General features: G+C 40.0%; 4 protein-coding genes and 1 long non-coding RNA gene across 8 annotated transcripts in view; 2 read left to right on the forward strand and 3 right to left on the reverse strand.

Moving 5' to 3' along the window:
- Window positions 1–2,838: 2,838 nt before the first annotated feature.
- On the reverse strand, window positions 2,839–63,850 carry GDAP1L1 (ganglioside induced differentiation associated protein 1 like 1). Its single transcript, XM_087720415.1, has 6 exons — window positions 63,422–63,850; window positions 34,922–35,114; window positions 25,131–25,304; window positions 12,384–12,481; window positions 10,072–10,186; window positions 2,839–4,166 (listed from the first exon to the last, which is right to left on the reverse strand). The coding sequence occupies exons 1-6, from the start codon at window positions 63,599–63,601 to the stop codon at window positions 3,823–3,825; spliced, it is 1,104 nt and encodes a 367-aa protein (XP_087576541.1). The 5' UTR covers window positions 63,602–63,850; the 3' UTR covers window positions 2,839–3,822.
- Window positions 63,851–69,581: 5,731 nt separating this feature from the next.
- LOC148044725 (uncharacterized) lies at window positions 69,582–70,742 on the reverse strand. Its single transcript, XR_015697359.1, has 2 exons — window positions 70,627–70,742; window positions 69,582–69,783 (listed from the first exon to the last, which is right to left on the reverse strand). It is a non-coding gene; the product is annotated as an uncharacterized LOC148044725 (long non-coding RNA).
- Window positions 70,743–73,472: 2,730 nt separating this feature from the next.
- On the reverse strand, window positions 73,473–80,157 carry LOC106551509 (oxidative stress-responsive serine-rich protein 1). Of its 3 annotated transcripts, none has more exons than XM_014069629.2 (4): window positions 80,075–80,157; window positions 76,109–76,229; window positions 74,707–74,805; window positions 73,473–74,312 (listed from the first exon to the last, which is right to left on the reverse strand). In XM_014069629.2, exons 2-4 carry the CDS (start codon window positions 76,183–76,185, stop codon window positions 73,625–73,627), a joined length of 864 nt encoding a protein of 287 aa, XP_013925104.2. In that variant the 5' UTR covers window positions 76,186–76,229; window positions 80,075–80,157; the 3' UTR covers window positions 73,473–73,624. The 3 variants fall into 3 exon arrangements, with proteins under 3 accessions (XP_013925104.2, XP_013925105.2, XP_013925103.2); XM_014069630.2 differs by lacking the exon at window positions 80,075–80,157 and adding an exon at window positions 76,424–76,692; XM_014069628.2 differs by lacking the exon at window positions 80,075–80,157 and having other exon boundaries at window positions 76,109–76,293.
- A 140-nt stretch (window positions 80,158–80,297) lies between these two features.
- LOC106551512 (oxidative stress-responsive serine-rich protein 1) lies at window positions 80,298–91,571 on the forward strand. Of its 2 annotated transcripts, none has more exons than XM_014069633.2 (4): window positions 80,298–80,630; window positions 85,554–85,647; window positions 87,749–87,859; window positions 90,804–91,571. In XM_014069633.2, exons 2-4 carry the CDS (start codon window positions 85,586–85,588, stop codon window positions 91,471–91,473), a joined length of 843 nt encoding a protein of 280 aa, XP_013925108.1. In that variant the 5' UTR covers window positions 80,298–80,630; window positions 85,554–85,585; the 3' UTR covers window positions 91,474–91,571. The 2 variants fall into 2 exon arrangements, with proteins under 2 accessions (XP_013925108.1, XP_087576543.1); XM_087720417.1 differs by lacking the exon at window positions 80,298–80,630 and adding an exon at window positions 84,097–84,167.
- Window positions 91,572–95,750: 4,179 nt separating this feature from the next.
- JPH2 (junctophilin 2) overlaps window positions 95,751–144,179 on the forward strand; it is a 64,328-nt gene continuing 15,899 nt past the window's right edge. Inside the window, exons 1-3 of the mRNA XM_014069631.2 lie at window positions 95,751–96,947; window positions 104,837–105,620; window positions 141,360–141,478. Coding sequence (XP_013925106.2) covers window positions 96,569–96,947; window positions 104,837–105,620; window positions 141,360–141,478 — 1,282 coding nt within the window. The 5' untranslated portion in view covers window positions 95,751–96,568. The remainder of the gene's footprint in view (window positions 96,948–104,836; window positions 105,621–141,359; window positions 141,479–144,179) is intronic.

Below are 144,179 nucleotides of genomic sequence, written 5' to 3' on the forward strand. Positions count from 1 at the left end.
AGTGTTAGGATTTTTTATTTTCCCTCTGAAGGAAAGTTCCCTCCTAATTAAAGCGCGGAACAGGTGCTTGGACTGCGGCTGCCTTCCAGGACCACTGCGGTTGAGGCACCACCGGGAGGCTCGTCAGCGGCGGCTGGTGAGCTCTGGGGGCAGGTAGGTAGGTTAGAGACCCCCCCCCCGAGATCACTGTTGGTGGTCTAATTTTAGAACAGAGGCTTTACTGAGCTCTCCGAACTGCCGACAGCTCCCCGGTGCGCTCCGAAGCTTGTGGTGGCCATTTTGGACAGAAAAAAAGCGGCACGCTTTATTCTCAAGCCGTTTGCTTTGCCGCAACCTGTTTTCCACAGCAGATCGCTGCTGGGATCTCGCTCTGGGGCTCCAGGCAGGTCCCCCCGTCCCCAGGAAGACTATTGAGAGCAGTTGCAAGGAGTTTGGCTTTCTCGGGCCATTCCTTGCTTTATCACAGCGCAGATCTGCAGCACCTTGGGACTTCCAATTTTGGCACCAAAAAAATTGCTCATTGTTATTGATCCCTGTCTCACCTCATTTTCCTCAGGACTTGGACTATATTAAAGGGCCCAGCATCCAAACTCTATCACGTACAGGGATTAATTACAACCAAGCTGTGATAGGACTGGAAGTGAACCATGGCCAGCAATAGTATGGCTGAAGTCAGTAATCAAACTGAGCCTACCTCTAACAAGCGCAGCAGGCCCAATTCTGCTGGTAAAGGGGACAGTGTAGGATACCCTGCAAAGGGGAAACAACCCAAAGCCAAGAAGGTCTCCAAGGCTGAAGAAAGGTTGGCTGAGAGGAGAGAAAAAGTCCTGGAGAGGCAGTTTCAAAGGGCAGTAAATGTCCAGGCACAAACTGTTCGAGATAGGGAACCACCACCGGCTCAGGTTCTTGCAGACCTTCCTAATCAACGGGAGGGATCTCCATCTCTGGCAGAAGAAGGGGACTTTGGCTTTTCATCCAATCCTCCCAGAGCATCTCCCAGGTCTCCTGTTTCATCCCTGGAAGAGGTGGATATGGAGGAGGCCTGCTCTCTAATGGGGGAGGAACTTCCCCTTTCTGGTCCTATTCCCGGGACCACTCCCGAGTTATACCAAGCTATGTAGGAGGTGGTTTCACAGGCGATATTGTAGGAGATTGCAGGTGACATCCAACAGCTGAGTCTTGCCTTGCCTCTCCGGAGCAGGGCCAGAGCTAAGGTGCTCACACTCAATCTACGGGAGCCTCCCCTCCTGCTTCCTTGGCTGCCAGCAAGGTGTCTGAGGATGAGGAGGGTGGGCAGGACACCCCCGATCTGTCAGAGGACAAGAATCCAGTTCCCGACGCCCCCGCCTTCTTGGGCTTATCAAGCCCTCAATGTTCAAGGCCATTCTGACCAAGGCTAGAGCTTTGTCCATTCAAATGGGACTTCCCACCCAATCCAACAAGAATGCCACTGAACAGGGTAGCAAGGAAACGGTTGGATCAGGGGATCCAGGCGCAGGTCTCTTTAAGGAGACCCCCCTCAGGAGCTGGTCCTGGCACCGCAACTGTTCCTGGATGTCATCCAGCGACAATGGGCCCAGCCTGGGTCGATGACTAATCCCAGTGGGGTGGATAAAAAGCTCTACTCTATGGAGAGTGGCATGGAGGATCTCCTGAAGCTTCCTCAAGTAGATGACCCCATAGTGGCACTAACCTCAAACTCGGTCCTTCCAGCCGATCTGCTGGAGGGACTCAAGGCGGAAGATCCAGCATTTCTACCAAAAATTAATAGCTTATTCCACAGAACGCAAGAAGTTATCCTCCCCAACTTCTGCCCGCACCCCAGTCATCCCAGGGAGCGCGTCTGGCACAAATTGGATGTGTGCCACGCTGTGCGGGTATACAAAAAGAGGAAAGCTTTTCGCAAGTCAGAATCGTTCTTTCTATCATTCCAGCCCACCTCCTGGGTAGGAAGGTATCATCTTCCACCATAGGATGTTGGCTGTGTGCTTGCATTAAGCTGGCTTACGAGCAACTATCCAGACCTGTTCCTCCTCGTATAACAGCACACTACATGAGAAGCGCTGCGACTATGGCCACTTGGGCCACTCAAGCGCCTATTGAAGAGGGTGGCTACCTGGTCCTCGCTGTCACCGTTCATTTAGAATTACAGACTGGACTCCTTTGCCTCTGCAGAGGCTTCATTTGGAAGGAGAGTCTTACAGCAGATCCTCGCGGGTCCTACTAACAGGACATTCCTTCTTCCCACCATGGGACTACATAGCTTGGGTATGTCCCAAGCAGCGCCTAGGAGAATGACTGTTGGCTTATCTGAATGGTCGTTCTCTAGGCACTGCGGGAGTGTCCAACCCCGCCCTGGGATCACCTGCGGTTGCGTGACTTATCACCTCCATGGCATAGACTTTTCTCCATACAGCATCCTTCTGGGTCTCATACCTTCGTTTTTTAAACTGAGCGTCTAAAGGGAGTAGGAGGCGTGGCTACACAAAATTTGAATTCAGTCCTTGGGCAGCAAGTTGAAGTTAACCCATGCTTGGACACTCCTGCAGCGCCTAGAGGATGACCATTCAGGTAAGCCAATGGTCAATTACAGAATCTGAATGACAGTACACATGGTCAAGATTTAATTTTGGGCTTATGATTATTCATTTATGCTGCTATTTTGACTATCTTTTAAACAGTCACTTTATAAAATTAAAATAAACTATTCTGCATTACTTATTTAAGAAGAATAAACTCTTTTGACAAAGTGCAGAAAGTCATTACTGCACATGTATACACGATTTATTTTTGGAAATGAATCAACTGATATAGACCACATTTAGAAATGTAAAGCTGTTACTCTTCCCATATGATTTATTTGAGTTCTCAGAAGTATTTTAAGCATGAATAGCATTGATGCTCATTATTCTTTCCAACATGCAAAAGGCACAATAAAGTGAGAAATATGATTTTTTTTTGTGCAAAGTGTTTTCTAATAAAAATACACTACAAGAAAAATAACTGAGGAAAAAGTCCCCAAAAAGGAGTGGGGTGTCAAATTTCTTGAAGATTATTTAGAATTAATGAAAACAATTATGTTCTTAAGAGTCCACAAAGGTTCCATTGGTGAAAGACACTTGGCAAATTCATGGAAACAAGCTGGAGACAAACTCCTTGATGAATCAGAATTTCATCTATGAAATTAAGTGCGGCAATCAGAGAAAACTAAAAGACATAATTAAAAATTAAAAAAATCAAGAGAATTCTAGTTAAATTCAAGTTAATTTAAAAAACCTTGATCCAAACAAATTAAAAATACAAAGAAAAAAACTCATCATTTTATGCTAAAACTTCACAAACTATTGTGATTCAACTCACTGCATCTGTTCTATTTGTTTTTTAATCCTTTTTTAAGCACAACACAAAAACAGCTTATAGAAAAGTCCTTGTTATTTGCATCTGTAAGGGAAATAATGTGCTATGTGATTGAAAAACCTGTGGAAAAATTTAGAAGCGCCACAGAATCCCATCTCTCAGTTTTGTAATTCATTTGCTAGTTGTTTCCTGGGGTGCTTGACTGCTAAAAGGCTGTTTTGTTCCACAGTGGGTATATAAACATACCCCACAATTTATAGATTTATAATACTGACACCTACAAAAAGTTGAATATTTTTGTTGACTTGCGTCCTTGCAGTATAGGTTTCCTACTTCTAGACTATGGAATGTTACATTAACAGTATAGTTATTCATATTGGTTTCAAATTTCATTATAGTTACTGAAGATTCATCATAGTTTCACACAGCACAGAGACATCAAACTAAACATCAAAACAGCCGGCACTAGATATATTTTTTCTTTAGATACCAATAAGCAAAATATCCCATCCCCCCTAGAGATCCCATGAGGAAAGAGGCCCCCAAAAAGGATGGAGGTTTCCGTTTGACCAGCCTGAATGCATTGGGTACCACTGCTGAGAGGAGAGTAGTATGGATGTCCCCCAAGACTTTCCTGAAAGCAAAACGTTTTTGTATCCTTTCAAAGAAGTTCTGTAGGTTGGGTCTGCTGCCATCTTCCCAGTATTTCTTTGAGAGTCCTAGGAACTTGAGGCGGTGTAACGTGGCTCCCAGCAAAACATCAGCCAAGGTGAATGCACATCCACAAAGCCAGAGTTCACATTTCTGCCCTGGAGAATGAAGCTACAATAATTATGTTGCATTGGAAGACATAAACCAAAATGCTGCAATTGACCCTTACTTCATTGGCTTTTGATGGGGACCAATTAAACTGTCTTCTAGTAATAGATCTCTGGCAACTATCTGATTCAATAGTTCATGAATTCTATCACTCCTTTTTGCATCTAAGTTGGGAGGGGGGATGAGCCAAGCATGATTGTGGGATATATTTTGCTGCTTGAAGAGCACTTGGCTGCAAACAGATTATTTTAATAGCTAGGATAGAAAATGCCATAAACATTCCCCTCTATCCCTGGTAATTTAAGCTCCATATATTAATTAACTAACAATTTGATACCTTTTAAAAGGACATTAAAATCAGAAGCTTTTGTAATTATCTACTTAATGTTAGTGCTACCCCAATTATGCATTTTAATCATTGTCAGTTCTTCAGTTTCAGAAATGTTAATGAACAAAGGGGAAATGGTTGCTGTCATATTTATATTCTGTCTTTTTACTAGAATGGGAAGGGGCTGACACAGTGATGTTACCAAAGAGAACTGCCAAATTTAATTAATTGCAGAAATTGCAGGTGTGGTTTGGGTGATCATATGCTCCAAGCCCTGACTTTTACAACGTATGTAGAAAGAAAATAGGACTTTGAGGACGTGGTCATAGCAGCCATCTTGATTTTTTTTATTCCCCCTACAGACACTTTAGTATCTTTTTTCCCCCTTTTTTGAAAAGTAAAATCAGATCATTAAGACATTTAAAGTCTTTACAGGCTATGTTCATTCTTATTTCATTCTGAAAACCTGGAAAATTTAAGCTGTCAAATTTGGGTGGCTTGCTTCCAAATTTCTCAGGAGGATATGTAGGAGCTCAAGATGACAGAGCAGGATCTTCCCTCATTTTAAGCTCAGCACAAGCCGCTCTCTAGAAAAAGATATGATAAAGCATTTTTTCCCTTTCCAGCTGCTCAGCTTCTCTTACAGCTAGTCCTCAACTTATAACCACAAATTAGCCCAAACTTTCTGTTGCTAAGGGAGAAAGTTGTTAAGTGAATTTTGCCCCACTATATGACTGTACTTCGCACACTTGTTAAGTTAATCACTGTAGTTGTTAAGTTAGTGACATGGTTGTTAAGTGAACCCAGCTTCCCTCTGATTTTGCTTGTCAAAAGCTCACAAAAGGTGATCAAAAGATTCCGGGACAATGCAAGCATCATAAATATGAGCCAGTTGCCAAGCAGATGAATTTTGATCATGTGACCATAAGGATGCTGCAATGGTTGTAAGGTGTGAAAAAATGGTCATAAGTCACTTTTTCAGTGTCGAAACTTTGCATGGTCACTAAGTGATATCTGTACTTCCAACCATGCATATAATTAAGCAGTCTACAGCTGCACCATTGGTAGTCTTTAAAAACCATGAAACCATCTGCCTTGAACATCTTTATGGTAGTCAATGATAGCTGGAGCATTATGGATTGAAGGGCAATAAAAGAGGAATAATCATAACAAACCCTTAACACTTGCTATTTCATTTTTATTAACCAATTATGGTTCTCCAAATTAATTTCCAGCTGCTCAACCCTATTCATGATCAGTTTTAAGCATTCACAGTAAATGCCTGAAGAAATTAAGCATTAAAAGAATGCTTAATCAGATGAAGCAGGTGCATTCAGCCAACATGCTCAGTTTGATTAACATGAAACTCTTTTTGTGGTTTAGCCAACCTGTTTGGTGACTTTATATTTTAGTTTGTTTGCAACCCTCAAATGGATTAATTCATGGGTGAAATCCAGCAGGTTCTGACAGGTTCTGGAGAACCGGTAGCGTAAATTTTGAGTAGTTTGGAGAACCGGGAAATGCCACCTCTGGCTGGCCCCAGAGTGGGGTGGGAATGGAGATTTTGCAGTATCCTTCTCCTGCCCACCAAACTACACCCACCAAGCCACACCACACACACCAAGCAATGCCCACAGAACCAGTAGTAAAAAAAATGAATTTCACCACTGGATTAATTCAATACACAAGGCACTATGTACCATGAAAATATATTCAATATTCAAGTCTTGAAAACTTCAGCTTAACTGATCTGGATAAACTGGCATTTAATTCACCTTTTTGCCCTGGTTTTTATTCTGATTGTGAGTAGTTTGAATTTGACTTTAGACTTGTTCTTTTATTCTTTGGATTGTAATAATATACAGTAAACACTAATATTCAGAGGAACCAAAAATATTGAAATAATCCTTGGTATTTATATGTTATCTAAATAATTTTATTTCCCTGGATGAAAGATATGGATTTAAAATATTGAACCATACTTTGGGAACACCTGCCTCTAGGGCATGATGTTAGTTAGAAACTAGACACCTCTCCATCTCTTCCATGTCTTTTCTGAATTTCCACAGATCTGTAGCAGGTGCAATCTGGTCTATAGTTAAAAATCAACAGCTCTCAGTCATAATAATTAATGTATGCTGCCAAGGAAGCTATTTTATTTACAAGTGTGTAAAATGTTCTATTCTAAACTAACTTTTCAGAACATGATTTTGTCCCTCTTTCTCTACCTCCTACATCATACCATGTCCATAATAATAGTTAGTTGGTTGCCTCTCATTATAGTGGTTGACACTTGGACCTGCAGCTGACAGGCATCTCGCTGTGAAAGAAGTAGAAGCAGTTTGAGCTCTACAGACTCTGATGACTTTTAAAATTACACAGATTTCCTTTCTGCCCATCAGCACTGACAGGTGCAGAAATTAGAAATGCCATACTGTATTTCAGTAGAGAAGAAAGGACAACCATAAGGAGCCACTTCCTTTTTCTAGAAGGCTGCTAAAAACCTCAAGGGCACCAGTTCTCTGCTGTATGAGTAGTGATTCGTGCTAAGATTTTTTTCCCCTTGGGGAGGAGAATAGAAGGAGATCATTCAAAGTGTGATTGGGTTTTTAAAAAAGGATTGTCTGGATCAGCATTTTTCATTTAAGGGAGTAAAACTGATCAGTTAAGATAAAATCCCAAACACTAATATTTTGAGTTACTGGACTGTTGATTTCAGTGGAGAGAAAGAAAATGCAGTCAGGTAGGATGCTATGAGATGAAAATCTGGATGATCAAATGAATATTTTGTTCAGAGGTTTACAAAGATCTGCACATTCCCAAATGAAAGAAGAATCCAGGTGTTCTCCCTAGTTCATAAAGAGAACCTTTGACTTTTAGCAGAAAAGTAGACTAGAAAAACCACTCTGCTTAATTTCTTCAGTGCACCATTTTGGGCTTTTTTTTTCAGAGAACTCCAGATATTTGAGGGCAAATTACGGATTATTAGATCACAGGTGGCAGCTCTAGATGACCATGGTTATCTCAGCAGGGTGTATCCTAGTTAGGTCTTGGAGATGGAGAACTATCTGGGGAAAAAAAGACCATTCAGGAAGGGATAACATCCATAACACTTCTAAGAAAACTGCAAGTGTGCAGTCACTAGAAATAGAACTTGACCCAAGGCCCTCCTTAACCAACCCTAGCATTTTGGAATGATTTAAAACTGAGATTTTACAAACTAGATTGGGCAAAATATGGAATAAAATCAATGGTGACTATTTAAATCCCTTTAAGAATTGTAGATGATGCTGTTCTCTTCACACAAGACCCAGAAGAGCTACAAAGACATATACAAGAGCTGCACAAAGCAGAAGAACCATTTGACTTAAAAGCAAACCTGAAAAAGAATCAGGTTATGTTTAATAAATTCACCAAAGAAAGAAAAATGTGTATATATGGAGAACTAGACGTAGTGGACCACTACATATACCTTGGCCAATGGATCTCAATGGAAGCTGATACAATAAAGGAAATTTAAAGGCATGTTAAATGTGATTGGCAGGCATTTGGCAAGCTAAGCATAATTTTCAAAAACAACCTCCCCCTATGCCCGAAGAGAAAAGTTTTCAATCAGTGTGTGCTATCTGCTCCAACACATGCCAGTGAAACATGGACACTAAACTCATAATCTATACAAAAGCTAAGAGTGGCACAAAGTGCCATAGAAAGATACATGCTCACCATTAAAAGACAAGATAGAAAGACCTGCAGATGGATTAGAAAACAAACAAAAGTATACAATATCAAGAGAGTAAAAAAATGGAAGTGGGCTAGTTGCATAACAAGAAGAACTGATGGTAGTTGGACCAATGGATCCCAGTTGATAAAAAGCATCTACAAAAGAGACCTAAAACAAGAAGAGTTGATGACATCAGCAAGTATTGCAGACCCGATTGGCAAAAGAAAGCTCAGGACTGTATTGATTGGAAACATGGAAGAGGCCTTCATCCTGCAGTGGATCGACAATAACTAAAATGATGATGATAAAACAGATTAGCTGGAAAGCAAACAGTCTGCTAAAAATGCACAGAGATCTCATAGACATTGTGGGCCCTTCCTAAAATAATTAGCTTTTATAAGACACCTTCTAAACCTAATGTTCCAATTTTGTTGCCCAGATCCCTTCAACAAAATAGTTGGCAGATATCCTTCATATACTATGTTCAAAAAGGATGAAAAGAAGACCTGGGCAACTTGATGTTAACACCAGGCTAAATTCTGTAACAGATTTTTAAGTACTTGGTTTAGAATAATTCAGAAAAGAATGAATTGCTTGGCAGTACTCAAAATGATTTTACTAAGAACAAGTCATGCCAAATTAATTTGATTGACCAATTTAGAGGACACGGTGTTCCAAGCAAAGCATCTGACAAAGTTTCCCAGGAGATTCTAATAGCTAGTATAGCAAAACATGGGCCTGACTATTCCACTGTGGATATAGAGCTGGTGAAACAATTCAGTAGCTTTGCATTAAATGGAAAAGAGATGATGAATGACATAGGGCTCCGTTCTAGCCTCTGTACAGTTCAGCAAATGTATAAATGACTTGGAAAAAGTGATAGAAAATAAGAATATAAATTTGCAGATAACATGATTAGAAATTGTGCTATTGGAATAACAAACACTTGGGAGGATATTATCAAAGTGCAGAAGGATTTTGACAAAGTGAAATGTTGAATAGAATTTATTTAATTTTAACAGGAACTAAACAATACGTGATGTATTTGTGGGGAAAAAATCCTAGTGTACCTTAAGAAAAGCAAAAAGTCAAGATTAGATTTGTTGGATACTGGATGGAAGCAAATAAATTTCATAAATAAAGATTAAAATATATTATCATATCTCTTTCTCCATACGGCATTGCTCATTGTTCAGACCACACCTAGAATAATGTCCCAGTTAAATATCATTTTATGTCTCCAATGAAATCTCATTTTAAGAAGATTGATAAATTGATCAGTTGATAATTATATTAGCACAAGTGTGCATGTCTTAGTTAATTGTATATTTTGTGCAATTAAAATATATAAAAGGTTATTACACAACAGATCACTGTGATCTATACTACTGTGTGCATATATATGTATGGCTGTGTTTGTGTATGTTCCATCATAACTTTGGAACACCTTGAGCAATTTCAACCAAACTTTAGTACACAGATGACTTACTCTCTGGAAACAAATTCTGTGGCGGTAAGACACGCCTAACACTCCTTGGAGTGTGTGTTTTGTTAAGATACAGCCTGTTGTGCCTTAAAATGGATCTACTGTGCTACCATAAAGTGGCTTCTATTGTACAGCGCAGCGGAATTGCAGCTTCACAGTATTCCGCACGGGGGTGTCCTCTGATAAGGGGGAAAATCCAACATTAGAAATGTTTGCCTGGGCATTTTCTCCCTGTAAATAAATACCTGGGCAACGCCAGGCTATCAGCTAGTAGATGAAAAAGTTAAACAAGTATCAGAAACTTCTACAAGTCACCAGAGAGAATCTAGGAAATAATGTTCAAATGAACATAATGCATACCTTGATATTCAATTTTTCTCTTCTCCAGTTCAGCTTCAATTTGATCTAGCACCATTCCCAGATCTCCCAGGATTTTCTTCAGATAGTTCACATTGTCGTGCTCCAGAATTTTGGCCTAAATGAAAATAACAAAGGCCTTACTAAAAAAAAAAAAAAAAAAAAGCTTGCACAGTAATGAATATCCAATTGGATGTAGGAGATTTGTTTTTTAAAAAAGGAAATCTGTTATTAAAATAGCTTTAATAGAAAGAGATGCAGCTGGTTAGGTTTACAAATTATCCAACAATGAAAGCAGCCTTAGCCTGCTGATTCTTGCACACTCTGTAGCTGTTTGTAATCTGCATGACCCGTCAAAACCGCGTTCCACAAAAGCGCGGTCGACGAAATCGTGTATGTGACGTCATCACAACGCGACGAAAAAGATCGAAAAATTGAAATAAAAATTAAATTACAGCAAGCCGATTCACATAAAGGTAAGCGTTAGGTTAAGGGTTAGGGTTAGGTTAAGGGTTAGGGTTAGGTTTAGAGCGTTAGCGTTACGTTTAGCGTTAGGTTAAGGATTAGCGTTAGGTTTTTCGTTAGGTTAAGGGTTAGGTTTAGGGTTAGGTTAAGGGTTAGGTTTAGGGTTAGGTTTAGGGTTAGGTTTGGGGGGGTTAGGGGAAGGTTTTCGCTTTATTTTTACATTTTTCGATCTTTTTCGTCGCACTGTGATGACGTCACATACGCGCTTTCATCGACCGCGATTTTGTCGTCCGCGGTTTTGTGATAGAACCGTAATCTGTGGTCTGGAAGGCTAGGAATACAATGAAGAGTCAGCTTCTTACTAGATTGGGAGACTCAAATGGAAAAGTGCTTTCCTCCCAAAGACAGGATAGCAATAGCAATAGCACTGAGACTTATAGTATATACCGCTTCACAGTGCTTTATAGCCCTCTCTAAGCGGTTTACAGAGTCAGTGTATTGCCCCCAACAATCTGGGTTCTCATTTTACCAACCTTGGAAGGATGGAAGGCTGAGTCAACCTTGAGCCTAGTGAGATTCGAACTGGCAAATTGAAGGCAGCTTGCAGTCAGCAGAAGTAGCTTGCAGTACTGCATTCTGACCACTGCGCCACCATGGCTCAAATCTCATTTTTGGTTTATGCTGATGTTTTGCTTTCTTCCAGCAACTGCACTGAAGTCCAGAGAGTATTTCTGAAACAGTTTCTCCCATGTATGAATGCATGGATTTTTATTTTTTTAAAAAAATTATCATTGCTCACAATATTTGTCAGTATAGGATGAATATATACATAGAGAGAATATCAAGTAGAAAAATATAAAAGACCAATACCCCTATAAGAATTTTAACATAGCCACTTCTTCCATTCTATCACTTTTCTTTTTCAAAAACAATTTTAATAATGCAGAAGCCATTGTTGCCTTGGCATTCAACCACTATCTCTTTTTAAAGTAGTCCTTGAGTTACAATAGTTCATTAGTGACCATTCAAAGTGACATGACTGTTTTTCACACCGACGACTTTTGCAGCATCCTCATAGTCATGTAGTCAAAATTCAGATGCTTGGCAATTGATTCATATTTATGATGTTCACCTTTTGCAACCTTCTAACAAGCAAAGTCAATGGAGAAACCAGATTCACTTAACATTCTTAATAACTTAAAACTGCAGTGATTCACTTAATAACTGTGGCAAGAAAAGGTCATAAACTGGGGCAAAACTCACAACAATTATCTCACTTAACAACATAAATGTTGGGCTAAATTTTGGTCATACGTTGAGGCCCCCTGTATTTATCTTAGTTCTTTTTCAGATCAGTCAAGGTAGGAACATTGTTTTCTATTAAGGGGAAGTGATGTGAAAGTTAAAAGATAAAAGAAACAGGGGTGCTAAAGTATGAATAGATGATGTCTGCTCCATTAATTAATTCAATTATATATTATTAATGCGGGAAAAGTAGTGAGAGCCACATACAAATTATTCATAATCATTACATCAATTCATTCTAGTACAGATTCTTAATTAAATGTGATGAGTTTTGTCTATTGCAGATGAATCAATAGACAGTCTGGCTACCTGCTCAATTTAAGTTCGCCCCAGGGGACCATTGTTTATCTCATGTATCCCACTGCCTTTTTCACAGCCTTGGAGCACCATCCACCTTCTTGGAATCTCTCTGGGTGAGAATAGGAAGTTCGTGGGAAATGTCCAATGGTTAGTGGAAATTAGACTGAAGTCAATATCTGTATCCATCCCATACTTCTATAGTGTTTCCATATCTTATAATAAAACCCTTCTTGTGCTTGTCTCACCATAAGTTTCTTCTGTTTGGAAAGGTATGGTTCCGTTAGTTGTGCATCATCATCATCATCCAACTTCATCAGATCTGAGCTGGCATTAACTAAATGTCCTAAAGAGAAGAAAATATAAATGGTTTGCATGCCTGTGGCAGAGATATACTCCCATCAGAGTGGTGTCTTATTGGTAGTAGAAACCTCATTCTTTTACAAAACTGTTACATTTGTTTTATTAACCGCACTAAAGAAATGATAACAATAAGATGAATGAAGGATCAAGGAGTAAAATAGATTTCCTTTAAGGTTGAAGATATTATGTTTTGCCCATATTTTGTAGCTGGATTTTTGAAAGATCAGACACAGAGTAAATGTTTTGCATACAAGTGAGTGGGGCAAACTCACTTGATAAATGTTTCACTTAGCAACATAAATTTTGGGCTCAATTGTGGTCATAACTCAAGGAATATCTGCAATGAATTTCAATTCTATTACATTAGAGAACACAATTTGATGCAAATGTCTGAAGAGACTTTGAGAACTACATCAAGGTGTTCAGGTTGTACATCCCTGTTCCAGATCATAATCTGGTTATTTCTGAGTCTGTTCAATTTTGATTGTTTGTGAGTGCTGGTGTTATGTCATATTTTAGATTAGTATTTTTAAAGGAAAAGAGAAAGCATTTATAGTCTCCCATAATCATCTCTCAGTTATGGTGGAATTAAATCAGGCATACTTCCTGGCAGATTTTTCTGACCTAGGCTTCCTGAGAAAGTAAAAAGCACATGCTTAGTCCCAAAAACCCTCTTTTTATTTCAATGACTGTGAATTATGTTCATTCACAGCCCGTAATGAGTCACAAATAGTTTGTAAAGAGTCTGACAGAAGTCTGCCAAAGTCTTTCAGGATAAGGCTGATAAGCACCCACCTTTATCTCCTTTGAAACACTGCTAAACATGTAATTGGCAATTAGCTTTGCAAGGCAACACAGTGCACAGAGTGAAAACAGAACTTAAATTTAAACAGAATTTAAACTGACCAGAACAAACAAAATTGCTTCCTGCAAATGCTCACAAGCCTTTGCACTTCCTTTATGTCTTATGGGAGGGGCCAATCATCTCCCAGCCTTATTCTCAAGTTGTTCCTTTTGTCTTAACTGTTTTTGCCTTCTGGCAGCTCTGCGCATGCACACACTGGGAACAGACTACACCTGTTCCTCTGCCTCGCTGATGTCCGACTCAGGAGGCTCTGAAAGCAGAATATAACTCCCAGATGGCCCTGCCCCCCTCTCTGCCTCTGACGCAGAGTCCTTGTCTGAGCCTTCCCCAGACTCCAGGACTGGCCCATGTTCCTCCCCAACCTCCTCACTGTCCGACTCTGCTGCCAGCTCCGCAGGCCACTGGCGGACCACAACACAGATAATAATCAATATCCCAAAGCATATCCATAAACCCACAGGGAGCTAATGCAAAGGTTTAAAAAAAATAGCTTCACAGGACTATGGCTGAATGCTCCAACCAGAAAACTTGGCAGTTTTGTTTTGATTAATTAATTGTGATTCCTGCTAACATGAACCTTTCAGCTATATGGTTCTGTGATTTCCAGAGCTCCAAGCTAGCGTAAGAAAAGCCAACCTGTAATTCTTGAGAGTTGTGGTCATGATACTTCTACAGACACTAGGTTGAGGCAAACTATCTAAGGTTGATAAAATCATGAGTTTAAAATCATAAAATCATACATTTGAAATCTTACTGGCAAATTTATCAAGACATAAATGAGACCTACTTCAAGGGAAAGGCCAATTTTGAGCAAATGCATTAGCAGTACTCTTTTTAATCTAAATTAAATAGTGGATACATTATACCAATAATGATCTGTGTTCATTCTTTTCCCATCTTGACATTTCACCTCCCTTAGGTAATCACTTTTAATTATCACAGCATCATGGGCTCAGCAAAAGCCATGCTTGAACTATAAATCAATCTCTTAGTTGCTCTTTATATCTAGCACAGCCAAAGTAATTAACCTTCTACAGCAGTTCATTTGTTCTTTTTTTTTATAGAAGATTTTACTGGACAAATGAGGCCATAATTTGCAGTGTAGCCTCATATTATCTATGATTTAAAAGGTCACAACAAAAAGAAAGGGGGCATATTATTTTTAAAAATGGCAGCTTCACTTTCAAGAAATGTTTGGGGCTACAGTTTGAGAACATGTGGATGTTTCAAGGTATATGGTTGGAATCTTGATGATCTGATAGTTTGAAGACCTTAGAGTTAATCTTCCTCCACTGCATCTAATATTATTTGGCTTGGAAACAGACTTGTCAATGAAAAAAAAAAAGTAAAATGAAAATAAGTAATGCATCATGGCTCTTGAGATTGAGGTGATTGAAGAGGTTTCTGATACATTTGAATATAGTTTTGTGTAGTACTGTCAGGAAATTCAGTTTGCATGCAGAAATGTGGATACAATTGCAAGATAAACCGTGGCTAGATTTGTTCCTCTATATCAGTGGTTCTCAACCTTCCCAATGCCGCAACCCTTTAATACAGTTCCTCATATTGTGGTGACCCCCAACCATAAAATTATTTTTGTTGCTACTTCATAACTGTAATTTTGCTACTGTTATGAATCGTAATGTAAATATCTGATATGCAGGATATATTTTCATTATTACAAATTGAACATAATTAAAGCATAGTGATTAATCTGCCAATCTTGGTTTGGGAGAAGATCAGCCAGGCTGGGATTTTCCAGGATAAAACGACCTCCTTGCCTGCTTCCAGCAGCAGTTCGTGGTTTACATGAGTTTCACTTTGTTAATTTTACTTTTTTTACATTCCTTTCCCCACCCACCCACCCAGTTTTTCTTTCTTTCTTTCTTTCTTTCTTTCTTTCTTTCTTTCTTTCTTTCTTTCTTTCTTTCTTAACACAGATTAAGAAGTTGCCCTTTAAATGGGATTTTAAACGGAGGCTTAAGCTACATCGAACTGTATTCCGAGTGGAATTCCTCAGGACGGAAGGAATGGGTGGCCAGGTCCTGTCCTCCCCTCCAACCTCTCCTGCCAGCCCTTCCCAGGGCCCAAAAAGCCTCCGAGCTCAATTTAGCCTGCAGGATAGGACTGGTGGCAGGGGCGGCAAAGGCAGCGTCCAGGCCCAAGGCGGATTGAATCCTGGCATACACCTGCCTGGGCAAGAGCCCGTCCCGCCGGCTGAAGCTGGTGGCTCGACTGCTCTCTCCGGGTGCCTTCAAGCCCTTGTGCAGGCAGCTGGGCTGAAGCGGCACTGCCGACCGCACTTGCTTCGAATGTACGTCGGAGCTGAGGCTGATCCGCTACCCAGAAGAACCTGTCTCTTTCCCCTTCAGCGCCTTGGCCTTTCCTGGCGTGGAGACTGGGCGGGGCAGCGTCTGGGTTGTGCCTGGAGCAGGGAGGAGGCTGCTTCGCCACCTGGCGCTCTTCATGCACCTGCCGCTTCAGGACGCACTCCTGAGCATGGCCGACGCCGGTGGAGGTGGATGGTCTTAGGTGACCTCTGTGAAAGGTTCGTTCAACCCCCAAAGTGGTGGCGACCCACATGTTGAGAACCACTGCTCTATATGGTTACTCATTTACATTACTTGACCATTTTGAAAGCATCCAATTCATTTTCTATGAATTTTTCTGTAACCAAAAGAAGCAACAGACTTGGATGAATCCTGAAGCTTGCAGAATTTTAAATAAATTCTAAGAAAAGGCAAATCAAAAACAGTTCAGTGAGAATTGAACAAACTGAGAATGCTCAGTAATTATTGGGGGGGGGACCAGAAAATTGGGGATAAGGATAGAATAGAGCAGGCTCAAAGAGGACTGCAACATTTTGTTGAAGAATCCTCTTGTAATATTAAAAGGAGAGATTTAAATAAACATAATAGTCTTACATTTAGTTGCTGCATTTGCAGTAGGTGTCACTGCAACAAACAAAATGCAATCAGAATACGACCTTCATTCACCTCACATTTAGGATTTCAAATTATGTTCCCAAACATTTCCTGTAGCATATCTGATTGCAATTTCACCCACAGCAAATCAATAGTTTAAATAGGGCTTTCCTTCTTTCAATATGCGTGCAGACAAATATTTTACTAATTGCAAATTCTACTGTGTAAAATATCCATGCCTACAAATGAAGGAAATATATGCTTAGTCAGGATTCAATAGATGGTTTCATAATAATATCACATTTAGTGATATTTAGAGAAGCAATTCATTGCTTTAATTAAAAGTTCTTTATATCTTCTATTGTGTGATTCTCTCTTAATGCTGACTGAAGTAGACTATTTGCAGAACAATGTCTCAGTAGCTTTGGAGCTAAGTATATGTTCCTCTTCTCTTTAATTTCTATTGATCTGTCAGACTGGATTAGAACTGAGGCTATTTTTCTGACAAACCTCTAGTGCTGTGGCTTTCACAATTGCCCTCAACTTTTTTTTTTTATGAATGGGTTTTGACAACAAAACGACTAGGAATAGATTCACACATTCTAACAACAATTGGCATTAAAAAGGAGAAGAAGGGGAAGTTGTTCAAAGTAGCTTTGCTTCCAACCAGCATCTAGTGAGATGCTGTAGTACACCTGATAATCGCAAATCATCAAGTAAAGTAATGAATTAGAAAGTGAGGCTGTTGTATTTGTTTTAAAAAGTAGCCATCTAATTCAAAAAAGACATTTGTGTTTAATGGAGACACTTAGTTGCTGGACTGAAGAACAACGATAAATATCTAACATAAGGAAAGGTAAAGAAAAAATGTGAATAATGCACTGGAAATGAACATAAATTACTTAAATCTTAGACAAACAGGTCATGCTCAGACTATCTATCTTTCCCTTCTTTCTGCCCAACTGCTTTTGGCAGCTTTTTAAACTTCAGTGATCTTTGGAGAAGTGAAAATAATTCTGACTTTAGATAAGGACTGGCCAGCAGTATCATTAACCTGGGGTTACATTATACTTTGATTTTTTATTTAGTTGCTATTGGTGGCTATTTAAAGTGATATGGCAAGGAAGAGGCCTGGAGCCGCCTTTGGTAGAAAACATTGCCTGAAAGTAAATGGTGCCCGGCAGATCCTGGGGAGTTCTGTGCTTACAGGGGCAACCATGCTGAGGCTCATACGCCTTGGAGAATAGCACGAGGTGGACTTTTTAAAAACATGTTTTATTTATTATTTTTAGATTTAGATTTAGATTTTATTAACATTTGTAGGCCGCCTTTTTCCCTGAGGGGACTCAGGGCGGCTCACATAAAATCAGGGGGGAGGGGAAGTACAAACAGTGACATAAACACATATAATAAAAATAATAAGCAACATACATTCATCATTCGGGAGGGGCAACTATCCTTGTCCCCAGGCCTGACGGGCTAGCCAGTTCTTAAGGGCTGTGCGGAAGGCCTGGACGGTGGTGAGGGTACGAATCTCCACGGGGAGTTCGTTCCAAAGGGTCGGGGCTACTACTGAGAAGGCCCTCCTCCTTGTAGTTGCCAGCCGACACTGGCTGGCCGATGGAATACGGAGGAGGCCCAATCTGTGTGATCTAATTGGTCGCAGGGAGGTGATTGGCAGGAGGCGGTCTCTCAAGTATCCAGATCCACTCCCATGCAGGGCTTTATGAGTGACTAATAGCACCTTGAAGCGCATCCGGAGATCGACAGGTAGCCAGCGCAGCTCGCGGAGGATAGGTGTTATGTGGGTGAACCGAGGTGCACCCACAATCACTCGCGCGGCCGCGTTCTGTACCAGCTGAAGACGCCGGATGCTCTTCAAGGGCAGCCCCATGTAGAGCACATTGCAGTATTCCAGCCTAGAGGTCACAAGGGCCCGAGTGACTGTTGTGAGTGCCTCCCGATTCAGGTAGGGTCGCAACTGGCGCACCAGGCGAACCTGGGCGAATGCCCCCCTAGTCACAGCCGTCAGGTGGTGGTCAAACGATAGCTGTGGATCTAGGAGGACTCCCAAGTTGCGAACCCTCTCTGAGGGGTATAGAATTTGACCCCCCAGCCTGAGTGATGGAATATTGGTGGAATCTTTGGGAGGGAAACACAACAGCCACTCGGTCTTTTCTGGGTTGAGCACAAGCTTGTTAACCCTCATCCAGTCCATAACGGCCTCGAGGCCCCGGCTCATCACGTCTGCCGCTTCATTGAGTTGGCACGGGGCGGACAGATACAACTGGGTATCGTCCGCATATTGATGGTATCTGATCCCGTGCCTGTGGATGATCTCTCCCAGCGGTTTCATGTAGATGTTGAATAGTAGGGGGGATAAGACCGAGCCCTGAGGCACCCCATATGTTAGGGGCCTAGGGGACGATCTCTGCCCCCCCACTAACACCGACTGCGACCTGTCCGAGAGATAGGAAGAGAACCACCGCAATACGGTGCCTCCCACTCCCACCTCCCGCAGTCGTCGCAGAAGGATACCATGGTCGATGGTATCGAAAGCCGCTGAGAGGTCAAGGAGAACCAGGATGGAGGAAAGTCCTCCATCTCTGGCTCTCCAGAGATCATCGGTCAATGCGACCAAAGCGGTTTCTGTGCTGTAACCGGGTCTGAAGCCTGACTGGAAGGGGTCGAGATAGTTTGCTTCCTCCAAGGACCGTTGGAGCTGAAAGGCCACCACCTTCTCAACAACCTTCCCAAGGAAGGGAAGGTTGGAGACTGGGCGGTAGTTATTAAGGACAGCTGGATCCAAAGATGGCTTCTTTAGGAGGGGTCTCACCACCACCGCTTTCAGTGCAGCGGGGAAGTTCCCCTCCCGAAGAGAGGCGGTCACAACCGCCTGGATCCAGCCTCGTGTCACCTCACTGCTGTTAGTAACCAGCCATGAGGGACACGGGTCCAGTACGCAGGTGGAGGCACTTACAGCCCTCATGGCCTTGTCCACATCCCTGGGGGTAACATCCTGAAACTCAACCCAGAGATGTTCCATCTGATCCTCTTGTGCCTCGGCTGGAACTGCAGGGATGGAGTCCAAGTCCGACCGAAACCGAGCAATTTTGTCCGCTAAGAATTGGGCATAATCCTCAGCTCTGCCCTGCAAGGGTTCCCCCACTTCCCTTTTATTTAATAGGGAGCGGGTTATCTTAAACAGGGCGGCTGGGCGGGACTCAGCGGACGCAACCAAGGTGGCTATATGAGATCTTTTCGCTGCCCTAAGTGCCCTGGTGTATTCCTTGGTGCAGGTGGTTACCATTGCTCGGTTCGATTCGGACTTATCGGACCTCCATCGGTGCTCTAGGCATCTCCTCCGGCGCTTCATCTCCCGGAGTTCCTCGGTGAACCAAGGGGGTCTCCGGGATCCGCCGCCTCGGAGGGGCCGTAGTGGCGCAATCCGGTCGAGGGCCTCTGATGCTGCCGAATGCCAAGCAGCAACCAGAGTCTCTACCGGACTGTGGGCGAAAGTATCAGGAATGACCCCAAGCTCCGTCTGGAACCTTAGCGGTTCCATAAGTCGCCTGGGGCGGAACCACCTGGTCGGTTCCTCCTCCCTACAGTGGGGGTTTGGTCTCTGGAAGTCGAGCCTCAGTAGGCAGTGGTCTGACCACGACAGGGGTATGATGTCGTTACCCCTCAGACCAAGATCACAAATCCACTGCTCCGAGAGGAATACGAGGTCGAGCATGTGACCCGCCGAATGGGTTGGGCCCCGAATTACTTGGGTCAAGCCCATGGCTGTCATGGAAGCCATGAACTCCTGCGCCCCATCAGAGTTTTCACCGAGCGAAGGCAAATTAAAGTCCCCCAGGACCATCAACCTAGGGAACTCAATTGCCAGCTCGGCTACCGACTCGAGGAGCGAGGGGAGGGCTGCTGCAACGCTGTTGGGAGGCAGGTACGTTAACAGCAGACCCACTTGACCCTTGAGGTCCAACTTTATCAGCAGAGACTCACACCCGACAAGCTCCGGAGCAGGGACCCTACGAGGAACTAACGACTCCCGGATAACAACGGCCACACCCCCACCCCTTCCCTGGGCTCTCGGCTGGTGCAGCACCTGAAATCCTTCTGGGCACAGTTCTACAAGGGGGACTCCTCCCTCTGGGCCCAGCCAGGTCTCAGTAATACATGCCAGGTCTGCCCTCTCGTCTAAAATTAAGTCCCGGACGAGAGGAGCTTTATGTACCACAGACCTGGCATTTAGCGACAGCAGCCTGAGTCCAGGGTCCTGATTACTTGCGCCATCTGGTCTCGGAGTGGGACTCATAGGGCCGGAAGGAGGGATCTCTGTGATGTAGCGAACCCTCCTTCCCCGGTAATGGCCTGCCCTAAAGTCCCCGCCGTATCTGCCCCTCCCTGCTACGACCGTAATACCCCGACCCTCTCCCGTGTCTCTAGTCCCCTCAACCACCCCCATGGTCCCCGCTTCTCCCGGCAGGTCCTCCGAATCAAACATACTCATTCACTCACCCAAGCAGTCCCCACAGAAAGGTTAAAACACATAAAATACAATGATAATGAATAGTAAAAGTGGGATCATTCACTCAACCACATACAATCCCATGCACTCATCATACCAGATAAAAAAATTGCACGGTTAAGCGGTTGTGCGAATTGGTGAAGGCAGGATCTTAGAAATTTGGCCTTCTTCGTTAACAAAGTCTAGTGGGAGTCCAATAGAAAACTGTATAAGGTCCAGAAAAGTATATGGCCAGAAAGAAGTACCAATAATGGCCACTGGAGGGAGTCCAAGTTCTTGGCACACTGCCTCTCTGGTGTAATAGTGCTTGATGATAATAAAGGTATTTGATGGTCCAGAAAAATACCCGTAATGGCCACTAGAGGGAGTCCAATTTCCCAGCCAACACAGCACTCCTGAGGCAGTGATGATTGCAATGGTGGCAGCTGATGGTAATGGCTGCCACAGGGAGCCCGTAATTGAGTTCTTACAGCTTTACTCCTAAGCCAGGCAGGCAGATGGTCAAGCCGTTTAAAGTCCTGCAGAAACAGCGGCGAGGTCGTAGTAAAACGCCGCTTCAAAATACAGGGGGGGATAGGAGCGAAGCTATAGCGGAGACAGGAAACCAGTTCCTCTGCCTCCCGGTCCCAGTCCCAGTCCAGTCCAAACATCTCTCCTGGACCTCCCACCCCCTCTTCGGGGCATAAGCCAGCCTCACGATGTTGTTCAGTCAGTGAGGGGGTTCGGCACCCCTCCAAACAGCGGGGCCAAAGCCTCCGCCTCTCGCACAAAGCCGTCGCCGCCGCTTCCCAGCTGTTTAAAAAGGCCGATGCAGAAAGCCACGCCAGGGGGGATATCGTCGTTCCGGAGCTGTTCCTGGAGCCGCTCAGAGGCGGCCCCCTCCCCAAACAACCACCTCCCTGGGAGGGCTGAAGGCTGGCGCCCGAAAGGAACCCCTCCGTTACCATGTTAGGGGTCCTGGGCGCCGCGGTTAGTGTCTTCTTGTTCTCAGGCATTCGGAGCGGCGGAATTCGGCAGCCATTCTATTCCCACGCATGCGCATAGGCCTTTTTTATGATGTTCATCTCTTCTGTTAAATCTTCTGACCTTTAGACTTTTCCTTTTTTATTTTTGACTTCAGGTACAAATAGTGTTTTACTTTCAAATAATAACAGTTTCAAGTGGGCCTATAAATCAGCTGCAGAAACCAACAGTGTAAAGATTTGTAAAAAGGAGACTATTTCTAGCCAAACAAGAGAAAGGCCATGAAAGTTGCTGTTGTGTAGCTCCAATTGCTGGCATGGTTTAATTGGGAAATTTGCCACCTGTTCTCTCAAGAAGATGAGCCCCTTTCATAGCTGCTGGAATATTCTTAGGTTAGGCACCCTGCCATTTTAAAATTATTATTATGCGATGTTTATCACAGCTTTCGATCAACTCAGGATGGTGTACACACGTACGTATTCCTCATATTTTACCCATAGTAACAACTCTGTGAAGTAGACTTGGTTGAGAAAGAGTGGTGGCCCAATTTCACTCAGCTGATTTTCACGTCTAAGGGAGGATTAGAACTCCATCTCCTGATTTCTAGTCCAGCATTTTAGGAACCACAACAAACTAGCTGTCCAGTGTGGGAACCGTCCAGTACATTATTTGCCTCTGTCTCCACTTTATCAATTCATTAGTTCTGAAAGCTGCTCTGGTATTTGATTGCCTACTCTCTCCCCAGGATGACAATGAATCTCCCCAATCAATCCCCAGAGAACTTCACCATATATATATATATATATATATATATATATATATATATATATATATATATATATATATATATATATATATATATATATATATATATATATATATATATATATATATATATATATATATATATATATATATATATATATATATATATATATATATATATATATATCATGATTGGTAGATTGGTGCTGGCTGTGTGTCCATCGTTGGTTTTTGTTGTAACTGTCTGAGTGGTCGGTGGGGCACATTTGTTGACTAGGGCTGGTTTCCAGAGGTCTGGTAGGCAGTAGATATCGTCACATTTATTCATGTTGTGGGGAGTATTTCTCTATTTCAATAGCTTCCATAATTATTCTCTTGTTGAAGTGTTCAGTTTTGGAGATTAATTTGGTTCCTTCAATCTCAACACCCTACACCCCAAAATACAATTCACTATGGAAATAGAAGCAAACAACCAACTTCCCTTTCTCGACATCCTAATCTACAAAAAACCCAATGGCTCCCTAGGACACACCATCTACCGGGAAAAAAACCCCACACCGACCACTACTTAAACGCACAATCACATCACCACCCTGCACAAATCAACTCTGTAGCCAAGACCCTTATCTCCAGAACCAAACACCTAGCCAACAAAGATCACCTGAAAACTGAATTACACACTCTCACAAACGTGTTGATCTCCAACGGATTCCAAAGAAAAACAATTACCAACCTAATCCAAAGGGCGACTCCCCCCCCAAAAAACGAGACACAGAATAGGACAACGGCATCACCCTCCTCCCTTACATCAAAGGCACCACAGATAAAATCAGCAAAATTCTCCACAAACACAATATCAAGACAGCCTTCAACACTGACCAAAAAATAGCCAACATCTTAAACCCCAAAGACAAAATCCAGCTAGAAAACCAAGGAGTCTACGAAATACCATGCAAAATCTGTCCTGCAACATACATAGGACAAAGGAACAGGAGAATAAATGCACGCATCGCAGAACACAAGAACGGAGTAAGAAAAAAAGAAAAAATGTTCTCCCTTTTCCAGCACCTTAAAGCTACAGGACATGAAATTAATTTTGAAGGAATCAAATTAATCTCCAAAACAGAACACTTCAAAGAGAGAGAGGGAGAGGGAGGGAGAGGGAGAGTGAGAGAGAGAGAGTGAGAGTGAGAGAGAGAGAGAGAGAGAGAGAGAGAGATTTCACCAGAGAAGATTGTGACTGGGCAATTAGTATTTGACCACTATTGAGCTGAAGTGCTATCCATACATATGAAAACCATGTTAGTACATGATAGCAAAAAACCAGGAGTTGGATAGCACCTTTTCTGACTAATAAACATCTTAAAAGTCACATTTGATATGCTGCAGCTCACTTCATCAGCTGCACAAACCAGCTTGACTGGTGTAGGATTTAAATTGAGGTGGGGTGGGGGAGAGAATGACAGAATGGTAATACAGATGCAGGTTACACGTGTAACAGACTACAAATATCTTATCTATTGCAATGTGTTATGACCCATTGTGTTCCTTGAGACAGTTGTTTGCTATACGTGAGTTCAATTGGCAGGAATGATAGCTTTCTTTTTAAGCGGCGATACCACAAATTGAATTTGAGATCTTTTCTATAGAAAGCAAAACACACTGCAATTAATTTTTAGTCTTCTACTAAGGAGAAAGGACACCAGCAAAAAAATTTCTGAACTGAAATTATCTAGATTGCAAGCTCCTATAAAGATTTCAGGGCAACATAACATCAAGAGATGTTAGATACTCAGAATGCCCATTCATAGTTCAAAAACATCTGGAAAATACCAAGTTTTGAAAGATTACTTCCCCTAAGATTTAGTTTATTTGTATGATTAAGATTTAGTTTATTTGTATGCTGCCCTTCTCCGGGAGGGACTCAGGGCGGCGAACAACTCAAAAAGCCCCTACACTGGAAGCCGATCTGTGATTTGCCTTTGCATGACAAGATTACTCCTTTTTTTAAGAAGTATTAAAAATGGCACATCAAGAATTAGCCACCTCAGCAGATAATTGTTCTTTATTCTATCATTTTCATGTATTATTCTTAGAGTTCCCAAAACATTTTGTGCTATTGGGAAATTATATATTTTCAATGGACCAGGTATTGTCATATATGAGGGGTGTCAAACTTGATTTCATTGAGGGCTGCACCAGGATTGTGTTTGACCACAGGGGGGCTGGGGTGGGCATGGCTGTGATGAGTGTAGCCAGCTCAACTTCACTCGTATCAGGGTGCCTGTGGTGGCACTCTGCCAGTGAAAACGGGCTCCTGAGCTCTGTTTTCGGCTGCAACAGCTTCCTTTGCCAGTGAAAATGGAGCTTGCAAGGGCTGCACATAGTCCTCCCGAGCTCCGTTTTCACTGGCAGAGGCACCACCGGCTGGTCCTTCATTGTTTCCAGGGCGACCCCACAGGCCAGATCTAAGCACCCCGCAGGCTGGATCCAGCCCCTGGGCCTTGAGTTTGACACTCCTGTCATATATCCATATCTATAATCTTCTACTCAATAAGGCCCTCCATAACTGGCCACTTACTGCGAATCTCAGCTGTAGCATACTTTGGAATCATGGAGTCTGTGGTGAGTTCTGGGTGAAGAATACATCCATGAGTGTAGGCATCCATGGGTAAGGAATCTAGGATTTCTCTATACTGCATTACTCGTGAATGAAGGAGGCTTCCATTCTCAGGAACTAGCTGGATGACGTGCTCTGCAAAATAAGAAACAGTCAAGTTAAAACAGACTTTAGTTGTATATACAATGCTTTTATCTGATGTTTCTTTTTCTACAAAGCTAACTTCTTATAAACAACTTACTTATTGCAAATAAGTGCCTATTTATGGACTCAGATTTAAAGGGTAATTTTGCCTCTCGGATTTGAAATATCAAGGAAATCCCCAGAATTTTACCAAAATTAGCACAAAATTGTTATTTAGCAGTAAGTTATAACCCCAGCAACTAAATATGTATAGTTGAATGACAATTGATAGCAAAAAATGCAAGGGTTTTTCTCTTGTAATGATAACCTAAAGTGATTTTTTAATCTTTAGCTAAGACCTTTGTTTTCTTTTCAAACTTCCTGCATCAGCTGCATTTGACATGGCATTGAATAATGGCAGTTCTGTCTTATACTGCTGGGTCCTGCGTTTGTAGGGAAGAATAAATTGGAAAGACTGAATTTAATTTGTAAAGTAATTCTAACTATAGGAATTCAGCAACAGAGAGGTCAACGCCTGGAATGCTCTACCTGACTCTGTTGTTACATCCTCTAACCCTCACAGCTTCAACCTTAAACTGTCTACTGTGGACCTCATCCAGGGGTGAAATTTAGCAGGTTCTGACAAGTTCTGTAGAACATGAGTGGAAATTTTGAGTAGTTCGGACAACCGGCAAATACTACCTCTGCCTGGCCCCAGAGTGGGGTGGGAATGGAGATTTTGCAGTATCCTTCCCCTGCCACGCCCACCTAGCCACGCCCATAGAACTGGTAGTAAAAAAAATGAATTTCATCACTGACCTCATCCCATTCCTAAGAGGTCCTTAAGGGGCCGTGCATAAGCACACTCGCATGCTTACCGTCCTTGTCCTACTGTCCACATTTATTTATTTCTTTTGTTCATGTCCATGTTCATACTTATACCTGCTATTTTGTACATGTTTGACAAACTAAATAAATAAAATAAATAGATATGTAAATAAATAAAATTTGTTGAGTGGATGGCAATACTCTGGTTCTAACCATATTAAGCCAGCTTAGAAGATAAAAATACATTTCAGAATTAACTTGATAAGTTAGAGAAATGCATTGATAATGGTAGAATTCAATTTAATAAATGCATTTTTCCAAGCATAAGACAGGATATATCTGGCAGACTTTGCACGAGTACATCTGAAGAGAGTCGTTAAATTGTGCTGATATTAATTTGAATTAGGAGAAGGGAGAAGTAATGTATCTGAACTGGCTCATACATGTTATTAAATCTGAATTAGTGTTACATAAAGACATATCCATAATGCATTACCTGGACATATAATTCATCGTGACCCATCAAAACCGCGTTCCACAAAACCACGGTCGACGAAATCGCGTATGTGACGTCATCACAACACGACGAAAAAGATCGAAAAAAGATCGAAAAATTGAAATAAAATAAAAATTAAATTACAGCAAGCCGATTCACATAAAGGTAAGGGTTAGGTTAAGGGTTAGGGTTAGGGTTAGAGCGTTAGCGTTACGTTTAGCGTTAGGTTAAGGGTTAGCGTTACGTTTTTCATTACGTTAAGGGTTAGGTTTAGGGTTAGGTTTAGGGTTAGATTAAGGGTTAGGGTTAGGGTTAGGTTTGGGGGGGTTAGGGTAAGGTTTTCACTTTATTTTTACATTTTTCGATCTTTTCCATCGCGCTGTGATGACGTCACATACGCGCTTTCGTCGACCGCGATTTTGTCGTCCGCGGTTTTGTGGTAGAACCATAATTCATATTTTTTCAGAATCTCTACAGGTAGTCCTCAACTTACAATAGTTCACAGTGACTGTTCAAAGTTATAGCAGCACTGAAAAAAGTGGCTTATGACCATTTTCACATTTACAGTCATTGCATCATCTCCATAGTCACATGATCAAAATTCAGACACTTGGGAACTGACTCAGATTTATGACCGTTACAGTGTCCCAGGCTCATGTGATCCCCTCATGTGACCTTCTGACAAGCAAAGTCAATGGGAAAACCAGATTTACTTAACAACTGTGCTACTAATTTAACAACTGTAGTGATTTACTGAACAACTGTGGCAAAAAAGGTTGTAAAATGAAGCAAAATTCACTTAACAAATGTTTCACTTAGCAACAAAAATTTTGGGCTCAACTGTAGTCGTAAATCGAGGATTACCTGTATTATTTATGTGTGGCACTGTTTCTGACTTATCTTTTACAGGTTTGATTCTATATTTCAGTCCTCATGTTCCCTTGTCCAAATGTAAGAACCTATTCCCTGGCTCTCATCCCAGATCTCCCAAACACCATCCCTGAATCAGTTCATTGTAGAAAATGTCTCTGGTCTCATTAAAGCTATCCTTTCAAAATAATTCACCTAAATTGCCCCATTATGGTGACAGACGCTTAATTAAAGCTAGTTCTGGAAAGCAGAGAAGATAATGTGGAAGAATGAAAATCATTCTTCTGAATATCTAGTTCTTATTTTAAAGAGGTTTTGGCTTTTATTTACTAATCTCAGTTAACAGTCAGGAAAAAAATATGCAGCATAATTTAGAAGCTTTGTTTTCCTTTCATTTTTTTGCTGTCGAAAGGCTCTGTGTGGTTTAAATTGTTCCACTGGAGTCTGACTTTTCCTCTGAAATAAATATGAAATCAAATTCTTTATTACAGGTCAGCCACCCTGCCTGTGTAAAACTGATTAAATAGATTCTACAAAATTAGAGCTACAAGATAGAACATACAGATAGAATAAAGTGCACAAAATATATAGATCTACCATCATACCTGCACCATTTTGCTGTCAGCAATATATAAGTTTTACAAGCTGAAAAAAACAAATGTTATAATGGTAGGGGTTACCTTGGGGTCTTTATCTGCTATTACAAATTACATAAAAAAATTATTCGCTCCATTCTAGAAATAGAATTAGAAGAGTACCTTGTGTATGTCCCAAAAGAATTTACAGCATAATAGAATATGACAGTCTGTGTTTCAATATTACCATCATTACAAGGGCAAAGCCTTTCTGCTGAAGGAATCTAACAAAAAGTTTCCTCCATTTCTGCTGATAGTATAATATTGTACCATGGTAATGTAAATGCTTGCTGAAATTTATTGTTTTGAGTTGATCAGCGTATATTACTGCTTTAACATGTACATCAATGTGTTCCAATTGTACCCTAGAGGAGAGTTTATTATATTCCGATTGTAATTTTATATTAGAACAGAACAGAAGAACAGAGTTGGAAAGGACCTTGGAGGTTTTCTAGTCCAACCCCCTGCTCAGGCATCAAGGATCCTTTGGTTAAGAACCACCATTACCTGGTCCCAACAGGAAATATGCTATGAGAGACAATTCCTCAAGTGACCAGGCATTCATTCATTCATTCATTCATTCATTCATTCATTCATTCATTTATTTATTTATTTATTTATTTATTTATTTATCCGCCTATTTGTGCATGGCAACTCAAGGGGGCTTACAGAATATAAAACCCTATATAATATCAATAAAACTAATAAAAGAAGTGTCATATGTGTGATGATTTAACACAATATAAAGGCAGACAGCAAGGAGCTTGAACCAGAGGCTTGTCTTTACTCAGCAGCAGCCATCTTACAACAACTTCCTACCCCACAGATCACATGACTAGAAATGTTAACTGTTTCCTAACATGCATAAAGAACTGGGCATAACAATTGAACTTAAGATATAACATAAAACATACACATAATTACATCTTCCCTCTTAAGTATAAGACATCTAATATAATACAAAGTCTTTCCATATTTTTGGTTTAATAGCTTGACCATAGTGAGAGAAAGTAACCACTGTCTCATCAGCAGTAGGATTGCTGTCAAGTTGAGAGTCACTCTCAGCATTGTCACATGCTAATACGCTTACGTTATCCTTGGTGTCCTCGGTAGACTATATACGTGTTTAGGTGTTTTGTGCCATGATTCGTTTGTGCTTCATTTTCCTTGTTATTTGCTTCTTCTGATGAAGTATCAGCGGCAGTGTCTGGACGAAGATGACGCCTGTTTCTTCCCAGTTACTGTCCACACTTGGTTTCAACTACATATGATTTTGGTGAATTGGCTTCTCTGACAATTCAAGCAGGCTCCCATGTTCTCCCAGTGACTCTGTGTCTCACAGCCTGCCCAGCACACAGTGGACGAAGAGACTTGGTAGATTTATCAAAATACTGTTTTTGCTTTCTCATGTTTACCTTTCTCATGTTTTTGCTTTCTCATGTTTACCCACTCATGTGGGTTAGAAAACGGCTGTAATTTATGTGGTGCAATAGGCCCTGTGGTCCTCAGTGTTCTCCCCATTAGCAGCTGTGTAGGTGGGCATAAATCCTCAATGGGTGTTGCACGATAGTTTAACAGGCCTAAGTACACATCCTGCCCTGATGATTGTGCTTTCTGTATAATGGATTTGGCTATGCCAACATACTTCTCTGCTAGGCCATTCGCCTGTGGGTGATAAGGGCTTGTGGGTTTGTGCCTGATTCCCCATTCAGGCAGGAAGCACTGGAATTCAGCACATGAGAATTGTGGCCCATTGTCAGACACAAGTTCTTCACACACTCCATGTCTTGAAAGTATTGTCTTAAAAACCCATATTGATGCTTTTAGACTTCCCAGCTGCACTAGTTCAAAGTATTTGCTGTAGTAGTCTACTACCATCAGGTAGTGGATGTCTTCAAAATGAAAAATATCTGTAGCCAGTCTCTGCCATGCCCGTGAAGGAGCATTCCACGGTGTAAGGGGTTCTTTCGCATTGTTTTTTTGAAATGTCTGGAAGGTATCACACTTCTTTACAAGTGTCTCAATATCAGAGTCCAAATTAGGCCAATAAACCACCTCCCATGCTCTGCGCTTACACAGAGTAATGCCCAAATGCCCCTGGTGAATTTGTTCCATTACTTCTGCCTGCTGTGACTTAGGAATAAGAATACGGTCACCCATTAATATGATATCCTCATGAATGGATAGTTCATCTTTCATAGGCCAGAATTCCTGCAGCTCAGGACACAACTTCTTGCATTTTTCTGGTCAGTCATTGCACATGACACAAGTTAGTTTTGCTAGTACTTTATCCTGTTTGGTGTCTTGTCTTATCTTCTCCAGCCGTACGCCTGATAGTGGCATGTTCACTGTATGTACCTGCTCTTCCAACTCAGGTTCATCCCTGGCTTCATGTCCTTCTGGAAACACCCTTGACAGGCTATATGCCATTAGAATTTCCTTTCCAGGCTTATACTTAACTGTGAAATCATACTGCTGTAATTTCATAATCATTCTCTGCAAGTATGGAGGTGTAGAAGTTAGCGGTTTTTATAGTATGCACTCCAACGGCTTGTGGTTGGTTTCCACAACTGCTGGGCGACCATATATATATTGGTGAAATTTCTCACATCCATTTACAATGGCCAACATCTTTTTCTCAATTTGAGCATAATTGGCTTGTGTCGTGGTCAGTGCACGTGAAGCATATGCCACAGGATGTCCTTGTTGAGTCAGCACAGCACCTAACTCAAACTGGGATGCATCCACTTGAAGCACAGTGTCAGCATTTACATCAAAATATTTCAGTATTGGCCCTGGATGTTTAGTGATCAGCTTCTTCACTTTGTCAAAAGTGTTTTCCATGTTTGCATCCCAACATCAAATAGTATCCTTCTGAAGCAATCCACGTAGTGGTGCTGTCTGTTGAGCGAGGCCCTGAGAGAATTTGGACAGATAGTTGAAAATGCCCAGTGATGTCTCCAGCTCCTTTCTGGAGGTTGGGGCCTTCATGTTAAGAACTGCTGTAATCTTATTTGGATCAGGCTTCAAGCCTGTTATATATGCAAATGTTAGAGGAGTGTTGAGTATGCAAATAACTGGGGGGAAGGAGTGTTATATATGCAAATGTTCCCTGTTACCAGCTCTCTGATTGGCTGGTCAAATGTTATATATGCAATATATAACATACCCTGACAGTTGCAGGGACGTTTTGAATCGCTTGTCATCTCGCAATAAACATCTTACTATCTGATTCGATGACTCCTGCGTCTTTCCCTCACAACATATTCAACAAAGCCCTCTTTGGTTAATAGGTGTCCAAAATATGTCAATTTTTCTACACCAATTTGCATTTTGTTTGGATTGAGTTTAAGATTTTTCTCACGACATCGATTGAGCAAAGCAGTAAGGTGTCTATCGTGCTCTATTTGATCCTTTTCATAGACCAACAAATCATCAACTATTACTTCAACACCCTGTAGACCAGCAATCAGTTTGTGTGATTTCTTTTGAAATATTTCCTGTGCAGACTTTATGCCGAAAGGTACTCTTGTGAGCCGCAGGGGAGTTGAAAGTGGTGAGGTAACTGCTGGCTTCATCAAGACGCAATTGCCAGTAACCAGACTGGGCATCTAGTACACTGAACACTGTTGCTCCTACTAGCTTGTGTGCTATGTCCTACATGGGGGGTGGGGAGAGTTTGTAGTGTTCTCTCATTATCACTTTGTTCAAATCCCGTGGGTCAGTGCATATGCGAATTGCACCTGTGTTCTTCTTCTCCACCATAACTATAGAACTGACCCATTCCAATGGTTCTTTACTACTCCCAGCTTTTCCATCCTAGTGAGTTCCTGTCTAACTTTAGCCACAAGAGTTAGAGGTATTTTCCTTGGGGCATGAATGACAGGCTGTGCACCTCTTTTATATGTATGTGGCTAATACCTGGAAGGCACCCCAGGCCCTTGAATAGATCACAGTACTCACGTTTAATGTCAGCCTCCATCAGACCTCTATGCCCACCATCCACAGTCATTATGATCTTCACAAGTCCAATCTCTTTACTTGTTTTGAGACCTAGTACGGCTGGGGCTTGCGTTTCTATGAGTTATGAGTTATGAAAGTTTATTTATATGCCGCCCTTTTCCCTGGGGGGACTCAGGGCGGCTTACAACTCAAAGGAGGGGGGGGAAACAAACATTTGACACGTAAAAACAATACATAATTAAAAGCACAACATTCATACCATTCGGGTGGGTTACAGTCTTAAGCCCCAGGCCTGACGGGATAGCCAGAGTTTAAGGGCTGTGCGGAAAGTCTGGAGGGTGGTGAGGGTACAAATCTCCACGGGGAGATCGTTCCACAGGTCGGAGCTGCCACCGAGAAGGCTCTCCTCCGCGTAGTTGCCAGTCGGCATTGACCGGCAGATGGAACTCGGAGGAGGCCTAGTCTATGGGATCTGATTGGTCGCGTGGAGGTAATTGGCAGTTTGTAATTCTATCACAAACAATTGTAAAACTTTTTCAGATCCCTTGTAAGAGCATTTTGCATGACAGCGACCCATTACTTTCAGCTTTTCTCCATCATATCCCATTAGTTTTGGTAGGCCCAGAGTCTGTAAGGGGGATTCATTCCTGAGTATATGTGGCTTGGCACACAATTCACTTTTGCTTCAGTATCTATTTTGAATGTGACTGGAGTTTTGTTAGCCCCTATTTGTAATGTTACATTTGCTTCATCTGTAAACTGATGTGCTTTCTGTACCGCTGCAAGATATATCAGGAAGCAGTCCGAGTCTAATCCTACATTGTCATCATTGTCCTCTATGGTATGTACAACCCGTGTTTGTGATCTTCCAGTTTGTGAAGACAGTTTACACACCCTGGCAAAGTATCCTCTTTTCTTGCATTTATTGCATATCTGCCCCCTTGCAAGACAGACACTATTTTTATGATGCATGTTTCCACAATATCCACAAGCTGCTTCTCTGTTACTTGTCTCAGTGCCATGTGTGCCTTTTGTTCCTTTGTGTGCCCTTTCTTGACCATATCTACTGCTTTGAGTTTCCATAGCATTGATCTGGTGCTGTGTTCCTTCCAGCACCTGCAAGTCCTTTCTTGACATTTCATATGCTCTGGCAATCCTTATGGCTTTCTCAAGATTTAAGTCTTCTTCCTGCAGCAGTTTTTCCTGAAGTTCCTTAAACGTACTGCCCATCAGAATACGGTCTTTAATCATATCTCCAGCATCATGAAAAGCACAGTCTTTGGCAAGCAAGTGCAGATGTGTCACCCATTCATCCACAGATTCACCTCCCCACTGGTTCCTCTCATAAAACAGTTTTCTCTGCACTGTGGAGTTTTTCCTTGGGTTGCAGTATGCTTCAAACTTTGCAAACAGTACCTCTGTTTTCTTTTTGTCCTCTGTAGTGATCTCCCCACCTGCTTGCCAGGCTCTGCATGCATCACGTCCTTTCTGTCCCAAACATATCAGAAAGTGTGCTGCTTTCCGTTCATCAGTCCACTTGTCTGCATCAGGTCCTACATACACAAGCTCTATCAGCTCCCTCCACTTTGACCAGTTTTCAGATATGTTCCCTGACTCCAAATCCAGGGAAGGAATGTTCTTTGTGTTGCTGTTTGCTGCCATGACTCTTCTCACCCCATTCCTGATACCATGTGATGATTTAATACAAATAATGCCACCAGTAGCCTCCCACCGTCCAGTGCGATCCCACAGAGTTGGCCTCCTCAGGGTGCCGTTGGCCAGACAGTGTCGGCTAGCGACCCCCAGGGGGAGAGCCTTCTCTGTGGGAGCGCCTTCCCTCTGGAATGAGCTGCCCCCGGAGCTTCACATAATCCCTGACCTCTGGTCCTTTCAACGCGCCCTAAAAAGTTGGCTTTTCCAGCAAGCCGGCCTGGTCTGAACAGAATAAAATAAATGATTAATTTAATTGTTAATTTTAATCTAATTTTTAAAATTTTATTGTTAATATTAATTGGGTTTGTTTTTGGATACTTTATTTAATTTCCTTTTTAACTTTTGTAATATGTGGTTTTTTTATGTTGTACGCTGGCCTAAGTCCTTTGGAAGAAGGACGGCATATAAATCCAATAAACAAACAAACAAACAAGGAAGACCTGGCACGTATAATGAAGGATCTGAATAAGCTGGTTGCAAGTATTAAAATAATATCTATCAAACAGGCCAACCAGGTTGCCTACAGTACAGCAATGGTAGTTACAGAAGAACTAGCTATCAAAATTTGGAAAAGCAAAATCATATTCAATCCCAAAGTGGAAGACCAGACTTGAGGCCAAAATAAAGAAATCAAGATCATATGCAAGTAATTTAAAGAACATGAAAAAGCAAAAGTTGAAGAATGTAAGGAACAAGACAACTCTAATTAACAAATGTTGGGTTGGCGCTAGAAAAATTGAAGAAGCTCTGGAAAGCATAAAGAAACAAATAACAGCAATAGCAGGGAACATTGAATGCTATGAGGCAGAAATCATCCAATTTAAGCAAAATAAGCTATCTCAATCAGACCAGAGGCGATTCTATATAAATGGCAATAGAAATTGTGAAAATAGAAAATCAAACAAAAAAGAAACAATCCAGTTTTGGAAAGACAACAACAGTACAGATGTGGAAAGATTTAAGAGCTTGATTTTAAGAGCATTGAATTTCTAGAACAATTTTCCATATCTAGTATCTTCCATATTTACGATAGCTATCATACGGCAACAATGGATAGGCTAATCCAAGGTGATGGAAGTTGTATCCATCACCTTGAGGGTTGAGGAGAGTATATAAAAGTTTACCTCCTGTGAAGTTTTTCTCCATGTAGTCAATTATTTGATTGTAGTCACTGATTATATTATCTCCATGGATGATGACAGGTACTTCTTCCCCAAGATTTAGGCGCATAAACCATGGTTCTTTATGCTCAGTCAAGGGCATGCTCACATCTCGTTCTTCACAAGGTATCCCTTTTTCTGCAATGACCAGACGGACCTGCCAGGGGGGGGGGGGGAGGAACAGATGAAAAAGATAAGCAACTAATGTGCAAACTGATGCTACTAGTATTCACAAATAAATTGTAAGAAGCAATTGCAAGTGGTGTGCAATCTACACACACACACACACACACACATACTTTCAATCATACCAACTGTTGCACCCCTGCTTGGAGTGGCTGTCCACTTTATACAGCCTTTATAATGTTACAGTTATATCTGAATCAGTGGTGAAATGCAACATTTTTTACTACTGGTTCTGTGGGTGTGGCTTGGTGGGCGTGGCAGAGGTAGGATACTGCAAAATCCCCATTCCCTCCCCACTCTGGGCCCAGCTAGAGGTGGTATTTACCAGTTCTCCGAACTACTCAAAATGTCCGCTACCAGTTCTCCAGAACCTGCTGAATTTCATCCCTGATCTGGACATAGCATTTGGCATTCAGGAAATGCTTAGCTCATATGAATTTATTCTAGCAGTAATTAACCTCTTTAAAATGTTTATAATTATAAGTGAGGATAGCAGATTTCTGGCTTGTGGGATCTGTTTTGATTTTGTGAACAAAATGAATATAGATAGTGTACACCATGATGAAAGATTCTGATGGGAAAGAAATTGAATTAAAAGCATTCTGAGTCCAAAAATTCATTTTCGGTCAAAGAAGTACAATGATTTCACAGCCTTTAACATAAAACCTGTTCCTGGTTATTCCCATGTTTTTATCTCAGCAGGGGAGGGAACAGAAATATCCTCAGGGAGAGCACTACTGTCAAAATTATAGGTACTGTGCAACAGTGTCATCAGAGCCTCAGCCTTTTACATGAGTAGGATGCATGCAGCACATGTTAAAAGGGGCAGGATTTCAATTGACTGTCACTCCTGCCAGTGTGATGCTATTGACCTCTTACAGAAGATGTCCCTGGAGAGAAAAATAATTTTGTTGCCTCTGTTGTTAAATGACAGTGTTGGAAGAAATATCCAGGTTGAGTTTGAGGTCCAAGCTGGAAGAAAAGCACTGGAGACGAAATGGAGGCTGGAGGCAGGTTGGAAAGATGGCTTAATGATGAAGCAGAACCACATGGATGGTCCTGGGCCACTGACCACATGGAGTTGAGAGTGAGGGGTTTTTATATCTTCTCTTGGGCTTTGAACATGAGCTTCCTGTTTCTGCGCAAAAACATGTATTCTATTTGCTGTTGTCAGACTCCCATAGGGCCCTGTAGGGGTTATGTTTGTCTGAGCTAAGATTGGTTGAAGTTTTGACTGCTAATGCAATGTCCTTAGGAGATTATGCAATGTGGTGAGCTTTGTCTCTTCTGCTAAATGGTCATATTATGTCCTGGAGGGTCATGTCTTCATCCCATCACCCTGGAGCTGAAAGTCTTTTGTTTTGCCCAGTCCTGCTGGGGCTATTAAGAAAGGTGGGGGCTGCTTTCCAAGAGCATGTTTCTCCTTTAGGGAAATATAGTATTCTGCCCTTTTTAATATTTCCCAAAATATCTCATTCTTCTAGAAGAGAGGTGGGTGCTAACTTTCTACAATGGGAACTCGGTAAATTTCTTAAGAGTCTGGGATCACTGGAATTCTCACCAGGTTAGGTGATCTTAGATATTCTCTAACAAAATATCAACATACTAATAAGAAATGGAATCTCTGAATGTGAATGTTTATATAGCCAAAACAATACCAAAACATAATTTCTTGTAATTTGTACTTCATTCTCTCTTTTCCATTTTAGGAATATAAAATACATTATTAGACCAAAAGGTTTTTAATAGCATCCACTTAAAAGGAGACATTGTAGAAATGAACACCAGATAATACACAATTTATTTCATTTAGGTAGTAATATTTTAGCCACAAATCCAATTATATATTGAGCTAAATTTCCACAAAAGGAACAATTATAATAGTTGGATTAATAGATGCACAAATAGAAAACAGATGTAGACTAAGAAGTGGGTGGATATAAAATCTGGACAATAACACATTTTAAAAGTTCTTAATTATGCAAAGCTTTAGCTCTCTTGAGAAGTTATAATGCTGAGAAGGGGAAAGGGGAAAGGAAAGAGAAAAAGAGGATGACCAACAGCAAGAAGCATGGTCATGATTACAGCAGTGATGGATGCATTATTGGAAAACAGAAGAGCCAGTTTGGAAACTGACCATCCTGAAGGTTTAATCAGTGTGATTGTTAAGAGTTGACAATGACTTGATGGCACATAATAAATCAGTTATAGTATTTTCTATAATTATGTGTGTTTGTGTGTAGTTTATTTGTATTGAATATTAATATATGTGTAACTTATAATTTAATTTTTCATGTGATGTGATTGATACCTGGAGCTGAAATATACATTTTGATTTTTATTCCGGCAATGCTAGGTCCCACTTGTAGTCCCCTTTTCTTTCACACTATTCCATTTTAATAAGCAATAATGAATTATACAGCACAACAGATGTCTAGAATATAATAAAATAAGAGAGTTGGAAGGTACCTTGGAGGTCTTCTAGTCCAACCCCCTGCTTAGGCAGGAAACTCTATAGCATTTCAAACAAATGGTTATCCAACCTCTTCTTAAAAACTTCCAGTGTTGGAACATTCACAACTTCTGGAGGAGAGGTGGCAATGATGGGATTCAAATAATTTAACAACCAGTTTTCTGCCTTAATGATTTCTTCCAACAACCAGTTTACCAAACTGCTCAGAAAGTTAACAACCGGGTCTCCCGAAGTGGTGCGAACTGGCTGAATCCCACCACTGAGAGGTGGGTTGCTGCCGGTTCAGCCCGCTTCGGCCAAACCAATAGTAGAATTCAGGCCTGGGCCACAGAACCGGCAGTGACCCAGGCTTGACACACCCTGAACCAGTTCTCTGGTGTCTTCTGCCATTGCCGGCATGGTGCTGTGCATGTGCAGAGTAATTTTTAGTCAAATGCACATGCGTAAGCAATGTGTGGCTGGTGCATGCATGAGTGAAGCAAACGCACAACAAACCGGTACTAACTGGTTCAGGAACTGACCCCTATGCTGGAGGCATGTTATTCCACTGAATAATTGTTCTAACTGTCAGAAAATTTCTCCTTAGTTCTAGGTTGCTTCTTTCCTTGATTAGCTTCCACCTATTGCTTCTTGTCCTACCCTCAGATGCTTTGGAGAATAGCTTGACTCCCTCTTCTTTGTGGCAGCCCCTGAGATATTGGAACAGTGCTATCATATCACCCGTAGTTCTTCTTTTCATCAGAATAGACATACCCAATTCCAGCAACCTTTCTATATATGTTTTAGCCTCCAGTCGCCCTCCAGTCTAAAATAAAGAAATAGCTTCCCATTGCCTATTCTCCACCATGGATTTGAGAGCTAAATGATAGTTGCTATCAATTCATAATAAGCAAATATATGTTTGACGTTAAGCATTTTCCTACATTTAGGTCAGCTACCTCAATGCTAATATCAAGAGAATACCAGTACCTTGGCAACCATATACGGTATTTTAAAAGCTTCCTCCATTCTCTCCTCCAACATTCTCCTTTCTCATTACTTAACAAGTTATTTCTGGCCAACTGAGATTAACTATACTTGCTCTTCCTCTGCCATCTATCAACCTTCATGCTTTATTAATCAGTAGCATCCTCTGGTTTACCTATTAATGAAGATAGCTAAATAAAAGTAGGAGTCATGTTTTCCTTATGCCCAATGCTACTCTAGCATTACAGAAATAATGCATATATATTTAATACCGTTATTCAACAGAAAACAAAAGCTATTTTGCAGTTCATTCCATGAAAAACCTGATCATCTTCATCATGTAGTGGATGACACCCTGTATTTAAAAATCAATTCTTATTTGCAGTACTTACTTATTTAATTTATACTCCAGCTTTCTACATTAGTGAAAATTTAACTGGTCTCAAATTATTGCATTTTAAAATGCAGGTGGAACAAAAACCCTGAATCTGAATATTCTTCCATTTCCAAAATTCCTTGATCAAAATCAATATCTCAAGGAAAAGGTTAAATTAGAATCTTCATTTCTTAATATGATAGCCTTTTCAGGCAAGATGCTTTCTAGACAGTCAGAGAAGATGCTGATGTTATTTTTGGCTAAGCCCCCAGCATTTAGACATAAGATAACTACTTCATGCATGAGAGTAGATAAAAGAAAAAAAATAAGATGCACCACTGAAATAAGAACTATACCCTTGACTCACTCTTTGGCAGTGTTTGAATGAGTCTCTTGACAGATGGGCATGGAAGGGGACAAATTTCTTCGAACTCTCCTGCCTGTAATCTAAATATCCAAGCTTGCTTGCTTTCCTTGCTTTCCTTCTTAATATAATATATAATGTTAAATATATTTAATACCAAATAGAATATAAATAATGTTTCTTTGACTTAACAAGCAGAAAGTTGGTAAAACATAATGTAGCTAAAGAAGAGGAAGGCAGTTCCATCTACAGTTGTAATTTACCAACTGCGTCAATGAGCACCTACCCTGAATCCTGAACTGGCACTGTACCCAAAAAAAGATGTTATATTTTTAAATGTGTGTGTTGTGTGGCGGGTGTTTTTGCAGATGGAGCTGTGCATGTTATACAAAACTGCTGAGAGATTTAGACTGATTTCGTTTAAACACTTTCATCATCCAAAGAGATGGGCTGCCAATTCCCTGAACTGTGTATTTTCTTTCTTTCTTTTTTTTAAAAGAATTGAGTCATCTGGTTTGTTACCTTTAACTGTCAGAAGCAATGGGTGTGGATAAGGTCCTTAAATTGACATATTGTTAGATTGATGCTTTATTGCTAGGTTATCTAGATTTGGGTTCATTTGATTTGGTTTTGCCAGACCACAGCTCCTTCATTCCTTCTCACCAGGGCTCGGATCTGCAGAGGCAACAAAGATATAGTGCGCATTCTTTCACCGCCCACGCTGCTTGAGAGGATTTCGGGGTGGGGGTGGGGAATACCGTTCCGCTCTTTTAACAAGAGCCTCTTCCTATAGTCTCTAAAATGAGGGCTCATCACCGTGCTCTTAACTGCTGCACACAGATGCCCTTCCAAACTCGTTTCATTAAGGACATGTCCTCTTGATTCTGTCTTCACTTCATATTCAGCCCATTTAAAAATAGTATTTTCCTTTTCTCCTGACTCTGTTTTGGCCAGAAATATGATGTAGAATGCTGTTTGGCAACTTTTGGCTGCTGCTTCCAGACTCTTTTGTCTTGGAATATAGGGGGGCAAGAGACTATGTTTCCACAAAATCAACTGTCAGCAATAATGCCTGACTTTCCAAAATATTTGTTGGGAATTATTGGTGCTCCTTTTAACAGGATTTTTCTGTTTTTTGAAAGAAAAGTAGACCTGCATTAAAAAAAAAGTCTTACATTAGTCTTTGTTGGAGTACTACTCCATGAACGTGTAACTCATGTATGTGTCACTTGCTCAGTTTCTGCAGATATGAGGATGTTCTCAGTAACTTCTATTAGTCAACATACAACCTTCTTCTTAAATTGTCTCCATTTCCCCCTCATTTCTTATTTAGATTTTTTTTATTTCTCTCTTCTTTTTATCTACATCAACCTTTTTTGGGCCAAGCCCCATCTAAGCATCTCTAAAATCCTGATGACATATAATTCTTACTTTACTCAAAAAGTGAACTCTACTCACACAGAGGAAGCCTAAAAGGCCATTAATTGGTTTAAACAAGGTTCAAATTGCCCCCATTGAAAATCAAATTGCCCCCCTGTGGGGCGTGGGCCCCAGTTTGGGAACCACTGATCTACATTCTCCCTCTGTCCTCTTCCTGCTCTGTAGATGTGCACACATACATCTCTCTTTCTGGGTGTATGTCTTGTGCTTTGGAGAGCAGAGTATACCATCAGGATACCAACTTTATTCCCTTTGATAAATTTCTTCAAGAGAATTACTACAGTGGTCTCCAGTAAAGGAGGAGGAATAAGGAAGCGAGAAGGAGTTCTCCCACTTTTAAACATGGAAACAGCAACTGTCAGGTTATTTTTCTGAGCACAGATTTACTGCTTTTTCAAAAGAGCACAAGATCCATGGCCAAAACCAGCCTTTGCAACAACTCACAGGTGTAGAGTGCCTCCACACCTCTGGCTTCTCATTCAAGCAATTTGAAAGTGTGCTAAATTTTGTATGTCAAGTGCATAGTTGTACTCACTCAAACCTGTCCCACCCCATGTTAAGGAGAACAAGCAGTCATTTCTCCTCCTAGGAGAAGATAGAGGTGGTCCTTGACTTACAATTGAGCCCAAAATTTCTGTTGCCAAACGAGACAGTGAATTTTGCTCCATTTTACAACCTTTCTTGCCACAGTTGTTAAGTGAATCACTGCAATTGTTAAGTTATTAACATGATAAGCGAATCTGGGCTATCCCATTGACTTAGTTTGTCAGAAGGTTGTAAAAGGGGATCACATGACCCTGGGACGCTGCAACTCTCATCCATATAATTCCAAGAGTCCAAATTCTGATCATGTGATCACAGGAATGTTGCAACGGTCATAAGCGTGAAAAATGGTCATAGGTCACTTTTCCCCCCCCCAAAGACATTGTAACATTGAAAGTCACTAAATAAACTTGTAAATTGAGGACTGCCGGTGCTCAGTGAAAGGAAAATGAAGCCGAGGGATCCAGCAATCCTGTCAATAAATTGTTCCACATTAAAACTGTAAAGGCAGCATTACTTGCCAGCTTCATTTCTAGGGTAGGATAGAGCTTGTCCTGTAGAGAGGCAGCACAATTTATATTGACATACTTTTCCGCTGACTCAAGGATTGGTGGAATAGATCCACAGAGTCATCTCAGGAAGAATCCAGCAAGATTCTGGTCAGGGAAAAAAAGCTGAAAAACTTGAAACTTTATATGGACTTTTTTGCTGAAAGCGGAAATAAATTGCATGAAGATTTATGGGTCTGAAAATTAAGAAAGATGCAGATTAAATGAGAGTCTGAAAGGCTTTGTATAATATGTAAGAGGGAGGAGAGACCCTAACATTGTAACTATCTGTTGAAAAGAAGGTATGATGCTGTTTTACTCCTTAACTTTTTTTTTTCTTGCATTTTTCTTTCTTTCTTTTAGTTTTGATTTGTTTTTACTCTGAAAAAATAATAATTATAAATGACAATAACAATGAATAATAATCTATCAAGAGCAATTGCTGGTCACCTCGTGCTTTCTGTACAATAATCATGCACAGACCAGAGCTATCCCACAAGCCATTATTTTTCTTCCATAACCCCCAGAATAATTCTTTGACTTTTTGCAATAGTTCTCACTGCCAGAAACTACAAATCAAGATGAACAAGTCATGCTTCCCTCTGACTCACATGTTAGAGAGACTGGTATCCTACCAACATCGTCCTCATATTTCTTTTAGGCTGGACATTTTCCATAGCATTTGAGAGGAAAAGCCCAGTAGCTATGAGAATAGACAGTAGTAACCACTGTTCAATTGTAGTAAACCATAAAGCTATGGGGCTTCCAAAGGCAGAACGAAGAGCCAAAGATCAGGAAGGTAGAGTAAGGTGGATCCTCTAAGGCAGCGGTCAGCAACTAGTGGTCCGTGAGAAAATTTTGGTGGTCCGCAGAAAAATTATTTGCATTTTTTACATTGCACTAAATCAGGGGTCCTCAAACTATGACCCCTTGGCCGGATACGTGCAATGAACACTTGTGTTGCTGCAGAGAATCTCCCTCTTCGGCGTCTTTTTGTGTGGGTTGGAGGGGGGCAGAAATTCTGACTTGGGGTCTGTTTAGTCTCCTGGTGCGGGGCTTTGGGCGAAGGCTGGAGGGAAGCGGCGGTGGTGGCAAAGAGCCGGAGGGCCTTGTTCCAGTTGGACTGTATCATGGCCTGGAACTGGCTGACCATTTCAGCCTGCTGAGCCTCCAGGTGCTGGTATCTGGCTTTGCATTCCTGCAGGTCTTCCCTCTGCTTGGAAAGCCTATCTCGTAGTCCTCAGTGAGGTGCTTCTGCTGAGCTTCCTTCTCAGTCAGATCCAATTTGAATTGAGCCAGCTATTTTGCCAACTCTTTCTTGTGGTGGCTGCTTAGCTCCAACAACTACTACCTATTGGGGTCCTACGGAGCTTGGATGGGTAGGCGAGGAGTGGCGGGGAGTGAGGGACGAGTAGAGGCTGGTGAGGCACCCATTGATGTGAGTGACATCAAGTTGGCCATGCCCATCCATTAACATAACCACATAGCCATGCCCACTCAGCCAGTCATTAGGCAGATCATATTAATGGTCCATGCGATTTAAAATTATGAATTTTCCTGTTATTGTAGAGACAGCAGCCAGACTGGGTATGCTCTGTCCATTAATTAATCTCTGAGTCTACTCTTATGATGTCATCGGGCCCTTGTGGCTCCTCCCCAGTTTTCAGACTCAGTCCAACCTGGACTGGCTGTGAGAGTTGATCTCTCTTCCAAATTATTTAATTATATCTTTAATTGGTGAATTTTTCCCAAAAAAATTGTTGTTCCTTTAAATTGGTTCCTTAAATAATCCTTTATTCTACAAATTGGAGGGAAATTCAAAACTGATCTCTGGCTGCTTCTCCTCACCCGTCTGATTGCCTGCGGCCACGAGTTCACTTAAGAAGCCTGCCTTCCAATCAGATTGGCCAGCTCACGAGCTACGGTTCCACGGCTGTTTCCCCACAGTGCTCCTTGATTCTGGGCACTTGGAGGGACGCGTGACCGGCTGTTTCACACGCAGCGGTTCCAGCCGAGTCCGGTGGCCATTCTGCAGATCACCTGGCCACACTTAGTATCAGCGGCCATTTTGCGGGTCAGAAAAGCCTTCTATCAGAAAATGATCGTATCAGTTAAGGACCAATGCCCATTTAGTGGTCTCTGAGGTCCAAAAGGTTGATGACCCCTGCTCTAAGGGGACACTGCCTGCCTCCAAGCTGCAATGCTTATGCTTCAAACTGCCTATGTCCAATGGGAAAACCAGAAGCCATTAGCTCTGCTGGTCAGTGAAATAACCATGTCAGACTGGCAGCAGTAAGGAGAGTAGCCAGAGCGATGAGAAATTTCAAGGGTAATAAGGCTTTTTCAGAGTTTATTTCTGTTCCTGAAGACTGAAGTCATTCTGTGTATTAAAGATAATCTGCATGATAGAGCAGAAGGGGAGGTCCTGCCTGATAGAGCCTTCTGCTTCCTAGCAGTCTCTAAGTGTGTTGTCAGTTTTCTGGCGGAGAATAAAACCAGTTCCACCTCCGTTTTAGGCACATTTCCAGATCTGCAGCACATAGGCTTGCTACACACACTTCATCCCTCAGAATGCTCCGTAACATAAGGAGCTGCCAGGATCAGGAACTGGGGAGAAGCCATACAGGAGACATCTCCTCCGACTTTCTCCTTGTCTTCATTAACCAGACACAAGATGCAACTGTCCAACAATGGTCATAAAAGTCTTTAAAAGATCTTAAAGAGGTCTCAGAAAACATGAAACTAGGTATAGTAGTATTTGATATAGTAATATTTGCCTTGGGCAGATCATTTTAGCTTTCTTCCAGCTTCTAACCAAGTAGATAAGAGAAAAAAACAGATCTTTGTTCTTTTAGTTGGGAAAAAAAGCAGACACGATTGTAATAATTTGCTTTCAATTATTCTGAAATCTCTTTCTCTAAAGATGGAGCAGCTTCCCTTTTCTTCATTACCGTATCCAGAAAATGAAGGTTATTAGCCAATTTCCTTGAATGCAACTCTTTCCCATCAACTCCCACCCACTACCCACTCTAAAATAAGTGACCTTCTTGCCTAGCAACTACTTATTTTGACTAATTTCCTCCTGGGGATTGTTTCTGTCCTGATGACTTCCTACATATTTCTTTATTCCATATTATTTTAAACTGGGAAATACAAAAATGGGCATGGGAATGAATTCAGGCAAAGCAGCCTAGAGAAGGCAGTCGAATTCCTGAAGTGAGACCCACCCATTCCTATTGCAGGGCCCAAATTGCTGATCACATGGTCTGTGAAACTGGCATGTCACTTGCTAGTGACTGATAACAGAAGCAGGATAGGGGTTGGAGATGAAAATAGCAAATATTATATGGAATTGTCCCCCCCCCAAATAAAGCATAATATCACTTAGTAGGGTTAAAGGTTTGAACATTGAACATTGAACAAACAAGATTGAACACTGACTGTTTCACTATTTGCTTTCGGCTGCCATTGAAACGGGGAGGGGAAGTTTTAAAGTACAGGAGAGATTGTAAAAAGGGAGTTTTGTTCTCACCATCTACTGCGCATGCTGGAGATAGTGCTTGATGTTGTCAAGGCCAACCGTCCTGCCTACCAACCTGATGATGCTCTTTGAAGATGGAACTCACATGACACATAAGGGATTTGCAGATTGGACTTTGGGATGGGGTTACCAGGGGGAGGTGGTTGGGTCACATATTGATATGTATGATTTCCCGCACTTTTGCCTCAGATCTTGCTTTGCTTAGCTGCTATCTTTTCATAACCAGTAAAAGTACTCTTAATTCTGCGAAATGGAGTTAAGTGGTTTCTTTCTTGGTTGCTGAGGGAGGCCGGCTTGACAAATTTGAACATTGGGCACTAACAAAATGAAATTCAATGGTGAAAAATGCACAGGTACAGTATATATAAAGAGCCAAGGTGGCGCAGTGGTTAAATGCAGCACTGCAGGCTACTGCTAGATCAGCAGGTCAGCGGTTCAAATCTCACCGGCTCAGGGTTGACTCAGCCTTCCATCCTTCCGAGGTGGGTAAAATGAGGACCCAGATTGTTGGGGGCAATATGCTGACTCTCTGTAAACCGCTTAGAGAGGCCTGAAAGGCCTATGAAGCGGTATATAAGTCCACTGCTATTGCTATTGCTATATATATGGTACCTTGCTCAATAGTAGGGATCTAGGAACTGGGTATGTCTAGTTTAATGAAAAGAAGGACTAGGGGAGACATGATAGCAGTGTTCCAATATCTCAGGGGTTGCCACAAAAAAGAGGGAGTCAAGCTATTCTCCAAAGCACCTGAGGGTAGAACAAGAAGCAATGGGTGGAAACTAATCAAGGAGAGAAGCAACTTAAAACTAAGGAGAAATTTCCTGACAGAAAAATTAATCAGTGGAACAACTTGTCTCCAGAAGTTATGAATGCTCCAACACTGGAAATTTTTAAGAAGATGTTAGATAAACATTTGCCGGAAATGGTATAGAGTTTCCTGTCTAGGCAGGGGATTGGACTAGAAGACCTCCAAAGTCCCTTCCAACTCTCTTATTCTATTCTAAGATGTTAAAGGCCAGCAATTCCAGGCTGATCTGGCCACCGATGAGAAAGGCTAGTACTTGTAATTCAGTTGTATCTTTTGACATACACAGCTTTTCTCATCACAGAAATTTTAGAATCTAGAGTTGAAAAGTTGGGAAAGATCTTACGGGTTTGTTTTTCCAACCCTCAGAACCTAACAATATTATTGAATTTCATGATAACAGTACACATGAATAATCCACAGCACATCATTGGAGCTACAAGATTATCCTCCTAATTACTGTCTCTCCAAACTTGAATAGAAATTAGGATGAAAAACATATTTAGATCAAAGTACTTATTTAGTAAGATCTCACTCATTAATTAGCCAAAAACATCAAGAGTTCAGCATGCCTCTCTCTGCAGATCATTTAACTAAAAATTCAGTCCATATTCTTAGGCAATATAAATTGCAATTTGTCCAAAAGAATCAGGCAATCCTAAACCACAAGTACATCCACAACAACTGCTAATTAATCCACACTAATTCATTCTGAGATAAAATAATTTAATATTTTCCAATAGGCCCTTTTGTATTGGCACTTTTCTGTTTCTTTCTGAGAAATTATACGTCAATTCTGGCTTCCTTTCTTACATTCTAGCTATTATACGATAGCAGCTGATGTGCCTTGAACACTTAGCATATTTTTCCTTCCAGGTGTTGTGGCCTGACAGCAGAGCGGGCAGCAGATTCGGACAGTGAGGGGGTTGGGGAGGAACATGGGCCAGTCATGGAGTCTGGAGAAGGCTTTTATGAAGGTTCTGTGTCAAGAGGCAGAGAGGGGGCCAGAACCGTAGGCCAGCTATCAGCTGCCTTCAGAGTCATACATCAGTAAGGCAGACAAACAGCTGGAGCCTGTTCCCAGGGTATGCATACACAGAGTTACCAGATGAAGGGAACAACTAAAGAACAGGGGTCCACTTGGGAGCAAGGCCAGACAATGAATGGCCTCTCGCAGAGGAAATAAAAGAGGAATGAAGGGGGAGTGGAGTTTGCAAGAGACAATTAGTTTGTTAATTAGTTCATGACTCTCCGAGACTCCTTGCCAAGTTCTACAGATATCAGTCTGTCAGCTCTCCAAGCCAGATAAGGTCTGTGACTGTAAATCCTCCTTTGAAAGACTTTGCTGTATGTGAATGAGCAGAATTCACAGTAAATTAAATAAAGGAGTTTTTGTCAGGACAAGGAGCCTGCTTCATGTTCTTGGGAAGCCTCAGTCAGAACACTAGGTGTCACTGAATACTGGAAAATAAACAGTGTGACTGACTTAAACTGGGTTGATAAATAATGCCTTTTCCAAAGTAGTTCTGGGAACTGCAGTTCTGTGCAGAGTTGATGGCAGTGGGAACTAATCCAGAGTAGGAGGTGAAGCCTGAGTGTGAAGACAGAGAGAGCATCTTGAAACTTCTAAGATTTCTTCAGAGCCTCTGAATCTTAATCATTATCTTAAGGAAGTTGAATCTTATCAACCGTCATTGAAATTACAGTTCCCATTTGGAATTATAGAGGTGTTATAGAGGAAGCAGACTTTTGATTACATACTTGTGACCATCCTCTTAACTTTTCTGAACCTCCTGCCTCCTCCCTTGAAGAGAAAGAAAAAAGGCTCTCACTGAGTCAGACAATAGGTGACACTATTCACTAGATCCAAACACTAGATTTAGTCCTGTCCATCACTGACAAGAAAAAGTCAGCAAATTATTGCTGAAGGAATATTATGAATTCTGAAACAGTTGGTCTTTTTCAATGGCACAAATGGATAATCTTTCATTGGAATAGAATAGAATAACAGTTGGGAGGGACCTTGGAAGTCTTCTAGTCCAACCCCTTGCTCAGGCAGGAAACCCTACACCATTTCAGACAAATGGTTATCCAACATCTTCTTAAAAACTTCCAGTGTTGGAGCATTCACAACTTCTGGAGGCAAGTTGTGCCACTGATAATCTACCCTCAGGTGCTTTGGAGAATAGTTTGACTCCCTCTTCCTTGTGGCAATCCCTGAGATATTGGAACACTGCTATCATGTCTCCCCTAGTCCTCCTTTTCACTAAACTAGACATATTCAGTTCCTGCAACTATTCTTCATGTTTTAGCCTCCAGTCCCCTAATCATCTTTGTTGCTCTTCTCTGTACTGTACTCTTTCTAGAGTCTCCACACCTTTTTAACATCATGCCGACCAAAACTGAATGCAGTATTCCAAGTGTGGCCTTACCAAGGCATTATAAAGTGGTGTTAACACTTCACGTGATCTTGATTCTATCCCTCTGTTTATGCAGCCTAGAACTGTGTTGGCTTTTTTGGACATCCTGAGAATTGAGTTTGGAGTATTTTGTATGTAGAGGATGTACATACAAAATGTATGTACAAAATGTTCCTAAACTTGAGACTGCCTACTGCCAATTACCTCCTCTAGACCAATAAGATCGCATAGATTAGGCCTCCTCTGAATTCCATCAGCCAGCCAATGTCGACTGGCAACTACCCGGAGGAGAGCCTTCTTGGTGGCTGCTCCGACCCTCTGGAATGAACTCCCCGTGGAGATTCGTACCCTCACCACCCTCCAGACCTTCCGCATAGCCCTTAAAAGCTGGCTGTTCCAACAGGCCTGGGGCTAAAGACTTGTAACCCCACTCGAATGGTGTGACTGTTGTGTTTTTAACGGTGTATGACTCTATGTTTGTAACTTGTCTGTCTCCCCCCCCCCTTTAACTGTGAGCCGCCCTGAGTCCCCCCAGGGAAAAGGGCGGCATACAAATAAAGTATAAATGAAATGAAATGAATGAAATGTATTCTACCATTGATATTAAAACATGTTGTAAAGCATTGTGAAGCATTATATAAGTCTAAGTGCTATTGCATTCCTCTTGGTGTCCCAAAATGTTCCTAAACTGATTTAGAGTCAATATCATCTATGGGTTTATTTAGATATATCTGTACACTCAGAACAAAATCCAGCTACCTTAAAAGGTAAATGTTCCCCTTGCACATATGTGCTAGTTGTTCCCGAATCTAGATGACGGTGCTCATCTCCATTTCAAAGCCGAAGAGCCAATGCTGTACATGGTCATGTGGCCAGCATGACTAAATGCCAAAGGTGCACTGAATGCTGTTACCTTCCCACCAAAGGTGGTTCCTATTTTTCTACTTGCATTTTTACGTGCTTTCGAACTGCTAGATTGGCAGAAGCTGGGACAAGTAACGGGAGCTCACTCTGTTACGCGGCGCTAGGAATTCGAACCACCGAACTGCCGACCTTTCTGATCAACAAGCTCAGCATCTTAGCCACTGAGCCACTGCGTCTCTTCCTTAAATTCTGCTTAAAGCTTCCATGGCAAAAGGTTGCCATATTTTTTGTGTATCCTGATTTCAAATGTCCAAGAGTGAAAATCCTGCTATTGTGCAACATGGTTTGCCATGTAATATAGAAAGTTAAATTTAAAATGCTTCAGGGCTCAGTGTCACTCCACTCCCTCATTTCCAGAAGCTGCTGTTCAATGCTGTTTATTTCTCAGAGCTTTTAAGACACTCTGAATGCAAGCCAATTATGAGGATTTGGACTAAAGGTAATGAGATGAAATAAATGCCTCTGCACATATTATCTCAGCAAAGTGTTACTTATACGGTGACTACAGTATTGAGCATTCAAAATTATATTGGTTGCAAGGGGTTTAGAAATAGGGCAGGGTTAGCTTTCTGTCATTCTAATCTGGTAACACACCCACCCCACAAAGAAAGTTTGGGATATTGTGAAGTACTCACTTGGCTAACTCTCAAGCTAGGCAGAGAAGGAGAGGGTTAACAACCTCTACATCACAAGATGCCAGTTTTATGATATGAGAAACTTAACATCTAAAATCACAATAGGAAGTTCTGTTTTCTGAGAATTGGGGCAAGAAAATTGAGTTGTCTAAGGATCATGTGAATGTTGGAGCATAGGAGTGCTGAACCCTCTTATGGAAAGGCTCTTATGCATGGTATTTTCCCTTCCAAATCAAATTCAGGAAAAATCACTGGTGGAAAATGAAATTGGATAGTCAGTCATTGTACCAACCACTAAATCTAAGACTTTTCTTTTATCGTAGGGCTGCCCTGATTTGATGTGCTTCGTTTCTGTTATGAAGCCAATTTCACTTTGAAAATGAACTCTGAATTACGGTAGATAGTAAAATGTTGAATAAATGCTTGAATAGCTAACCATTTTAGAAGATTGAAAAATCCTTGATCCATGAAACAGCAATCATTATCTAGTTAGAATCCTGGTCTAGGAGAATTTGGTTAAATAAAGATAGAAGAATAAGAGTGATAGCATCACAGATTCATACAATTATATATGCATGTGTGTACATGTGTGTGTGTGTGTATGTGTGTGTGTATAAAATTTATTAACTGCCCATCTCATTCACAGAGGAGCTCTGAGCAGTGTACAATCCAATCAATATAATAAAATAATAAATATAGCTGGAAAAGATCTTAAAGCTCATGTAATTAACTCTCTATTCAGAATCCACTAGAAAAGGGGTGTCAAACGTGCGGCTTACGGGCCAGATGTGTCATGTGCTGTCTCCCACCCAGTTTAGCGAAGGGGAAAGAAGTACGTCGCATGATGCTGCTGTGATGACGCGGGTTTGACACCACTGCCCTAGAACATCTCTAATAAGTTACTATCTAGCTTGTTTGAAGATGTCTAATGAGAAAATACTAGCACTTAATATGCCAGCCAATTCCATAACTCATACAGTCAGGAAGTTTCTCCTGATGATGATCCTGAATATGCTTCCTTGTAATTTTAACCAACTGATTTTGATTTGTGGAGTCCCAGTTCCTGGAAACTCTGCAGACTTGGATTAGGAGAAACCATCTCCAACTAAATCTACTTTTCCCATTTGCAGAGCTGGGGCGGATGTGGCCTGTGCGTGGCACAGTCCGTGGGCTGCCAGTTTGACAGCCCTATCTTAGACTTACTGATTTTGCTTGAAGAGCAGGTGGCAACTGTGGCTAAAGGGGTCTCTGTCAGGTACACCAGTGGCACCCTTTCTTGGGACAAGAAGCCCTTCAGTGGTCACTCATGCTTTAGTCATCTGAAAGCTTCACTACTATAATGCACTGCAAGTGTTCTTGAAAACCCCACAGAAGCTCCAGCTGTTCCAGGATGCAACAGTACCGGCGGTGACGGCATATCTTCATATGCCCATATGATATCTCTGTCCATGAGCTGCACTGGTTGCCAGTCTGTTTCTACATATAATTCAAGGTTCTGTTTATTACCTATAAAGCCCTACAAGGCATAGGGCCAGGTTATTTGAGAGGATCCTATCGCCCATCGTTTCTTCCTTGTGATGGCAGAGTTGGCACACTCCAAGACTTTTCAATTAAACAGTGTTTTCTATTGGTACCCAGGAGGCATGCATTTCCTGTCATAGCAATAGCACTTAGACTTATATACCGCTTTACAGCCTTCTCTAAGTGGTTTACAGAGTCAGCATATTGCCCCCAACAATCTGGCTGCTCATTTTACACACCTCAGAAGAATGGGAGGCTGAGTCAACTTTGAGCCTGGTGGGATTGAACTGCCAAATTGCAGGCAGTCAACAAGTCAGCAGTACTGTACTCTAACCACTGCACCACCAAGGCCCATGATCCCTTCCAATATGGTCATAGTCCCTGCTCTTTAAAAAGAGACCCTCCTGTGGAAATCTGCATGGCTCCATATCTTGAAGATCTAGATGTATTCCCAGATTTTGGGATGAGACAATTGTGGCCCCTTGGTAAACTTGTTTTTTTCCCCCTTTCATATTGTGTTTAGATCTCATCTTGGGTTTGGTTTGCCTTAGCTTTTAATTTATTATTTGTGATCTGGCCAGATTCAGTTGGAGTTGGGTAATGTCCAAATTGAATTACAAGAGATAGCTAAATGATTACATTCTAGAAAAAGTCTTTAATCTAGAACCTTCTTGAAATGTCAAGACTCAAAATTGCTAGGACAGATGCTAACTAGGAATTCTAGGAGTTGAAGGTTTCAGACATTCATGGAAATCTTTTGTAAGGACCATGTTCAGTGCTGCTGTATATGCACAACATATGTGTTGCTAATTATATATTCATATTCTGATTCCTATTCATTGTAGGCTGTCTTGATTTTGATATGGCCAAAAACCGATGATACATTAACAGTATTTGGGCCAGTAAAATTAGAGAAAATGTGGTTTCTCAAAGCTTCATTTGGAAACATAATCATCACAATCCTAAGAAACTTTAATACATCTCTGCCTTGTAACATGGCACAAAAACCAATAGAAGCACCTGCAGAAGCAAAATAAAATGAAAAGGCAACCGTTTAACCATTTTTCTATTTGTATTAAGCAGTCATAGCAACCTACCTGCGACCGTATTAGGTAAACCCTACTGAAGGCAATTCATAACTAGCATTGACTATTTTAGTCTAAAATATCAAGGTATAGATAACAAAACATGCTTATCAAATGTTTTTAAAATGATAGCTTGCTTAATGGGAAATAATGGGCTAGTTTATTAGAAAGCTAAAATTAATTCAGGCTTATAATATTAGTTGTTAATTTATACACAGAGCTCTCAATTTAGGATATAATTAAGGATAAGGGAAAGAAACTAATTAAGCACTTTCCTCCTTGTATTTTTCCGTTATTGAGAAGTGACAATTGCCTTGAAGTACTGATCTTGAGATTACCTGTAATTATATATTGACTAGAGATGTTTCATGCATATTTAATGGGAGAAAGATACATTTATTGGGTCTAACCCCATTGTTTTATTTTACAATTCATTCCACTCTGCTTCCCTGTATTCCTGTACTCCACTGTTTCTCAATCTTGGCAACTTTAAGGTGTGTGAACTTCAACTCTGAGAATTCACAAGCCAGAATTCCCATACATTTTAAAGTTGCCAAGGTTGAAAAATATTGCTGTGCTCACCAAAGTAAAATTGAAGTACATTTTTCAAGTAGAACCTCATTCCATTTCCTTTGGCAATACTTGGGTACTATAACATGGCTGGCATGAAACTCAACTGATGAGTGACGTGCGGTGAGGTTTATTGCTGTTGAGGCACTGACACAGTGGTGGGTTTCAAATTTTTTTAGACTTGTGGACTTCAACTCCCAGAATTCCACAGCCAGGCATGCTCAGTTCTGATTTAAAGTGACAGAATTTGTTTTTCTCCTTTGCAAAATAAGTTTCCTTCTTTCTTTTTCTTTTTCTTCTCCCTTCCCCTCCTTCCTCCCTCTCTTTCTCCTTCCCCCCTCTCAAACACACACACACACACACACACACACACACACACACACACAAGTTGGATTGGACTATCTCTCCTACCCCCTTTCCTCTCTCACTCAAACAAACTCTCTCTCAAACAAACACACACACACACACACACACACAAAGTTGGATTGGAGGGATTCAGGGAGACTACAGGAGGAGACAGGAAGCCGTTCAAATAGCCATATTGGAGCACACACACTTTCCCCCAGCTCCGGAAGGATCCAGCCCAACTTCACTGATTACAGGTTTGAAAAGACAACGTGGCTCTGCCTGCAATCAAACTACACTTGGGGAGGGAGAGCACTTCCCTCCAGCCTTTGTCCAAAGCCCCGCACCAGGAGAATGAAGTTTGAATTCCTCCCCCTCCCTCCGACTCACATGTACCTTCTCCAGCTGTTTCAGAGAGGATTTCAACTCTGCTCTTGCCTGTCATCATGAAAAGAAAAAAAAAATGTAAAAGGAAAAAGGCGAGAGTTGAGGTCAGGCTGAGCTAGTTGCTGCCTCACCGTGGATGACTCTGCTTAACTGTTTAAAAAAGCCTCTAAAAAGTGCCCTCTACAGGAGGAGGCAGGAAAATGACGTGCTTCACCTACGTCAGGAATTTTTAGGCTTTTAACCCTTGCTTAACTCTGCTCGAGTGATCATAAAATGCCTAAAGTCAGACTAGATGAGGCACGGCATTCTCCTGCCTCCTTCTGTAGAGGGTGATTTTTTAGAGGCTTTTTTAAACAGTTAAGCACTAAGCACAGTCATCCATGGTGACTCTGGCAGCAACTAGCTCAGCCTGACCTCAGCTCTTGCCTTTTTCCTTTTACATTGTTTTTCTTTTCATGATGACAGTGGTGAGGCTCTGCCTCCCCTGACTGCACGTCACTGCAACTGATGAACAAAACTATTTCTGGTACATAGTTAAATTATGGGAATTTGCTGATTTGAACGGTCTCAGCAAAATTGTGGAGGACCAGAGCCATAGTAGCCATTGTTCATGATAGATAAATGGACTTTTTGGTCCTCCAAATGTATAGTTATGAAACTAATGGAAAAATCCCATTATCTCTTTGAGGGCTTTTTTGAAATAATTACCAGTCCTAAATAGAGTTGTGGACTAGATGGTACTTGATTGGCTCCAATAGGACTCTTCTGAATTTCTTAAGCTGATAAAAATCCTTCAGTTCATTTTAATTTTCATTTATATTATTCTGGGTTGTTTTTAATTTTACACATATTTAGATGACAGCAACTAGTTTCCTCAAAAAATTGACATCACTTCATGAAATGGCAGGTTGTCATTCATTACCTTTACTCAGATTAAGTGGAATACAGTGTTAGAAAATCTCAAACAATGTTTGATATTTGATGAAAATTGAGTGTTATATAAATAAAACAAATAAAACATGAAAAAAATGTGAACAATGACAAACTAAATTTTAGAATAATAGAAGAAACCTAGAACTGGAAGGGGGCATTTAAGTAATCAAGCTCAGCTTCCTAGTGAAAGAAGCATCTTTGATAGATGAATGCCTGCTTACGTTGGAGCGGAGCCCACCTTGGAGTAATAGGCTACATTGTGGAAGTGTTTTGTTAGGAATATTTTGTTAGAATATTCATGACCGGGAGAGACATGATAACAAGGTCAGCCAATGAATAGGCATAGCAACTAAATCAGCCAATGGGAGCTTAATCAGATCTGAGTCTCTGCTGAGAATCGAAACTGAAACTACTCTTGTCTGCTCTGAACTCTGAAATGAAACTAACTGTTCTCTTCTGTTTGTGTTCTGCTTGTAACTTCTACCACGTTGAAAGAATCTATTGGTATTGCACATTTATTCATCTGTTATTATGTACATAAAGAAGTTAATGAATCCAGCTGAATCAGTTATCTGTGTGTGCTTTCTGGATTTGATTTTTCTACAGCAAACTCTGATAGATTTTCCTGACATTCTGACAGAATCTGACTTTTTGAAACTTAAATCCATTATACCTTGGTACACTGAGATGATACAGAAATTGTCTTGACCTTCTCTGAGACATTCTTTCATCATTTGAAGAGGGCTTTCATATCTCCACTTTTTCATCTATCTCATAAGAGGTGTTAGTCTCTTATCAGCCTCATTGCCCATCCCCAAAATTCCTCAGATTCTCTGAAACCTAAGCGTGGATGCAATGCTTGAACACTGAACTGACAATAAAAGTATACACTGGAACATACACTTCTCCTATGATTTGAAAAACATTCTTCTGATGTTGTAGGCTGGCATTGCCTTTGCCTTTTTTCACACCACTGACGCATAGTTTGCAATTAGTTCCTGTTCCAAGATCTTTTTATAAATACTGTTACTAAGCCAGGAACACTCATCTTACAGCTGTGTACATTTTCTTTCCTTAAGTAGATCTTTGCCTTTGTCTCAAAATTTCTAATACTATTATTATGGTTGGTTGAACAGTCAACTAGATGTTTAGACTGGATTTGGCATTTTTGTCCGCCTATCAAGTTCTTCCCAAAGACCTGAGACAAACAAATACTGTTGTTTAATAATATTAAAAGTATTATCAAAGATTGTAAGCTGTTCCAAGTAAAACTGCCTTTTGCAATTGACTGGTGATTATTTTTTCCAATGCCAAAGAAAGTGATGCTCCAGATGTTTTGGGATTGTATCCAATATGGCTAATACCATTGGTACTATATTTGCTTTCTTTTGCCATAATCATTCTACTCCTATTTGCGGATTTTTATATATTGTGGTTTTCTCTAATATCTTTTCTTCTATTCTGCTGTTTCCAGTGACTGCCACATCCACTATCCAGGTTTTTTGTCTGAATAAGAATCATATTGCTGGTTTAATAAATATCAACAATAAAACAAGATTAAAAGGTTTGAAACAGTTGGAACACTGGATAAGGAGGAGGATAAGGAGATTTCAAAGAAATTAAAATAATTATGTCTCTTTTTGTCATAGAAGGTGTAAGATAATGCCAATACCTAAACTGATAATCTTAGGGAATCTAAACTTTATAGTAGATATAAAGATCTGGAAACATTCTTATGACTAAAATAACCTGCTTTTTAAAAAGTGGTGTACCATAATTAATGGGTGTGGGCAGCTGATATATTAATAACACTAGACTGGGGTAATCAATAATTTTGAGTTCTATTTTATTAAGTTGACAGATTTTAAGAGAAAAGCAGTGTTTAATTCTTAATTTTACACCATAAAGAAACCTACCAAAGTTTTTCAGGTGTTTGGGGAAAAAACCAGAAAAGAATCAGAAAGATTGATGCTCCTTACCCCATGTGATCTATGCATTCTGTAAAAGAGCTGCTATAGAATTAGAATTAGAATTTTATTATTTGTATGCCGCCCTTCTCCGGGAGGACTCAGGGCGGCAAACAATTCAAGGGGGAAAAAGGGGAACATAAAAAACAAAATACAAATAATAAAAATAAACAACAGTCGCACAACCATACATGTCGAGAGGGGAGGGAACTCATCACCCCCAGGCCTGCCGGCAAAGCCAGGTTTTGACGGCTTTTCGGAAGGCCTGGAGAGAGGTGAGGGTCCGAATCCCTGCGGGGAGTTCATTCCAGAGGGCCGGAGCTGCCACAGAGAAGGCCCTCCCCCGGGTAATAGCCAGGTGGCATTGGCTGGTAGATGGCACCCGGAGGAGGCCAACCCTGTGAGATCTAATGGGTCTGTGGGAGGTAATTGGCAGCAGGCGGTCTCTCAAGTACCCAGATCCAATACCATGAAGGGCGTGTCCAAGGGGTCTCCAGCCTCGGCAACTTTAAGACTGGCTGGGGAATTCCGGGAGTTGAAGTCCTCCAGGCTTAAAGTTGGCAAGATTAGAGACTCCTGCTATAGTCTATAAGGCACCAGGTTGCAGAACTATACTCACTGCCTGTTCACCACTGAAAACAAGTAAACAGCAAGTCCAGATGAACCATTTAAGAGTTCTATTAGGAACTCTAATATGAGATTGCTGATCTTCTAACAAGAACAAGAACAATATGGTGCTGTATCAGAAGTCTCAAATATTGTAAGATGGTTATTTTAAAAAGATCTCTGGGAGTTCTGGAACATACAGCTTAATTTCTGTTCTGGGTGGCTTGGTAGAAAGCATTTTCCAAACTAGTGAGATAAATCTTGCCAAAGCAAAATTAACATGATCTTTGTAAACATAAGCCCTTTCTCACAACTCTTTTATATGGTACTTTGAGTACTTCCAATAAAGTGTTCAAAGGCTTCATCTGAACAAATGTAACTTCATGGAGTAAAAGAAGACATTCTCTTATGAATGACTGATTTACAAAACTGAGATTACGATCAAATAATGTTTGAACTGGAAAGATACTAATACTGGGATCCCCAAGGATTTTTGCCATGTGTAATGATTATTTTAGGGTGATTAAAACATGGACCAATAGGAAACTTTAATAAGAATAGACATCAACATTTTAAAATCAATGCAATTGTAAGCCAAAATAAACTGATGCACACTGGAGTAAGAAGCCCTATCTATAGATAGTGGTGGGTCATGAAATGGCTACCAGAAGAAACCTAGCTTGATATGTTGCTAGAGAATAGTATTAGGCTACTTTTAACAATGTAAATCTCACACTAGACACCACTACAGCAACAACTGTACTGTGAAGCCTATAAATATATACGGTTCCACCACAAAACCACGTTCGACTAAAGGGCGCTCGACGAAACCACGTAGCTGACGTCATCACAGGGTGACAACAGCGCGGAGACAGAAGCACGCTGTAAACACTAAACCTAAAATTAACCCCTAAACCTAACCCTAAACCTAACCCTTAACCTAACCCTAAACCTAACCCTTAACCTAACCCTTAACCTAACCCTAAACCTAAACCTAACCCTAACCCTTAACCTAACCCTAAACCTAACCCTAAACCTAACCCTTACCTTAACTTGAATCAGCTTGCTTTCAAAGCGCTAGTTAAAGCGCCCTTCTTTCTCCGCGCTCGCTGTTGTCGCCCTGTTGATGATGTCAGCGACGTGGTTTAATTGGGCGCGCTTTAGTCGAGCGCGGTTTTGTCGTGCCACGAATATATACAGACAATACAGAACATACTAGTACTCAGTAATTGCCTCTTAGCAATGATATTGTAAGACTGAAGAAGTTTCAAAAGATAGAACCAAAATACTTAAAAGACTAGAGAATTCTGTAGAAAAAAGTTACAGTGTTTGGGATTTTTGTGAAGAAATGTTAAAATCTGAAGTTTGTTCAACCTAGAAGAAAGGCAAATTAAGAAGACATAAAAGGTGCAGTGGAGTATGGAGATAGCCTTGAAGAAAAATATATGTCACTACAGCCACTACAAAGACATCTACCATATTTTTCAGAATATAAGACACAACTTTTCCCCTCAAAAAAGAGTGTAGAAATGGTGCGTCTTATACACCGGATACAACCGATTTTGGCCGCCTGAAGCCCTGCCCCCGCATCCCATTTTTGTGAAAAATGAGTGAAAAATGGGGCATTTTTGCCTTCCCCCACCCCACAGAAGCACTCTGCAGGCTTCAGCAGGGCTGGAGGAATGGGAAAATGCCCCCGTTTTGGTGTTTTTGCTCTCCCCCAGCCCCTGCAGAATGCTCCTGGGGGCTGAGGGGGCCGAGGAGGACAAAAACTTTTTTTCTTACTTACCACTTTGAAATCTTGGTACATCTTATCCCCCCCCCCCCCCGCGTCTTATAGTCCTAAAAATACAGTAATTAGCCTGAAGAGACAGGAGAACTGAGGAAGAAGCTTGGGAATAACTTGCTTGACTCTCTTCAGTATAAGAGGGAAAGAAAGAGACTCTCTGCCTGGTTTCCAGCAACAATAGAATTTTAGTAGTACTTTCAGAGTTTGTTTCCTGATCTGGTCTGCCTCAAGAGGTTAATAATATAGATTTATAAACTTATGTATGACAATGTTTCTGAACCTTAACAACATCAATATGTGTAGATTTCAACTCTCCTTTTCAATTCTGGGAGCTGAAGTCCACACATCTTAAAGTTGCCAAGGTTGAGAGACACTTATGTAGAGAAAAAAAGATTATTTCCTAGTGCCTATGACATCCAGTAATGGAATATTGTTTCAGGTGTGGATTGGGTCATTGGGCTTGCCCCATAGAAGGATTTGACTGGGTCAGTTGCTCTCTCTCAACTTAACCTATTTTTTTTGTGGGGGTGGTGGTGGCTTCTTTGGGAGGTAAAATCCCACACACTGTCTAGGTTCCATTGAACTGCCAGAGGAAAGAAAATGTGTAACTATTGTCACTATCATGCGATGAAGTTAGATAATGGGAATTTCAGGAAAGAGAAAAGGGAATGATTTCTTTGCACAGTTCGTAATTAAAATACTGAATTCCATTGCACAAGATATAAGGGTAGATACTAATTTGGATGGCTTTAAAGGCACAAGGAACACAGGGGGTAATAGATGGTGGTCATAATGGTTATATGCTTTTCATATGGAGGCCAGTAAAGGTTTCAATACCCATTGTCAAGAAATATAAACAAATGTGCTATTGTAGTAGTTGCATTCTCTTTGTGAGTTTCTGTTTGGCATCTGGTTGCTGCAAACTGTTGGATAGGATAATGTTTTGTTCTAGTACAGCACTGTTCCTATAGAATCATAGAACAGTAGGGTTGGAAGGGACCACAAGGCATATATAGGAAAATCAATTAAACAAGGCATAAGAGGTGGCTGGCCAAGCTCTTCTTTAAAATCTTCAGAGATGGAGCACCAGAGCCTCCATAGCAGACTATTACACTGTTATAGAGATATTATCATCAGAAAGTTTTTCCTTACATTTAAAGAAAATCTAGGTAACTCTAACTTACACCCACTATTCCTTGTTCTTATATATGTGGACACAGGAAATATTCCTTGGGCAATTTCTCTATGTACCTGAACACAGCATATCCCAGTGATGGTTAACCTTTTTGGTGCCAAGTGCCCAAAGCAAATGCATGCATACATGCTCCAACCCCCCAAATGGAATGTGAGCGCCCCCGGCGCATATGACCTGTCCTTGTGTGCATGTTCCCTGCACACGCACCCAGCTTCTCCTAAAAAGGAGGCTTTTCAGGCCCAAAACGGGGCATGGGGGAGACCTCACAATCTCCACAATTTCTCTCCCCAGCGCATCCAAGCTTCCTCTTACATTCCTGCCATGGAAAGGCACCTGCGGAGAGTGGAAACTGCAGAAATCGGGGAAGGCACAGACAGTAGAAATGCAGGACAAAGTTAGTGTGCGCTGGGGGCAGAAAGGTAGGGTGCGCTATGGGGGAACACTGCAGAGATCGGGGAAGACCCCACCCCATGAATGAGTGGCAGAGAACTGAAGACCAGCTGGCTGGCAGGAGCTGCACCCCAGCTCAGTGGTGGGGTGACACCTGGCGTGCTCGCAGAGAGGGCTCTGTGTGCCACCTGTGGCACATGGGCCATAGGTTCACCATCATGGGCATATCCCATCTTGTTTACTTTAATGTGGCATTTACTATGAAAAAAACTTAAACCGTGAAACCAAATTTCTTGTTTTTAAACCCAGGTTCTAAATTTACTGGAATTCCCTGAAAGCTTGCTAGATATTTTTGGCATGTTAGAAAATAGGTAACGGTGTTGGGGCTTTTCAGATGACATCACTCAAGTCTTTTTTTAAAAAAAAAATAATAATTCCTGTTTGTACAAAACTAGCTCATTATTTGTAGCCATATTTCTTTCCAAGTTCTTTATCTCCAAAATATATATTCCACAAATTAGATAGTTCAACCACAAATTTTAAAATGTTTAAATAAATATTATGGTTCTAAAATAATTGGAATAGCTTATTTCTGTCACAGGCATTGAGTTTGGAGGTTGTAGAAACCAAACATTCTTGAGACAAAAATTCAGCTGCAATATGTGGAATCTATAGGGAAAAATCTATAAATAAATCTATAAATCTATAGGGAATCAGCTATACAAACATATTCTCTTTCCCTCTCCTTCCACTCCTCCATCTCTCTCCCCCCTTCCCCCCTTCTCTTTCTGCATGTATTGATTGTTTCTACAGAAAAGGTTATTTTTTATTTGTTAAGAGAACATTGTTTTAGGTACTGAAAACTTCAATTTTTTTGCCCTGGCCATGGTACTGAAACAAGGAAGGAGTATTGTGGGATTTATTATTTCATAGCTTTTTTCAGATATCTGTCTGCAGCCCCATACATGATCTGTTGCTTTTATTGGCAGACACCCTGAAGGGGTGAAGGGTGGGTGGGGGTATGACAAAGAAAGCTCTTCAAATGTTCCGATTCCACCAGGATGTAACTTTTGCACTCATAGGCTGCTAAAAGAACGAGACTTCTTTTCTTATCATGCTGTTAATGCAATTAAATAAAGAGAACTCTAATATGAAGCACAGTCTGAATCCATATTATATACTACATATATCATGCTTATGCAGCATAATCTAAGATTGCATCGGGAACGCAACATCTGCTTTTCAGACAGAGAGAATTCTTGGAAAGCCGTTGAAAAACACAAAGAAACACACACACACAGACAGAGATACCCTGTGTGTGTGTGTGTGTGTGTGTGTGTGTGTGTGTGTGTGTGTGTGTGTAGGGGAAGGCCTGTCAGAAATCAGTGGTGCATGTTTAGTACTGGCCCTTTAATTGTTCAATCTTCTGTCTCTGGAGCCCCATCAATTCTGACAGAGGTGGGGCTAATTCTAGATTAGTTGTAGAAAAGCATGTATGAGTAGCTCCTTAACTGTTTCCTTCCCAGACATGGAGACAAAGACCTAAAGAAAATACTTCAACGGAGATGTTTTACAATGTAAGAAAAAGAGGCAAAATCCTCTGAAATAAAAGAAGACAACGCCTAGGTTGTTTTTGAAGCTCAGGAAGTACAAAGCAGTCCTTATGAATCATGGATCCAAAGGTTTCTCTAGGGCCCACTGACCCCTTCCCTCCAAAGCATGAATTCTATTGTAGGAAGGAAGGAGCAACCTTATATCTGGACAAAACTGCCATTTATATAGCTCCGATATATTACAAATCCCAGTGAAATGGCTGCAGTATGCCGGATATGCATGGCTGTGCAAAATAAAGGTCAGGATTCCCAAAGGCAAATGCTTCTAGTTTCAACCTTTGTAACAAAAGCCTGAACAGAATAGCTCCAAGAGTATATCTGTGGGTTTTTTTTGGGGGGGGGGGGATTCCAAGAAAAAGCCTAGCACTTACAAGTACTGCAGTGTCAGAAGTAAAGAGCTGGTTGGGGATAGTGTGACCCTTTCACACATAAATACAGAATCTCCAGTCCTAACATGCCTGCCTCCATTCCGTTACCTGCAAACAATTCATTTTTCTAGGCTGTTCTCTCTCTCTTCCCATTCATTCAGAAGACTAAACAAGCTGTCAAACAAACGCTTCTCCAAATACATCATGGAAATCTGACCTGAAAATCAAGACAGAGACACATTTGCTCCCTTCCACCCACGCTTGGCAAATATTGTTGCAATGGTAAAAACACGGAGACCAAGCACAGGCGTTTGCTTCAACTCCCTATCTCCAACTGTTCCCCCAGGAAAAATAAAGCAGCCACCTTCTCCCCACCCCACCCTACCCCAGCCTCATAATCTTAACCCCCTAGAATGCAAAGGGAATCATATTGGCTAGCAAGCCCTTCTTCAGTCCAGCAAAGCATTTTACCTTCTGTGAGCTGAAGGATTGGGTCCAGTGATACAGAACCAGCCTGTCCTTGGACCTGAAGGCAGGGTGTGTTGGATCCCGATTCTCCTCAACCTCCGTGGATTTGCCTGCATCATTCTCCAGCGCTGAAATGGGCCACCAGCTGCAGTTTGTGGCAGTAATATTGTTGGGAGTCGCCATGACAGCCCCAGCTTATGGAAGAAGAGAAGCAAAAGGAAGCTGCAGCTGCTGTGTGGTCAGACCATCCGATGGGCTCATAGAAATACCTTTGTCGTTGGAACCAAGAGGGTGGGATTTCATTACTCTGTCTGGACTGGCAAAGGGAGCCCAGGTCAGCAAGATCCAAAGCAGCACCGCTCCAAATGAAGCGATGCTCTCTACGCTCCTATACAACCATGAAAAGGATGCAGTGAAGGAACACTGATGCGCTGCATTGTGCCAATCACAACACGATAGACTCTCTCTGCCACCTGGTGGTGGTTGTAGATTAACAGGTCTGAAAAAGCAGTTGTCAAAATATATAGAACTGTGGGAAATGTAGGATGTCATTCTACTGTTTTGGCCAGATCCAGAATTCTAATGTCTGATGCTAAAGACTGAATATTCAGATTATGGATACTTTCTGCTTAAGGTGAAAATTATGCTGTCTGGCTAAGTTGAAATGTAATTTTGTAAGATTTTTTTTTATATATATTCAGATTTCAAGCTCTGTATAAGAATGATTGGGACTCCAGTTGCATGAGCTTTTATGTAGGAACTTCTCAACAATATACTCTCAGCCATTGCCGGCCATGCAAGCTAAATGGAATCTCCATGCTTAGATGCAATGTATCATGAATTGGGGGGAGGAGGAGAAGAAGAAAGAACTAAGAATAGTTATTTCCTTAATATTTAATATTTAATATTAATTTCTTCAAAACCTCTGGAGGCATCTGACTCAGCACTTGTAGAATGACTTTCATCTTAACTAAAAAGTGAGATAATTGATATTATTAATGTGGTAAATACTAACTGTATTGCAGCCATAGTTAAACTATATGAATCAAAACTGATAGGCTGGTCTTTTAAAAATACCTGACTTTCTAATAAGCAAAGATCAAAAAGAGTAAAAAAAAATACTGGGTTAGTCCTTAAGTGAACGATCCTCTCATTTCAAAAGTACTATTAATGCTCATACGTGCCTGGGGAGGATGGGGGTTGTAGTCTAATATGGCTGCACTAATCAAAGAGAAAGAGAATGTTTCTCTTTTTCTGACCAGTCCATGTCTTATTTCAGATGCAGAAGGGACAACCTTCAGGGCTTGGTTTCAACAATCAATCTTAATGTCTGCTTAGTCATAACTTGTTTAATCCCAAGTTATTCAGGACTTATTTTGTGCTTTCGAGTCACTCTTGACTCCTAGAGATTGTGTGAATTAGTCCCTGCAGTTTTCTTGCCAAAATCTTGGAAATGGTTTATAATACAATACAATACAATAGCAGAGTTGGAAGGCACCTTGGAGGTCTTCTAATCCAACCCCCTGCCTAGGCAGGAAACCCTATACCGTTTCAGACAAATGGCTATCCAATATCTTCTTAAAGACTTCCAGTGTTGGGGCATTCACAACTTCTGGAGGCAAGCTGTTCCACTGATTAATTGTTTTAACTGTCAGGAAATTTCTCCTCAATTCTAAGTTGCTTCTCTCCTTGATTAGTTTCCACCCATTGCTTCTTGTTCTACCCTCAGGTACTTTGGAGAATAGTTTGACTCCCTCTTCTTTGTGGCAACCCCTGAGATATTAGAACACTGCTATCATGTCTCCTCTAGTCCTTCTTTTCATTAAACTAGCCATGCCCAGTTCCTGCAACTGTTCTTTATATGTTTTAGCCTCCAATCCCCTAATCATCTTTGTTGCTCTTTTCTGCACTCTTTCTAGAGTCTCAACATTTTTCTACATCGTGGCAACCAAAATTGAATGCAGTATTCCAAGTGTGGCCTTACCAAGGCATTATAAAGGGGTATTAACACTTCACGTGATCTTGACTCTATCCCTCTGTTTATGCAGCCTAGAACTGTGTTGGCTTTTTTGGCAGCTGCTGCACACTGCTAGCTCATGTTTAAATGGTTGTCCACTATCTTATCACTGTCTTACTCCTGGGACTAAAAGAAAGTGACTGACCTAAGACACTGATGGCTAACCTTTTTCTCATCATGTGCTGAAAGTGCACGCTCATGCGTGACAACCCACTTATAATGCCCACACTTATAATGCACATGTGACATCCCCATGTTCCCCACTTCCTGCATATGCATGCGCAACACTCCATGCACTTCCCCCACCAGTGGCACTTGCACATGCAACTCCCTCTTATGCGGCCTGTTTTGGGCCTAGCAGGTCTCCCTGCAGCCTCCTGGAACCAAAAAGAGGCCATGGGAGGGATGCCGCACCCTAGGGGGGGGGGCAGGGCCGTGGGAAAAACCATGTCTTCAGGGCCTTTTGAAAGTGTATCAAGGTGGGGGGGCAGTTTTATCTCTGTGGGGATGGTGTTCCACAGAGAGGGAACTACCATGGAGAAGATGCTTCTTTTTGGGCCAATTAGATGGATCTCCTTACTGGAAGGACCAGTGGGACTATTCAACAACTCAATTTAATTATCTATATAAATAAATAATATCCCCAACATCTCACTCTTTCGGGCCACTGACTTGGGGGATCCCGAGTGCAGTTCCTCCAAGGAGATGCTTAACAACTTCCACGAGGCTGACAGCCCCGGCGGCGCCGTCTCCCCCAACCATCCTCGCCCGTCCCAGCAGCCCCAAGTCCTGACCAATGGCAGCACCCACCCATCTCCCCACTATGCCCAGACTGGGCCACAGCAACGCGTGGCCGGGTACAACTAGTTTAAAATAATTTAAAAATGATTTTAATTTTTGTTCATTCACATTTCATTTTGTCCTTCTTTTGGCATAGTTTAATGATTTTATTCCACTATTTCTTCGATATTAGTATAACTCTTGTCCCGCATTGAGTTGTCCTGTGAGTTGGCCATGGCGAGTTGGCCAAGGTGAGTCATCCCACAACAAGTTGGCTGTGGCAAGTTGGCCCTGGTGAGTTGTCATAGACCCCACAGGGAAAATATATGCATCACACATGCCCATGTGGACTACCAGATACCCCAGGTTAAAAGATATTCCAGTGAATCAGAGAAACTGTGATGAGAAAGTCCCAAGACTATGAAGAGCTGCTGCCAGCCAATATGTAAAATGCTGGTCTGGATGGACAACAATATAACTAATATAAATCAGCTTCCTCTACCCAATTCTAACATAGAAACATACAAGTAGAAAGCTTTAAATAGATAACTGCTCAGCTTAGGTCTTTGGGTCGACTTTACCCTGCCTATGGTCAGGTATCAGAATAGCTGCTTTCTAGAGTTAGGGAGCCTCTGCTGCTGAGGTCAGAATCTTCTTGAAGCAAAAGAAAATATGAGTGAGAGGAGACTTGAAAATCTCACTTGATAGCTAAATTCTTAATCCAACGGAACAAAATAAGCCAACAGGAGAATCTACTCAAATATCAGAGAGACATACACCCAGAATTGGGGCATTCATAGCTGTCTTGATCAGTATTGCTGGCTATCCACTGAAGATCATTCCTTATTTCCGTATCCATATTAAGAATTCCTGTACTCTGCTGAAATTTCTTTTTGCCATTCTTGACCTTCTTTTCATCGATCACCTACTGATCTACATATTCTCAGGTCCAAGAATACCAGAAACTAATCCACTGAATTCTTCTGCAGCAGGAGGAATAAGCATCCATAGAAGTTAGAAGGAAACTAGTCAAGGCATCATACATCTATGTCTATCAGATGGTGAATTTGACATTCCTGTTTTTTTCTGCTCTTTAAGTTTAGTTTTTTCCTTTATTTGTATGCCGCCCTTTTCCCTGGGGGGACTCAGGGCAGCTCACAATTCAGAAGGGTGGGGGGGCAAGACAAACAGTATTCCAAACATGGAGACAATACAACATATTAAAAGAAAGCACAACAGTCACACAATTCGGGTGGGGTTAAAATCTTAACCCCAGGCCAGCCAGGACAGCCAGATCTTTAAAGCGGCGCGGAAGGATTGGAGGGTGGCGAGGGTCCGAATCTCCACGGGGAGCTCGTTCCAGAGGGTTGGTGCTGACTCCTGAACACACAGACTGCCAAATTTTATATCCTGCAATCCTTCCAAGAACTCAAGGCACCATGCCCACCCTTCCCCAGTACATATTTTTATTTCCCCCAGTAACCTTTGGAGGCAAGGGTTAGGCTAGTATTCTCAAATCTTGATGCCCTTCAGATATGTAGGCTAATTCCCAGAATTTTCAGCAACAGTCAGGTTGGCTGGGGGATTCTGGAAGTTGAATTTCACACATCGTACTGCAGCTTCCAGCCTTCCCCATTGTTATGCCTCCACTTGTTTCAGAATGACAAATTGTAATAGGGAACAAGACACATTGGCTCCTCTGAACAAGTACAAATTACTGTGAAGAATCAGTCATGATGTTTTATTGCTATATGATTTCACACAGAGTGAAACTAGTCAAGGAGTGTTCTGTGACTGTAAAAGAAAAGTGACATTTCCAAATGGCAGTTGCAAGGAACTTCGGATTAAATCAGAATTTTTGAGCCTAAACTTTGCCATGCATTGTCTACCAGAATGAAAATCTTCTCTTCCAGGTAGGCAGCTTTCTTCATGAGCATGAAATAGGACAATCGTACTTTGAATTCCTGCACAGGGACAGGATACAACCTGAGATTTAAAAAACCTGTAATCAAGAAACATTTTTAAAGTCTTGTTACTTGCAAGTTTTGTGACTTTAATAAAATGGCAAAAAAATACAGTAGCTGCATAGTCAGAAAGATCTCTGGCTTTTCCATAAGGATATACACCACTGCACAGAATAAGGATGTACAATGATTGCTTAACCTAGGAATCCCCAAATTCTTCAGTTAATCAACTGCTTCATGAAGTTTCAGATTGTTCACTTACCATTTATTTTTGGAAAATAATAAGCATTACTTTAACTAATAGTACTAAAAATAACAATAGTATTGAAGAATCCCATCAGCCTTTGGGAGTCAATATTGATCACTTTGGTGTACTCTGGCCCAACCTATTTCAAATGCTGCTCAGGCATTTAGAAAACCACTGCATATATTTGACAATTTAAACTGGCGTTTTTTGTTTTGAAAGATCTGATGAAAAAAATCTGGTTTCAAAATTCAGAAAAAGGTTAAATATTTGAGTGTTACCTGGTCTGATATGAACTATTATGTTTTGAAGCAATTGTTTTAAAGCATGGAATGAAGTTTAAAAGGATATGTTGAGTTGGAAGCATTGCAACTGTCATCAGAAATAATTTCTGTGATTACGATGAATGTTTTACCTAGAATGTGATTTTTTATTTCCTTTCCTTACATTTTCTTTTCTTGCACCTCTACCCGTTCTTTGTTCTTTTTCTTTTTCAAATCTCTGTAATTTCAAACCACCTAATTTTGGTATTCTCCTAGGGGTATTTTTGTTTGTGCCCTTCCATTATCAGCACAAATATAACACAAATGTAACAAAGACAACAGTAATAATATTGGGTTTCTGTCGTGATGGTCTCTTGTGACGAGCCGATTGACAGATAATGGAAGCAGTTAGCTTCCTCCCATAATTGGGGCATACCAGGGGTTGTCACACTAAATATATACCTTCTTCCCTGGCTTCAGCTGATAAGGAGGAGGACCTGTGGCTTAATGGCTAAGACGTCTGCCTAAGATGTAATACAGCACAGTTTCGAATCCCAGTAAGGATATGGCTAGCTGATGAGAGCTAAATAGCCTGAAATAGATCTATACTAGTCTCCCTTTATTTATTTATCAGCACGCACACACACACACACACATATATATATACATACATACATATATACATACATATACATACATACATACACATATATGCACATACATACATACATATATATATAAAATCTGGGTATAAGATTTAATCTTCCTCTCTCCTCTGTAGGAAAATTGGAATAATTTCCTTATCTATCAGATCTCTGAATATTGACCTTTTTTAAAATACCAGTTGCTGTTCTGGATAAATTATTTGCTAGAATAAAAAAAAACCCCTCAAAGCTCCATCTAGTGGTCCATTTATTGAACATTCTGTAAAGTGTTTGGTTTTAAGCAATCATTTTAGTGACCTTCTGTGTGTTGCCAATATTCTTTACTCCATGAGTCTAGTAAATATTAAATCAGCATTGAGAAGGATTTAACCATCCAAAAGGAAGTTCCATTGTATTCTTGATTCTGACGCTGACTTTTCTCGCCCTCTAGTCCTAGAATGGGGGGGAAAAATAAATCTAAAACATTATATGCTTCAAAAACTCCTTTTAAGTAGTATTGTCTTTTAAACAGTGAAGCAGAAATAATGTACTCATTTTCAAACTCTCTTATGATAAGTACATATGTGTCATGGCCCCATCGGAGCCAGGGTCTGAGGCAGAGGAGTGGGAGCCTGGGCTGACAAAGGGGGATGGTGCATGAGGAACAACCTGGAGACAAAGATGAACCAGTCCCGGGCGAGTAGGTAGGGAAGAGAGGGTGCAGGTTGACCGAGGAAGGGGAGAGATAGAAAGGGCAGACAGCAGAGGAGCTCCGAAGATGAGCAAATACCTCCCCTGCTTAATCTCTAAGCATGGAGAATGGAGAGGAGGCAGAGTCAGCACAGGGTGAATCAACTACTCATGAGAAGGGCGTCCCGCCCCTCCTCAAGAGATTCACCTGGAAAGTAGAAGTTAAGGAGATGCCGTGAGGAGGGGCTTTTGCCAGGAACAAGTGTTTGTTTTTGGATCACGCTCCCTTGTCTTTGAGGACTGCTTTTGCCTTCCTTCGAGGACTGTTCTTGTCTTGCCCTAGCCTTGAAGACTTTGCCTTCAAAACTGTCCTTGTCTTATACGCCTGGACTTTTGCCTTGTGGATTTGCTGAATAATCTATGGGCTGTTATTTGGGGGACTGAGGGTGGAGCCTTACTGGTCAGTGGAGGGCCATTTGTTTAACCATTCCCAAGAGAAATAGAGAACTCTCTGGAGGCCTGCTAACCGTGACCACTTGGGTCATAACAGTATGGTTACCATGGTTTCAAGTTTGTTCTCACAGCAATACACCTATTCCATTATACCTGTAGAGTCTTCCTACAATGCAGGAGAGGTTCAAATATGAGGAGAATCTGTTAATCAAAAGTAAACCAGAAACATTAATTGCATTCTTTATAAAATTAAGGCATATATGTATGTATATCTACTTAAGATAAATGGAACACCCAATATTTCTAATATTGACATATAGCAAATGGTACATATATGTATCATTTAATAATTTCAGCATAAAACAGCTACTTCTGGTATGCATGCAATGGATTGAATTTTCATCATCACAAGTATTTATGTATGGGGATAGAACCAACCCCCACGTTGATTTGCAAATGCACAATCTGCAGGGAAATTCCTCTATTCAAAGGTTTAATTGAAGCAAGCCACTATACTCAGAAACAGCACTTTGTTTCAGGGGAGGTTTTTTAAAGACGTTTTGCTTCAGGTAGGGGCCAAATAAGCAAAATGAGCTAGCCTATTTTGCAATATTTCCATCGTATATTAATGGATTTATCCTTATGCTGCAAGGAAACCCTCATATTTCTTAAAGTTTTCACTTTTTTTAATTCCATGGGATGCCAAGCTTTGTTCATTCAAATGGCTTTCTTCAAAGTTCTGCAGAATAAAAATAGATGTTGTACAGCGGAAGTTTTTGCTTTCTGTTCCTGGAGGCACCTAGATAGTTCTGAGGTTCCTTTTATCTACTGGCTTATGGCTTATCTAAATGCTTTCCGTAACTAGTTTTAAGGACAAATGAACTACAAAATCCATAGCTAGCACACATTTGTTTTAATTTGAAGATGTTATTTAATATAGTTAATTACAGTGTCTCTTTTGAAACGCCCTAACCTAAAATGAAGAGAGGTCAAGACTTGCAGGAACCTAGTGAGAAAGTAACTGTATTACGGGTAGTCCTTGACATAGAACTTTAATTGAGCCTGGAATTACAGTTATACAGTTATAGAAGTTGAGTCATGGGACTGAACCAGATTTTATGACATTTTGGGGTGTGAGTTAAGTGCATCTGTGTTCATTAAATGAATTCTGCAGTCATTAAGTAAATGGCAGCTTCCAGCAAAAAAACCACTGAAAATTGCAGTCTTGTGACTGTGGCATGCTGTAAACAGCTCTAAATGCAGAATGGTTGCTAAGTGCCCAAAATTGGATCACATGATTGTGGGGGCATCCATCAGAACTTAGAAACATCGTAAGTAGTTCTGGGGAGGTCCATTGTAACTTTGAATGGTTGCTAAGTGACCGGTTGTAAGTCAAGGACTACCTGTACAGTTTGAAAGAATTCGTCTTCAAGGATTATCATTATAGCAGTGCTTAAAGGTAGTCAATGGCTCTTTTTATATACCATGTTAAATTGTTTGTAGATAGGACAAGCATGCCATGTGAAGTCATAAAACTAGGTTAACTGACACAGCTACAATCCTAGCGAGCTGGATTTAGCCCCAAACGACCCAGTCCATTCGGGGCTAAACGAATTCCTTTGATGAAGTAACTTTAAGATGTTCTGTGAATTTAAAATTTAACCTACTATTCCAACAGTCATAATTGAGTTCTAGAAAGGTGTTATGAAAGCAGTGCTTCTTCTGAACAGTTTATGTAATCCTTTATGATTCCCGTGACCACATGGATCTTGGTACTGAAAAAGAGGAAAACTATGTGGGAAACAGTCCAACCTATCCAAACCTAGTCATGGTTCTCTCAATCCTATAGTGCCATAACAACTTTTCTTCTTCCAATTGGGAACAATAAAAATGTAGGAAGTGAAGCAGAAAGGGAGTTTCCTGCCTTGTTTGTGGTACCAAATAAGACTGAAAACATCAGATGACTGATGAAGCCATCCAAGATCATGTGCTGGGGCAAAGATCACTCAATCAACTGAGAGCAGTTATGACTAATTTGCGTGTGTTATGCAAACAAGGCCCAGGCCAGCTAATTAAAAAGATGAGCTCACATATTGCATTAGTCTATATATTGGTGGCTTAGTGTGATGATTACACTTAACCACTATGGCTTATTAAAAAAAGAAAACTATATAAGAACTATATAAGCTCATTGTTGGATGTTCAAGAAAAACTTATATTTACCAATGAAATATTAATCTGATTAAAATCAACTTAGGGGTATGTATGTTTTGCTAGAAGCTGATATATTAAGGAAAGTTAGATCAGAAAAATTATTTAGGAGGAAATATTAACAATGCCAAAACCTGTTTCTTTAAAAATTGCAGACTCATATTCAATCCTATACAAGAAAGTGCACAAAATTATTTTAACTTTTCACTCATCTGAAATATCAAACTAGGGCAGGACTGAGTACCTTTTAGGCTTGTTGGATCTATTTTTGTTATCATCATAAGAAATCCAATCGTTTAGAGATGGTTACAAAAGACATGCTCGTAAAAAAACCCCAGGATTTTGGCTTAGCATAACAAGTTAACCAATCTTATACTAGCAGAGTGTAAGTTATCTGCATAACCACCTGAATTAGAAATTTCTTTTCATTATCAGAACTGATATGAGCTCAAAGTTCTCTCACAAAAACATCCACTCCTGTTCAGCCAAAGCATTCTTCACTTTAGAGTGAGAAAACTCTATTTTTGGGGGGGAAAAATACAAAAAGAAAGAAAATCCTTGCAAATTTACTGCAAATTTATCAGTAGATCTGATTGTTTTACCTAATTTGGTAAATTTAGTTTGAAATCTACAGAATTTGCTGCATTTTAGGAAAACTCTTATTAAAAGACAAACCTTGTTTGAAGTTTTTAGGAAACTAAAATTTAGACTGTATCAAGAGAACAAAATTTTTATCCAGGTACATTCTTAAACCATCCGATTTAATCCAACGCACCTTTAAACATATATCGTCTTTTTAAACTTTATTTAAAAAACTACATTATATGGTGCAAATAAACATTTGATCAAACACGCAGCATTGACAATGGACACATTTCCATCTACAGCACTGAGGAAATATTCACTACCACCACTGAATTTTAAACCCATGATTCTCATCTCAAGTGTACATCATCTCCGCCATGTGAGACATTTTCTTGGGAATATATAAGTAATATTCCATATACCCAGAAAGATCTTCAATAGTCACATCATCCACAAAGACTCGAGCTTGCTCCGAACAAGACCGGACAGAGCCAGACGAACCTGTACTAGAAGGTGATCGATTTGGTAAAGATTGTGAACGCACTTCCAGGACTGCCTTTTCACACTCTGATAAGACGCTCCGCAAACCGGAAAAGGAGTATGTTTCTATTGCTTGCCATTCTTTGTCCATGTATGGGCACTGCTTCTCATAACTCATCTTGGAGAGAGACTGGAAATCTGAAGGCTGGCTAGGATCCAGGCTGGTTTCAAAGGTCAAAGAAAAAGTATGGCATTTTCTTCCTAAATTCTTGGAAGGCTGCTCACCAGTACATGTTTTCTGATGTCCTGCTCTGCTTTTTCTGCAGTTGCTGTTGTCTAAAAGGGGGCACCTCTTCCCATTTAGGTACAGCTCTTCTGAAACTCTAGGATCTGGACTGATTTTATTCTTTGGAGCATCAATCTGACTTTTGTGTTTCAGTTGGTTATTTACAGAAGATGCTTTCATGCTGCAGTATGTAAACTTTGGGGGGTGAAGAACAGGAGATTTGGAACGCCTGCGTCGTTGTGGTCTTGTTGTCCCTTTCAAGGATTTCCGTGCACTTCTGTAACAGAAAGCAATAATGTTAGCAGAAACTAGAATATATTTCATTCTAGAACATATGCATTTTGTACTAAATTATTTGCTCTCGTTCTATGGATGAAGTAATTTCATGTCATGTGCCTTGACTTTTGTCCATAAAAAAATCAAATTGAAAATTTTAAGGGTTGCAAATATATCTAATCAGAAAGAAATATTATGAACAGTTGATGTAATTAAAATAATCCACTGCATTTCTTCCAGTTATTTCCAAATAAATTCTCAACTAGACAAGATAGAAACAAAATGCAAACAGAGCGCTGTACAATAAGCTTCACCCTAAGTTTTACACATTTATCTTAGCCAAGTATTGACACTTTAAAAAGAAATTTCAAACAAAAAAGGGTAGTTTTCCTTACCGGTGCCAAATCTCTCTTGAACAGACAATTTGATGCCAGCCTCCATCAACAGTTGCTCTGCCTGGAGTTCGCAATCCTGTTCCTTCACTAACAGAAGATCTGATTTAAGGAACAGACAACATATTAAATGCTATTCTGTAAAATGAGTAAGAAGAAAGTGGAACAGGGTACAGGTAGTCTTCAACTTAAAATCATTCAGTCAGTGACCATTGCAAGATACAGCAGCATGGCTATGACCAATCTTCAGAGTTCTACTCATCTCAGCATCTAGATGGTCACATGATTGTGATCTAGATGCTTGGGAATTCCTTCAATTGTTTACCAAGCATATCACGATGATGTGATTGCCATTTCCAAACTTCCATGATTGCTTCCCCAGAAAGTCAGTAGGAAACTGGGGATAAGTCTCATGGCTCAATAAAGTGAACATCTAGTACTTAAAACTGATTAGTGCTAGAACCGTAAACAAATCATGCAAGCCCAACTATCTGGAACAAATACTTACATAGAACATTTAATGACAGAAACATTATCATAAAACCATTTATGACATACAGGTAGTCCCCGACTTACAACAATTCATTTAGTGACCAAAGTTACAACAGCATTGAAAAGAGTGACTTATTACTGTTTTTTCACACTCCTGACCATTGTAGCATATCCTGGTCACATGATCAAAATTTGGACATTTGGCAACTGACTCATATTTATGATGGTTGTAGTGTCCTGGGTCATGTGATCATCTTTTGCTACATCCTGACAAGCAAAGTCAATGAGGAAGCCAGATTTACTTAATAACTGTGTTAGTAACCTAATAACTGCAATGATTTACTTAACAGTGGCAAAAAAGGTTGTAAAATAGAGCAAAACTCACTTAACAATTGTCTCTCTTAGCAACAGAAATTTTGGGCTCAATTGTGGTCGTAAGCCGAGGACTACCTGTAATACAAAAGCCATAAAACATTTCCTGTACTGATGTTCAACATGGGCTTTTTCAAGGCAGATACATCTCTGAATGTATCCCAGTTTTCTGAGTGAAGAAAGTACATTAGAAATTTGGTCACTGTTGAAAGCATTGAGGAATTTGGTAAGGAAGTATCTCCGAAAGGATAATGCAACTGGTCAGAGTTTGTGTAAAAACAAACACAAGATCCTGAACCAACCAAGTGATCCATGCATATCTTACACATATTTTATTACTTGAAGTCAATGCTAGGGAATGAAACCTCCCAATATCCACACTAGAAACAGCATTTTCTGCAAAATCTAGAGTAAGGCAAACATGAATGATGAGCTCTGAAACTTTGTTCACTTCCAATTTTAAGCTTGCAAAAAGAAAGCAATACACCATTAAAAGCACTAAGGCCATAAAAAACAATAATTTTAAGCAATTGTTACCTACCCAGTTGGATCCACTCTCAACTTTTTGAAAGCTGTTTGCAGGCTCTCTTCATCTCCTTCTTTAGCTTCTGATTCCATCTGCAGGTTGTTAGAATGCTCTTCTGCCTGCCATATAATGAATGCTAACAAGAAAAACATACTGATATTGATTTTATGTAGATTTTTTTTCCTTTTGTCTAATCATGTTGGATTTTTGGAGACTGCCTGGATAAGACCCTGCAGATTTTTCAGAAGTGGTTGCCATCACCTCCTTCCTAAAGCTGAGAGAAAATAACTGGCCCAAGATCACCTTCATGCCTAGGGTGGGACTACTCACGTCTCCCAGATGCTTAACCACTGCACCAAACTGTCTCTCGTTTAGAGAACAGGAACTGCAATAAGCCTATAAAAATGGTATACATTTAACAGAACTGCATATTATATAGACTCCAAGGTAGACTGACTTTCAAGTCACCTTTCAAGTTCCTAGCTATTTCACAAAAAAAATCCTACGATCAATTTTAACTGTTACCCATGCCATCAAAGAAGCCATTTCTTGCAATACCTTGAAGCTTTTCTCTAAACAAGTGTTTAAATATGCATTTATAATAATTTATAAGTAAATTATCTTTTGCATATTAAGACAAAGTATTAAGCCGTTTAATATGGAATGAGACTGAAAAATTGTAAATGATTGAAAATATGATACCTATCACCAACCAGAAAGGTTCGAATCTTTGGAAGAAAAAATATTAAACTTTCATTATAAAACTTGAATGCCATAATGAAAGTATAAATTTCTAACTGAAATGCATCAATATATACTATTATATAATGCTGATTACTACTTTATATATCAATTTGCATAGAAATGTCTTTTAGAATCTCTTTATATAGCAGCTCAAAAAATAGCAGAATAAAAATGGTAGTTGGGAATTAAAAGAAATTAACACAACATAAGGGGCTTACAAGGTCAGACCACACTAGATAAGAGACCCTCTTTATTAGGTTGGATATAGGCATCAGTGAGGATTGCTGCTCATTTACCTTCCTCCCTGCAGCATTGCTGTATGCCTGCCTGTGCTCCTGGGTTGGCAGGCTTATGCTTCTGGGAGACTTCAGCCTGTCATCTCAGGGCTTAAGCACTGAACAGTTCATGGCAGCCTTGGATCAGCCCAACTCATTTGTGCTCTGACTTATCCAGGGGGCAACATAATGAATCTGGTGTTTGCCTTGGGGAAGTGGTGTTGTGATCTGCATTTGCGGGATTTGATGGGATGCTGTCCCATCCTGCAACGAGTCCGCCCCCACACATACACACTCAGATGTCTCATGGACCTAGTGCAGTTTCAGAAGGAGCTTGGGGGCTTTCCCCAAAGCTGACATTTAGTTTGGCAGATGCCTTTGTTGCTGTTTGGAACAAGCCTATGATGGGGATGCTAAGCTGAATTGCACCTGTGTGGTTAACTATGCTTGCATTTATTGGAGAGACCCATGGTTTACTGAGCAGCTATAGGAATGAAATGGTACAAGAGATGCCCAGACCACTGCTAGAGGAAGGCAAAGAAGGAAGTTGACTGAGAACATATAAAAGCTTATATGAGGACCTATCTAATAGCGAAAAGGGCAGCAAAACATGCTTATTTCTCTGTTGTTATTGCATCTACAATAGCAGCCCAGCAGCTCTGTTTCAAGTGACAAAGTACATCTTAGGTAAGGAGCTGTGAGGAATATTCTTGGACTCTATCAATCACTCAACTTGGAGTTGAACTCTGCCTAGGCAGATCCTTTGGAAATCAACAAGGTCCTTCTGGCTTTAAGCTCGGCCAGCTGTTTTCTGGTAACCTTTTTGGTGCTGAGTGCCGAAAGTGGCCATGCACACGCATACCCATAATGCAAAGCACACACCCCCTCTGCGTGCAACCCGACCCCTGCATGTCCTGTGTGATCAGCCCCTTGCACCTGTGTGTGACTGCACGCATACTCCCCACCACTGTGCACGCACGTACATCTCCTGCATGTGCCCTGCTCCCCCACATATGCACAGCAGAGCCCTGAAAACCAGCTGGCCAGTGGGAGGTGCGCATGCATATGCGGCAGAGCTGAGCTGGGGCAACAACTCACATACTCGCAGAGGGCTTGGCGTACCACCTGTGGCACATGTGCCATAGGTTCGCTATCACAGTTCTAACATAAGAGTACCATATTTTTCCGAGTAGAAGACGCCACTTTTCTCCTCAAAAAAAGAGGGTGAAAATCTGGGTGTGTCTTATACACTGAATACAGCATTTTTGCCTTCCCGAAACCCTGCCCCTTTTGCAACAATGGCTGTGCATAGCCTTTAGGAGGCTTCCAGAGTGCTCCTGGGGGCTGGGGAGGACAAAAATGAGCAAAAAACATTTTTGCCCCCCCCCCGAACACTCTACAAGTCTCCTAAAGCCTATGCATGCCCCTTTTTGACAAAAAATGGGCCCGTTTTCATGAAAAACAGGCTGTTTTGGGGAGGTCTGCAGAGTGCAAAACCTTTTTTAAAAAAAATAGCCTCTTCAAAATCTTGGTGTGTCTTATACTCCGGTGCGTCTTATACTCCGAAAAATATGGTAGTTCTGAACAATAGACTAGAGCTGCCTGTATTTACATCATAGATGGGACAGAATAAAATTCATCTGACTGAGGCTTTGACAAAGTGTAATGAAATCCACTCATCCACTTTTGGAACATTCTTTTAAAGGAGTATATCAAAATCAGTATTTAATCTGCTGAACTGATAAGGCTACACCAACCTAAATTTTACTTATATAGTACTTTAGTACTTTCATTCAGAGATGTACATTCCATTATGTAGTTAAAAATAAAGTAATGCTATGATTACTACAGAAAATCAGTTAAGATTTATCAAGCTCTATCATTTGTTTAACTCTTCTCTAGAATAATTTAAAATTATTCTAATTTTAAAACTTTTTACAAGAAATTATCTATCTATCATAAATATGTAGATATGTATAGACATTGCCTATGACTATTAATATCTAATACGTGAATTATCTTATATAAAACTACAGATGTACAATAAATACACAAATACAATTCACACTTAATTCAGAAATCAAGCAATCAGCAATTTGCAAGAATGATGGGATACCATTATAGGTGTTTTATACCATAATACTACATTTTTGCTGTTTGAAATAATTTTAAATTACAGTGATATATACAACTAATAAGTAAGTCTCATAAGACTGAGGATCCTCTGAAAAGCATTAAACTGAATTATCAATTCAACAATGCCAAATATTATACGAATGCTCTAAGCAATAGAAAAATCTTGTTTTAAAGGATCAGAAAAAAATCTTATTGAATATCTGGCAAACAAAATTGTAACACTTCACAAGGGAAATATTTTTGGGGATAACTCAATCTGTATGCCTGTGTTGCGAATATATATGTATATTCATAGGAAGGGCGGTTGGAAAATGTAATAAATGCATTATTTTAAAAACACTAACATTATACAGTCTAATTATCATTTGAATTCTAGGATAATGTTGGGGTTAGGCCATTCTGCATGTTGTCAAGTGACCAAGACTTTTTAATGTTGAGTCACTACGGAAGGTAAGGGCGAAAACGTGTCTCCTAACCGCCCAAAACGTTCGCCTTTAAGGCGCCATGAAACTTCCGTGGCAAGGAAACTCCAGAAGGGACGGTCACCGCGGCTTCTGACGACCCGGAATTCGGGCTACGTATTAAATAAGAAATCCGTCCGCGCACAAACTAGTAGAAATGACGTAGCTGAAGAAGAGGCCCAGCCTTTCACTTTCGCCTCTTCGAAACGTACCTGCCTTGAAGGGAGAAGGCGGGGGAGACTAAGTTATCACTAAAAAAGAAGGCAAATCAATTTATCCAAATGGAAATAATAATTGGGGGGAAAATCCTCTCCATTCTTTCCCCTCAGAATGATCGAATCCTAAGAAAACAAGGGCCAACTTACCCGACAAAGCGGACTCAATCAGTCCAACGAGCCACCGCCGGAAGTGAACATAAAAAACAACAGGAAGTGACGGTGCAGTGCGCGTGCGTTGAAGGACCACACGCCTCTCTCTATCGCCGCTCTTCGCATTTTCATCCGCTCCTGGTTTGCGCGCGAAACTCTACGAAAGGATTTAGGAAAACGCATGCGCGCTAGTAAAACCAAACCGTCTCCATGGGGATTCTGCCTTCCAGATCCGGGTCACCCGTTTATTTCCGCTCATAGGTTTGAGGGGAGACGGGGTGGTGGTGGTTTGCGTGAAGGAAAGGAACCTTTGGCATTTTCTTCCCGCCGTCTCCATTGCGCGGAGCCGCCTGAGCGCATGAACTGGCGTGATTCCTTGTCAACCGGAGCAGAGCAGCTGATTCTACCCGTCAAAGCGATGGACTTCTGTTGAGTCACCGCGCTAGACGCCCCATTCTCGGCTGCTTTACGAAGCACCCCTTTTTGTTCCTTTCCGGCCACCTAGCTTTTCCTTCGGATCCAGGGCTTCGGTCGCAGGCAAGAAACTCCACAGGTGAAGCTTTTCTCAACTTCGGGGCAGTTTTTTCTGTGGCAGCAAAAGATTTGTGGCACTTTGACCTAACGCAGAGGTCTCCAAATTGAGCCACTTTAAGACTTGTGGTCTTCAACTCCCAGAATTCCTCAAAGCTGGCTGAGGAATTCTGGGAGTTGAAGTCCACAAGTCTTAAAATGGCCAAATTTGGAGACCCCTGACCTAATGCATAGATTAATAATCTCAGTCAGTGTTTTCCAACCTTGACAATTCAGATGTGTTGAACCTCACCAGCGTTTTGGGTCTGCACATTTTAAAATTGCCAAGGTTGGGAAACACAACTTAAGTTTCAGCTTGGACTCATAGACTTCATTTGGTGCAAAATGATGTAAAATAAAGAGGAAGGATTTGCTATGATAAACTCATCTAGTTGCTTAGTTGTTTTTTTTGTTATTTGTACCTTGCTGAATAATGCTATTGCCCTAAAAAGGACTCTGAGTTCCATTCTTTGTGACTACATATACACAGGTCATGTAGTTTCCTTGCTCCCAATGCTGCAGTCTTTGCTCTTGCTTGCTTCTGGGGATTTTTTGGCCCAGCTTGAGATTCCTGGTGTCTCTCAACTCAGCGGCTGTACTTATTTTTTAAATCAGCTAAGTAATGCAAAGCTAAGTAATTGGAATGCGGTGGCTCAGTGGCTAAGACACTGAGCTTGTCGATCAGAAAGGTTGGCAGTTTGGAGGTTCAAATCCCTAGCGCTGTGTAACAGTGAGCTCTGTTACTTGTCCCAGCTTCTGCCAACCTAGCGGTTCGAAATTATGTAAAAATGCAAGTAGAAAAATAAGGACCACTTTTGGTGGGAAGGTAACAGCGTTCCATGGGCCTTTGGTGTTTAGTCATGCTGGCCACAGGACCATGGAGGCATCTTTGGACAGCGCTGGCTCTTTGGGTTTGAAACGGAGATGAACACCGCCCCCTAGAGTAGGGAACAACTAACATATATGTGCAAGGGGAACCTTTACCTTTAAGTAATGCTATTTGGGGGGAGGAAAATGAAAGGACACTGGAATGCATCCAAAATTACAACGTATTCTGACAAAAGGTGAAATTAAAAATAGAATAGGATATGCTTTTGCTTGAGAATGCGTGTTTCATTTTTGTCCCAACTACACATTTTAAGTTATATCACATATTTAATAGCAAGAATAAGGAAATAACTTAGACTATTGTCAAGTCATCCTATTCTTAGACTTTACATTATTACAGCACAGATGCAAAGCTTTACACACATCCTTCTGTTAAATTATAGTGTATGCATTTCAGTCCACAGCCCAAGCCTGTCTAGGATTTTTTAAATTTTCTCTCTATTTGAAATATTGTCGCCCCTGCCAGTTTAATGTCATGATAAGCTTCCTTCAACTTCTCTATCCAACTCATTCATAAAAATGAACAGCCCAGGATACATAGCAGTGTATGTAGTCCTTGTGATATGATATTGTCTTCCACACTGAAGTGGAGCATTAACAAGCACACACTCATAGCAATTGTGACCATAACCAAGCTATCATCTAGCTCAAATTCTGAGCACTTTATTAAGGAGAATGTTACGACACATTATATAAAGGGTTTTCTTTTGAGGTCCAAGTACACTATGTCTGCATTCAATAATTGAAGCTGAAATCAAATTTATCATTACTTTCAAACATCAGTAAGATCAATATGCTAAGAATTGTAGCAGATTGCGCTGGCTGCTTTTAATTGTATCGGTAGCATACATAAGTCAAAACACACTGCACGATTATCTTTGTTAATATCTTGTCCAAAATATCAAGTTGATAGATCTATGCTAAACTGATAGATTTATGCCAGTTTTCTGAGATCTTGCCAGTTCTCCTGTATTTCTCAGCATTACCAAGCTTGTTCTTCAATTACATCCACTAGTTCTTTCATTACCCTGGGAAGTAATCTCTATTGTCCTAAGAGCTTGACCCTTGATGACTGCATGGACAGATGCAGATCTGTTTGACTTGTTTCCACTAACATTCTAAAGTTCTTTCAAGAACAATTCTATAATCTCTTTATATCTCACCCCCCCCATCCAGTTTCCCCTTTCTGTTTTTTATCAATTTTGTTTTCTAGGTGATCATACTCATACCACATGCCCAACAACATAATTGTGATTTCAGTCATAAATCAATATTTATTTTGTCCAGGCGTGTTTAATTATCCATGCATTCTGTGGTATGATTCATAACTATCTCCAGGTCCCTATTTTTTTTTCCACTTTCTAGCCTTCAGATCCATCAGGTAAGGATTGGTTCTCAGGCTGATAAAGATTTAGGAGACAATTTTGTAAACCCTGGGTGCTCCTACCACTACTGGTACCAGTTTGGCTTTTTTTTTTAGAACCTCTCCTAATTCCTCCTACTATGTGTGTGTGAATAAATTAAATAGAAATAAATTTATATAATTAGTAGTATCATTACAATAAATTGGATTTTAATAGGAAATAGTTCAATTGGTAAATTGTGTTTTGTAATTCTAACCAGATTTCATTTCATTTTAACAAGGAATCTGTGATTCATGTTTCAGGAAATGATCAGCGCAGATTCCTTGCCACTAGGTCATATACGACAGTTATCTTACCTTTGGAAAAACATTTATCTGTAAATCAGTGGCACAGCCATATATATATATACATATGGCTGCACAATATGTCAGCATCTTCATGGCTGAACTAGAACAACAATTCTTACATCCAAAGTCTCTCTTCCCATCTCACTCCCCCCTCCCCAATAACTTGAGATTTACTGATGATATATTTACCATCTGAAACCATGGATACGAATTTATCATCAGATTCCATCAAGTCCTCAATAATGTCTACATCATCATCAATATAGCTTTATCTATTTATAGAATGTCTATTTTTCGATGTCACAGTAAAACAACAAAATGGATACATAAACACCATATTATAGAGGAAATCTATGGATCAGCAATATGTTTCTTCATTCCACACCACCAAATAAGTTGCCTTTAACCAGGCTTTATGCTGCAATCATATTTTAACCCATTACTCAACTAATGGGAATTGAACCAGGAGACATTCAAGAGACTGAACTACTCACCCAGTGAGAATAATAGCCAGGTTACATAAGCACTATTAAACAGTTCAGTATTAAAATAATATAAGTGTTCTGGGATTTGCATAAGTATATGTAAACTTAAAAAAAATAAAGAACTTGCCTAGTTTTTAGAAGCCTGGGTTCAACATTCAGTTAAGTTTTTTTTTGAAAACACAGGTTGTTTAATGTAGCTTCTGTTAATCATCCATTTGGCAGATGAACATCCCAGGAAGCTGTCTTGGTGTATCACTTCCTTTTGTGCTTTCTTTGTTCTTTGATTCAAGAGTTAGTATGTACTTCAAATACATTATGACACACCCATCCTAGATGAGTCATAATGACATCAAACAGGCAACTAAGAAACGTGTCAGTTAAACAATTTGAGCAAATGAACATCAACTGAGTGGAGCAGGGAGGGAGTTGTGTCCAAGTGAGCATTTTTCTGGCAGGTTTCTTCTTTTGTACCAGTTTAAGAATGATAAACACTTAATACTTTAACTTTTATTATTTAAAAAATTAATTTTGTTAACCCAAATACTTAAAACGTTTTCAAGAGTTTTGTATGTGCAGGTAGTTCTTGGGTTAGGGCACTGGGATTAGGATTGTCATCACTAAGCGATGTGGTTATAAAGCACAACATCACTTAACCACATTTCTTAGTGATGGTAAATCTGGTTGTCTTAGTAACTCTAAGAAGCATTGGTTGTTAAGTGAGAAGAGGTGGCAGTTCCACGTTAGGGATGTGACGGAGCTGTCGGGGAGTCTGAGAGGCTGGGGAAAGTCTTTGGAGAGTCAGTACAAGATGCATGTGAATTGAGGGAGATCAGGGGAAAAATCTAGAAGGGTCAGTGGAGGCTGGGCATGGGCAGAGGGGTCCTGAAAGGAGGAGAAACATGGGAGCAACTTACTAGAGAGACTTGCAACCTTCCCTGCTGGCTTCCCCATTGATGTTTCCTATGGGAAGCTGGCAGGGAAGGTTGCCAATGGTGATGACATGACCATAGTTCCCTGCAACATCAGAATCACATTGCGATGTTTGGAATTTCGAATTTCATCCTACATCTATTTTTTCAGCACTACCATAAATTTGAATGGTTGCTGAATTAATGGATATAAGCTGAGGATTACCTGCATTCTATATTAAATAGTGGACATTATCTGATTGGTCCTTAGATATTGACTTCTGCCACATATCTTTGATCAGTTGAGGCTTTTGCATAATGTCTTTTAGTTAAAAAAGATGGAGACTAGATTATCTGTCTCATGCAGTCTTCTTTGCTAACAGAACAGTATTGTATGTCAGTTTTGGAATATTTTGGCCAATAAACTACAAGTGTAACCAAAGGCCAGTTGTACGCTATGCATACTTAATGCCATTCTATGTAAACACAATTTTTTAATCTAAAGACTACCTTAAAAGATAATACCACCCACATTTCATCAAATGTGTGTGAGAGAGAGGGGGACTGAGACTTCATTGCAGCACCCCCACAATTTGTGTATGACCTCTGTTGGGCTCCCAAGGCATCCCCCAACCCTCAGAGGCATCCCTGTGCTCTTTACCAGGGACTCCATCATATAAAAACCCTCAAATTCATTTAACAACTACAGCTGGGATTGTGGTCATTCAGCGAAGTGGTCATGTGACATTTTGTTTAATGACCGCTCTACAACCAAGATTCTGGTCCCAATTGTCAAAGACTACGTGTAAAAATTATTGAGGCACTGATCTACAGTTAGTCAAATTTAGTAGGATATTTCCTACATTAGATTCCTGGAATTTCATCCCAGTTCATTTTTCTATTTATCTCCAAAGGGGAGAGAGTGCAGTGGATTGTTCTCTTAACAATGTTGGAGAATGAGGAAAATCTCGGGGCAGCTTTCAAAAAACTAAGAGTTGATTCAGAACGGTAAGTTGCAGTGTAATTAATTAGTAAGAACTGTATGTATCTTTGCAATATAAAATATAAAAGAAGGATCCAATTTGTCACCTGATACCTTGAGGAGAACTAAAATATATGTGATCAGATTATTCTCTAGTATCTACTACTCAAATCTATACCATTTCTGTTATACTTCCAAGTATAATACCCTTTTTGTGGGTTTAGAGCACATAGTAAATTCTGATCTAGGCTTTCCTTAACGGTATAAAATACTTTATGTAGTGGCTTTTTCATACGAATATTCTCCCACCCTCCAACTTATCAAAATGGGGCTGTTTTCTATTCCTTGAATTTGAGAAACTGCCTATTTGCTGTGCTGTTGGTCCAGCCAGTTTACTCCAACAGAGTTGGCATGGTCTAGGTTCCTTCAGTTAATCAGCACTATCTATCAGGTTTGAAACATGCCTTTTCTATGCCTGTCCTTTTGAATCCCCCCTGGGTGGCTAACCCCCTGATGGCATTCCAGAGGCCTTAAGACCTGGCTGTTCTCCCAGGCTTTGGGCTAGGATAGTTGGGACTGAATATAATAGTTATATTTCATAATATGTTTGCTGCTGTTGTCTAGATCTCTCATTTGTGATATACTTGCCATATGATATTTTATTGTATATTTATAAACTATATTTTTATGCAGTGAGGTAGAGTCTGTTGGAGTCAGGTGGCATCTTCTGAATAAAATGAATATATAAATAAAAATAAATAACAATAGCATTTAGACTTACATACTGCTTCACAGTGCTTTACAGCCCTCTCTAAGTGGTTTACAGATTCAACTTATTGTCCACAACAATCTGGGTCCTCATTTACCCACCTCGGAAGGATGGAAGGCTGAGTCAATCTTGAGCCGGTGAGAATCAAACTGCCGAACTGCAGGCAGCAAAAGTGGCCTGACGTATTGCATTCTAACCACTGCGCCACCAAAACTCCTAAATAAAGTGAACAGTGGTGTCATTACAATGTTTTGTGCCTGCTTTCTCTGGCCCTCTCCTTAAAACAGCTATTTTATTGTTTTTTCCACAATCCTTTTTATAAAATTCCAAATAAGTTCCCAAGGTTAGGGATCTCAAACATCTGTTTCTTCATGTGTTACCTTTTTCTTTTCATAAGTAGATTATTTCCCTTTAAGCTTCCCAATTTATTAGGTCACTTTTAAGTGCAGTATCTCCCAGTATGTTTTCAGGTATAATTCTAGGTGCTGGCTTTAAAGCCTTTTGAGGTCTAGGGCCAGTTACTGTTTATCCCATCAGATCTGACAGGGTGAGTGCTCTAAGTCCCCTTATTAAACATACGTGGAGTCATGCCTCCTTTTCTGCTGCAGCTACTCTACGAAACAGCCTCCCCACATCCCCGAAATATGAAAGGTCTCACTTGACCTTCTGGAAGTCTGAAGATCTGGCCTTTCCCCAGCTGCTGGGGCAGGATGTTAGATGAGCCCAAACATGTGAAGTTTGGTTTCTTGGTTATTGTATTACAATTATTTTACTTCTGTGGAGATTTTTGCATGATTTATAAAGGTTTTATTATGTTTACTACTAGTTTATTATTAGTACAAGTTGACTGAGCCATGGTGGTGCAGTGGTTAGAATGCAGTATTGCAGGCTAATTTTGCTGAATGCCAGGGGCTGGATTCTCTTCGGTTCAAGGTTGACTCAGACTTCCATCCTTCCGAGGTTAGTAAAATGAGAACCCAGATTGTTGGGGGCAATAGGCTGACTCTGTAAACCACTTAGGTCTGTAAAGCACTGTGAAACTCTCTATATAAGTCTAAGTGCTATTGCTATTATCATTAGCTGTCCAAATTTCATAAAAGGCAGAACATACATTTTCTAAAATAAATACAACTATGCTATATCTTTTTCTGTGTAAAATGGGCAGTTATTCTCCAATATCATTTTTCCCCAGTAATATTCAGAATAACTCAGAATGCTGTTGATACAAAGAACAGTAGTGAGAAAGCTGGTTGTAAATGTTGTATAATTGCAATGGCAATTATATTGTGAATTATGCAAAACATATTGATTGAGGTTAGATTATAAATTTAAAATGACATATTTTTCTCATGCTTCAGATCCACTGCTTCTCTCCCTGTGAGTGAGGGGGCATCTCCACAAACATTTGTAGGAAGTACAGATGAATCCAAAGTAAAGATGACATTTGGATCTAAAGAAAGTTGGCACTGGTAAGAGGAATTGATTTTGACTAATAGTTGGGATGAAGAATTGCTAAAGTGTTTTGTTAAATATCCTGGTCCACGTAACATCTTAGAATGATCAATTTGAAAATAAAATAAAATAAATGAAAGCGGTGAAAGATGCAATAGTTTGATTTAGTAGTGTTACAGTGTTTTTATGAATGTTGCAATCGAGTTATATTCAGTTGCCATGCATGGCATAACAGGTTCTCTGCTTTCCAGATGAGGCAAAAGGAAGAAAAATGGCTGTAAACAGAATCTTTCTCTTACAAAACTGAAACATATTTTCTTACGTCAAAGTACTATTTCAGCTGCCTAGGAAAGGCAGTTATAGGACCATGTCATGAATTCAAATCCTAGAAATGGAAGGTTAGGGTCAGATATTGATATACAAGCTATTTAACTAGGCTTCTTATAATTCAAGTTTATTTCCAAATATATAATTTTAAAAGTTGGATGTACTCAAAGATAGCCAGATTTGATTTGTATTAAAATCAACTTGGTGCAATAGTGCCTTGAGCCTGGTGTTCATGGAGAAAATGTGGCTGCTAAGGTTCGACACTGGCTTGATAGCACATGATGAAAGTAGTGGGCATATCCTCTTCAAAATAAACCAGATCACTTTACAATAAGCATATCAGCAATGAAAATTAAACAATCAATTAAACAGCAATTTAAATTAGAAAAAGCAATGCTCAACATTGTAGCCAGAGGATCATTTAGCTGACATCTAGAAAATATTGCAGTTGGATAGTCTTTCATAGTTTGGACAGTTTTTTCATCAATGTGTTGAATTTAGAACATGAGCTGTCTATAAATGAATTTTCTAATTTTTCTATGATAGAAAAACTTTCTATTAAGATTAAATGGCATATGGCATTGGGATAATGCCAGCCCAGTTTCTATTTTTTTCATTAATTTTAACACAGTTGCTCCTAAAAGAGCCCAGAGAAGTGCCTCCAAACTAGTAAAAAGTTATGGTGATCAGCATTTATAAAGGCATATTCTATGTGATCTGAATCCCTTCCTTTTGTGCAGACATTTTTTTACCCGTATATACTCGAGTATAGGCCGACCCGAATATAAGCCGAGGCACCTAATTTTACCACAAAAAACTGGAAAAGTTATTGACTCGAGTATAAGCCTAGGGTGGGAAATGCAGCAGCTACCGATAAATTTCAAAAATAAAAATAGATACCAATAATGCCATTGCCCATTGAATAACATATACAGCCTGCCTGTGCCCATTAAATATACAGTAGCCATTGTAAAAATTTGCTCTGCATAACAAATTATTATCACACAATACCGGTGTATTCAATGAAATACTTCACTCACCTCATGATGCTGATGTCCCGCTGTGATGATGATGTCCCGCCTCCTATGACACACGGCACAGTGATTCCTATCATTGGATCACTGTACCAGAGGAGGTGGGACATCGCTATGTGGCTGCTTGCCATAACAAGGAGGAGGTGGGACATCGTTGCAGAGCGGCAGGAGGGGGAGGAAGGGGAATCGTAAGATAGCCCTGCATTACATTAGAACGTGAGGAGGGGGGATGGTGCGGTGCACGCTGCGCGGCAAACTGACACAGAGGGAGGGGAAACTCAGGGGCGCTGGGCCATTCACGAGCGTCACCCAGCGGCATGGCCCCGCCCCTTTTTCTCCTCCATTTCGGGCAAATTTTTCACTGACTCGAGTATAAGCCGAGGCGGCTTTTTTCAGCTCAAAAAGTGGGCTGAAAAACTAGGCTTATACTTGAGTATATACAGTAGCTATCAACTAGTATAGCCCCAGGCTATAAGTATCAAAGTCAGTGAAGTAATGCAAATCTGGTATATTTATAGTGTTTAAATACTGGTTATCTCAAAAGATAAACACATTCCTAGTTTTCTTAAAAATTCTACCTATATTTTTGTGCTAAAAACATTTTAAATTAAGCATATATTTTAGACCTTGTGAAAAATATTTTAAGCATATAATCAAAATGTTTTGTACTATACATTTTCACACTGATGGGTATGTTTTTGACTGGACAGTATGGAAGCATTGCAGTGTGATTATTAAAATGAATTATTTTCAGTTTTCATACTGTTTTCGTTATAAAAAACAGCTAAGATCAGCCGAGAAAAGATGTGGAGACTTTAGAAAGAGGGCAGAGAAGAGCAACAAAGATGATTAGGGGACTGGATACTAAAACATATGAAGAACGGTTGCAGGAACTGGGTATGTGTAATTTAATGAAAAGGACTAGGGGAGACATGATAGCAGTGTTCCAATATCTCAGGGGTTGTCACAAGGAAGAGAATCAAACTATTCTCCAAGGCACCTGAGGGTAGAACAAGAAGCAATGGATGGAAACTAATCAAGGAGAGAAGCAACTTAGAACTGAGGAGAAATTTCCTGACAGTTAGAACAATTAATCAGTGGAACAGCTTGCCTCCAGAAGTTGTGAATGCCCCAACACTGGAAGTCTTTAAGAAGATGTTGGCTAACCATTTGTCTGAAACGGTATAGGGTTTCCTGCCCAGGGAGGGGGTTGGACTAGTTGACCTCCAAGGTCCCTTCCAACTCTGCTATTGTATTTTATTGTAAGAGATCTTAGTAATTGCTCAATATTTTATTTTTGTCAGTTGCAAGAAAAATATTTGTTCAATATCTGAGAATACAACACATTTTTTAAAAATAATATTTTCCCTGTGGATTACAGAGTGAGTCATAGACTGTTCCTGACTATTCTAAATGCCCCGAAGTAATCCTTTTATAGATTGGGCCACTTCTGGAATTTGAAATAAAAGTTCTTTCTGAGCTTTTTAGAAGGAGTTTCAAGATTGGAATTTTGATAGCATTTTGCGCACTTGTAAATGGCTAGCTGTCCTTTGTGCAGAGTGAATTACAGTACTTATCTCTTTCTATTTTCATCCTGCAGGTGTTTGAGGAAACCTTTAAGAGGAACAATTCGAACCCAACGTTGCCGGCGATCAAAGTCTCCTGTGCTCCATCCTCCTAAATTCATCCACTGCACTAAACAAATGGCTTCCGGTAGCCAATCCATGCACAAGAACCTAACAGATGCTTTTCAAAGCAACAAAGATTTGGATGTGCCAAAGAAATTTTCTGAAAATGAACTGGGCAGTCATCCTCTAGAATTTGGAAAGAAAGAATCAGTTGTCAAAGATTCTGAGGCATCCATGATTGGAATACCAAAGAATATTTCTGAATATATTGGTAATGTTCTTCCCACAGAAATTCTAAAGGTCTCAGATCTTTCTGATTTCCAGTCTGTCTCTGAACAAAATAAAGGGAATTTTTGTGCATGTGTAAAGAATGAATGCCAGTGTAAGCAATGGCAAAACCTAAATGTGTACATGTTTTCTGACATACAGAACTCCCTCCGGTGTGTATCTGAAAGAGCAGCACATGTGCAGAACAATCCACAGCTCACATCAAGAATTTCCTCCAGTTCTCTCAAATCTTGCTCTGAGCAAGCCAGAGCTCATGTAGATGATGTGACCATTGAAGATCTTTCAGGTTATATGGAGTACTTCCTGCATATACCTAAGGAAATGTCTCACATGGCGGAAATGATGTATACCTGACCCTAGCCAACAAAGGGCGTTGAGATCTGCCCTGAATCATGCTCCTTCTCAGAAGCAGTTTGTTCTCTGTGCTTATAATAAAACCACTTGGCATTTCAGGCAGACTTCTTGTTTTTAATAGATCAACAATTGAAATAAATTCTAAATCAGAGAACTGCAAATAGCAAGCCTAGGAAATTATGCCATTTTGTAGGTATAGCCACAATTGGCTGTTTGGATTAACTGGCTAACATTTTACAGTGAATTATAAAACAATCTAGAACGAATTCAAGCACTTTCCACATCCGAGGCTAAGTATTGTATATTGTTACATGTTATATTGATTGTATATGTAACTATGTATATGCATTATGTGTGTAATTGCACGCAAGCACATTTTAAATTATCAAAAGCATGGCATTGAGTATTTCAATTTGACTTTCGTTGCTAATGCACAAGTCTTTTTCTGAAATATGTTGAATACATTATCTAAAATTGTACAAGTCAGTAATGTTTTTCTTCTCTGTATTGTTTTAAATACAACCTAAATTCCATGTTTGTGCAATTTCTAAAGGAAATCCGTCCAAAGCATCAATATTTGGATTTTATGGTTGATGAACAATGGGGAAATATTAATATTCAATCACATATGTGACCATTAGATGTCAGCTTTGCTCCATATCAGAATAGCACAATTTTTACTACATTTCATACTTATGTAGAGACTATTCTATTCATTCTGCTTGCTGTTTATATCTAAAATATGACACTAAAGCTGATTTCTATACTTATTTCTGTGACAATGTGCTAGAGACAAATAATACACTTAAGATATATGGATTATATGTGAAAGAAACCAGTTTGTTTGGCAAACTTACACTAAGAAAATTACTTTCAAGGCACAGTCACATGCATGAAGTCTTGGGTTATTTGTTAACCTACTTCAAATTCACAAATGTCTATAACTTAGAATCAAAAATTAATTCTAAGGTGAAAGAATTCAGTTCTCCCTTGATATAACTATCCTTGTGGAAGCCAACCTTAAAAGCTTTGTGTCACATAAGTACAGGAAGTCCTCAATTTATTATCACAGTTGAGTCCAACATTTATAATGCTAAGCGATACATTTGTTAAGTGAGTTTTGCCCCATTTTACGACCTACCTTGCCACATTTGTTAAGTGAATCACTGCAATTATTAAATTAGTAGCACAGTTGTTAAGTGAATCTGGCTTTCCCATTGACTTTGCTTCTCAAGTCACAAATGGTGATTACATGCAACTAGCATAAATATGAGCAAGTTGCCAAGAGTTGAATTTTGATCACATGACCATGGGGGTGTGCAACCATCATAAATTTGAACCTTGTCAAGCGTCCAAGTTTTGATCATGTGACCATATGAATGCTGAGAAACAGGTGAAAAACAGTCATGTCTCTTTGGTGGTGGTGTAACTTCAAATAGTCACTAAACGAAGAGTTATACATTGAAAACTATCTGTAATCTACTCAATTTCTTACACCTAATGTGGCAATGGCTAATGTTTCCATGATGTTTTCTCTTAGTTTAGTGTTGTCCAGATAATTTGGGAATAAAATCCACAGAATTTACAGTCAGAATACTAGCTAGAGATTCCAGGAATTATAAATCATGGGGAAGGCAGACACTACTTTGTTTTGAGGTCTTGTTTTCTGGCCCAGAATACCCTGTGTTTTACACTGCTAACTAAGCAAGGATCTAATAACTCCCTAGGAAGATGTTGCTCTTGAGATAAGCATTTATTTGCAACTTTACTGAGTCAGTCATGGTTTCTTCCTTCTCTATTATATGAACAATATTGAGCTGCTTTTTGTGCAGCTTCAACACTCCAGTTAGAGTTGTAAAAAAAATGCAAATAACTGACAATAGGTGACTGGAGGTGCTTGAAATGATTTTCTTTCGCAACTGGGACAAACAAGATTTGTGGATGGTAATTCGTTGCAAATATAGTATATGATGTTCTTTTAGAATTTTCTGTATTGTGTACTTTGCACTGTGCAAGCAATTACAGCATAGAAACTAAAGTGGAATTCTTGGCCCTAATTGTTGGAAGTGGCTATATAAAGTGTTAGAAGTAACATCTCCACATTTTCCTCTGGTCTTGTATAAGACCACCTGTTTCCTGTACATTCTCAGGAAATGAGCATACTTTCAGCTTGCATTATATGAAGGGAGTTCTCTGGTTGCGTATTTCAGAAATGTATTTCAGCCACTGAAAAATGGTTTGCTTTTTTAAGTGAAAAAAGCAATCTTGGTTATTAGATAAATTAAGGTTACCTACTAGTTTTCTTCAAAATTTTTGTACTAAAATGTTGCAATAGAAATAGACTCATTTGGATTCTGCAATTATAAAGATATGCTTACTAGTGAAGCTTAGCTTTACAATTAAATGAAATATAATTAACAAAGAGCAAATATGGGAAATTGCATTGGTGCTTAATAATGAGAACTCTCAATATAAATGGATCAAATATCAGCTTTAGCCAACTTTCCACTTGAAGTATTTCTAAGTGAAGGCTGAAATTGATCTATATTCCAAATTGGCAATATGTGTCGTGTGAAATACTAAACCTAAGCAGAAGATAATTATGAATTAAAAATATTGATTTTGTGCTTGGGAACCCAGACTTGTTTCTTCCCATATAAGACATTGAACAAATTATTCTCCTTCAGTGTTACCCATTTGTCTTACTGTGAAAGTATTTTTAAACTGGCTGTATCCATTAGAAATTTTCTAACATTCATTTAGTGATTACAACTTTGATGCTTTTAAAATTCAAATGTGCCCTCTGTCCCAAAGAGTTTGGTATTCTTGCCATAATTGTTTTTTTTTAACTTTCTAAAGAATTTTTTTTACAATTTTGTTATTTATAATTGTTTTGACTTTCTAAAGAGTTACAATTGGAGTATTTATTTGTGTACTTTATTTCACCTATGGTCATATAAATTAAGTTTAATTCCCACTATTGAAATAGGAAAACCATGTATTTTTACTGAACAAAATCTTGTTGAGAAAAATGATTGTTGCACAAAGCTCTCTGGTGGACTGTTCAAACAACAAACTTAACCAGGTCATTTCTAGACCTAATGTTTTAGCCCTTCCAATTAACCAGTCATTTAGGGTCAGAAAAGAGACCATTTTAATCTCAAATGTATCTTGGTTGAATTGTTAGTAAAAAGTCTCATCTCTTGACCACAATTTGTTGTGTGGACTCAGATTCAGTTTACACCAGTGTCTCTCAAACTGGAGAACTTATGTGGCCTTCAATTGCCTGGGGAATTCTGGGAGTTGAAGCCAAAACATCTTCAAGTATCCAGGGCTGAAAAACATTGCTCTGTAGTCACTCTTCAAAGAAATGTTGGACTGAGAGAAATTGACTGACCCAAAGTCACCCCTGAGCTTTATCATTAAGGAATTAACCCCCCCCCCAAAAGCCCCAATTCAACATCTGAATCCTGATTAAGCATGCCTGTGATTGCAGCTGTAATGGCAGAGGAAGAGATTTTCCGTGAAAGGAGCACACAATTATTTTCTGAGCTCTTCTGAGTATCCAATGCACATTAAACGCTCATAACCGCACGGCGAATTAATCACGTACAGTTGCTACAGCGAGCAGAATCTGCGGCTGAAGGCAAAAAAGGACTGGCGGTGGCTTTTCAAAGCCATTTGCCGATTTGCACCTGGCCGAGCTCCCCCTCAGCACAGAAAAGGTCAGCGGGGAGGAAGCACGCGCTGTGGCCGCGGTGCTCGCCAAGGGAAACCGACTTCCTCCAACTGAAGGATTGTCTTAAGGGGCAACGAGGGAAGAGCAAGTAACACAGTCACAATTTCCCGGGCAATTTTGAAGAAAGCTTCCCAGCGACGCCCGAATTTTCCGAAGAGAGCCTGTCGCCTTCCCGGCCCAGCAACATAATGCTCAGCCAAATTTACAAAAACCCGGATTCACGGGTTGTGCCCCTTCCAGTCCTGCCTGCTAACCTCTTGGTTCAGGGATCCATGCATGCTCTCCTTGTCCCCACCCTCGGGCTTAGGAGAAGCCGTTTCTGGCTCGGCCCTACTGGAAAAAGAAAAAAAAAAACTTCGGCGCAAACAGCCGGGCAGAACCGCGACCCCCTTCTCCGCCTCCCCCGCTCCGCCGTTCCCAGGCTGCTATTTTTAAAAGTACACACTTGCTTCCTCGGTCCCTCTCCTCCTCCAGGGTTATTAATTTTTATTCCGGCCCCGAAGAGGTGGGTCCTCTCTCCTCCGTAAAAGGGTCTTAGAAAAGGGGCTGGGCGAGGGGGGTCTATTTTAGGAGCAGCTCTAGGGAGCCGATGGCCTTGTTAGGGCAGCTTTGACCTTTTCTTTGGCAGAGGAGGAGGCGAAAAATAGGAAGAGACTCTGGAGGAGATTGGGAGCCATGCACACAGCCTACGGGGCAGTAAAAACGCTGGCATCGCCCGGGGCTGGGACCTCGTGGAGGGCATAGGAACCAAAGGAAGGAGGAAAAGCAACGAGGGCGTAAGCCGTAGGATAGGCACAATCCGGCAAGAAGATTAAAGAGAGCGCAGCTCCTGTAGATGTGCACGGACTCTTAAAAGAAAGGATTGGGGGGGGGGGATTTTTAAGGAGACTGCAAGGATGATAGAAAAGCCAGTACAACTACTTTAGTGGAAGGGGGAAATTACAACCTTTGCCCGGCCTCTGATCAAGGATGTAAAGTTTAGAACTGTACAGCTGAGAGGGAACTTCAGTCCTATTCTTTCCAAGACCAGGAAGTAGTTTGTATCTCTAATCAACATCTCCACATCTTCTTGAGTAATGGTTCTGTAGAACCAAGAAGGGCAACTTTCTGAGTTCTCTGGCTTCATACTCCCTCCATCAACAGGGACTTGGATCCCACAGCAATTCTCTTTTCTTGGGCTCTTTGAAAATGGTTCCGCTGAACCTGGCTATGCGGCATTTGAATCGGGCTATGATTGGTCCATTAATGGAGCCATAATCTGGCTAAATAGGCAAGAGAGAAGAAGAGAAGAGGAAGGAAAAGAGGAGCAAAAGAGAAGAGTGGAAACCTCTGGCTTTCTGACTTTGGTCCTGTATCATGAGTGGTGGAAGGTTTGACTTCGATGATGGAGGAGCCTACTGTGGGGGCTGGGAAGGTGGCAAAGCCCATGGGCATGGCATCTGTACTGGCCCCAAAGGTCAGGGCGAATACTCTGGCTCTTGGAACTATGGTTTTGAAGTGGTGGGGGTATATACCTGGCCCAGTGGCAATACCTATGAGGGCTACTGGTCTCAAGGAAAGCGACATGGCTTAGGGATTGAAACCAAAGGACGATGGTTTTACAAAGGTGAATGGACCCATGGTTTCAAGGGAAGATACGGCATAAGGCAGAATGTCAGCAATGGAGCAAAGTATGAAGGTACCTGGAATAACGGGCTGCAAGATGGATATGGTACAGAGACCTATGCTGATGGAGGTAAGACTGACTAAGATGTGGTTGGCTGCCAGTTCCTTCCCAGATGGGGCATGGACAAAGTGCTATGTAGGCTAAGAGTTCCAAAGCTGCAATCTTGAGGGAAAATAATTCAGTTCTTATTCCTGAAAAGAGGTAACATGAAGGCCTTGGAGTAGAATGTAATATTTAATCTCTCCAGATGTATGTCTTATTTATTAAATTGCAGCTGAACATGTACATAGTTCTCCCTCTGTATATTAATGAGTGTGTGTATGTGTGCAAACTTTGCATTTATGTATGTATGTATGTATGTGTGTGTGTGTGTGTGTATGTATGTATGTCATATATATGTCCCATACACAAATACCTGGCTTTCTCATCACCATTTCTGAATTAATCTGCGTATCTTACATACATTTTATTGCTTAATTATCTGGTGTTGGCTGCCCAATTACAATTTGACTCCTGATACAATTCCATCACTGATTACCCTTCTTTGCAATGCAAGATGTGTCAGCTCAAAGCTTTTAGAATAAGCATTCATTTCATGGTATATATCAATCATTGCTGATTGGTTGAGCATCCACCATCCAACTCACAAAATATCTAGAAGCTCTTATCCAACAGAGTGAACAAGGAGATGCTTGCCACAGAATCAGAAATCATGAGGACAACTTAATAAAACCCAATGTATCAAGTATGTTTCTGTGCATAACCAGTTGCAAAAATTACACTGGTGCAAGACAATTTTTGATGTGCCATGATGCGACTTGTTTGGAATGTTGTATCAACCCAATATTGTGGTTAAACAATTTATGATTAGAAATCATACCATTATATGGCTCATTAAGAAACTTCAGATATTTTCACTACTTTTCTGGAAAATTCAAGGCAAACTTCAAGCAGTTAGGTATATTTCATAATATGTTCATGATTCTTGGTAAGGAAGAAGATTGGTTTAGAACAGCTGAAAACATCATTAAACAACATGTTTACATATTTATTTGCATTTTAAGGTATTCTGTATATAGACTGATGGATTATGGACAGTCCAATTGGCTAGTTTTTTGTGTTTGTTTAACAAAATAATGAGGCTTAGTTGTGTCCAACAAATAATCTTGTGATTGAGAGTTGAGGTGCAAAACCAAAACCCAAAACCAGATAAGCAATGAGAAAGTGAAGCGCTGCTTGGATTAAATGCATAGCCATTAGAAACATCTGAAAAAATGTTCACCAACAGGTGTCCAAATGTACTTTTTGGTGCATTTTTGCCATGTAAGTTTATCTGAAACTAAACCTGTTTGACTTATATACCACTGGGGTGAATAGTTTATGATGACTTTCCATTGAAAATAACAAGAGAAATAGATTTCTAAGTGAAATATGAAAGAGTTTTGTTCTTATATGAACAAAATGCTCAAGTGATATCTATAATAAACAAATTGTAATCTTATACATACTCATCTGTATGAAATTTAATAAGTGCTACTGAATTTCATGAGACTGAATTACAGTATACGGAATACATGTAGGACTTCATTATTAGTAACTGGAAAAATTTTTGAGACATTTCTTACAATATTACTGACATTCACAATAGCTGTCTAGTATTAAATTATATCAATACCTGTTGACTCACATTAAACATTTTCAAGGTATGAGTTGTTTGTGATGAAGATTGCATTAGTAAGTTGGGTCCCTGCTGTGCCACCCACACATCAGAAGATGAATTTACCTGCACAGCTGCTTCCAATCTGCAGGATATTCCAGATTGTCACTAGCAAGAGCAAGAAAATTCATATTCTATATGCTTTAGAAAAAAATTATCTCATTCTGATGATGAATGTGCTTGTCTTCACACCTGAGTGCTTCAGTTGCATTTTCTGTCATGAAGTTATTTTATATTCTACAGCTACAAATCTTTCCTTTTTCTGTTCCTTTCCAAAGAGAGTCCAAATGGCAATTTCTTATTTTTTAATTCATAATTTATCATGAAATAAACTAATATACTACCTTTGAAAAAAAATTGTTGCACAAATGTCAATATCTTTTTTCTAAAAGAAAACATTTCTTCCAAAGGTCTTTACAAGGCATTGTAAGGCACTTTCCACAATGGTTTACACTCAATCATTAACAAATCAACAGTGGGTCCACGTAGAATTTGAATTAGCCCAAGTAAACTACATTTCAGTTTAGGATGATCATGTTTGTTTGTATTTGGCTTACCTTATTCTGTAGACAAAGGTAGTTGTGGTTTATTAAATAATGGACAGAATCATAATGGACAGAAACATGCCTAGTAGAATTTCTAAACCCAGCCAAAGATTGTTGCCTCAAGTAGTGTTAAAATATGGCATGGTTTCAGCAGAAGGCTTTTATAGGAGCTAATGATTAGTTCTGTTAGTAAGACAATCAATGAAAAAAGCTATGGAATGAAGTGTCTAAAGAGTTTAGCATCCCCCAAATTCAGATGCTAAAGTAGGATTAGGAATGATGAGCTCTATAATCTGTCCAATAGTATAAAGTGGACTGTGAAATCGCCATTCAAATCCAGATACTACATGCATAAAATTGGGCCCACTTTGACACACTTTCGCAAGGCCCTGGAGACCTGGTTTTGGGGACACCTGAGTGGGGTGCTATCAAATGGCTTATCTGATATGGTAGTTGTCAGCAGGGGAGGGGACTTATTCTTTATTGTCTTTACATTGAGTTTTCACCTTTGCAAACCATTTGGAATCACTGAAACTAATTTGGGCAGCCATACACATATTTGTTCCCCTCCACGAGGGCTTGCGTATATAATATAGAATTAAAGATTAGAAGGGACTTTGGAGAACATACAGTCCAACTTCCTGCTTTGTACAGAAATCTCTTATTCTTACTCTGATGTCCATCCAGTCTTTGTTTAAATACTTCCAGCAAAGAAAAGTCACCTTCTAAATCAATATGTTCCATTGTAAATAGCTCTTACCACTAGGAATTTTTCTCCTGATGCCATTATCTATCCAAAATCTGTTTGTAACTTAAACCCCACTATTTCTTGATCTGTTTTCTAAAACACCTTTAAACAATTCTGTACTATAACAGCCATTTGGATACTTGGAGAGTTATCAAATCTCCCCATGTTTCTGGTAATTGTTTTCTTTCCAGGACCATTTATCATCTTGGTTGCTATTAATTTGTTTGTTAAAACCCTTCAATTAAATATAAAGCCAGAACTGGATTCTATGTTGATCTTACCAATACAGAGCAGAGAAGAACCATATTTCATTTGATCTGAACACTGTGTTTCTTTTGATGAAGTCTATGACTGAATTTGGTTTTTTAAAAAGTTGCATCACTCTGATGGCTCATCTTGTGATCCATCAAGATGAACTCATCTCCCAATTTCTCCAAAGCTTTTGGATGTTAATTTACATCCATCTGTGGAAAAAGAGGATATTACAATAGCAGATGATGAATCAAAGAGCTTTTCCACCCAGTACCAAAGCTCATGGCACAGGGTGGGTTCCAGCAGTCATTACTGCCGGTTTGCTGGTGGGCGCTTCGCATGTGTGCATGTGCTTGATGCGCACTGCACGCATATGCACAGTGCTATAAAAAGACAAGATGGCAGCACCGGTGGTGCCACCCGGAGAACTGTTTCATGGGTGTGGCAGGTCTGGGTCACTGCTGGTTCCAGCGATCCAGGCTGCCAAACCACTACCAATTTGGCCAAACCGGTAGGAACCCACCACTGTAATGGCATCTAATATGTCATGTAATCCTCCAGAATGTGGTTTATACAGACTCCAGTCTACTGACACCAAGATTTCTGAACTACCACTATATCTGGAATTAAATATCTACTCTTGAATAGTTTGCAAAGCTATGTATACAACTTGTGTCTACGCATGCCCATGTGTGCGCACACACAGACACACACAAACATATATACATATAGGGAGAAAGCAGGAGAAAAATTTATACTTTAAACAAACTCAATGTATAATGTATAAATTATAATTCAGAGATAGAGCCTGGAATAGAACCTTTGAAGCTATTTAAGTCATATTTGGTGGGAGAAGATAGGAAAAGAATTATCCTTTTCTATGCTTCAGAAACTGACTTTCCTCCTTTTTTACACTCTACAGTAATATTAAAATCCTCTTTATAATCCCATATGTATAACTATTCTGCAGAATTGCTTCCTAATTCTATTTCCTTTTTAAAAGAATTCTGACATTTCAATATTTCCATTTTTTAATTGCCCAAATACAGTGTTTACTTTGTACCTAACTTCCCTGTTCTTGTGATTATTTTTCTATATTAACCTTTTTACAAGAATTATAGCATTGATTAGCAATTTAGCTTAAATGTTAAATTTACATATACTTGAGAGAAAGGGAACAATCTTGTAAGGATATTTTTATGTGAAGTGTCTTCTGGGGCTTATCTTAATATTACAGCATAATGAAAGGCAGTGAAAATTAATAAGGAAGAATTGATCAAGTCAATAGTCTTGTCTATATGGTGCTCACTTGTTTACACCTTATTGTAATTCATTCTAGAGTCCACTGTATTTGTGTATTTTTTATGAACTCTTCCTTGTCTTCCTAGTATTTTTTTAGATCTTTAAGGATTATTGTCCTTTGTTGATATGATAGACCTCATTGGTGAGCTATGGAGGTCAGAATCCATAAAAAATCTTCATTTGTTCTTGGCCCTTTGCCTATGAGAATACAAATCCTTGGGGGAGCTAGTGTCTCTTTACTGGGAATAAATATTTGTATTTCTTTAGCATATTTCATTCCAGGATACCCAAGTTGAATGGAGAGTAGGGGAATGTAGCTTACTAATTTTGGAATGGAATTTGAAACTGTGTGTGAAGGATAGAAGAAAAGTTTTGGGGGTGAGAGAGTAGTGTTGTTCGTTGCTGAGGTAACCATATCAACAAAAGGTGGACAATGAAGCAAGATAGAATCTCTGAAGTGAAGAAAATTAATGTTTTGTGCTAATTGGTGGGAAAGGGACCAAGCTTTTTCTGTGAAAAGATCAAATACGCTATGGAAAAGAAGATTTTTGTTACATTTAAATGGTTTTCAACTGAGAATATATACAACAAAAGAATGAAAAAGCATGGAGTACTGTCATCCAGAATGATGGCTAGATACAGATGAGAGATGGATGGATGGATGGATGGATGGATAGATGATAGTAGATGATAGTTGTAAGTAGATAGGTAGGTATAGGTAAGTAGATAGATAGAAATATAGGGCAGAGAGAAATGCTATCCACTTTTACCCTAGTCAAATATATAAAACTTTTGCAAATATTGAGATGAAATTTAGTCCACCCAATAACTGTTTAAAAGATGTTTCATACTTCAACAAGTTTTGCAGATTTTCTGAATCAGCTATTTTTTATATAGAATATAAAGCAAATAGACTTTGCATACTGTGTTTAGGACTAGACTCTTAGACCTTATCTACACTGTTGGGTTGCCTTGTCACTAATAGAAAAGCAACTGTTTCTGAAGGGCAGAAATGGATGGTGTTGTTGTCAATTAATTCCCATTCACCTTCAAATTAATTTCAGAGCATGATTTTCTGTTCCACTTCCAAAATACTCTTTTTGTATTTTGTTCATTTGTGGGTCTCCTATTCATTTGAGCCAGAGCACTTCATTGCATGGGATTCAACTATTTATTGACTGCTTTGCGCAAGAAGAGTGGCTCGTTCAGCTGAGAGGTAATAGAGTAGAGTAGAGTAGAGTAGAGTAGAGTAGAGTAGAGTAGAGTAGAGTAGAGTAGAGTAGAGTAGAGTAGAGTAGAGTAGAACAGAATTCTTTATGGCCATTTTTAAATTATTGTTTATTATTCTTATATAATTCTTTATTCTTGATTGGACGCACAAGGAATTTGTCTTTGGTGCATATGCTCTCAGTGTATATAAAAAGACAAGATACATTCCTCAAGAATCATAAGGTACAACACTTAATGATAGTCATAGGGTACAAAAAAGCAATCAAATCATACTAGGACACAATATAAATTGTAAGGATACAAGCAACAAAATTACAGTCATACAGTAATAAGTGGGAGGAGATGGGTGATAGGAATGCTTCCAATTGTGTATCTCTTTTTTTCTGTATTACTAAAATAATAAAATGGTTATGATCCTTAACTTAAGAGAACATTGCTGATTTAAAGTCAGTGGGATATTTTTAATTATAGGTTTTTCAGCACCTAATTTCCCCTTAATTTATTTTTTTAAAGTCCAAGGGAAAACTAGCTATATAAGGAAAGTGAAATAATAAATAATGTAAAATAAAAGCAGTAATCTTTAAAAAAATCCGTCAAGTTTTGAACTAGCAACTTTCTCTCTATGCACTGAAATCTTAACCAATATCCCACTTCAGCAGTGCTAGTAAAAGGAGGTACAGAAACTATTACAATGGAACGAGATGGAAAGAAGGAAATTGTAAAGCTGTTTTTTGTCTATATGTGTCTTTAGATGTTTTGTTTGTTTCCATTATTTCAGTGTAATGTATTTGAGTCTCAGTCTCTCTCTCCCTCCCTCCCTCTCTCTCTCCCTCCCTCCCTCCCCCCCTCTCTCTCTCTCTCTCTCTCTCTCTCTCTCTCTCTCTCTCTCTCTCTCTCTCTCTCTCTCTCTCTCTCTCTATATATATATATATATATATATATATATATATATATATATATATATATATGTATGTATGTATGTATATGTGTGTGTGTGTGTGTGTGTGTGTGTGTGACAAACACACACAAACATCATAAATATAAGTCTAAGAATTAAGTAAATCTCTCCTATAGGAAAGTTGGCAGTCATTTTCCTGGAAGAGAAAGGTAGAAGGGAATAGCAGTGAGGGAATTATCTAATGTAGTGGGGTTTTTTTTAACCTTTGCAGTTTTAAAGTGAGTGGAATTAATTTCCAGAAGAATGTCTGGGTTGGGAATCCGGGAGTTGAAGTCCACATGTAAAAATTATTAAAGTTATTAAAGCCAAAAGTAAACAATATACAGAAACAATAAGTGGACAGTATGTTGGAGCCAACACTCTTTTCTTTGTGATATCAGAAATGAACTTTAGAATGTATTTATTTGTATCCCACTTTATTCCCGGGTAATGAAAGTTAGTAAAATTCATTATTTGAATTCAGAGACTAAACTAATAAAATGAAAAGACCTTCAAATTTCCCCTACCCTTACATGTAATATTATAAATGAAGAGCAAGTAATCTTGTGTGTGTGTGATAAAATATTACTTTATTTTGAGATGATTTACTTTCCAAAAGTTCCTATTTCAAGATAAATTCCCCCTTTTCCCTGCACTTTAGAAACATATTATTTAAGTTGACTACATCTATTTTAGTCCTAGTGTACATGCTTGAATGTACACCTATGAAAAGAAATTGCCAATGCGCTCTATTTTCCCCATAACCCATATTTGCCATGCCAGATAGTAAGTCAATTTGAATAGGAGTATTGTTTAATACTGATGATCTAGTTAGACAATTTCATTGTTTAATAGGAAATCAAACTCTTTATACTGATATTCTTTTTTTAAAAAAAGCAAAGGATTAGAACAATTACCACCTATTTGCCAGATTTGCAAACCTTGCCCTCATTAGTGTTTTGTTTTATATATGCCGTTAATGAATATCACCCTCAGCAGAAGCTGTGTACCGATGCTAGGTTTAATCTCAGAGGGGATGGAAAAATTATATTTGCTGACTGGGAAGACGTTATAGCTCTCTCTGACTGGGAATAAGTACAGTTTTCCTGCAATGAGAAACCATTTATATGGGAAGATGCTGTGCTGTGGCTGCCTGAACAGCTATGCTTTCATATTCATTCCAGAGAAATTTGATGTATTTGACTTAGTTCTTACTTTTGATTCCAGGTACCTATCAAGGCCAGTTCACCAATGGCATGCGCCACGGTTATGGAGTTCGTCAAAGTGTCCCATATGGCATTGCAGCTGTGGTCCGCAACCCTCTAAGAACCTCCCTTACATCCCTACGGAGTGAGCACAGCAATGGCACTCTGCTACAACACGATTTGCCATCAGCAAACCAGGAACATGTTCCCATGTCACCTACCATAACTCGGGGTGGCTTTGCTCTCAGCTTGTATGCAGATGCTGATGCTGGGAAATTAAAGAAGGGGGGAATCTTCAAGAGGAGCTCCTTGTTTGGGAAAATCAAGAAATCTGACTCGAAGACCTCTTTGGCCAGCCAAAGGAGTCGACTCAGTTTCCTTAAGAGTGAGAGTGGGATGAGTTCTACAGGTAGTGATGCTACCTCCACCGCCAGTCTGGGAGAAGGAGTAGAAGGAGAGGACTTCCCACCTTTTGATGCTGATATTGATGCCACCACCACAGAATCCTACATGGGAGAGTGGAAGAATGACAAACGTTCAGGTTTTGGCATAAGTGAGAGATCAAGTGGCCTGAAGTATGAGGGCGAGTGGCTGGATAACGTGCGGCATGGATATGGTTGTACCACATTGCCCGATGGGAAAAAGGAAGAAGGAAAATACCGCATGAACGTATTGATCAAAGGCATGAAGAAACGGGTGATACCTCTAAAAAGTGCAAAGATAAGGCAGAAAGTGGACCGGAACATAGAAGGTGCTCAGAGAGCAGCAGCCATCGCCAGGCAGAAATCTGAGATTGCAGCTTCTAGGTAAGGATCATGAACTTGGAATTTTTGGGTGGATATCCAGTAGAAACACCATCCAGCACCCTTTTGTAATTGAATTCTATTTGCAATTGTTGATCAAGCCTAAAATACTCATTAAACTGAACTTCCATTTGTAGTGGCTTCAACTTAGAGATCCTCAGAAAATATAAATTTTCCAAAAATTAACTATCTGCATCTAGGAAAGGAAAGAAAGCCTTTTGCATCCAGGATGTTTAATATGTCACCCATAAATAGTGAGAGAAATTTGGAAAGATAATAGAATGAGAATCTGCATGTCTTGTATTATAATTCAGCTTTATGCCAAGCTGCCTACATCCAGGTCAAGATGTATTTAATATAGGGTGGTGATGGTTAACCTTTTTGGCACTGAGTGCTGAAACTGGAGTGCCAAACCCAGAAGAGAGCCAGCTGCTCTTCCAGTTTCCATCACGCGCATGCGTGCCGGAAAGCTGGTCCCGCGTGCAGGCACATGCTGGAACCCGGAAGAGAAGCTGGTGATGGCGCGCATGCCACAGAGAGGGCTCTGCGTGCCACATCTGGCATGCATGGCATAGGTTCACCATCACGGATATAGGGGAACAGGGCTTTTGGGGAAAACAAACCAATATTTCAAATTATTTAGGTTTTTTGCCAAGGCAAATCTTGACCCTTTTTTTGTCCCCTCTTCCTAGCAGCATTTTTTCCAATGTTTTAAACAAAGATCTTAGCAGATTTGTTTCAAATAAAATTTTGAACTAATCAGGGGTATGCAACTATAATCACAGCATCAATTTATATTATTTCTCAATTTGGCAATTTTAACGTATGTAGACTTCAGCTCCCAGATTTCCCAGCCAGCATGGACAGATCTGGATGGATAGAAATCACCTTTCACTTATTTCTAGCAAGACTGAGTGGCTACGGTTATTATAGTCCTCATGATCTGGGTCTTTTCTGTCTTGAATCGTGGATGGGATTGTAGTTCCCCATTCAAGATTTGTGCACTGTCTGGGGTCATCTTGAATTCACAGCTTTTACTCAAAGAGTAAGTTACAGCTGTGGTCAATAAGCTTTTTGCCTCCTTGCTGGTCATGTTCTGTATGTATACAGTAGTGCATTGTTCGGATGGATGTTATATATTTATGCTGTATTGTGCATTTTTATAATGCTGCCTGTTTTAAATTGTGAGTCTTCTAGAATCATTTTGGAGTCAGTTGGTTTCTAAACCTAATAAAATAAAAATGAAAGTTTTTAGAGAAGTTCAGTTGAGTTTATTTTTTCAATTTGAGAGAAATCATTTTGTTTTTACATTAGTTCTTCTAACTTGAACTGGACATATTTTTTTCTGGGACTGTTAGTTGTTTTCTGCTTCATTGGTTAACAAATCGTTTTTAGTGGTTATTGCAGTCTTTTACAGTAATAGGATATGTCAGAAGTTGAATCTTAGGTTCATGTTCTACCACAATGCATAGGAATCAACAGTTCAGAAAACTATAAAGAAGAGCTTAGACACTGCTTGCAAGATTTCAGAGGAATGTGGATGGTTGCTATTAAGTCATCATGATATTAAAAATCAAAAGTGTCCAAGGCCTTTCAAGCCAGTACGTCACATGCCTTTTAAAGGGAATTTATATTTCAAAAAATAGACAAGGATGAAATAGAAACATGCATGTGAATTATCCTTGGGGGTGGGGGGTATAACGAAACCATACGCAAGCTGTGCCAAGGTTTAGGTCAAGGGAGGCTTTGTGAGGGCTTAGACATTTTAATGTTCACCTCTCTGTAGGCTCAAGTAGTTATCTTACTGCCATTAGAACAGAATGCAGTGGCAGCACTGCTCAATTTAAGAGGAGTCAACTCCTTTGGATCAATGAGTATATCCTACCATGATCACAGACCAAATATGCTTGGGATTTAATTAGGACTTACATGCTGTAGGAGGACAGAGTAAAGAAGGAAGATAGGGGTATTACAACAAAACCAAAATTAAAATTGTTTTCTGTTTTATGTAAAATTACTGTACATTCAAGTACTTTAATACTATTAATATTATTGTGAGCTATATTTTAATGCTTCCTGCTTTCTCTTAAATTGAAATTAGGGTGAATGCTGTATGCATGACTTGGCAGAAGAGTGGGGTACAGTACATAATATGTAAAAGAAAGCAGAAGCAACACTGCAAAGAAAAAAAGAATGAATGTTGAGATATTAAAGAATAAACAACTACAAAATAACATCATTAAATTAAAACATTAAATTAAATTAAAATTAAACAGGACAAAAACTGGTGGATGGAAACTAATCAAGGAGAGAAGCAAACTAGAACTAAGGAGAAATTTCCTGATAGTTACATCAATTAATCAGGTGAATGACTTGCCTCCAGAAGTTGTAGATGCTCCAGCATGGGAGGTTTTTAGACACTTATCCATCATTAAATACTAGTATTATATTTAGCACTGTTAACTACTTTAAAGTTAGGCCTGGATAAACTGGTGTGGATCGGCTTTTTTTAATCTGTTCAACTTTGAGAGCAGAATTTTTCTTTGATATAATTTTCCATGGATTTTTTAAAAACAGATCTTCAGAATTTTCCCCTAAATTAAATAAAGATGTTATGGGATCATATTTACATTTTTAAAAACTGCATGAGGTGGTCAAGATATCTCTTCCATGTTTAACCATAAAGAGCTTAATTTGCTTCCATGCAACCATTCCTTCCTTGGTGTTCTTGGAATAACCATGAGAATATTGTATTGAATCGTGACATGGGTAGAGAAGATCCTTACAGCGTGCAAAGGGCTGGCACAGTTTTAAATACCCAAAACATCTTAAAGGTTAAAGAAAGATAGAAAAAACTTGTAGTTTGCATTATAAAGCAAATATAATCTCTATGTGTATCTATGTTTTTCTGCAGAAGAACAAATGTCTTGCATTGAAACAGTTAGATGGATGCTCAACATGGACAATGTATACTAAAAAAATAAAGACCAGGTAATAAATACAACCCCCTCCCCCATTAAAAACCAACTAAGACACTAAAATAGGGGCATGGTGGCTCAGTGGCTAAGACGCTGAGCTCATAGATCAGAAAGATCGGCAATTCGGCAGTTCGAATCCCTAGTGAGCTCCCATTACTTGTCCAAGCTTCTGCCAACAGTTCGAAAGCATGTAAAAATGCAAGTAGAAAAATAGGAACCACCTTTGGGAGACGTCCTCGGACAGCGCTGGCTCTTCAGCTTTGAGACGGAGATGAGCACCAATCCCTAGAGTTGGGAACGACTAGCACATATGTGCAAGAGGAAACTTTACCTCTACTTTTAAGACATAGCAACTTAGCAAAATAGCAACTTCATTTCTACCAGTATTAATTTCACCATAGATCTGCTAAGGATAGAGCTTCCAAAATTTGTTCTCAGAAAAATCCATAATAGAATTCTTTTTAATTCAGTTCTGAATTAAATGCAATACATGGATTGTTTAATTACCACAAGAATCCATGTATTTGCAGAGAGATCAACTGGATCTTACAGATGGCATTGCATGCCTAAGAGCGAGCTCCTGGGTTCGCAGCATTGATGGCAAGTCCTGTGTTGATTAACTAGCAATGTTCCAAACATTCCTTTTCTTAAAACTGCAGAAAACAAGCCCTTGAAAGAGTTTTGTCAGATTGGTGCAACAAGACATTGGAACCATAGACATATTGAATTGTATGGACCAGCAGCTTAAAAGAGATTTATGCAAAGCACTCTACTCCCACCCCATAGTAACATACCTACAGCATTGGCCTCTATAATTTATTTTAAACAAAACATGATGGGCAGTTTTTCTGTATTGATCAAACAAAACAAACCTAGATTTACAAGCAGAAAAATTAGTTTACTACAGAAGACCCACTTGAAGGCATCTTTACCCCATCTTTTTCCCCCTTGAAATTGAGCCTCCAGTGCCTGTTCTATATTGCCTCAGTATAGATTTATATTGAAACAACATTATAATATAAAGGTGGGCTGAGTTTAAAAAACTGTTTAAGAGTTGATCACATTTGTGGAAAGAACAAAACCAGAAGAGCAGCTACAAGGCTATGACTAATGATGTTGGAGTGGCACTGGGCCATTTATAAAAAGCTCTTTTTATAAAAGGCAGTATTTACACTTCAAATCAAAGGGAGAACTCAGTGGTTTACATCAGGGATTGGAATGCTTCTCTCTGTTAGCACGGGTTGGACATAATTTCCTATTAAGGAAACTTTTGAGCAAAAGAAAGAAGATACATAGAGCCATTTTCTTCCTCTATAGGTCTTGCACAAATGCAGCTGTTTGAGGCTTTGCAGAGATATTCCACAAGATCAGATCTTCATTTTCTTCATACATGGTGAAGAGTGAGCAGTGTAGCTATCACAGTTGCTAATGATACCAAATCAGTTAGAGTGTTTAAAAGAGAAAGAACTGGTGAGGAAGCATCAAACGTCTAACTCTCCAAGCTTGGGAAATGAGAATAGGTACAGACAAAGCCATTCAATATAAAAAAAAGTAGAAAGTTTCAATGAATTGATGGGAATCTGAAGAGCTGCTGCTGTGGATGAGTAGTGGTTTAACGTTTGATGAAAATGTTTGTATATATTTATGGTGGAAAAGATACATTCCTTTATGTTGGTGATCATAAGGAAAGAGATTGAAAATAAAACTGCCAGTTTATAAAAGCCAAATACCACTCACTTATCATGAAATCTCCAGAACATTAAAGCCTACAAACTTTAAATTTTGCACGTATGTTCTTCAGGGCTTCTAGATGCTCGCTAAGAAAGGATTTTTCGAAATGACCATCGGATCATTAGTATTTCTTATACAGTAATTAACACGCTCTGATGCTAAGGAGTTCTACTTCCCCTTCCCATCTGAAAAGAACTCTGTTCTAACTGCCAGTTGCCTCACATTCCGTTACCTCAGTTCAAACTCGCAAACATTCCACTCCTTCACTAGGGGCAGTCTGGTGCTCCTTACAGTACTAAATGTCAGTACCTCACTAAAATGTCTACGCCTTCCACCTATGGAACTGCTTCCGGACTCAAGGCAGCGGGAGCGATATTCCTTTATTTGTTTCAATCTTCGACCACCACTGAACCAATGGATTGTGAACCAAATTTCTTCTGCATAGCCCGATTACATAGTTTCATTGTGAAGCACGGGTATCCAGTTAGTATTATATATGGAGGAGGAATGTGAGAAAAGATGCAGAAGGATAAAGCTATGGAATAATGTTAACATAAATTAGAGAAAGAAAATTACAGCTGTGTAAAATAATGAATGATGTGGCAAAACTTTTGTTTGGTAATATCAGAACACACACTAATCTAACAGAGCTGGGATTTCTGATTCCCTCAGCATTTAGAATTCATTAAAGCTAGATATAATGAAAGCTAATGATGTGCAAAACTATGTAATCCATTCCTAGAAGGTTCCAGGAATGAACTATGCTACTTAGCACATTGGGAGAGAAGCCACCAATTTAGATTGGTTTAAAGTGGAATTGGAAAAAAATATAGATAATACAGCTATATTAAAATGTACTTTTAATTACTGTGCTTGTAAGTAAGCAAATAGGTGCTTGGGCAGCTGGAGGGCTTTCTAGACTGGTTTAGTTACTCTCTCTGTGGACAGAAACTAAACTAAATTGGCCCTTGATTGTTTCTGAGTCTTAATACCAGGCATACAGTTTGTCCTATAAATGTAATCACAAGCATTTGCGTCAAGAGTGTAGGTCAAAATCTGCAAGATGGCAGGGATATATAAAAAAGGTAAGGATTGTTGGGTTGTACATTATGGTCGCCACCTTGCAGATTTTTTACTTGCCCTATAGAGGCCAGTGATGAAAGCCTCTATCTTTTGTTTTCTTAATTTATCAACTGTCTTATGGAATAATAATAATTTTTTAAAAACCCTATCCACTGAAGGCATTTTGGATTCAACTATTATATTTGCAGTATATTCTGCTAGCTGATAAGCCAGCATTGCCCAGGTATTTATATACAGAGGGAAAATGTCTGGACCGAACATAATTTCTAATGTTGGATATCCCCCCTTACCACAGGGAGCCTCCTTGTGGAGTACTGTGAAGCCTTTACTATGTCAACACCACTGCACTGTACAGTAGGAGCCATTTTATGGCAGTACAGTAGAAGCCATTTTAAGGCACAACAGGCTGTATCTTACCAGAACACACACCCTGGGGGTGTTAGGGGTGTCTCACGCCCCCCAGTATTTTTTTCCAGATAGTAAGTCGTCTGTGTACCAAGTTTCGTTGAAATTGCTCAAGGTGTTCCAGAATTATGCTGGAATATATATACATACAGTCATATATATACACTATATTGCCAAAAGTATTTGCTCACCTGCCTTTACTCGCATATGAACTTACTGTAAGTGACATCCCATTCCTAATCCATAGGGTTCAATATGACATTGGTTCACCCTTTGCTACAACAGCTTCAACTCTTCTGGGCAGGCTGTCCACAAGGTTTAGGAGTGTGTTTATGGGAATTTTTGACCATTCTTCCAGAAGCACATTTGTGAGGTCACACACTGGTGTTGAATGAGTTTACGTAGCCTACCACTTCGTGGCTGAGTTGCTGTCATTCCCAAACACTTCCACGTTCTTATAATACAGCTGGCAGTTGACTGTGGAATATTTAGGAGCGAGGAAATTTCATGACTGGATTTGTTGCACAGGTGGCATCCTATCACAGTTCCACGCTGGAATTCACTGAGCTCCTGAGAGCGACCCATTCTTTCACAAATGTTTGTCAAAACAGTCTGCATGCCTAGGTACTTGATTTTATACACCTGTGGCCATGGAAGTGATTGGAACACCTAATTCTGATTATTTGGATGGGTGAGTGAATACTTTTGGCAATATAGTGTGTGTGTGTGTGTGTGTGTGTGTGTGTGTGTGTAGGCTTTGGCATGAGGCCGAAGACACCAGCCTGAGGATGACGAGTGGGACCTCGTCGAAACATCGCCAAGATACTCTCAATCTTACACGGGAAAAGACCCAAATACGCCAAAACCGGCATAACTGTACCCGTGAAAATCTATGAATATCTTTATGCTGTAGAACTCAACAACAACTAACCTACCTCATATTTTTCATACAATAACTACCTTGAGAGGTGGGTTGATCTGAGAGAGTGTGAATGGCTCAAAGTCACCCAGTTGTCAACCCTTAATAGACTAGAACTCATAGTCTCTCAGTTTCTAGTTTAACAACTTAACCGAGTTAGCTCTCAGTACTATAATTAGTGTACTGAATCACTCAAATATTTTTAAAAGATATGCAGCTATGGCAAGATGTTGATGAAAAAACTAAGAAAATTCTCAGCAACTAAAATGCATCCTTATATGTTTAAACAAGTTGCTTCTTTTCAGTACTAGTTTCAGTATGTATTCTTATTAAACATTGTTGCTCTCCTTTGGGCAGGTTTTTTCCCCCATAGTTACAAGAATTGATACTTCTTATGGAATGAGGTCTCTTGTGGCATATATTTGCAGAATCTCAAAGCAATTAAAAATAATAAGAATGTTTCCTTTATCACGTGTCTTCCAAATGGGTTTAACTATAGCTGCCATGTTGGTTGGTTTTAAGAATTTTAGAACTGTATAACAAATTCGGAGAACCAAGTTTGATATAGTAGTTAAGGCATCAGACTAGAAACTGGGACACCATGAGTAATAGTCCTACCTTAGGCACAATGCCAGATGCGTAACCTTGGTCCAGTCATTCTCTTGGTTCCACCACAAAACCACGGTAGACTAAAGCGCGCTCGACGAAAGCGCGTACGTGACGTCATCACAGCGCGACGAAAACAGCACGCTGTGAGCGGTAAACTTAAAATTAACGCGTAAATCTAAACCTAACCCCCCCAAACCTAACCCTAAACCTAACCCTTAACCTAACCCTAAACCTAACCCTATACCTAACCCTTAACCTAATGCTAAACTTAACGCTAACCCTTAACCTAACCCTAACCCTAACGCTTAACGTAACCCTAAACCTAACCCTAACCCTTAACCTAACCCTAACCCTAACCCTAAACCTAACCCTTACCTTTATGTGAATCGGCTTGCTTTAAAAGCGCTTTTTAAAGCGCCCTTTTTTCTCCGCGGTCATATTTGTCGCGCTGCTGATGACGTCACGTACGCGCTTTAATCGGGCGCGCTTTAGTGGACCGTGGTTTTGATGGGTCACGATTCTCTTTTACCCCTAGGAGGCAGGCAATAGGAAAACATTTCTGAAATCTTGCCAAGAAAACTGCAGGGACTTGTCCTGGCAGTTGCTAGGAGTCACCACTGACCCAAAAGACTTGCATACATGAACAGATTTGAAGGACGTCTAGTCAGTTAAGGCTGCTTAAAAAAATTGTTTTACTTATTTCTCTTTTTTAAAAAAACTCTTCCCAAATATAGCAGATTTAGCATGCAGTTTGTCTGGTTTCTCATACCATACAATACTTTTGAACTCTCTGTTTAAAGATGGAAAGCTCTGCCCTATTGAAGGGGAGATAGAAGCTCCCATTTCTTCTTCTTTTCTTCAGCAGTAGATCTTTTTTTTTTTGCCTTCATAACATTATATGGGTTTTACAGGAGTGCAATTGTTTTTCAGAACTTTTATTGACATTTACTTGGCAGCATAGGTAGTTCTAGACTTACGACTACAGTTAGGATCAGAACTTTCGTTGCTAAGCTGTGTAGCCGTGTAGCCATGTGAGTCATGCCCAATTTTATAATATTTTTTCCATGATTGTTAAGCAAATTGCTGCAGTTGTTAAATGAATCACATAGTCCTTAAGCAAATCAAGCTTTCCCCATTGACTTTGCTTGTCAGGCGCTGGCTGGAAAGGTCACAGATGGTGATCACATGATTGCAACCACCATCAATACATACCAGCTGCCAATTACCCTAATTTTGATTAAATGACTATGGGGATACTGCAATGGTTGTTGAGTTCAAGGATTGGTCTTACGTTTTTCACTGCTGTTGTAATTTTTAATGGTCACTAAGTTAATTGTTGCATGTTGAGGACTAGCTCTATAGCATTTCATATGATTCTATTTGGTCTTTTACCTTTCCATTAAAAAAAAAACCCATTAAGGAAATTTAAAACAAAACAATCAGAATTCTTTCATTTGAAACCATCAAATACAAGTCATTTTACAGTGAGCCAAGCTCACCTACTGCTTTTTGTTCCTCAGAAAAGAAACAGAATTATTAAAACCTTAAGGGATATGATTTGGTTCACAGTTAAGGCGTCAGGTTAAGGGATGTGGCAGCTCAGTGGCTAAGGCGCCGAGTTTGTCGATCAGAAAGGTTGGCAGTTTGGTGGTTCAAATCCCTAGCGCCACGTGACGGAGTGAGCTCCCGTTACTTGTCCCAGCTTCTGCCAACCTAGCAATTCAAAAGCTTGTAAAAAAAATGCAAGTAGAAAAATAGGAACCACCTATGGTTGGTGGGAAGGTAACAGCGTTCCATGCGCCTTCAGCATTTAGTCATACTGGCCACATGACTATCGAGGCATCTTTGGACAGCGCTGGCTCTGAAACGGAGATGAGCACTGCCCCCTAGAGTCAAAACAACTAGCACATATGTGGAAGGGGAACCTTTACCTTTAAGGCATCAGGTTAGAAATCCGGATACTGAGTTCTGATCCCACCTTAGGCATGAAGCCACTGGGTGACCTTGAGCTAGTCATGTTCTCCCAGCCCTAGGAAGCAGGCAATGGAAAACCACTTCTGCAAAGTCTTGCCAAGAAAACTTCAAGGACTTGTCCAGGCATTCTTTGAGAATAAAACAGAACTCAATAGAAGATTTTTTTTTTGAAACCTTAGCTTTCCATTGTTCATTTGCTTCCTTTTTGCCTCTTTTACTGTCCTGCTTCTAAAGTGACTTTTCTGTGTATTTGTGTTCCATGTGTCACGGAGCACACCAAGCTCCCCCTTAAAATAACGAAGCTGCTAAGACTTGAATTGGAGCCTCGGTATCACTTTCCTGTGCACGTCTGGCCAATCACACCCCTAAGCACTGTCAACTTATATCTCCAGTGTGCTCAGCATTTCACATCGCCTTGACGTGGACAGCAATGGGAGTCTCCTCGGGAGACACGGGTGGAGCATGGTGTAAATGACGCATTGAAAGCCCGCAGTCAGCAGAGATGTCTCTGACTAAATAAGGGAAAGCATGGCAATGGTTTATCAAAGTGAGAGAAGAATGCAGCGACCGAGAGCCAATGTTCTTATCCAGTAAAATAGGAATGCATGTTGGTGGATTTTAACGCTATGCTATTATGAATGGAATGGCATATTATGTATAGACTGAGTCTGTACTATGCTAAAAGTAAAATGTGCTTATGGCCTCAGGCAGCAGGCTTATGTTTATTTTTCTTGGAAAAGGATGTTTCCAATCCTCATTACCAAAGCCAAATTTATTTTTATTTGAAAGATTTGGGCTGAAAAATTAAAATAGATTTTTTTTTACCCAGTATAACACTGTTTACACAGTTGCCTGACTCTCTTCTTTTCCCTTATTTTTGTTTTTGTTTTGGATGCCATTCTGCTTCCATTATTTTAATTTGAAAAATCACTGACGCTCATGATTTTATTATCAAAAGCTGAATGTTGCAGTCCCAATAAATTAAGCAAATAATATTTAACTGTGTTCTTTATTGAACCTTAAAGCAATCGAATTGAGCGAGGTATATTAAGTCATTCTTCCAACTGTCACCCCAGTCTGTCACCGACAACTGTTCCAGAACTATTGAGGAGAGGCATTTTGGACAATATGAAACGTAAAATCACAATACAGGCAATCTTCAACTTATGACCATAATAGAGCCCAAACTTTATGTTGCTAAGTGAGATAGCTGTTGAGTGAGTTCTTCCTTATTTTACAACTTTGCTTGCCACAGTTGTTAAGTGAATTCCTGCAGTTGTTAAGTCAGTAATATGGTTGTTAAGTAAATCTGGCTTCCCCATTGACTTTACTTATCAGAAATTCTTAAAAGGTAATCACATGACCCAGGGGCACTGCAACTGTTATAAATATGAACCAGTTGTCAAGGATCCAAATTTTGATCACGTGACCTGTATGATGCTGTAATGGTCTTAAGTGTGAAAAATGGTCATAAGTCACTTTTTTGAGTGCTGTTATAACTTCAAAGGTGACTAAATTAATGGTGGTGAGTAGAGGGCTATCTGTTCATGTTTGCACCTAGGTGATTTAATTGAACCTGAAAATGGTAGGTAGATTTGGACTTGGGCAGTGTTGGATGGGATTAAGCAAGCACAGGATAGCAGGTTAGGTTGGGAAATTAAAAATGTTCCAGAAGAACATTCCAAAGCAACCTATTTCCATATAGAGCTAAGTAAACATGTGCTCCTTAAGCGTTGAGATATGAAATGATCTGAAGTTACTCAAAGCTATAACTGTAAATGTTCTAATTTCAAAATGGCCAAGGAGGCTTAGCTGGAATTGATTTGTGGGTGGGAATGTCCAGTCACTCTCACATTCACAAGTTCCTTTCATCTTGGATATGTAGTTTCAAAGAGGTTATTTTAGTTAGGAGAGAAACTTGGTAACAAAGAAAAGCTTCTAAAGATGTGTCTGCTCTAGGTTTTTAATCTGTGCCAGGGGTGGTACGACACTCATGGAATGTTCATTAAGCTTTTGATGACTTAGTGGAATCATTCATGGGACTCTTGATGTATAGATTGCTTCAGCTCATGCTGGTCCCGACAAAAGAATATATATGGTTGGGAGGAACAGGTGCAGCCTGCCTGCTTTAGTGTGGCTAAGTAGCCCACATGGTTTCATTCTTCAGTTCCCCGCAGAGTTTTAAGGATGAGTAAATTGCCATTCCATTATTTTTCCAGCATTCTGTTCTGCTGTCCCTTCCACTTCATCTTAGTTTTAGGTTAACTTGACACTGGCACATTTCTAAAATTAATTTCAAATCCGAAGTATGTGTCGTTTGCTGTAGCTCTCAATCTCTTCAGGCAACATCTTGTATTTCTCTCTTTATATTGCTGTTGTTTCTCCTTTCATTTTTTTCACAATGGATCTCGTCAAGGCAAAGCTATACACAGCTATCAGTGCAGGCTTAGAAATCAGAAGTTGAGCCAAGATGACATAAGCCAAAGGAAATAGATTCATTTAAGCTTAGAAATCTTTGAGACTTTGGCAAAATCTTAGGTCAGACTGGAAGTCTGATATAGCCTTTCCTTCTCAGGAAAGCCCTTTGACCTAAGGGGCACATGGGGCCACTCCTAAGAACAATTCACTGCCAGGATGTGGGTTAAACTACCAACAGCCCAGCACATAGAGCCAATGAACTCCAATCCAAAAGTTCCAGTACCAGACTCAGCAGAATGTTTGAAGAAATGTGCGCACAAATTTACAGCAAAGATCATACAGGGTTTGGAAATTTAAGAATAAAAAAAAATGGAGAAATGATAAATGATGGAGAGAAGATTTCAAGAGAGGGTTTTTGAAACATTCAGGCTATTGAGTGTGAAAAATATCCTGATTTTCTTTGTAATGTGTAACACCAGTGATGCATAGAAAGTAAGGTCAATATTGGGAGATTTCACACATTTGTAGCTGCTGCATTGCCAATTACATCAGCTTGAAGAAGAGTAAACAGAGTTTACATAGCCTTAATGTGCAGAGAGGAAGGGACTCCCAAAGTCAGTTGAGATTCTCTTAGGATGCAGCATATTTGTTGTAATTTTTAAAGAACAATTGTAGCAAGTTAGCCTTTCAGTCTTTATGTTAAAAAGACTTTTTTCCCAATAAGATCAAGCAAGACATCTGACAGCAATAAAATAAATACAATGAATCCAAAGAATAAACGTTTCAGCAAGCAGTGCAAATGGCAGTCCAGATCAATTCATGGAGAAGATAGCTAAAGTCCTTCTTTAAAATCTTTAAAAAGATTTTAAACTGGTGACTATATGCAAAAATCCTCATTCATGGTACCCTTGTAACACAATTCTGTGGAATTCTGTGATTTATAATCCCAATTCATCTGGAAAGCTTCCAGGAAAGGATAAGGAAACAGTCCTCAACTAAAAAGGGGTTGATGATTTTTACAATACAATACTTTTATAATATAAAATGAGGCCACCACTTTTACAGGTTGGAAAGATAGGTTATGTCTGGTTTTCTTTGACAAACAGAGGGTGTTAATTCTCTGTCTCGCATGTAAATCAGGGTCAAACATGTCCTATCACAATACTTCCTGAAAGAGAAATTATCTCTGCATGCCTCTATTTGTAGAGAGAATACAGTTCCACCAAGATCCTGGAAAGATTTCTCAGGAAAATAGAGAAATGGTGCAGAGTTCCTGCATTACTACCTATTATAACTAAGATAATGGCACATTCTGAGGCAGTGTTTCTCAACCTTGGCAACTTTAAGATGCATGGACTTCCAACTCCTAGAATTCCCAGTTGGCTTTGGAAAGTTGGCTATGGGAGTTAGTCATCCACACATCTTAAAAGTGGCTGAGGTTGAAAAATGCTGTTCTAAGATAAGTCCTCAGATTCAAAACAATATGGATGGAAGATTCCCAGAGAACAGTCTCACAATTTGCACTGTATCGTATTGGCACATTAACATTGGCACGAGCCAAACTCCTCTTAACATGCATTGAACAGCTGTCTGCTGGAAAAATGAAACAAAACTCCTTGGTTTTAAATAGTACGTGTATTTTTATTGGAAGGAAGGAGCCATACTTTAGTGGCAGAGCACATCCTTTGAATGCCAGTCCTTATCCTGGGATAATTTCCCCAGGTCTCCAGTGAAACAGATCTTAGCTGGTTGAGAATCCACCCTTGCTGCTAAAAGTCCTTCAAGTCATTCTCAAAATAGGGGCAAATGGGGCTGGTCTGAAAAAAGAATTGGTTCTGTTTAAAGCAACATATTAATATTTAATTATACAAGAGTAGCTAACTTGCAGCCAATAAATGGCCTTGGTTTTACTTTATGTGCTTTCTGGTGTCTTCCCAGTGTTGTGAGTGATGTCCTGTTCACTGTCGCATAGTAATCAGTTCCATTCTCACTAAAAAGAGCAGCTGCCAAGTAGGTGGGCATGGATACATTTCCAGCTTTTATGGCAATCTTATTAGAAATATTTAATTCCAAGTCCAAATCTTTCAAAGCTGTGGTTATAAAAATTAAGATAAAGAAAAAAAAAGTAACAATACAAAAATACTCTACTTAAGGTACATTTGGAGAGTTGAGAAGTCATCCAGTCCAACCAACAGATCAAGATGCACTAGATCACGGGTGTCAAACTCACTGCATCAGGCTGCCGTCACATGGTGTTTTGCAACTTTTTCCCCTTCGCGGAGCTGGGGTGGGTGTGGCCTGTGCGTGATGCATCCGGTCTGCAGGCCGCCAGTTTGACACCCCTGCACTAGATGATTCTGACAATCATCCAGCCTTTGAAGACTACTGTGTCAGTACTGGCATTCATGGTAGTAGGGGACCAAGGGAAATCGAAGTGCTACAAGCAGTTTTGTAACATTGTGGCACAAAAACTACTCTTTTTTTCCTATGCATTGTGATGTCACAAACATGTTCCCCCAAAGGACAGCGTTTGTGGTATGGCACAGTGGGAAACTGCCAACTAGACTGGAAGGAGGGGTCAAATGAAGGCCTAGCTTAGAATGCTTAAGCTTGACCTCCCCCAAACTCCATAGCTATATCTGGTCACTCCCAGCCTAAGAAAAGCAGTCAGAGGGGGGGAAATTTTGTAACATAGGAAGTCAGTAAAGTTGTTTCTTTCAGCCATTTGTGACTGCTTCTGCTTGTTTGTGCCTGACAGACATAGCACTGCTGCTGTTTTCTGATGAAGATAGTGAGAGCCTCTAGGTGCTCATAGAAACATCATTAGATTTGCCTATTTTTGCTTTGTTTAGGAATTGTTTGTGATTGCGATTGTGATTGGACATCCTCCTTCGGGAATAGTGAGACAGAAATGTTGTATGAATAAATTATAAGTTCTATAAAAACCAAATAAAATGCAGGTATAAAAAATGGGAAAGTCTCATTTTAGGCAACTGTGGTCATTTTATTCAGGCTCAAGTCTATCCTTCTGTTTTGTGAATTGGGCAAATGAGAGAGAAACACTAGAGGCTGGATTCTTTTCCATCCCCTCCTCTCTATTGTTCTTTTTTCCTTGCAGCTGACAGCTTACTGTTTCTCCTCACTGTGAACAAATCCAGTACTAAGGAAAAAAATTCCAGCTGAGCTGGATATTCATTCTTTAGCAGTACAATTCTGGCCCAAGGCAATGTTTATTTTGGGCTTATCCTCCAATCTTTTCTTAACTGAAATGTCTGATTTCTGTGAAAGTCAATTTGTGCTGACGTTCTGCATCTTCTTAAGAAATAGAAATGAGGCAGGAGTGAAATGCTACGGGTTCAGACAGGTTCACCCGAACCGGTAGTAAAAATGTTACCGGTTTGGGCAAAACATTTTTTCCAACAATCTGCTGTGACGCATGATTTATATGAGCTAGGAAGCAGGATTTCCTACTCTGCGCATGCACGGAAGGTCCTGCAGTAGCAAAGGTAAGTGGATGAAATGAGGAAAAATATTAGGTGAGTTATGTGCAGTAGGGAAGGACTAACCCATTTGGTTAAATACTTGAAATGGGTCCTCACTATGATCTAACTATATCACTCTCCCCCCAAAAAATGGAGAGTCAATTTTCCAGTCTCAGTGTAAGAATTGAACTTTGACTTCCTCCCACAGTTGAGGATGGAGAAAGAATTTTGTTTCCATTGTGTCTATTCTTAGAGGCTTACAGAGCAGCATGATGACTAGTGGCTTGTCAAGTTGCAAGGTTCAGTGCAGCCTTGGAGAGAGCCCCTCCCCAATTCTTCTGAAATTAACATGACTTTTGGAAAAGTCCTTATCATTCTCCAGCTGTGGAAGAACAGAAAAAGGAAAAAAATGGGTTCATCTATGCCTGTCCTTAATAGTAGAAATATTTGCCAGCTTATAAGGCATTCATAATTGTCTAGGTACAGTACTGTGAAAAATTAAGGAGACAATCTGCCTACAAGTTCCCATTTTAAAAGGTATTTTATTTTAAGGGAGGGATGTTATAAACAATGAAGTGAAGAACAAGGCAAGCCAGATATCAATTTTATGTAAAGGCATATAATAGCAATAATAATCAGGTGATTTAATTGGTAATTGTGATGGTTCTGGAAGATGAGCAAATGAAATAGGCTGAATTGTGTATAGACATCCTGCAAGCCATTTATACAGAGCAGCACAGAGCAATGGTTATAGGAAACTAATGTGCTAATCATTGATCTGATGCACAATCAATCTCATATTGTTGATCAGACTTTTGCACATTGAGCGTGAGTGTAAAACAAGGTTTGTAATTTTAGAATTGCTATTCACTTTCATGAAGGGATGAACAGATTTTCTTTACGGATCCATAGAGAACTTTGCACAGTCTGAAGTGCTGTGTTAAGATGTTTTTTTTTTTTTTAGTCTGCAATCTTGGCTTAATTGCTTAATCTGTCTCTTGTCTCAAAAAGAAAATGTTCTCTTTATCAATCAGATTTTTTAAATCTATCCTTCCTCTGAGGAATTAGAAGATCACAAAATGCTGCTGATTCTTTTTCACAGTAGCACAGCTGGAAAAAAAAAGAATTTAAAAGCCATTATCTCATCTTCCCCAAGTATACGTAATTACAATTATAGGAGGTTGCCATCTATCAGGCTGAATCTTCATGGTTTCATTAAGAAATTCTGTTATCAAACCAAAACTCTAGATTTCTTTACTTAATTGGGAAAAGAGAAAGACATCAATGAAAAAAGCTGGGATATTTTAAATAAACTCAGTGCAGTCACTTTAGTTCCATAAGTTCCTAGGTTTTAGTACGTTTGTTTCCTTGCAAAAGGACGGCTGGAGACAGATAAGTGGGCTCTTTTTTCAATGTTGTGAAACATTCCTGGATGTTTCTTAATCAATAATCTCTCTGTTTGCTAGGCAATGATAGATATGTGAAAGCCAACCTCTTTAGGGACACTTGCTGCAGGTTTACCTAGTCAATCAAAATATTCCTCTCTGATGTCATAGGTCTAGCTAGCAAATAAGAAAATTACCCAGCAAGTTGGTTAGATAAAGGTTCCCCTCGCACATGCATGCTAGTCGTTCCCGACTCTAGCGGGCGGTGCTCATCTCCATTTCAAAGCCAAAGAGCCAGTGCTGTCCGAAGATGTCTGAAGAAGCTGGAACAAGTGTTAACGGGAGCTCATTCAATTATGCGGCGCTATGGATTCGTCAAGCCTCTCATCCTGAGGTCAACAGCTCTGATACTTTACATCATTATATTTTTGTATTAAACTAAGAAAAGGTGTTGTCATAGCGATAGATTAGGGTGAGAAATAGTGGTTGTGGCAGGGTACTAAGTTTGCTTCAGAAAAAAGTGGGGATCAAAGATCATGTCTCCCCAGTGCTCTTCCAATTATTATGCTCCATCTTCTTCCTTTACCTTTGTGGCCATTTTATTAAAAATTATTTGATATGTTTCTTGAGCAAGAGGCCTTTCCCTTCCCATTCTGGCGATTGGAACATGTGAGGAAACATTTTCTCTTTCTGCTGGATTGAACCTGTCAGCCACATCATGTTGACTGTTTGCAATGCAATAATTTGAGACACCAAGACAATGTTGGAGAACATTCTTCACCTGCAACTTTGGGTTAAAAAGTTGCAGTTATTGTCATAAAATAATCCAAATAGGAAATACTTAATATTGGATTATTATCACTATTATGAGGTATAAAATAAAATTTAAAGAGACCTGTAAAAAGTAGGAATTGGAAGAAATGCTATTATAATTATTTCTTGATTAAAATACTTCCCTTTTTCTAAAGAGAATTTAAGGAAGGGCATGTTTAAGATGGTGGTCCTAATTTTTTGAATGTTTATTTTGTAGACCACAGTTTTTAGGCTGTATCCTCTTGCTGAAAGTCAACAAAACTATCATGTTTAAGTTAAACATCCAAGAATGAATATAAAACTTATAATTATTTGCATATATTATAATCACTTCTATATGCCTAGCTTCAAATCTGTATTAGGAATGTTTATTTCTCATCTATGTAACTCTTCTTTTCTAGTTCTGTTTATAATACAAGTAGTGAAGTGGCATAGGTTTTGTTACTGCCGATTCAAAATGACCAGGAATTTGACAGCTTAGTTTAATTTGTAAATACTAAATAACTGAAGTTTCTTTAACTTTTCATGCTGCTTCTTTACTATTTCTCTAATGCAGTGTGTTTATAAAAGGCAAGCTCAAATTTGATTGCTGCTTCTTATTGTTTAAAGAAGTAACATTAAAGAATGCAACATGCCACTTCATAGGATGGGAAAAGAATAGATGGGCAGTCTAACCCCAAATAAGATAAACTCAGTGTAAACTCAGTGTATGTAAACATGGACTATCCTTCTTGAGGTTTTTTTTGTTTTTGTTTTTGTTGTTGTGGTGGTGCATTGGTTAGAATGCAGTACCATTCATTCTCTCTTTTTTTCTTTTAAGTCAAGGTTTGCTGGTGACAATAAGTGTTAGGAAGGAAGCTGATTTAGAGCAAATCAAGTTATTTGTTTATAAAGTTTTGTACTGTTGCTATTGATAGAGGTACACCAGGGTTTTCAACAGGTGTCTTTCTCATCCCTGCCTAGAGATGCCAAGAAAAATAAAGGACTTCCGCAATACCCCATCCAAGTTTGATTTTTTTTACTAGAATTAGTACACACTTTCTTTGTTCCATATGGTGTGTCTTGACCGGAAGTATGCAGCTGCTCACATTTTGATCCTGTTTTCCCAGTCTGTTGTGTTTTTTTAATGGACGTAAATGTTGTTTTCTCAACAAAGAACAGCTTTGGTAGTTTTGAGGTAACATAGACAGAATCTATGGCCAAGATATGTACTCAGTTTGATATTTCCTTTTGTGTCCTCACTTTCATTAATCTGTTTGGATCTCTTAACTGTCTCTAATTTATACAACCTAACAAAAAGGACAAATAACAATACAATTGGCAGGTATTTTCAACACTTACTTTTTGTCATTGTTTCGTTTTGCTCTTCCGTGATGAACAAGCTATGATTTGTGAATGCAAATTTGTATAACACTTATCTCCGGGTGTTGAGCCAAGAATCCCAGCCATGTCTGGTTCAAGTTAGGTCGTACAACCTTCACTTTCTTGACGAATTGTTTTGGGGTTTTGATTACAGAAGTGGGGGAAGACGAAATACTTTTATTTCTAATTGTTCCATAGAATAAACTAGGTGGTAGTTTTCATTATAGCGGTAGGAGAGCTTAATTAAGTTGGAGAAAAGTGTATTATGAGGTGTTTTCAGTGGAAATATGTTTAGGAACTGTTCAGTGGTGGGTTGCTCTTACCGTCGCTATTGGTACGCTGATCACGGTCTGTTCGTGCATGGGCCAGACGTGCTGTGCACGCACTTGACATGCGCTGCGCACACATGCACAATCCACCGCCCTTGCGACAACCAGCTCTTGTTGGGGCTCATGTAGGCACCACACACTGTGCATGCGTGCGCAGTGTGCCCTTTGGCATAAATACAGCTATAGGGAGCGGGCAGGTGGGTGGGTCAAACGAGCCACCGTACCGGTACTCTCTCAGCTGTACGGCCGTACCGGACCATACCCGCAGCAACCCACCACTGGAACTGTCTCAGGAGAGAATGAAACTTATTTAAAGTTTGCTACATTTTAGCCTCCTGAGCTTCAGAATCCAGTACTTTGTAATATTTTTTTTTTTAAAGGGGCAGGATATTTCAAAATGGAGGAAGAAAACTATCATACTACATGACGAGGACTTTTTTCACCATTGTCTGACAAGAAGTACAAGCAAACATCCCCAAGTCTAAGTAACTGTTCTCTAACTACACTTCAGAAGCCATAAGCCATTACCTCACTCTAGTACATATTAAACTATTTTATAAATAGATCTAGTATATCACTTTATCAATATTAGAATTGTTTATCAGTGGAAGCCTTAACCATAGATCAGTGGTTCCCAACCTTTTTTTGGCCATGCCCCACCTAAGCATCTTTAAAATCCTGGTGCCCCCAAATATATAATTCTTACTTTACTCAAAAAGTGAACTCTACTCACATGGAAGAAGCCTAAATGGCCATTAACTTGGTTTAAACATTACAAATCAAATTGCCCCCCTGTGGGGCATGAGCCCCATGTTGGGAACCACTGTCATAGTTTATACTCAGTGTGGCAGCAAACTTGCTCCCTTAAGCCTTAGATTACTAAATCATTTTAGCTCTAGTATTTATTTAGTTTTCTCCCTCTTTCTCTTCCCCTCCATACAAAACAGAGCAGGAATTGCTGGTTTTATTTCCATTTCTTGTATCTTAAGTTTAGAAATTTAAGGGGTTGATTTTTAAGTCACATAATTTTTCAGTTTTGCTCGGAAGCAACTTTAATAAAGAGCTAATGAAAGATACTACCCTTGCAATTCCATAGTAAAACACCCACCTGCTTTATCCTATGCAGCAATTAGAGATAAAGGTGTCATTTTAGAAATCATTTCTGAAGCTGTATTCCATGCAACAATTAGAGACAAAAGTATATCTTCAGAAATCACTTCTGAAACCATACCTAAGCCACAATGAATTGTTACTTTACAATCTCAGTATGTGTAAAATTAGGCTCTTATCTACAGAGCTCCCTCCGATTTCTTCCAAAATCTTTTTCAGAGTATCAAACTGAAGCTTGCTTTAAATTTGAGAAACAGTTATTCAGTTATGATAGCTTAACCATGGCTTGCCTTCTTACCCAAATCCTCTCCTTTCCTATCTAGCAGAAGTTGTGTGTGACTGACTAGGAGGGATAACAACTTGTTACTGGAACATTGGGAGCTGCCAGTTGGCAACTCTTCTCACAACAGTACTTATGGGATAAATAAACTGGGAATAAATCAAGCATTTGATAGAGTCTGTGGCTGACCTTGAAGTCATTGAAATTAAACAAATATAGTTCACCAAGTACTGTTTCACTTGGAAAAGCTGTTTTTGTACATCAGTAATTCTAAAAAGGCTTCCCTTGAATTTAGCATTATTATTATTTTTTTACAAAAACAGACCTTTGTATACCTTTTGGTCTCTTTTCCATCTCTTTGCTATTGCTATTCTTCAAACTATACTAAGCAGCGAGGTTGTACTGCCTTCTGATAGCCAGAATTACCCATATGGAAAAGAGAAGTGAGGGCTGCAATAAGCAAGACCATATTGAAGGATATATGAGTGTATCTTTGCTATTTTTTATCTCAACATGGTTGAGAACAGAAACCGGCATTGGCAGCAGTGTCCAGAGAATGTCTAGGATATAGGGTACCTGAGAGTGTAGTTTACCCCTCTTTGCATAGGATATTTATCCCTTGATCAGATCAGAATACGTGTGAACATGCTGGGATATTATAAATGAATTGCAGTGTAGAACATTTTAAAAAAAAAAACCTATGGGTTTCTATCTACTGCTATATATTTTACAAGATGATAAGAATTCCACAGATAATGCTTATTGGGCATTGTCATCCTTTAGAACAGGAAGACTTTTTGAATTTTGTTATATGTGTGTCTATTTACAAATAGTGTGAAAGTAGATCAGTGTTGGGTTTCAAAAATTGTTCGAACCTACTCTGTGGGTGTGGCCTCCTTTGTGCGAGTGGCTTGCCACCCATTGACTGGATGGGAGTGGCTTGCTGCCCATGTGACCAGATATGAAGATGCTGACAACACTTGTCAGAGCCATCTTAAATTACCTCACACACAGCACTGGCATGCATAAGAATATGATGTAAACTTGTTTTTTAAAAGGCATCTTTGGTTTGCGTTAAAACAATTTCAACACACACAATGTTCTGATTGCACCACAAACGCAGTAGTCATCCTTACCTTTCACAGAGGCACTGAGTTTTATAAATATGAGCATGATAGTGTAGAATAATCATATCCAAGGACAGTGGTGGGTTTCAAAAATTTTTGGAACCTCTTCTGTAGGTGTGGCCTGCTTTCCGGGTTCACTGGTGGAACCTCTTCTAAGCGGTTCGGTAGATTTGATGAACCGGTTCTACTGAATAGGTGCGAACTGGTAGGAACCCACCTCTGAAGTAGATATAAATACATATTAGAGACTTGTCCACTCATATCAGGGGACCCCAACCTCTCGGCTGTGAACCAGCAGTGGGTTGTGGCCTTTTGGAAACCAGGTCACACTAGCAGCGGGCAAGTGAGCAAAGCTTTATCTGTGCATGCATGGGATCTAGGTTGTGCATAAAACTGTTCCCCCCACCTCCCCTCCGTGGAAAAATTGTCTTCCACAAACTGGTCCCTGGTGCCAGAAAGGTTGGGGACCATTGCAATGTTCCACTTGTCAAGATTGTTCTCTAATCAGACTTGTGCTCTTCCAATTATTCCTTTACATTTTTCACCCTTTCCTTATCCTAGGAAAAAATGTCCCTATACCTTTTGATTTGTGATCCTACAAACTTTTTATTTGGACCCAAGTGGCTTAAAAATAAAGGATGAAAAGCATCCTTGAACCCTTAACATATAAGACTATCCTGTGTAAGGCAGAATACATCTTACCTTGCATGTAGTTTTTATTTTAAGGATGAATCCCTAATCATTTAACAAGCCACATATTTTTCTTTTAAAAGGCTGTCAATTCTCGACACATATTCTTTATAGGACTGCTTCTCCAGGAAACTATTCTTTGTCCATCCACAAAAGACAGTTGGATGGATTCCTTTTATCTATATAAAGTTAGCTTATTAAATAATTAGGTTAATTTGGATTCTCATTTTTTCTCTATTCACATACTATTTTCTTCTCTGAGAATACTTTTAAGAGCATCCAAACTCCTGATCCTAGATTTATTATTTTTTAAATATTGTGGATGTGGGGAAAAAAGTAGTTGCTTTTTACTGCTAATCATAAAAGCATCAGAATGTTGTTTCTTCAAACTCCAATTGGCCTTTTGAGGCAAAAGCCTAAAGTCAGAACAATTCTAAGCTATTTATTCTCTCCATGGAGTTAAATGTTAATCTACTGAGTAAAACCAGAGTAGGGAAGCACATTTCCTAAATTCTTTAAGCTCAGTCCTCATAAACGTTTATAGCTTTTATGGTCTATGTATCCCAAGTGCAAAGTGGTTGCATAGAATTGCCTGCTTAGCTTTGCTGTGTTTGCCACTTGCAAAGAGGTTTGGAAAGCTAAGTTCTATTTGTAATGTTTAAAACGGTCGACAGCTTTGAGCAAAGGATGGATCCAGTTCCTTTGACAATGTTCTTATTTCAGACTACATGGCTGAAGTCTTCCCATCTCAAATGCTATGTGCCTGAAGAATTCTATTATGCCGAAGAGAAATGTTCCGATGTAGCTATTTTTAGCATTCAGTCTTGTCGTTTTCCATTTGTGCTCTGAAATGATGTAATAGTATTATTGCTAAGATATATTTTTTTCTTAAATGTTAGTTTATTGTCTTATGTCTCAGTAGCTCAGAAATAACATATGCATGTTGGGATTTGAAACTGGTATCTAGATGTCTTTATAAAAAAGCAGCACTTTTGTTTTGTTTGTTTTAATTAAAATTGTTTTCCAAGATTTGTTAGGTAAAGCTTGTTATACTGTTCAGGTTGAATAAATACATGCATTCATAAATTTTAGATATCTGAGGCTCAATGCTTTTTAAAGTAGTTCTAAAACAACATTTTTACAAATCTAAATATTGAAATGTATATGGTGCCAGTGCTTTGAATACAGAAAGCTAAACTAATCCAGATAGATAGTTCAATAAATTAGAGAACATTTTAGCAAACCAATGGAAGTTTCATTGAATTATTAAGGATAAATTAAATGTAAACCAAAATTTAATGCATTTAATGATAAAATGGGATTAGGCACAAGGGAAGTGGGGCTTGTGTTTTCCTACCATATAAAGAACTTGGGTCATAGGACATGGAAAAACTCACTGAGTATAATTACAATGGTTTCAGGAAAATGAATGGCAATATTTAGGTCAGTGATGGCGAACCTATGTGACTTCCGGTTTGCTCAGAGGGTCATTTTGACTGCTTCGGAGGCTTCAGAGAAGCCTCCTGAAGATCTCTGAAGCCTCCGGAGGGCTTCCGGGGGGGGGGGCTGTTTTCACCCTTCCCACGCTCCTATAAAGCCTCTGGAGCCTGGGGAGGGCAAAAAAAGCATGCAAAAATGGGTGTGTGTGTGCCTGTAGTACGCGCAACCCCCACCATTTGGGTGTGCACTGGGGGTTACGCATTGCATTATGGGTGTGGCACGGCTGCACATGACCTCCCTGCGCTCCCTCCACTTATGGCACGTGAGCCAAAAAAGGTTCGCCATCGCTGATTTAGGTCATATATTTCTCAACAACTGACAGTGAGCCACTGAAGCTACATTTATACTTTGATCTTCTGACTTAGATAGTCTTACAAGTAATCTATGGATAAAAACATAGGGAGGTGAGCCTTATACTAAATAGACCTTAATTAGCTTGCTATTCTTCATTATGTGACAGCCGCTCTCTGGAGATTCAAGCAGGCGTCATTCTCACCTTACCAATAATGTCAGCAATTGAATGTAGGATCTTTTGCCTTCATGGCATGTACCTCCCCCCCCCATTTTTCTATGGAAGTGCATGAGAAAAATCCTTCAAAGAAATATTTACTGGGACACAAATGAAACTCATTCTCTAGTACCTTTAGCATGACACTTATAAGTGATTTTGATTAGCATTTTGCTTCCTTAGGTAGAGAGATGTCTTAATGTCTTGAGAGCCAGCTGCAGGCCTTTTGGCTCTATGAGAAAGAATCCTTCGGGGAAGGCTGCAAGTGAGTCCAGAGCTATTTAGGGCCCAGAGATAATGTTTCACAATTTTAAAAATCCACCAAGTAATCATGAAGGCTAAGATAAAGTTGACCTCAATGGAGCTTAGAGATCTCTGATAATAACTAGCCAAGAGAAAGTGATCCCCCTTGATAGAATAGAGAGAGTATTCCTTTCAATATTGTACTTTTCAACCTTAGCTTTTTAAAAATAGTTTTTCCACATCAACTTTTTGATTACGGAGAAATTTCATGTTTTGCTGAGCGCTTGAGGTTACATAGATCGCTTTCTACAGTGGAAAGAATTTGTGGAAAGAGAAACACTGAATATCATTTTTTGTAAGAATACGTTTTACTTAAGAAAAAAAGGTAATGGGAAAACCAAGTTATTTCAGTCTATTGATAGCTAAGAGCAGTGGTGGGATTCAAAATTTTATACCTCCAGTTCGGTGGGTGTGGCTTGGTGGGTGTGGTGTGGTTTGGTGGGTGTGGCTTTATGGGTGTGGCAGGGGAAGGTTACTGCAAAATCCCCATTCCCACTAACCTACTTTCCAGCTCCGTTCTCCTGTTCAGGACAACAAAAAAAGATCGGCAGGGAGACAGGGTGAGTGGGGCCAGCCTATTTGACAGTTCTTTGAACTACTCAAAATTTCCACTACCGGTTCTCCAGAACTGGTCAGAACTGGCTGAATACCATCTCTGGCTAAGAGCCAGTAATGTGATCTTCTCTATTATGGAAAGTGGGTAAAGCATAAAAAGAATTAAAATGCACATGACAGAATCAGGAGAAAAAGAGAAAAGTCTGAAAAGTCTGAGAATGTTGGGTTTAATTTTAAATGAGATGTTATGTGTGTGTGTGTGTGTGTGTGTGTGTGTGTATGTATACACACACACACACACACACACAAAGAGAAATGTTTAGAAAAGGAAAAGAGATGAAAATGAAGAGTCCCTCTACTAACCATCTTTACATGAATTGCTCATAGTGATCATTGGTCTGCAGGAGTAGAAAGATGATGCCTGAAAAGTTGAATTACAAAAGCCAGGAACATACTGTTAAATACTACATATGCCCAATGCTTTCTTGCTGGAGAAAATTCAGGGAAGCTTTTTAAAAGAAATTTCTTGTAAATTTTAAGGCGTGTCTTCAATTATTTTATGTTCTTAGAATATAACATAGGACAGGGTGTTAAAGAAAAAGGGCACTGGAATATCCCAGAGATTTCTTTCCTTTCTCCCCCAAACATGCCTGATACATTACAACACATGAAATGGTTTCATATTAGAAATATACAGGTTTCTCCTCCCTCCCACCCATCCACCCAGGATGCATTCTGGGACTGCATTCAAGTGTGTGTAGAAATGTCCTTGGACTTGATCTGTAACTGTGAACAAGAGATAGAAAAATGCCTGAACAAGGGCCAGGAATAAAGAGATGGCATCATAAGAATACAATGAATTAGTTTTCTATATAACTTGCTGGGAGGCAAAGTGTAATTTGAAAACCTCTGATGTCATAGCATAATTGGTGAAGTGAGTTCAGTTCTAGAGAATTATAAACAATAACCATGGGGTGAGGAATTTACAGTGCAAATTGGATAAAGACCAAACTATGCTAATAGTGCCTGACTATTCTTGTATTTTTTTATTGTGTTAGCAATGGATTTAAGAATGATTGCTTTGCTCATGAGCTGGAAATAAATTGAATATCCAAAACAATCCCTAGTGGACAGGAATAAACTATCATTGCCGTAATAGAAGTTTTATATGCAGGGTAAAATTTCCCTACATTTTAGGAAAGGTAATTGTTGCTTTTAAAACTTTTATTTTCATGGGTGATTCATATTAGGCCTTTATACATCATGCAAAATTCAATTTGAATTGGAGTTTGGATCAAATCAAATCATAAGAGCTCATAAGATTTGGATTTTAAAACTTTAGTTTGTATTAGATTTTACTATAAATTATCCCTCCTTAGAGGTTGAATCTGAGATGCATTAATGAAGGGCCTTAGCAGACATGGAAAATAATGGGAAATTGGTACAGAAACAGGCCAAAATGATTTCCATGTTAACAAAATGGGAAAATAACCAACATTGTGTATCCATGCAGCATAAAAAAATGAGGTGAAAAAATATCACACGTTGGTTCACAGTTTTCAGGGTTCAATTTTTAAAACTACTTCTGAAGAAATGTGCATATTTTGCTTTGTTCTGTCTGTCTTCATTTAACTGTGAATGACTGTTTAGATGGCATCCTAGCAGGGTTTGAGGAAGTTATTTTTGATCCAAATCTCATTTACAGTATTAAAAATGTGGTTACAGAAAAACCTGTGAAGAATATAAGAGGGACATATTTCTTGGTTTCCAATTACAACTGCTATGGATTCCATTTCATCCAAGCAAGAGAGAAGCATCTTCATTCCCCAAATGTGGTTTGGGATATATTTAAAGATGTCTTCCCCCCCCCCCACCACACACACAGTTGTGCCTTTTACATACAGCCAACCCATAGCACAACGGCTTTCCCTAGCCTACATGCCATCCAGTGACGTGCGGTGAGGATTATGGTTGGTGAGGCAAGAGCGCGGCAGTGGCAAGAAGCAATGTCCCCGCCGCTGTGTCCGACAGGCCAGGCATCTCGCATTTATGGCGGACATAAACGCAAGACGGCTGGCCTGTCAGACACAGCGGTGAGAACGTCCCTGCCACTGTCGCGCTCCACCGCCTCTCCCCCCGCCTCCTCCGACCCCACCGCTGTGAAGAAAGAAACACACACACACACACAAATTCCTCACAATAAAAAAATACAAATTAAATTACAATAATTTTGAATCCCCCCCCCTCCCTCCGTCCGATCCACATACCTTTTCCAGCTGTGGATTTCAACTGTCCTCTTGTCCGCACGCCATGATGAAAATGTAAAAAATTAAATAAAGGGCAACTTAGGCACAATTTGCTGCTGCCAGATCCGGAGGCAAAGAACCACGTGCCTCCTTTGCATAAGGAATTTTTTGCCTTTTAACCCTTGCTTAACTCTGAGCAAGGGTTAAAAGGTGAAAAATTCCTTATGCAAAGGAGGCCCGTAGTTCTCTCGCCTCCCCCTGCAGTTAGCACTAAGCAGACTCAGAGTAATCCACTGTGACTCTAGAGTCTGGCAGCAACTACCTTAATCTTTTTCCTTTTAATTATTCTTTTCCTCATGACACTGGTGAGGCCCCGCCTCCCCTGACTGCACGTCCCTGATGCCATCTAAAGAGAACCTCAGCTCCCAGAATCCCAATCAGCATAGCCTTGGCTAAGCTTTTTGGTATTTTTCATGTATATTGCACTATACATCAACAGTAAGGTAAAAGTAAAGATTCCCCTCATAAATATGTGCTAGTCATTCCTGACTCTAGGGGGCGGTGCTCATCTCCGTATCAAAGCCAAAGAGCCAGCACAGTCAGAAGATGTCTCTGTGGTCATGTGGCTGGTATGAGTAAACACCAAAGGCGCACGGAACGCTGTTAACTTCGCACCAAAGGTGGTTCCTATTTTTCTACTTGCATTTTTATGTGCTTTCGAACTGCTAGGTTGGCAGAAGCTGGGACAAATAACGGGAGTCACTCCCATTGTATCTATACTGTATCTACAGTAAAATACGCAAAATTGGACAATGCCCAAATTAGGAAAGGCTGTACTGTATTTTACAGCGATGAATTTTCTAGCTCTGTAGGAGATATATTACAGTAGACTGTTGAGGTGAGTTTTTTCTGATTAAAGATAATTCATATAAAAAGATTGAAAGATATATGTGTGCTCAAACTGCCTATTAAACTGTAGTGGAATATTTCTACAGCCAAGGAAAGATTCCAGCCAACAGCTATTGTTGAGCTATTATTCTTTAGACCAATTCTCCAACTAAATACCTATCAGATGTACTGAACTACAACTCTCATCGCCCTGAGAAATCTGAAGCATGCCTGGTCTAGGCCAAGAATGAGTAGAATTAAAATTATAAGATGTACTTTGCTTTCCATAGGGTTTACCAGCTAGAGTCAAAGAAAGGAATGGGGACCTTCAGATGTAGCCAAAGAGGAAACATGACTCAGAGGATGAAGCTAACATCTAATCTAAACAATGAATTGTGAAAATATAAAGTGCACATATCAATATAATGCTGCATTCAAGTCAGTACAGATCAGAAATTGTCACGTAAATTTTAAAATTGGATAGCATATACTTACACAAATAACCTGATCAAGACAACCGATAATTACAGATAGAATTTGTGTTAAGCCATAGATTGCTTAATTGTGGTTTGCTGACTCACCTTTGGCTATGTTTTACAATGTTTATTGTTGCCTATCTACCAAGTAAATTGTAATGTGTGATCTCTTTCAGTCTTAACTTAACCAATTTCACAGGGCTATTATAAGGACCAAACAGGTATTAGGAATGGGAGAAGCAACCCTATTCCTATTGAAGAAGTATAAGAAATAATAAGAAATAATGTAACATGAACCATCTTCCCTTCATATAAATATATTGGCAGTTTACTTCACTTGTCGTAAAACCATTTCCTGATTGGTTGTTATACCGCTCCTTCGTCACCGCTGTACGGTATTTTCAGGGGTGGGCTTCAAAAATTGCAGCAACGGGTTCGCTGCCCCATTGCAGGGTGGGCATGGCCTAGTTGGCTTCCTGCACCATGGGGAAGGGAGGCTTTTTATGCCCTCCCCAGGCTCTGGAGACTTGCCTTGAGCCTCTGAGAGGGCAAAAACTGCTTCCCCCAGGCTCCAGAGGCCCTCTGGAGGCCAGAAACAGGCCCATTTCTGGACTTCCAGAACCTCCGGTAGGCCTATTTCCCCCCCTCCCCGAGCCTCTGCATAGTCCCTGCATTTATTTGGCATGATGAACAGGCCACGTGAAGAGTCTTGGGAGGGGAGGGGTGGATTGGGAGGCACCAGCCAAGAGTGGGATTTGGGAGTTCGCTGAACTACGTAGAATCTTTGCTAGAGAATCGCCCGAACCTGTGCGAACCCCCAGCAGCCCACCCGATATTTCCCTTGCCTTCCTCAGAATTTTCACTTCCCTCACTGCATTATGAAAATCACTTCCTTTTTAGGAACAAGAAAATAACATTTAAAAGTATAAAATGTATATATTGTAACTTTCCATTCTATGTATTCATTCAGTTTGCCTTCTTAGCAAATAATTTCAGGTCCTATCTCTTTTAGAGCTGAGAATTCTATAGAATATTTTCTTTCTTGCTAAGTGCCTGATGTTGAGTGAAAAAACAAAAATCTTAATTTGAGTGCCTTCATCAACATATTTATGTAGTTTTTTAAGAGAGAAAAAATATTTGATTTGCCAAGGCCTTTTCCTGTGATGTTTTTCAATTTCTCAATCTATCTCATAATATAATTTCTCATTTCTGGGCACTCAGAAGAAGCAATTAATTATTCAGCCTCTTCTTCACTTAATGATCTGTGGAATTTCATAGTATTAAACTTCTTGTAGAGCTTGATTCATTTTTAATTATGTCAAAAAATAAAGCCTTGCCTAAATTGGAACATTCGATCCAGTGTTAATTAAGAGCTTCTGTGCAGCGAAACTTTGATCCTTTAAAATGTCCACTATTCTGTGTCTGTCTCTTCATTAAATTACAGGAAAATAAAAATCAGATTTTTAATTTTAAGGACATTTTATTTATTTTTTATTTGTTAGTTTTACAAATGTATATGCTACCTCAGTTAGAGTCTCTGACCAGTTTTCAGTCTTGAAAATAATACCAAACATTATTTTAAAACATACAACCAAACTAAAATCATAATATACAAAGAAAAAGAAAAGCTGGATACTGAAGGAAGCAGCCATGGAACCTCACAATCCAAAGGCCTGCTGGAAAAGAAGGGCCTTAACCTCTTTCTGAAAAGAGAACAAGGTTAGGGCCCAGCGGTGGGATTCACTTACCTTCCCTACGGGTTCGCAAATGTGAACGCATGCGCTCGCTTTGCTTGCACATACTACGTCGTGCTCACGCATTACGTCAGGGCAGGTGAGTGGAGCCTCCTACAGCCGCTGCTACTGGTTCACCTGAACTGTAGAGAACGGCTGAATACCACCTCTGATAGGGCCATCTTAACATCAGCAGGGAAAGATGTCCTATAGCAGTGATTGCGAACCTATGGCACGCGTGCCACAGGTGGCAAGCGGAGCCATTTGTCAGGGCACGCGAGGTGCTGCCCTGTCAGCTGGCCAGCGCACATGTGTGCGCTGGCCAACTGAGTTCATCCTTTTTTAAAGCCGTTTTTCACCCTCCCCAGGCTCCAGAGGCTTTATAGGAGATTGGGGAGGGCAAAAAGAGCCTCCCCCGCCCCCTCCGGAGGCCCTCCGGAGACTTCATGAGCTTCCCTGAAGCCTCCAAAGTGCAAAAAACCGGCCCTGTGGGCAAACTGAAAGTTCAGGAACGGACTTCTGGTTTGGTCGGAGGGTTGCTTTGACTGCTCCGGAGGCTTCAGGGAAGCCTCCTGAAGGTCCCTGAACCCTTCGGAGTGCTTAAAACGACCTCCCTTAAAACGACACCTCCTGCGCTCCCCCCACTTATGGCACGTGAGCCAAAAAAGGTTCGCCATCACTGTCTATAGAGTTGAAGTGGCTACTGAGAAAGGCTGCCTTCAAATTCCCTCCCTCCTAACGGTCAGGGAATGGAACATTCTTCTGAACTGAAAGTACAGGATGATACTTTCAGGAGAGCCAGTTTGGTGTAGAGGAGAAGGTGCGGGCCTGGAAACCAAGGGACTGTGAGTTCTAATCCCTCCTTAGGCATGAAAGCTGTCTGAGTGATTTTGGCCAGTCACACACACTCTGGGCAACCTACCTCACAAGATTGTAAAAGTGGGAGAAATAGGGAGGAGTATTAGTATGTCTGCCACCTTGAGTTGCTTATGAATCAAGAGAGGATAAAATCTAATACAGTAAATCTAATAATGGACAGGCTCTACTCAAAGAAAATGATTCCAAAAACAGCCAAGGCCATAGAGAACTTTATAGCTGATTCTCAGCACTTTGAACTAAGCTTTGGGGGGGAGAAATGCAATGTCCACAAGGCAAAGCTAAAATAGTTCTCTGATGCCAACAATGGGGTATTACATGTTGCAGCAATTTCCTTTTCCAAATAATCCTCAGAAACAGCATCAAATAAACACACTACAGTAATTTGAATGCAAGATAATTAGTGGCTGTTGCCAAAGTATTCTGTTCCAGAAATGTTTGCATTGGGGCAAACTTTTTCCTGGCCATAGCTATTCAAATAGGAGCCATAAATCCAGAGAAATTTTTAGATCTGGTAAAATGCCACCTTGTCAAGAGCCGTTGTTGGAGCTACCATGGGGCTATGTGATTTGGGCACAAACAGCTGTCCCGCTTTGCACGAATTTAATTAGAGCTCAATTTCAAAATCAGGGATCCATATATTCAGTCCCCGCATAACATTCTGCAAATAATATTCAAAACACCTTTGATCCCCAAAACAGAAACAGATTCAGGAGCTCATGATTATATTTATTCAGAGACTAGACTATAGAATACTGCACTTTACTTTTAGCATTGGTTAAGCACCGATTTCATTTAACACAAATGTTAATCATCATGGATGAAGCTCATCTTTACTTTCATCCAAGAGAGAGTGTTCTGCCAAGGTAGATTATTGTAGATGTCTATGAAGTCCAGCATTGTATGGAAGTCCAAAAATTGTATCTATATCCCCCATCTGTATACTCAGAGACTGTATATGAGGTTAAAGCAGTGGTGGGATCCTCCCGGTTTAACAACCAGTTCGGTGATCACACGATTTTGCATTCCTGATTCTTAACCACCTAAGAATACTTAGCCTGCAATCAGAATTTACTGGAGCTTGTATTTAGAAGTTTAAAATTATGTATGCTTTTGCCCAGTTGTTTCTAGAATAGTGACAAGTATAGCTGATTTTGCTCTGCTGTGATCTATTCTACTGTTTTCCTTTGAAGAAATAAAAGGCAACACAAGATATTGTTTTTAATTATCTTGTGCTGCATGCTCTGGGCACTTCACATCCAACACTAGTTCTTCAAGCACAAAAAAGACATAAATATGTCACCAGGCCTCCCACAGCCTACAGTAGAATTAATCACACTGATTATGCACTTCCAAAAAAGGAGATCCTCTGTCTACTTACAACTTCTTGGAGGCCTTCTGTGTATTGTCAAGGCTTAAAATTGCCAATTTTGATCTCATCAGCTAAGTTGTCTCCAAATACTTAAGGAGACAGAGTGCTTTGAACAGGACACCAGGATGCTGGAAATATTTCCACATAGGCTTGCCTTCAAAGGATATTGTGCATCTCTGAGTGGGTTAACCAAAAAGCTAATTGTTTCAGTTCCAAAACACTGCATGTTACATGTTGGCATTTGTGCATCACAAAAAAACCCACAAAACCCATTATTCTCCAGTGTGTTGCTAGGAGAATCCAAACATGGGTTGACTTCTGTCTTTCTGACCAGAGACTGAGTTGTCAAAGTTTAAGCCACGCTGCCTCTGCTCATCTGAGCCCAGTTTTTTTGACTCAGTCTAGCCTAGAGAGACGTGAAAAACTTTGCTCTGATATTCAGAGTGAGCAGAAATCTTCTTAGCTTGGATCCTCTTAACAATATTGGAATCTGACAGCTTCACAGAAGAGTAGGCACAGTGAAGGTTTTTGCCGCCATGCGGCATTTCGGCTATTCTCCCACTGCAGCTACTGGTGAATGCGCTGCTCCCCGGTCCACCGGTATGACCCCCATCATCCCAGGACATAGAGAAGAGAGGTAGCAACAGCACTGAGCATTTGGGGCTTCTCTATGTATTGCGGTCACCTGCCTCCGAGGATATTGCCGTCGGTGTGTGCGGTGGTCTCCCTGGTCCACTGGCACAACCACCACCACCCGAACTAGTGAAATCCCTCAGTGGAAGCTCCAGAGCCACTGCCCAATTTTGGTGGGGGTCATACTCCGAGGATTGTGGCTCTCCTACTGGCTCCCGACGAGTCGCCTTTGCTGGTTTTGAGATAATTGTTTCAGTTCCAAAACACTGCACATTACATGTTGGCATTTGTGCACCACAAAAAAACCCCCATCATTCTGGTTATCAAGGAGCCTTTTTGATATGGGGTGCCATTGGCATACAGTTTTATGTTGTTTTTATTTTTTTAAAAAACTTTAATTGGAGTTTAGGCATAGAAATGTTTTTGAAGGTTTTGCTTTATCATGTAATGTAAAATTGACTTGTGGAATTCACTGTCACAAGAAGTGAAGCAAGTCATTCAGATGGCCTTAAAAGATAATTAGCTGCGTCCTAGAGGTGCATTTTCAGGAGGCAAGTGGACTTTCTTGTTTTTTCTTTGCTGTGATGGCAAAATATTATGTCCAGGTCAAAACTAGAATGGTTTTGAATAGTTCTTCAAGTAACAGAATTCAAGGGTCATTGCCTCAAATCCTGCTTGTGAACTTCTCAGGTGAATCAATTTAGCCAGTATGGATGCTAGATTTCATTGGCCACTATCAGTTCTATTAAGACTCTTCTTGCATTATGTTTCATATATTGTATAAATCTTGAGATATATTTTGTAGTGAAGATAACTATGGATTGGTCTTGCTTGTTTGTAAGTTTATAAAATTTACTTATTTACCTGAGCAGGAGGTTGGACTAGAAGATTTCCAAGGTCCCTTTGTACTTTCTTACTCTGTCATTCTTATTCTGTTTACTAAAGCAGTCATTGTAAGTATGGCAGGAGAGGAAGAAATAACAGCTGGAATAAAAATTGGAGCTTTAAAAAATCTGGTATATAAACAACATACTTTGTTAACTGAAAGTAAAGAAGATTTAAAAGAGTACATTGGGAAAGTAAAATTGGAAAGTGAATATTAAGAAAACAAAGATAACATCCTCCAATATGTATAGAACATTGACAGAAAAAATGGTAGTTTGTTTTTGATTCAAGAATAGGTAAAGATGGACAGCATGTAGCAAAGGTCTTTCAAGATTTAAAAAAATTGCAAGTATTGGGAGCAATTATTTTAGATGTATAGTTAATAAATGAGACAATCTAGAAAAAGTAATTGGCTATCAATGCATTTCTTGAAGCCGTGGAATAGTCCCTGTTCATGTTAGAATGACCACTTCAAAAGGAGTAGTAGGCACATTCTATAGCCGTGATGGCGAACCTATGTCACGTGTGCCACAGGGGGCACGCAGAGCCCTCTCTGCGGGCACACCAGCCGTCGCCCAGCCCAGCTCCACCGCACATGTATGTGGGTCAGCTGGTGTTCGGATCTCTGTTGCCACAGGGCCTTCACCAATCTCTGCAGATCAGGGAAGGCACAGGAAGCAGGAATGGAGGAGAAAGCCTGGGCGGGCGCGCTGGGGAGAAACAGCTCAAATCTGGGAAGGCATGGGAGGAAGGAATGGAGGGGGAAGTCTGGGTGTGCTGGGGAGAAACTGCGGAGATTGCAAGGGTCCTGTCCCCCCTCCATGCCTGTTTTAGGCTTGAAAAGCCGCCTGCTAGAAGTCAAAATGGGGGACATGCACAAGGGGGGGAATCCGCAGGAAATGCGGGCACCTGCATGGGGGGGTACTTGCATTGCATTTTGGGAATTGGGGCACACACACGTGCATTTGTGGGGGGGCGCGCACACTTCGGGCACTCGGCACCAAAAAGGTTAACCATCCCTGTTGTATGGTATCTCTCTATACTAAATACCACAATGATGTTCTGTTCACAGGACTGCCCATGCCAAAGCCAAGTCAGAAGGTGCAGAACAATCAGCTATAGCAGCTAACAATGAATCCATGTTAGCCAGGTCGATGGCCAGAGAATTGTCTCCAGACTTCTATCAGCCAGGTAAGAAATGAAGAGTCCTTCATCCTAGGTTTTAATTACTGACTTTCATCTACACATTGGCTGGTGAGCTGTGTAAAACCAACAAACAAGTTAACATTTTCCATATATGACAATACGGAATGTGAAGATTGTACAAAAAGCAGCCGTCTCCATAACCTTTAGTGAAGCTGCTGAGAAACAGCCTGAGTCATTGTCACTATTTTTCTGGTCTACCATTCCAGGGGTTCCTTTTAGTTCTGCTTGAGTCCAGACCATTATTTCAGCAGTGTATCTTTTGACTGGAATTGCCCAGATGTTAATTGCCTTGATGGTATTTCCGCCACTGAATTTGGACTTTAAGATCTTTTTCACACTCATGATGTGAAAAACCTCTAACCTTCTTGACTTCAATGTGCTTGATATTGTCAACTTGAAGGATTTCCCCCTATTTTCCCCTTATTGATGATAAAGGTGGCGCATTTGTGCAGTCCAAACTCCATTCTAATATTTATTTATACTGCTATACATCTATTACTTTATATATTATTATCCATGCATTACCAAGTAATAAATGTAATGTCCAAATGAGGTCTAAAATTAACCAGCTGTGTCACTAAGTCAGAAGAAAGGTCACAGCTAGGGATTGCTTGGAGTTTGGAAGACAGAATGTCTACTAGAAAAAAGAGAAATCAATTTAATAGTGGTGTGAGCCTCTATTGTATGCTCATTTCGTGTATTTGCAAAACAATTTTATTCAGCCATTCAGACTTTCATTCAATCAAACCCTGGATGAATATCCACAGCCCTGGAGATTTCACTACTCGTAATATTGGGGTGGAAAGGACTTATCAACATTTTGCTACTATTTTCTCATATTTTATCATGCAGTGTTAGCTCATTTTGGGTAATTTTGTTTCCATTATTCTTTTCTACAGGTAAAATGAAATAGATGAACATTTCCTAATACGTATACATCTTTGGTTGCTTTAGCCTAGATCCGTTTTATTACATTTTTACTTCTAAATATTCATGCCATTTATTTGTATTCTTTTTTTCGCCCCTAGCATGTATTTTGCTCATCCAGGACCCTAGCATTCTTTCCAAAATTGATTGCCAATGGTCTGTGAAGCTGCAATCTCATTTGCACTTGTCTGGTAATAAGGTTACTGAACAAAGCCAAGTTTACTTTTGAAAACTCAAGAGCAAATGTATACTGTTAATCTACTATTTTATCTGCCGTGTTAAAGGAGGAGTCAAATAGCCGGTAGCGATCTCCGAGCATACCTCCCTGCCAACTATTCTGTATGAACAGGGCTAATGTCTTTCGTAAGACAGAAGAAGCATATATTTTATTAGAAAAATACTAGCCGGTTTTATCAGAAAAACTATAGCTACAAAATAACACAGCAACTTTTCTTTGCGGTGAAAGAAAACAGATATTGATTCCAATATCCTGCTTGATTCTTGTTTCTGGTATTTTCAAACTTTAAGGCTTTAGCTTAACTTTTCTCTGAAATAGTTTTAAATATACAATATGAATGGCATTTACAAATTGATATACATTCCTTGTCCTAACCAGTATGTTTGTGCCCATACATAAGGAAGCTTTTGGCATTTAATCAGCAAATGAATGGTCTATGTTTTAATTCAGAATTCCCCAGTCTTCCCAGCTTTGCGGACTGGTGGGAGAGGTGGAGAGGAGATGGTTCTTTGCAAGTGACTAGCAAGTGCGCGCATGCGTGCAGCTCCATTTGCATGAGCAGCGTGTTTGCACACCTGCCACTCATGTAAGTAGTGTGTGCGTGCATACGCTGCAGATGTGGGTTGCTGCTGGTTTGGCCTGATTCAGCCAAACTGGTAGTGGAATTCAGATGTGGGTCGCAGAACCGCCAGCGACACAGGCCTGACATGCCCCTGAGCTGGTTCCCTCACTGCTGCTTGGGCGCCGCCATTTTGAATTTTGGTGTCTGTGTGTGCGCAGTTCACTGTAAATAGTTCTGTGCATGGGCACAGAACAATTTACATTGAAGAATGCATAAGTTGCAAACTGGCAGTAACACCAGCAGCAACCCACCCCTGATATGCTGGGCCGCTGTATGTGCAAGTGGGGATGTGCATATATGTACTCAACCGCCATTCCCGCAGCCCGGTTGCAAACAGCCTACTAGTGGGCTGTGGGCCAGAAGTTGAGAATCTCTGTTTTAATTGATTCATCAAAGGGGGAAACCATGATTTGTGTGCATTTTCGTTATTCATTCAGAGCTGGAAAATGTTGCGAACTTCATTGCAAAGACCACAGATGGTTAGTCTGCTGAGGGCTATTTTGAGAACTCTGAGCAACTGGTAAAATAGCTTCCAAACAGTCTGCTTGAATCCAGAAATAAATAACCCTGAATGGGTCTTTTTAGGACTGACAGGTGCCTGTAGGCCAAGCAAGCTGGCTAAAATAAAGCTCTTAGGTGTCTCTTCTTCCTGCCCCACTTTAGTACAAGCAGCCAGCAGTATGAAAATCAAACTTTCCAGGATGCATAGTTTGTTGCAGGGGTGGGTTCTGGATTCTTTTACTGCTGGTTCACTCAGGGATGTACTTTGGGCACATGGGCACTTGATGCACACTACATGCACAAGTAGTGAAAAAATGCTTCTGCACATGCGCAGAAGCAAAAAACAAGATTGCCGATAAAATCAGTTCGGAGATGTGGGCAGCCAAGTTACTGCCTAC

This window comes from Thamnophis sirtalis, unplaced genomic scaffold (genome assembly GCF_051295495.1).
Source record: "Thamnophis sirtalis isolate CommonGarterSnake01/CBP01778 unplaced genomic scaffold, rThaSir2_p1.2 scaffold_7, whole genome shotgun sequence".
Lineage (NCBI taxonomy): Eukaryota > Metazoa > Chordata > Lepidosauria > Squamata > Natricidae > Thamnophis > Thamnophis sirtalis.

What these genes read in the sequence shown, in the direction of transcription:
- LOC106551509 (XM_014069628.2), bottom strand. Translation starts at nt 76,245, where the DNA reads ATGTTTTTCTTGTTAGCATTCATTATATGGCAGGCAGAAGAGCATTCT. An exon ending in TTGAGAGTGGATCCAACTGG is followed by an intron (nt 74,806 to 76,108) that starts GTAGGTAACAAT and finishes TCCTTAAATCAG; the next exon opens with ATCTTCTGTTAGTGAAGGAA. An exon ending in TCAAGAGAGATTTGGCACCG is followed by an intron (nt 74,313 to 74,706) that starts GTAAGGAAAACT and finishes TTTCTGTTACAG; the next exon opens with AAGTGCACGGAAATCCTTGA.
- GDAP1L1 (XM_087720415.1), bottom strand. Translation starts at nt 63,601, where the DNA reads ATGGCGACTCCCAACAATATTACTGCCACAAACTGCAGCTGGTGGCCC. An exon ending in GGAGAAAAACTTCACAGGAG is followed by an intron (nt 25,305 to 34,921) that starts GTAAACTTTTAT and finishes CTTATTTTGCAG; the next exon opens with AGCACGTCATCCAGCTAGTT. An exon ending in CCAAACAGAAGAAACTTATG is followed by an intron (nt 10,187 to 12,383) that starts GTGAGACAAGCA and finishes ATTTTCATTTAG; the next exon opens with GCCAAAATTCTGGAGCACGA.
- LOC106551512 (XM_014069633.2), top strand. Translation starts at nt 85,586, where the DNA reads ATGTTGGAGAATGAGGAAAATCTCGGGGCAGCTTTCAAAAAACTAAGA. An exon ending in CTAAGAGTTGATTCAGAACG is followed by an intron (nt 85,648 to 87,748) that starts GTAAGTTGCAGT and finishes CTCATGCTTCAG; the next exon opens with ATCCACTGCTTCTCTCCCTG. An exon ending in TCTAAAGAAAGTTGGCACTG is followed by an intron (nt 87,860 to 90,803) that starts GTAAGAGGAATT and finishes TTCATCCTGCAG; the next exon opens with GTGTTTGAGGAAACCTTTAA.